Raw genomic sequence first — 144179 nt, 5'->3', positions numbered from 1 at the left:
GCAGTTCAGGAACCAGCAGAATCAGTTGAGGAGTCAGCTTTGCAAGGTACTGAAATTGTTGAAGTAAGGGATGTACAACCTGCAGAGGATACAAATTCAGAAAAATCACCAGTACAGGAATTTACTGTTGACACACAAAAAGAAAATGATGCAGGAAGGGGAGCTGCTGAAATAAATGGAAGAGGCAAGGAGGTTGAAATAGATGCAGGAGAGCCAGGAGAGGAATTTGTTGAGGAAGAGGCCCAGGTGCAGAAGCCTCAGTTGTCTGAGGTAGAGGAGAAGACTGCAGAAGGAGAAATAGAGTATATAGAGGGGACATTAGATGGTGGAGACCTAAAAGTAGAAGAACCTGTCGTAATGCTATCTAGACCTGTGGAATCAGAGCCTAGGACAGATGACAGGCAAGCTGTAGCAGCAGAGGAGGGTACTGATGGTGGTGTTGTGGTTGAGACAGAGGAAGTGGAATGGGATGACAAGGAACAGGAAGCAGCAGATGTTGGAGGAGTTGTAATTGAAGTTGAGGCAGGGAGAGAGAAGATACAGGCTGGAAGAAAGGCACAGCTTCAGAAGGTTTTCAGAGAGGTGAAGGCCCACCCAACCAACAAAACAGAACCAGTGGAAACTCAACAGGAACCAGGTAATTGAACTTCTAATTAATGTGCAATTACTACCCAAGAAAACTCCAAACCAAAAGAATGTAGCTCCAGTTTCTGGGTGAAATGCCCACAGAGTGGCACCAAAAGCTAGTATTTTTAGTAGTAAATGATTTAATGCAGTCAACATGAATACATATTTTATTAACTCTACCCCCTAACCCAAACCCCAACCCTAAACCTAACCATCAGAATTTTTATAGCAAAAGTACAATATCTGAATCACATTTACCATTGTAAATGTTTAAATCTTTACTTTCCTTACTCGGATGGGACCAGAACCTGTATCTCAGAGGTTGCACACGCAACACGCTATCAAGAGCTGTAGAGGGTAGTATGTTCAGTATGTTAATATGTACTCAAATTACTTGTCAGTAATTTGTCTGAATGGGATTGATTATTTAGAGGAAAATTAGCTTTCCGAAGCAACATGCTGATTTTGGTGCATTCCATTGGAGTTAAAGCTCACAAACGTTAAATACTTTAGACCAGTTGCCCACACAGCGGCAAATAATTTTGTTTGCTATGGTTTCAGAATTGTGATGCCCTTTTTTTCCCCAATTCTTAATGAAATCAGGCTTCCGCTGTCTGCTCTTTGCACTTACAATATACAGCAAAAGAACTCAGCCACCTAAGGGCATCCCTTCAGTTTCTAACTGCATAAATACTGGTAACATGCTTCTCTGGAGATGACTGTCTGAAGTCTGGCCCCTGGATGCACTCTGAGTCTTCTATTCACCATCAATTACACATTCACGCTGCTCAGAAATACACTCAAATATCTTGCCTCAGCCAGGCTATGCACAGTGTGGATTTAGACAGTATCTCATTATTTAGATTTGGATTGAGAAAGTGGAGCAGAATGTAATATATAATATAATGTAATAACACAACACAACATAATATACTGTAATATAATATAACACAACATAACATAACATACTGTAATATAATATCACTTTGTCACATCACCATATTCACTACTGTAATGGTTAGTGAAATTATTGGATGCATGCTCCAAAAACAATGTAACATACATATTAGAGCACAATGTACACAAAATACTCATAAGCAGTGCTGTGTAGTAACGGATTACATGCAACCTGGATTACATAATCCGATTACAGTACTTCTAATTAGATTAAATTACATTTTAAAATACTCATAATCTGATTACAGTTATTTTTATGAACTACATGATTACATATTAATGTACTGATCCCTTTAATTCTTCGTTCTAAATCAGCCTACAGCTGACATGTGCTCGATAAGTCTTTGAATTGGGCTGGAATTGCACACACAGACCTCATACCAGCCACCAGCCATAATAACATTGAAGATCGAGTTTTAATTCACACGTAAATAACGAACCGATTGCATAACTGCAGTAAAGATATTTTTAGTTTCGCGAATTGCTTTTGTACTTGGATTCAAAAATGTACATTAATGCGCTTTTGCTTTTGTGACAACTTTTGAGTGTTTTTTTTTTTTTTGTGACATTGATTTGCAAATATAACTGGTTGGAATATGTTACCACGCATGTGTAATGCCAAAATTGCAGTAAGAACATTAAGTGCCTTTTTAATTTCACTCAGAAAAAGACAATAATCGAGTAAAAACATATATGTTCTATATATTATATATTCATATAAAATGATCATATTTTGATCCATTAAAAAAGTTTTCTTTCAAGCATTTTAGTATTATTTAACAGTATTTCAAAGTGGTATAAGTTTATCCTACTCAAATGCATGTGATATCAAATACACAAGAAGTAGGTCAGAAGCAATCTGAAAGTAACCCAAAAGCAATTAGATTAACAATAATAAATTACCATAAAAATGTATTTCAAGAAATTAGGTTACTGAATACAATTTTAGTCATGTAATCAGTACCAGATTACAATTCAGAAGTAATCTACCCAGCACTGCTCATATGCATAATGTACACATAAAGCACAAAATACAACTGTACAATTATTTTACAGGTGAAATCAAAGTGACAGTGCCAATAGAATAGAATAGAATAAAATAGAATGACAACACAGTGTTGCAGAATAACAGATGTGTTTTTACCAAAGAAAAAGTACATTTTTGCAGTACTTTTGGTAGTACATGATGTAATAAATCCCACTCAAACACCAGAAAACACTACACTGTTGCATTGTTGCATACTATATGAGTAAAATGTGCCTAAAAACACACTGGACCTTATTCATGACACACAAGCATAACAAATTTGTGTGTAAATTGTTAGTAATCCAAATGTTACGTATAACTGACCTATTGAATTCAATGGGACAATTTATGTTATAAAGGATTCATTAACGAAAATTTGTTCTGCTAGTGTTTCATGAATAAGGTGCATTGACTGGAAAGAGGCTCTAAAAGAAATATAATCTCCATTTATGTGATGTTATGATGATCTATGGAGACCTCATAGCAACCAGTGAGAGAGTGGTGGTCAATTGACTGATTTATTTATTTGAGGATGTTTTATAAGAGTGCTATTGCACTAAAGTGCACAAAAGTAATGTGTTTTTTCTTCGTGGGACACACAGATCTACCTTTTATTTGAGAGATAGAGGAGCTTGGTAAACTCAAACGAAGGTACAAGCTTTCATCTCAGATTTCAGAGTAAGAATCTCACCCTAGTCCTCCATAAAAAAAAAAAAAACATTGATTGGTTGTTTACCAGTTTCTTTGGACATTTAAATAAAATATCTGTAGGACAATCTCCAACATTGCAAAAAAAATAAAATAATTAAAAAAACAAAAAAAAAAAAAAATCAATTTAGTTATTTAATTAAATATTAATTTGTAATTTTGTCCATAAACACACACATCTCTTTTCACATCTCAGGTTTTTTGGTCTTTACCCTTTATACTGTATATTGAACTCCTTTATTAAATGTGCCACACACATATAGGTATATACTGTGAGAGCGTCATTTAAAATTCCATATGTATCCTCCAGATCTCGTTGCACCGTTCCGCTGTAATTTTCACCACTCTGTTAAATGTCTCCCCCATTTCACAACAGAGGCCAATGTGGATACTAAGGGACCAATTAAGTTGCAGGAGCCTGTCGTTACGAAGTCCAAAGCAACCGGCGGTGAGGCTGTTAATGACACGAAATATCCCTAAAACCTACAGACTCCTACTCTGTGTGTACAACACACAATGAATGTGGAAATGTCTTTATTCTTCAATATAGGTACAACACATGAGGCAAATGACATGAACGAGATTATTGCCTCCAGGGGCCAGAATGATCAGGGTGAACCAGCAATAAGAAACACTGTTGAGAAGCACCCCCCAACACCCATTCTTGGCCTGGGGCTCAGAGACACTGAGGAACCAATGAAGACACATGACGACTCCACACGTATGAAAACAACATGACAAACCAAAGATGTGTTTAAGCTTTAACAATCATAAGCTATTGTGTGGAAGCTTGTGGTACCCATGCTTGAAAACGCCTCCAAAACCAGATTTTGATGCTAGCTGGTTTAACACGGTCTCTAGCTGGACCAAGCTCGTCATTTCTGGTTGTTAGCTGGTCTGAGTGACCAGCAGGTGGGGGAGTGACATAAACCTTGTAGACCATCTTATTTCTGCTGGATAGGGTTGATAGACCACCTTGGAGCAGAAACAAACCAGCTACAATGTTCCAAAAACCAAAGAGATAGACATTTATGGGGATAAAAGGAATGACGATACTCACATTAGCACAGGGAGTGATTTGCAGCATGGCATCATTTTTAATAGATGGCAGTTTCTATAGAGAGGCACACATGCTCATTTCAAATGATTTATTTTGATAGTACTCTCTCTTTCACTCTTCAGAGTCCAACGTTGTGGGGCAGGAAGCATGGAAGGTAGGAGCCATAGCAGCAGCTTTCTTTCTCATCCTGCAAACCGCCGTCACCATTGTCTACATTCTGAAGTGTAGGAGAAAGCCAAAGAGGTACATTTCGGAAGACTTAAGATGTAAATATGTAGTTTACACTAAAAAAAATAGGTAGATGCTTTTATTAAAAGCAACTTAAAGAGCATTAAATTGATAAATTTGATCAGTTTGTGCTTTCCTTGTGAACTGAACCAATGACTTGGTGTTGCTAGTAACAGCTACAGGAACTAATACATTTGCCTGTTATAAGTAACAATACTACTGTAATGGTGATGTAAGGGTCATTCTATAATTGAGGGACATTTCATGTGCGTGAGATACATCTTTACTACATTTGCATCAATATATTGTAACAATGGCTATTTTCTTCGTACATAATTATATTTTATAAAATCTCATCATTACATGTTGGAAAAGGCATCTCTTTTGTTCAAAAAGAAGGTGGATATAACAAAGTAAATTGGTTTTCATCTGTCTGCTTTTGAAGAATTGGTCATTCTACTTTGTTACAAATACAAATTCTTTTCATCTTCTTCCCTTTAGCTAGATATGATAATCAAGACACTTGGGCATATACTGCAAAAATAACAAGAGTTTATTGAGATATTATTGCCAACTAAGTTACACATTGGAAAATCCCCCCTCACAAAGGAACGGTTTGTCCCAATATCTCACGATTTGCACAGCGTGATGTCATTTACTCAAGAAACAAATGGATGGAGGACTTGAAGGTATGTTCTCTCTTTTATCAAAATATTTGTTAAAAATCCAAGCCTTAAGTGGATTAACTGATTGTCATCAGTGGTGCTCAAGTATTATCAGTTAAAAATGTTTATAAGAATTAAAAGAAAAGAAAAAAACATATGTAATATTTATGAAAATGTATTTACAAAGATACCATGTGCTCTGTAGTAGTAGGCCTCCATGTTGAGTATAGGCTCAAAATATAAAAAATGTCAATTAAGTTACCAACTGATTATGTTACCCAGTAAAGGTAACATAGCGGACAATATGTAACATATTTTTTTTCCTTTAAGTGTTAATGATCATAATTGTTGATTTTGGTAAGTGGCCACACAATCTATCCAACCAGCTTACTTTGTAAATTCTTGGTATTTTCCCATAGTCTGAAAAATAACTTAATTTGTCCATAACATAGTTGACCAATTAAGCAATTACCATCTCTAATTTAAAAAATAAATAAATATCTGAAACCTGGTTATCCTACGTTTGGCTTATCCCAAAATTTTTAAATTTTAAGGGTGCTATGTAAGATCATATTTGTGTTTTGGGGAAAACTTACACTTTTTTTCTTCTCACTTACAAATGTCAAATGTCCTGCAGTTATAGAATGACCCGTAAGTGATTTCAGCCATTTTGCTAACTTTTAACCACACGTTCTCTTTCCAAAACCGCTCAAATAACATTTATACCAAATATACTGAAGGATCTTAAAACTTTAAAGACATTTAGACTAACTCATACTAAACCTTATTTGACAATTTGTTCATTGACATGTGACTTAATGTTCATGCATGACTGTTAGCAGTAGTGTGGCCTCAATGAAAGTGTGTGAAGGGGGAAATGGAGCTATAGAACATGATGCAACCAACACAGATACCACTATTCCAATTGAAGAACAGTGAGTATAAAAGCACAGACAAACTCCTCCTGTTTGTAAGGCACAGTAAGCACAATTATAAACACATGCATTGTGACTGTTTGTTTGTGTTAACAGACCTGCTGTAGATGACCTTCCAGAGTACTCACAGGTGCAGCAAGAGGACGTTGCTATGGAAACTATCCCACTGGACTCCACAGAGAATAACTCATCCCATGACCTCAGAACCTCCGTTATTTAGCACTGCTGACTTTGAGTACTCTACATGTGCATGAATTCTAAATGTGTGTGTGTGTGTGTGTGTGCGTGCCTGTTTGTGTAAATGATTAAGTGTACTGTTTGTACAGGGTTGGGAAGGTTCCTTTTAAAAACTATTCCACTACAGATTACAGAATACAGGCTGTAAAATGTAATTTGTAATGTATTCCGTTGGATTACTCAAGGTCAGTACGTTGGATTACGTCTTTAGCACTGGCAGATTTTTTTCATTACTTTTGACTATAAACAAGTAAATAATGTAAGAAAATACACTTCAATGTAAAAATACATTCTCTGAAAAAAGCCTAAATATCTCATGCAGTTTTGCTACTCTAAATGTATCTTGTTTCAAGGATTTTGAGATATTTTTACAGGAAAACCACATTTACATTTGCATTAAGAATAAGATCTTTGCCCTTATATCAAAGGTCTTACTAGACAAAAAAGTTATGCTCCAATGTGCATTTTCATCATAGAATTCATTATAAAATATAATCGCACCTGATAACAGATGTATGTAAAGGCAAGAAATAGCATTTTAGCTTAGCATGAAGCTAAATGTTCACATGACAATTTACACAAGGTTAACTATTTTTGATGCTTCAAACTTCAAAACCCCACAGAGTGTGCACAACCACATCCTTTTCTGATTGTATGTGGATTCTGTTCATAGAACGAGGCAGAAAAAATATTATTTGTAGCTTTCTATATGATAATAAAGACTACATTGGTTAGCATTTCTTGTAAAATACCCTAACCGCATATTAAACATTGATAAGGCATGTAATCGTGTATTTATTGGATTTATGTTTCATCTGTCAAAGCGTTTCTAACTGTATGTTGATACGCTGTAGAAACAAGATCTAGCTACTCTATTAAGCTTGTATGAATGAAACAAATCATAAGACAGTGATTCACTGCTGTTCAAAAGCTCCTATATGGATAAATGTTTTCCATCTGAAAGGACTAAATATTAAATGAAACAAATGACAAAAAAAAAAAAAAAAGCAAAGTAATCTCTTCAGTAATCAAAATACTTTTTGAATGTAACTGTATTCTAATTACCAATGATTTAAATTGTAACTGTAGTGGAATACAGTTACTTATATTTTGTATTTTAAATACGTAATCCAGTTACATGTGTTCCGTTACTCCCCAACCCTGTGCATGTATTGGGTGCTTGAGAGCAACGTCACTCCACTGTAAAAAAAGAATTTTAGTGTTTAGTTGTATCAACACACTTTTTTGAGTTGACACAACTAACCGCCTCCAAAAACTTAAAATATTAAGTTGTCATTGTTTCAACTTGTTAATTTAAAAACATTCCCAACAAGTTTAACAAAGTTGTCTAAACAAACAGTTTATTGTTTTGCTGTTTGCTGACTTTACTTACAGTTTGCTGTTGTTTTTGTCATTATTGTTAGTTATTGGTTGTGTGGTGATGTTAAGAGCTTATCTTTTTACTTGATGTTTGTTAATGGTCACCATTATTGAGGTTTGTGTATCAAGTGTTGAGGTCTATGTGCCTCCAAAACAAGACTATTGCACATTCTGCCTTTGCATATTAAGACAGTCTCCTCTACAGTAGTTAAAACTGCTGGGATTTCTTGACATTAGTCAAGTTTATTAAACATTAATAGTGATAGTATAAACAGATCAAAGCTTATAATGCTTGAAAAAAATCAAACAGAAATGAACTCCTTATAGCTTCTTTGAATTTAAGTCAGAAAATCTTTTGAAAACCAGAATGCAGCTACCTAACTTCTGGTGCTACTTTAGTCCTAAATGGTGAGCTCATAAAACAAAAAATGTAAACACATTCCATTGTGGATACCTAACTATTCATAGAAACCATTGGCAAAGCGAACTGATTTAAATTTATCATTTAGAGTTAATTAATCAGAACATAAATCATCAAAACTGTGTGTGCTGCAATGCATCCTGCGTAACCCCGGTTTCCAGATTATTCAAGTTATTTGAACAAATCGTGTTAAATCCACACAACTTAAAATAAACAGTTTTGTCAATGGATTATTTAGTTGTCTCAAAATGTTGTTTGATGAGTTCACTTTAATGGTATGTCAGTTAACTCCAATTGTTTTTTTTTCTTTTTTAAGTTGACTCAACAATTAGTTTTTTACAGTGTGTGTTATTTACCATACAGCAGAATGACCCATTATTTGGGGAAAAGTAGAGAATATTTTTCAATATTGTCTGGCTATTGCATATACACAAGGAGGAAAGAACTGCCAGAACTGTATCAATGTCTATTATGCTGATGTCTCCATGTTTTGTGCTCAAATCATCATGCAACTGATGCAACTTGATGAAGCCAAAGTACAATTGAAATTCACATAACTTTAATGAGTTAAACTAAATCTCGTGTCCATTTACTTGTAAACCTATATCCAACTTCATTCAAGTTTGTGAAGAATTAGAAAGGTTATACATATGTTTGAAGTGTATTACAGAATTAAAAAGGGTTCAAAAATTATGTCTTCTTTCTTTGTTGTACAAACCCTCTCACAGTTCCTCATTTCTTTTGTAAGCGCTTTGTTTCTGACCAGTATTTTGCCTTATACTTTTATGAAAGCCAGAGAGACTCCTGATCTATCAGACTTCTGAAAAGGTCAACACAGTCATAACGCAATACAGACGCAAATGAAGAGTCACATTCATTGAAGTAAAAAGAAATCTATAGACTCTGTCTTTATCTTTTTTCTTTCTCCTCTTCTCCCTCTCTCCACTGGTTGCTGATCACGGGATGAAGGGATCAGACAGATGAGAGCAGTCAGGAGGGGTGTACGCATAAAAGAGTTGGCTAGTGGGCGGCACAGGGGGGCACTACGGTACAGCAGAGAAAGTGTGTGAGAGAGAACGGATGACATAAGGTATTAACTTTACTTTTGTAACTTTCTTTACTCTTTAAATCAGTGCAGTGGTTGAAGAAGGCAAAATTGGACAAATTGATGTTTAAAAATTTTTTTTTTAGAATGAATAATAGGATGTATGTGTGTGTGCGTGTGTATACATATATATATATATATATATATATATATATATATATATATATATATAAAAGGTTCTTTTATGCCATCAAAAGATGGAAAATCGATCATGATTTTTGTAAAAAAAAAAAAAAATATTTGATTTATGTGTGTGGGTTTACACAGTGGACAAAAATACTTAGTTATAAGTTAGACAGTTTGAGGTTTTAAAGGTTGTGTTAGAACACTCAGAACAGGAGGAATCTTAAAAAGTTTCTAAAAGACTATTGTACAATGGCAAGACTGTACTTCATAAAACTATAAATCAAAACTACAAAAAAGCGAGAGGGAAAACAAAATGAACTTTCCATTGTTTCAGTTTGAGGTTAATATATTTCTTTTGTTTCTGAGTGTTGCTGTAAGAACGGATCTTGCTGTTCACATTCCTGTGCTGATCTCATAAGCTTTCTTGCTTCATTAGATTCCACTTGCATTAAAAAAAAATATACACTACCGATCAAAAGTTTTGAAACACTCATTCTTTATTATAATTTTTCCCCCTCACATTTTAGAATAATAGTAAAGTCATCAAAACTATGGAATAACATAAATGAAACTATGGGAATTATATCCAAAATAAATCAAAACTGTGTTATATTTTAGCATTTTCAAAGTAGTCACCCTTTGTTTAGATTTTGCAGACATGTACTCTTGACATTTTCTCAAGCAACTTCTTGAGGTATCACCCTGGGATGCTTTTTAAACAGTATTGAAGGAGTTCCCATCTATGTTGGGCACTTATTGGCTGCTTTTCTATATTATTTGGTCCAAGTCATCGATTTCAAAACTTTTTTTTATTTTTTATTACATTTTTGTTTTATAATGAAATAAATTAATATGGTGGCACAATTATATTTTTGTCTACAAAACTCATTTCAAACATTCAAACATACACCTTCAGATCAAAAGATTTTTAAGATCATGAGAAACATTTCAGTCAAGTGTTTCAAAACTTTTGACCAGTAGTGTATATATTGTCAGGTAACCAAAAACTGTGCTACATGTTGTAAGACCTAAATTAATTCAAGTCAAAATTTTTGTTTAATGAGACTTAATCAGCCTGACAAATTAGATAACACCAACAAAATAAATTTTTATGGGTTAGAACAAGTAGAAATAGCTTCTTGAGGGAATAATTGCAGGTTACCACTTTTTCAGTGTATTTTGCAGGTAAAATCATATTTGTGTTTTTTTTACCACAGTGGATTAGGCTATTTCCTGAGTTTATTTAGGTTGCATTACTATAAAACATGTTTCTCTTCATGCCTAATTGATCTAAATTCAGAGGAAACACATTTTCTTCCACAGTATTTTTGCTTATTTTCTAGTAAAAAAAAAAAATCCTTCCAAACTTAAGCAAAATGTGTAAGTTAAAGCAAGACATAAAACATATTTGCCGATTGAGTAAAAAATATATATATACAAAATATATTATGTGAAAACAAGTTACTGTCATAGCAATTTTGCTTCTCAAGTAACTGTACATTGTTTTAAGGATGACTAGATATTTTTACTGGAAAACAAACAATAATACAGAATAAGACAATTATATTTGCAGGGTTGTATGTGAATAGTTGAAGAGAACTAACTGAGAGAATAAACTGAAAAGCACTGACATTTTTTATGATCAATACATAATGTTCACTGTAAATCTAATATGATTACACAGGAAATCAACATACTGCTTCGAATGTTCAATCCCTGAAATCAACCTCATTCTGCCGAATAACTGACAAGCGCCATCGCCATCAGATATTTTTGCATCAATTCAAACATGTTCACCTTTCCCCATGGCGCTACTGATAGCCTGTTGTGTGAGCAATCTCTGTGACATGAGTTTTGGTCTAGTGGAAATCAGGAAGTAATCGCATTTGCTCTTTGACATGGGTTAGAGTCTTGTGGAAACCAGGAAGTAATCACATTCACATAAACAATGGTGAGCATGATTTGTAGGCTGCACTTTCACTCTAAAACGACATTTTTACTTTTATGACGGTTAGGTTTAGGGTTGGGATTTGGGTTCTGGGGTAGAGTTAATAAAATATCCATTCCTGTTGACTGTATTACATCATTTACAAGTAAAAATACAACTCGCTTTTGGTGCCACCCTGTGGACATTTCACATCAAAAACACTTCCAGCTTCGGCCACTAGGGGCAGTGGTTCGAATTTTGGTAAGCAGAACATTTGGCAACGGAACTTTCGACCTTCTGTTGCTGAATTCACAATGCGATCAGTCTGTTAAATCAGTTAACTTGCACAATCTATGCACTTATTTGTCTTCTTTAATGAATGTTGTTACATACTGAATATCTCTTTACAGGATGTGGAAGAGTGTGTGTTTAATTTTAATGTGCGTTGTGCTGACGTACGCTCAGTTTCCACGTCAGTGTGTGACACAAGAAGGTCTCCTGAATGGCACCTGCTGCCCATCACCTACCGAACTGCCCAATGATGAGTGTGGATCCAGTACTGGGAGAGGTCAATGTGTGTCAATTACTGCTGACCGCCGCCCACATGGGCCTCAGTATCCCCACGATGGGAGGGACGACCGAGAACAATGGCCACTACGGTTCTTTAACAGAGCCTGCCAATGCAACGCAAACTTCAGTGGATTTAACTGTGGGCGATGCCGACATGGTCTGACAGGGCCAAACTGTGATCAAAGAATCACCGTGGGTGAGGATGAACATACACACATATATACAGCAGCGTAAGCCATCCTTCACTATAATCCAGAATATAGGGAGACGTAAAGGATAATATACAGTCAGTAATATACAATCATTGCTGTAAAATAAACCTGACAGCGTGACATGTAAGGGATAATGTGCAGTCAGTCCCTTATATACAGATATATTAGGGGTTATGTACAGTCAGTTATTCATTATCACAAAATAAACCTGACATGGTGATTGTGTCTTATCTTCTTTATAATGAAGGGGTTTATTTTACCATAATGACCAGCTGCCAGTACATTATCTCACTAATTACATGGCTATTTACCAGATAAATGGACATGAAATATTGATTTGAGTTGAAATAATCTGATTATATGAAAAAAGAGACTGTGAAGTGCCTGGATAGATATGAAACTAGCACAGTTTTAGAAATTAGTTGCCCGAGACAACGGTCAAATATACAGATCAGCGGTTGTTATATAAAAATATTTGATGCAAAATGACGAAATAGACGAATCAGAGCGCCATGTTATAAGCACTGGAAATATTAATAGCATATATAAACACACCACACTAATATCTCCCCATATGGCTACATATTTATCTCTGTTTCTCATGTGTACTCAGTGCGACGTAACATCATGCAAATGTCTGCTGATGAGAAAAGATCATTTGTGAATGCTCTGGACCAAGCCAAAAGAACCATCCATCCCGACCTGGTCATCTGTACCCGTCGCTATCAGGAGATTTTTGGGCCGGATGGAGGGAGTGCTCAATGTGAGAATATCACCATCTATAATTACTTTGTTTGGACCCACTACTACTCGGTCGGCAAGACTTACATGGGTCCAGGCCAGCAGAGTTTTGGAGGTGTGGATTTCTCTCACGAAGGACCGGGATTCGTCACCTGGCATCGGTACCACTTGCTGCAACTGGAAAGAGACATGCAGGTGACCCAAATCAGATGAATAAAAGATTATACAAAGCCAATTAAATGTGCACACACCTATGAAAATGTTTTGTTTCGCCGGTTTATATGGCAGATGTTTGGGACTTTCGGACCGCTGTTCAGACTGAATGCATTCTTGCGCTTAAGGCCAGAAACATACTTTACACAAGTATGCATATACAAATGTGAGCGCTTGGCCAACACATTGCCAACACAAGGTCCAGTTGAACATGTTTAATGTGCGGTCTTGCATTACTATGGTGGTAACAAATCTCAGTACTCAAGGGGGTGACAGAGTTTCCTTCAAATGTCTGTACCATTAAACTAGATGTGTTATTATTCAGGTTATTATGTTGCTAAGTTGCTAAAAATATACTTATTTCAATTTTAGTGCTTAGCGATATTCTCTTCAAACTGTTGCTCCACCATGACAGTAGTTGACGTGAAAATAAAACTCCCCATAGAAGCAAACATTCACACAAATATCCACTATAGCGCCCCCTGCGACAACGTTGAGAATACAACGTGTACCTGCTTTGAGTAACAACGCACAAAATCAAGCTTGCGTAGCTACAGTTCTTTATAACTTGACACTGCATCCATAAAGTGGGACTCTTGCATAAAATGCTGAAAAAACAGTAACGTGGTGCAGTGGTCAAAGATGTCAGTTTAGTGCATTTTTATGTAGGCAAACAAATTAAAGAAAAAACAAAAAACAGACAGAAAGAAAAATTGCAATGGGTCTGAATGTAACGGTAGCCAGCTGGTACGTGATAGCTGTACAGGGTGTAAACTTCACTCTCTTTGCCTTAAGAGATGCACTAGCAACCGAGGCTAGAGAATATGGCTTTTCGAGCCTCCTTGTTATCACATCTGACTCCCATGTCAGGGATCGCTGGGGCGGGTCGAGTAGGACCGGTGACACTGGTGCCGTGACCCAGATGGGAGTGAGGTTTAGGGGGGTGAGTGTAATGGTAGTCAGCTGGTACGTGATAGCTGTACAGTGTGTAAACCTCATTCGCCTGGCCTTAAGAGATGCACTAGCGTCCGAGGCTAGAGGCCATGGCTTTTATAGCCTCCTTTCTAGCGCGTCCGACTCCCATGCCGGGGATCGCCGGTTTGAATCCCACTCGGGGCGGGTCGAATAGGACTGGTTACATAAACAGCCATATATACTGACACCTAGCGCCGTGGATGCAACATCAAAGCAAGTTTTCAGTTTCCAGTGCCATTGTAGAAATACTCCTATTCACAGTCAGCCATGATTAATTTATTCTGTGTGCAAAAGTGTCCAACAACAAGGGAATTTGGAGTAATACAGTGAGAAGTGTTCAGCTGATGATCATATGATCGTAATAAGTGTGAAATTTCCTGTGTAAAACTTTTTCTAATGAGGGAAAAATTACAGTGCACACTTTAAAATAACCTAATATTCCAGTAATTACATAAAGAGCAATTAGTGTTGTAGCAGGAGAAATCCCAGCTATTCCCCACTGATAGAGGGCTCAGCTAATGGTACATGGTGCATGTGTGTAGGACATGCTGGGGGACCCGTCGTTTGCCCTGCCGTACTGGAACTTTGCTATCGGAGGCAGTGAGTGTGATATCTGTACTGATGACCTGCTGGGAGCCAGAAGCAGCTTTGACACAAATGGTATCAGTTCCAACTCTGTATTCTCTCAGTGGAGAGTCATCTGTGAGAGTGTGGAGGAGTATGAAACACTGGGGACCATCTGCAACAGTAAGACATACTCTCACAACATACCAATCACTCATACTGCCTCTCTTCAACACATCAAATTCTGCAAAAACACACGTCTAATTTTGTGTCCTCTCCCTGGTGGGAGATCTGTGAGAGTGTGGGGGGGTGTGAAACATTGGAGACCATCTGCAACAGTGAAACACACACACATACATACACACACACACACACACACACACGCACACACATGCATTCCAAGACCTAAGACTGCTCACATGCTGTTTGAACTAATCCTTCAAGGCATTCGAGAGCTGAGAAGAAAGATAAAACCTTATATGGGCAAATGATTAGCATCATGTGATCATATTTGCAAGTAGGTGACTCAGTCAGAATAGCAGACAAACTGTATATCATACCAGGAGTCTTCGACATGGGGCCCGCGACCCCTAGGGGGTTGCTGGCAGTACTGCAGGGGGTCAGTTCATTATTGTTTGATCTCAAATTAATTGAGTTAATCTAAAATACAATAGTAAACTGACTTCCTCCAATGCTAAAGTTAATAAACTAAATGTTTCATTGTTTTCCCCAATGTATTAAAGGAATAGTTTACCCAAAAAATGAAAAGTCTGTCATAACTCACCCTCACTTTCAAGTTGTTCCAACCTTATATAACTTTTTTCCAATGCAGAACACAAAAGGAGATGTTTTAATGAATACAGTATCTTTCTTTCCAGTACAGTGGCACTGGATAGTTCACAGTGGCTCACATGTTCATACAAGAACTTGTGTTGTTTAGTGATAAACACAATGTAAGTTCATGCTTAAACACAACTGCCAATGTGGACAAGCTTCTCTAATAGATATTATCAAGGAATGTCACGATTTTTGCAAAAAAATAAAATAAAGTAAAATCTTACGTTTTGAGCTGTTTATCCCTTATCCCTTCAGAAGACTTAGAATATGATGCACAAACTGCATGGACTATTTTTATGGCACTTTTGGGTCCTTTTTTATCTTTAAAGTGAGGCACTATCAACAGCCATTGTATTGAAAAGCAGTGCTGGGCATGTGACAATGAACTAGGAGGAAATATACACATTATTTTGAATTTGTTGAGTGGAAAAACAAATTTTTCTGTTAAAAGAGTAACTTAACAGTCATTTGTAATGTGATTACTTTTTAATAATTCAGTCAGTAAAATCAGTACTCTGATTACAATTAGTAATTTGTAATGGATTACTTCTTTGAGTACCTTACTCAACACCACTGAAAAGACAGAGATAATAATTAAAATTTCTCCTTTTGTGTTCCACGTAAGAAAGTCATATGGGTTTGGAACAACATGAGGATGAGTAAATTATGAAAGAACTATTCCCTTTAAGTAACATGCAGTAAATGTAAGTAAATGTACATCTATATAATGTGAAAATGTGCATGTACATCAATTTAAGGAACATATGGAATATGGAATTATTTGTAAGTTATAGGCAAGGTTTAAAATGCAACACTATTTTGTACTGAAAAAGGTAGAAAACCCCTTTATTATAATATTCAATACTATGGGGCTTCTTTCTTGCAATCCATTTAGATAGCTGGATGTTATAAAGAGATCTGAATACTTTAAGAAGCTTTCTCTGCCTGGTGTGTGTTCAGGTACAGAGACAAGTCCGATCCAGAGAAACCCTGCTGGTAATGTGGCTCGACCCATGGTCCAGAGATTACCAGAACCACAAGATGTCATCGACTGTCTAGAGCTGAACACTTTCGACACACCGCCCTACTACTCAACTTCCTCTCAGAGTTTCAGGAATACTGTTGAGGGTATGATACACATTCAGCTGCAAATAACACAATTTCTTAACAAAGCTATTTGACATACAGTGATCCCAAAAATGTATTTGGAGACTTAAGCCAGATTTAATGGTGCAGAAATGTCTTTATGTTATATAACAAAATATCAAACCAAATGGCATTTATTTAACGAACAATAGCACAAGCACAATTTTCAAAACATTAAAGCTAAAAAGGACAATACAAAATGAGTTTTTTAGGTTTCAAATTATAATGCAATAGACATATTGGTCAAATGATTTATATTTTGACCATATATATTTTATATTTTGTGATATTTTATATCCAATGCAATGACATGTAAGTTGTGACTGATGCACACCCAAACAAATGACATGCATCAAACCCTTTGCAGCATTTTAGAACTTTTAGAGAATTGATGAGACTTTTAAGTGGTGCTCTGTTTTGTCACTAGGTTACAGTGCTCCCCAGGGCAACTATGATCCAGTGGTCAGGAGTCTGCACAACCTGGCTCATTTGTTTCTCAATGGCACAGGTGGACAGACTCACCTGTCACCAAACGACCCCATCTTTGTTCTGCTTCACACTTTCACCGATGCCATCTTTGATGAATGGCTTCAGAGACACAGTGCTGGTAAACACACACACACACACACACACACACACACACACACACACATAACCAAAAACACAGCTTCATGTTGCAGAGACAGGCCACATCCTAACCTGCACCTTTCTGTGCATATGCAGCAGGTACAGTGGTCTATCCTGAGGAAAATGCTCCTATCGGTCACAACAGAGACTTCAACATGGTTCCTTTCTGGCCACCAATCAGAAATGCAGAAATGTTTGTCACTGCTCCAGACAATCTGGGCTACACCTATGAAGTTCAGTGGCCAAGTGAGTTACTAGTGATATCATACATAATCACAATAATCTAATTTAACCCCATAGCTACATAGCCAACCAATTATATAGCTAGTTAAAGTGTTCTATTTAAACTAGCTTTCCTGGCTTTTTTGTATGCAAGCCCATTTACACCACATAAAAAACTATGAGATACATATTCATAATTTTGAGATAAAAGTAAAAATTATGAGATTAAAAATCGAAATAATACAATAAAAAAAAATCTCATAATTATGATTTAGTCTCATTTTTATCTCATAATTTAGATTTTTTTATCTCATACCTTTGAATTGTATCTCATACTTATTACTTAGCTTCTCATAATTTAGATTTTTATCCCATCATTTTGACTTTATATCTCAGATTTTTAGTTTAGGATCTCATAGTTTTGACTTTTTATCTCATATTTGTTTACTTTTTATCTCATGTTTTTGACTATCTCATAATTCTGACTTTGTATCTAATATTTTTTATTTATCTCATAATTCTGGCTTAATATCTCATAATTTTGACTTTTATCTTATATTTTTTACTTTATTTCATAATTCTGATGTTGTATCTCATAATTATGACTTTTTATCTCATATTTTTTACTTTTTATCTCGTATTTTTGACTATCTCATAATTCTGACTTAGTATCTCATATTTTTTACTTTGTATCTCGTATTTTTGACTTTATCTCATAATTCTGACTTAGTATCTCATAGTTATGAATTACTATCTCATAATTCTTAGTATCTCATAATTATGCCTTAGTTTCTCATAATTTTGACTTTTTGTCTCATAAGTCTGACTTAGTATCTCATAGTTATGAATTACATAGTTATGAATTACTATCTCATTATTTTGACTTCTTATCTTATATTTTTGACTATCTCATATTTTTTATTTTACCTCATAATTCTGGCTTAGTATCTCATACTTATGCCTTAGTATCTCATAATTTTGACTTTCTATCTCATATTTTTGACTGTCTCATAATTCTGACTTAATATCTCATAATTTTGACTTTTATCTCATAATTTTGACTTCTTATCTTACATTTTTGACTTTATCTCCTATTTTTGATTTTTGTATCTCATAATTCTTTACTTTATCTCATAATTTTTACTTAGTATCTCATAATGATGACTTAGTATCTCTAAATTATGAATTTTTATCTCATCATTCTGACTTTTTATCTTAAAATAATGAATTTGTATCTCATAATTATGACTTTCTAAAGCACATTTTTTTATGTGGTGGAAATAGGCTTCCATAGGGGCTTTGTATGGGGCCCACACTGTAAAATCATGTTTGTTAGAAAAGAAAAAACACACTTTTGTCTGATTTAGCAACAAAAAAATGGTCAATTTTTTTTTCAGATTTACCTAAATAACCACTAAAAACTGGACTGTTTTCAAATCTCTTTTTACATTTATGGTTTAATATATATATATATATATAAAAGCACAACTTAATATAAATATAATTCTTAAATCTAAATGTTGTATATCTCATATATATAAATATTCAATCTAACCATAGTTTGGGACTCATGTGTCTTTCTCCCCCTCTCCAGCACGACCCTACACTGTCTCAGAGATCATCACCATAGCAATTGTTGCCGTGGTGCTTGTTGTGGCTGTGGTGGGCGGAGTCATCGGGTGTGCTGTTCGGGCACGCTCTTACCGCTCAGCTGAGGGCCTCGAGCCATTGCTAGGTGAACAGTTCCGGCGGTACTCAGAGGATGAGCGTCATGTGGGAAAATCTCAGTCTATGGTCTGACTGAGGAATTAAGAAACATATCTTAAACATCGTTATCATTGCACTGTGCAATCACACTGTTCTCAAGAGTATGACTTATGAATTATTAGTGTTCAAAGGCAGCGTAAAAGTTTTGTGAGCATAGGGGGCTTCATTTATGACCATTTATTTTGGTACTTTTCATGTCCAGCGAGACATTGAGAATCCAGTCATGTCTGCCTTTAAAACACATTTAATGTTCAGTTTTATTCAGTTTTTATGCACTGCTTATGAAAGCCCTATGGACACAATAATATGGCATAAGACTAATGTATGGTGTGACCTATTTTATATTACTCTGATATAAAAAAGCTGAAAAGTCATGTAAGTTCAATTTTTTGGAACATTTTTTTGAGTTGCAGAAGAGTTCAGCAGCAACTCCAAAGAAACAACCATGCTTTCAGAGAGTGCAAACAACATACAAAAATATAGTCAACTAATATAATAAGATCTACCAATCATTCTATCAGTCAGTCAGTCAGTCTGTCTATCCATCTATCTATCTATCTGGCCTGCATGAGATTTAAAACTATTTTAAACTTTTAGGCAAGGCTTGCTTATGTAAAATGTACAGTATAGCTTGAATGCACCATTCACTTTGGATTATAGCGTCTGCCAATTGCATAAAAAACACTTAGCCACCCTTATTGTAAATGTATCAAAACAATATTTCATATCATTTCAATGTGATGATTATATACTTTAACACAGCAAGGAACTCTTTTCACAAGAACTGTGGTCTTACAATTCGGTCCATTCCTTGATTGAAAAGCTGAAGTTGGTCAAGCTGGTAGCTTGTCTCGTATTGGCCCAAGGTGGCCTTTCAGTCCTAACCATCTTAAAGTGAAATCCAAAAATGAAAAGTCTCTCATCATTTACTCACCCTTATGCCATCCCAGATGTGTATGACTCTTTCATCTGCTGAACTCAAATGAAGATTTTTAGAAGAATTTCTCAGCTCTTTTGATCTATAAAATGTAAGCGAATGGGTGTCAAAATTTTAAAGCTCCATAAATCACACAAGTCAGCATAAAATTACGACTCCAGTGGTTAAATCAATATGATAGGTGTGGGTGAGAAACAGATCAATATTTAAGTAATTTTTTTACTATAAATTCTCCTCCCTGCTCAGACGATCTCCACTTTAACTTTAACTTTCACATTCTTCTTCTTGTGTTTTTGGTGATTCACATTCTTCATGCATATTGCCCCCTACTGGTCAGGGAGAAGAATTTCTATCAAAAAAAGGACTTAAATATTGATCTGTTTCTGACCCAAACCTATCCTATCACTTCTGAAAACATGGATTAAAACACTGGAGTCATACGGATTACTTTTATGACACCTTTATGTGCTTTTGGAGCGTCATGTTTTTGGGTGAACTATTCCTTTAACCAAACCCCATCCAGCTAGAGAAGTACAGTAAAGCAACTACCACTTGAAGCTGGTTTGTGCTGTATTTTTTAGCAAAAGTGACAAGACTTCACACAGTAGATTATAGCCTACTGTTACAGCTTGCACACATTAAAAATAATATACACATGCTTACTCATGCTTGCTTGTTGTTGCTACACCACATTACCTATAAGGTACCATATGTATAGTAACCTCATATTTGTGCAATAACAAAGCAAACATTAGACTAATAGGACCCATCCAGGCTCTAACTGTGGTATGACATCATCATGATATGTTATCTTAAAATATCATGATAATGATTATAATCCATGAGAATTTAAAAAAGTGCCACACTTTACATAAAAGCTACCAAGTTTTCCCACTTTATATTTAACTTTATTATAAAGTTATCTTTTATCTACTATTCACACAAGTATGCGTACTCAGATTAGATTGCCCATGTGCAGCTCAGTGAGCTGCGTTCTTGCTTTATTGTGGCGGTGACCTCCATACTCAAGGGGGTGAGTTATCTTCAAAAGTATGTGCCAATAAACTGGATGTGTTAATATGAAGGGATATTATTCAGGTAAGTTGCTATAATTATACTGACTTTACCTTACTTGCTCCGCTAAATTTCTTCAAACTGTTTCTCTGGCATTAGTTGGACTGAAAGGGAAAATTGACTGCAGTCCATGGCAATCCCCAAGGTTTTATCGTAATAAAGAGGAAAGAGGAACAACTCACTGTCCTAAATATGCATGTTAAAACAAAACCCGACAGTTTCGGTTTAAAATCGCTACCCAAGTCTACCGTGAACACAGGGTTTAGACAGAGATCTTATAGTACTTTGATAACAACCTTTGCAGTTCTATCATTGGGGAGAGCATAACGGCTGTAACGGTCAACTAGCATTTTACGTCAGTTTGCTGATGCTATACAAATGAATGGAGAGAGCCGTAAACTGACACCTTCCGGTCATAAAAACGTCCATGATTTCTCATATAAAACAGTAATTTTATCATTGTAAACTCCACACATAGTTCACTCCAAAAAGATTGTTTAGTGTAAAACATGTTGGAGATTAGCGGACAGGTGGATAATTCATTAAAGGCTGAGGCTATTTGCACAAAGTTCAAATAGTGACAGATGCTATTTTCACTAAGTGTAAAAAGCAACAGAAAGCATCTTCTTTGCACTAAGTGCAAATAGCGTTAGATCAGTGGTTCTCAACCTTTTTTTTTTTTTGCCCCAAGGCTTACACATCATGAATGTGAGACCAAACCTTGCATTTCTTGAATTCAAGCAGAAGGAGGGGTATTGCTGCGTTCCATTCAAATCGGATGTGGGATATTCCTACTTGATCTCTCCGAAAAAGATGACTTTAAAGGAAACAAAACTGCAATGCTCCCGTTAGCATAGCAGGTGTTTGACTGTCACCAGAGATGTCTCCTAACAACCCAATTCATAAACAATCTGCAACACTAGCATTTGTGTTACAGGTGTACGATTATCAAAAGAGAGTATACTTTACCATGTTTTGAACACCTGCTACACTGCTAACGTTTGATAAACAAACTTTAATATCATGTAATGTAGGAACTTTGACTCATTTATCGATATTATTTAATAAAAGTGAATGTTTATCACTTATTTAGTACATCTTCCTGGGTGCCAACATGATTGTGTGATGTCACGCAGAGTTTAAAATTTCTGCATGACTTTCCAAGTTGGAATTATGACTTCAAGTGGCGTTCCATTGCACTTTTCCCAGTAGGAAGTTGGAAAATCCGACTTTCCAAGTTGAATGGAATGCAGCATTAATCTGGGGCCTATAAAATGAAAATCCGAAGACATAAACTAATAATAAAAGTGACATTGTTAATATATTTTACATTTGCCTTTTTGAAAAATGTAATTTATTAATTAATTATCTATTTTTATAGTTTTAACAGTGGTATTTGTAACAAGACCACAGTAAACACATGGAAGCATGGATCTTCACTAACATGGTTAGATGTAACATGATTTCTATAAAACAAACTATGGCATTTTTGTAATTATAAACAGTAGACTACTCTAAACACATGTTAAAACAATAAATACAAAATATATATATTTATAAGTTGTAACAAAAATGTATTATATTCCCTCACTCCCCTAATGTAGCCTATGACAAATTTAATAGAGCCGAAGTAGTGTTGTGATAATAATTATTATCAATCTATATCTGCCTAAAGTTAATGTTACTATAGTAAATTCAAGAATGGTGATGTAGAATTCTGTGCCGAACTCAAATGGTTTCCGCTTCTCATGCCTTACTTCTCACTGATTCTCGCAAAGCTGCAAGTTTAAGAGCTCGAGCTTTAAGAGCTTTGCACTCGCGCTGCTCTGTCCATTGAGCCGTATCCATCTACAGAGTCATACAGGTGCATTAGCCGAAGTGCCTTCGCCTGTGTAGTTGACGCTGCTAAACCAGATACTTCAGATGCAACACTAGACTTCAAAATCAGATGAACCGCGATACAAATGCGTACCAACCTGTATAATTGAGAACCAACTGATATACTCCAAGTCTACATAAACGTTTTAATGCAAAGAGGAACTTGACGATAGATTTGATTATTACGACTGATAAACGCCCCCTATTTGTAACCTAACACCCCCCTCTCTAATTTGCTCTCAGCACCCCCTGGCATCCTTTGAATGCTCCTGTTGAGAACCCCTGTGTTAGATGCTATCTGCACTCTAGTGCAAATAGTGATAGATACTCTTACATACAGTATAGTGGCATCACTGCAGCATTTTTATTGTGTTTATTTGGAGTCCCACAGACACCCTACACCAATCCCTACCCCTACCTTACAAAAATTAACCATGGTTTTACTACAGTAACCATTGTATCACCATGGTATTTTTCTAGTAAAATCATAGTAACTACAAAATTAAACATGGTTACTATTAACTACTACTAACAACATGTTACTGTAGTAACACCATGGTTAGAACATCAGAACTATATACACTGGCGGCCAAAAGTTTGGATTAATTTACAGATTTTGCCGTTTTGGAAGGAAATTGGTATTTTAATTCATGAAAGTGGCATTCAACTGATCACAAAGTATAGTCAGGACATTACTGATGTAAAGAACAGCGCCATCACTATTTGAAAAAAGTAATTTTTGATCAAATCTAAACAGGCACCATTTCCAGCAGCCATCACTCAAACACCTTATCTTTGAGTAATCATGCTAAATTACTAATTTGGTACTAGAAAATCACTTGCCATTATAACAAACACAGTTTAAAGCTGTTTGGTTCATTAAATGAAGCTTAACATTGTCTTTGTGTTTGTTTTTGAGTTGCCACATTATGCAATAGACTGGCATGTCTTATGGTCAATATTAGGTCAAAAATGGCAAAAAAGAAACAGCTTTCTCTAGAAACTCATCAGTCAATCATTGTTTTGAGGAATGAAGGCTATACAATGCTTGATATTGCCAAAAACCGAAGATTTCATACAAAGGTGTACACTACAGTCTTCAAAGACAAAGGACAACTGGCTCTAACAAGGACAGAAAGAGATGTGGAAGGCCAGATGTACAACTAAACAAGAGGATAAGTATATCAGAGTCTCTAGTTTGAGAAATAGACGCCTCACGTGTCCTCAGCTGACAGCTTCATTGAATTCTACCCGCTCAACACCAGTTTCATGAACAACAGTAAAGAGAAGACTCAGGGGTGCAAGCTTTATGGGAAGAATTGCAAAGAAAAAAAAGCCACTTTTGAAACAGAAAAAAAAAAAGAAAAGGTTAGAGTGGGCAAAGAAACACAGACATTGCACAACAGATAATTGGAAAAGAGTGTTCTGGATCTTAACCCCATTGAGCTTTTGTGGGATCAGCTAGACTGTAAGGTGCGTGAGAAGTGCCCGACAGGACAGCCACATCTATGGCAAGTGCTACAGGAAGTGTGGGGTGAAATGTCACCTGAGTATCTGGACAAACTGACAGCTAGAATGCCAAAGATCTGTAAAGCTGTCATTGCTGCACGTGGAGGATTTTTTGATGAGAACTCTTTGAAGTAGTTTAACTGAATATTTCTTTTTTTATTGTAATTTTCCACATTATTAATGTTCTGACTATACATTGTGATCAGTTGAATGGCACTTAAAAGTGCCAATTTCTTTCCATAAGAGCAAAATCTGTACATTATTCCAAACACCAGTGTAGTTTCCACCAAAACACATGGTTACTACAATATTACTACAGTAAAACCATTGTTAATTTTATCCAGATCAAATCCTTCTCTCAACTCCACGACCTTCACTGTGACCAAATCACTTTGAGGAATCTCTTTTATTTATTACTATAAGTAGTATTATAGGAAATATTAAGAGTAGAGACATGGGAAATAATATGTCAAGGGGTGAGATTTGAAAACGGATCTCCAGCGTGACAGCACATACACATACCGTCATTACACCCAGAGTTACTACAGCTGCCCAGTTTGCCATAAAATCCTGTTTCCACCAGACTATTGGACCGCAAATAGTCACTTAGTTATCCAATCTCTTAATCCACTAAATGTCTAACCCATTAACCAGTGTAATGTCTCTGCCCCATCATGAAAAATTCAAATATGCCCGCCTTCATTTGATCAGCAGTTGACCCCAAATAAATCTGTTGTGGCTGTCTTGAGTTTGGTCTGAGCAGTGATGGGCAGAGTATAAATAGCCTCTGCCAACAGGGCTATTTGCACTTAGTGTAAATAGACACTCCGTTCATTAAATGATGAGCCACGTTACGCTAGTCTATGCTAACCTTGTAGGCTTCCATATCAGAACGGCTTTGTTTTTGATCCCATCCCAGCACTGAAAACCATCTTCTGGTCGTGACTCATGTTGTATGGCTTCCCTCTTGTGGTACAACTGGAGTTGCATCATCGAATCACTCCAGTCTAGTTAAAACCGTTTGGTACACTGGATCATCAGAAAAGGACAACTCTCATTGCAGGTGAAATTTAAACAAAATCTTAAATAGAAAATTAAATAAAACGCTTTTAAAATCTTATCATTGGAAAATGTACATTTTAGTTAAACATTTAGAAAATTATCCGTGTTGTGTGTGAATGGAGAGCAGAGAGAATAGAGGGAAGCACAGATTTTACTCTTCTTTTTGAAAATGCTTTATTAAACTACTGCTATAAATACAACAATGCCAAAAAGCCTTAAACAAGCAATGGAAGATAGAAAACAGTCTATGAAGATCTAAAAAAAGGAAAGATAAGAATATTTTGGCAATAACATTCTACATTATCTAAATGTCCTCAGCCGAGGTCACATTGTCTTGTTCGTTTATTTTTTTAGTAACAAGAAACAAGTCATAAAAAGGAAAACCAAAACGCTACACATGTAGTGTTTATGAAATGATCACAAAAAAGAACCATGTTTTGCCAATGAATGCATGGTCAATTTGGGCCAGCGTTGACTCCAAAATGGCGAGTTTTATCCACTTTAATATATCCATGACTGGTGTTTTTAACACACACACACACACACACACACACACACACACACACATGTTGGTGTGGCTATCCTTATGAGGACTCTCCATAGACAATGATTTTTATACTGTACGAACTATAGATTCTATCCCCTAACCCTAACCCTAACCCTACCCCTAAACCTAACCCTCACAAACAACATTCTGCATTTTTACATTTTGAAAAAAACATAGTTTAGTATGTTTTTTAAGCGATTTGAATTATGGGGACACTAGAAATGTCCTCATAAACCACATTTATAGCATAATACCCTTGTAATTACCAGTTTGTAACCTAAAAAACTGTCATCGTATACCACCCAAACCTGCCCCCACACAGACACACACACTCTCTCTCTTACATTAGATTACACCTCATTGAACACTGGCCAAAAAAAATACAAACCAAAAAAAACATGTTTTGTAGTTGTTTAACTCTAAACAAAGCACATATAAAGATGGAAAAAGAGTCTTAAAATATATTATAGCATATTCTCGTACTTCATACACAAAAATAATGTACTGTATATATTAAATATATCCTGACTGTTTTGCTCATAATAAAAGATTTTAATAGAGAGAACGGATGGTTCACTTTAACATAAAGGCATGACCACACACACACAAAATGTGGAGTGACTCAGAGTCACTGTCCTCAGTGATATTGGCAGGTTGTGAAAATGTGTGTGGCTCTCACATAAGCTTACATGGTGTGTAACCTGTAAGATGTGAACTCCGTGGATTGTCTTTTTTGTTGTTGTTTGGTTGTGTATCTTGAGATTTCCCCCCCCAAAAAGTTTCACTCAGTCTCTTCTAAACACAGGCTGTACTTAACATCAACTCAATGAAAGCAAAATACCAAATAAAGCAGCAAAACTCTAACACTCAGAGCCCCCAGAACAACTGACACAACGGTATAACATAAATAGAAGGAAAAAAAAACTTTCTGAAAGAAAAGGAATGAAAAAAAAAAGATGACAAAACAGTGTTTTTAGAGGTCACTTGTCAGACAGCAGTCTGAATAAAGGCACAGATGTGACATACGCAGCCCTACAGAAGGCGATGGTAGCATACAGCAGTCTTCAGGAGGACATTCATATGACATACAGCAGACATTGAAAAGCAATGAGGATTTTAACAGAGGTTCTCTGAGCTCCCTGGTTTCATTTTGGTCCAGTACATTCCAATTATAATACCCCTAAAATGACAAAAGTGCCTGTTTATTACTTTGGGTCACACTAAACATGTTTAAGTGCACCTCAGTACAGTCTGAGTACCACTTGGAGTGTGATCTCCAAAAATGCAGGGATAGAACTACTAAAGAAGCAAACTACACAACAGAATGGACTGTCGACTGAGTTTCCAGGCATCTATAGGAGGAATTAGGTGAACAAAATTGTTTACTTGGCCTGCATCTCAGGACCACGTTAATGAACAACATGAACAGCACTAGTTCCTTTGTAAATTGGACAGTATTTCAAGTGTAATTTGTATTATTGGCACAAAAGGGAATATTAAGGAGACTACGTTTACAGGACTGGATAGTGATACATTAAAGTGCCAGTAGCTAGGAAACACAGAACTAAAGGCTGCTTAATGCACAGTTTGGTCATTACCTACAAACCACCAGCACAGCCAATATCAGTCAGCAGATATACTTCATTGTAAATTATGCTATACTGCATCTTCAACCCAGCTATTTTTTATCCGTCCGGTTTGTGCATTTAAAATATATTATCACCCAACAACTGTCGTCCAGTATAGGTTTTTGAATACTCTCAAAACTAACTTATATAAAATGCATTTTGCCTCTGAGAATGTAAACACTGAGGCTCATTCCTCTGTTGTGGAAAGAACAATTGCTTTTAAAACAGAAAAAACCTAGTCATTGTTTGGTTCTTGTTTAAAGAAATAGTTCACCCCAAAAAAATTTCTCTCATCATTTACTCACCTTCATACCATCCCAGATGTGTACAACTTTCTTTCTTCTGCAGAACACAAATAAAGATTTTTAGAAGAATATCTCAGCTCTGTAGTCCATACAATGCAAATGAATGGGTACCCAATTTTTGAATCTTCAAAAGCACATAAAGGGCAGCATAAAAGTAATCCATACGACTCCAGTGGTTAAGTACATATCTTCAGAAGTGTGATTGAGAAACAGATCAATGTTTTACTATCAATCTCCACTTTCACATTCTTCTTCTTTTGTTTTTGGCGATTCACATTCTTCGTGCATATCGCCACCTACTGGACTGGGAGGAGAATTTATGACAAAAATGTCTTAAATATTGATCTGTTTCTCACCCACACCTATCATATCACTTCAGAAGATATACAATGAACTGCTGGAGTCTTATGGATTACTTTCATGCTGCCCTTTATATGCTTTTTGATGCTTCAAAATGTTGGCACCCATTCACTTGCATTGTGAAGACCTACAGAGATGAAATATTCTCCTACAAATCTTTGTCTGTGTTCTGCTGAAGAGCGAAAGTCATACACATCTGGGATATCATGAGGGTGAGTAATGATGAGAGAACTTTCATTTTTGGGTGAACTATCCCTATAAATCTTTATCTTATAGTTAAAAAAGAAAAAATCTTCCAGACAACAAACACAACTAAAAAACAACTAAATATTAAAATCTTATAATAATCTAAATATAAAATAGCAAAAGCAAACAAATGTCAAAAACAGTAAAGGAGATAAAATGAATGCAAATATTATCATCTAGACTCGCAGGCGGGCCACCCAGTGGACGGAAAATTCCGACATTTTCAAAACACAAAACATTTTATATGTATATGTCATTAACTCAAAACACAACATTTTCAGGAAACACTTTAAATCTTCTACTTCTGTGGTTGTTGAAGCTCCTGCTCAGCAGTTGTTGAATTTTTTTTTATTTATTTATTTTTTTATAGTTTTACATATTTTTTTTTTTCACAAAACAAAAGTATTTAAGCAAGGAGAGGCTTTAAATATGCTCACTCCAAGACCACAAATACTACAACATTGCTTCAGTATTCTTGTGCCGTGAAGGCACAGGAGTGGTATTAGGAGTGTTTGGTGTACAGTGGTCCTAAAGGGACAGAAATACTCTGGCTAATGGCTATCCACTGGGTGTGTGCGGAAGACAGTAATATGTCAATAAGTGTGATCCTGCAAGTCTTAAATGCTAAATTTCTTCATATAAACGCACTAACATATCACCCGGAGTCAATCCACCGCTGTATCCAGTACACAGTAGACCAAAACTAATAAACAGGGTTGTTAAAGACATCTGTAGAATCATAAAACATGCAATCAGGTCACATGCCTCTTGAGGGGATTTGAGTGGGAACTATGAGAGAAGACGGGATTGATTTGCCATTCGTTAAGTTGTGTGATGGCTTTGAAATCAAACTAAGTCTGGTGAACATCTCCATGACAGATTACAGAAATTTCTCATTGGTCTAAAGGGAAAAGTGGCTGGGGTTCTGGTCACACTGCAGGGGTTTGTGTCCACATAGATATATAACACAAAGGGAACAAAGGTCCACCTCAGCCAGAGATGAAAATAGGGTATGGGGCATCTTGATAAGCTCATCAGTAGCATATACAAGTGGTTTTGGACAAAATCAGTAGATTAGAAGTCTAGGTCACATGTCTAGATTCCTAACCTTCGGCCAGGAAGTTTGATTAATGTCATGGAGTCTATGAGTGGGATCAGTGAAAAGTGGTCTACATCCTTGCTGCCAGCATTACCTTGTGCAGAAATCTAAAGGCATCCAGGGAGCTAGACACGAGTCAGAAAGTGTTTGTTTTTATGTTGCTACTGTATGTCAATTTCACTCAATGTGGTTCAGTTAGCCAGCAGACCTCATAGATGTAGCATGAAGGTCTGCTGGTCTGTGCTGGTGTGTAAATACAGGTCATTTTGATTGATGATATCTCAGTAGGTCTGGTATACATCATGAATGGGCATCTGGAAGGTGGCAGGGAAGGCCTGAGGCATGTATCCGGCGTATCCTCCATAGGCTGCAGCTGCCACGGCAGCATTCTTCTGTAGTGCTGCCAGAGTGGCGGTGTTGGCATGGGCAGCTATAGGCATGTACCCAGCCCCATACAGACTGGCAGCTGCTGGGATCCTCTGAACATTATGAGCCATGGCATAGATTGGTGTTATAGGACGACCCTGTGAGACAAGGAAAGAGAGAGAGATTGTTACACCGTAATAAAACGACAAGCGGCAAAAACTCTTCCATGTTAATCCATCCATGTTTTTGTCCTAATAAACCACGATTGCAACAAGTGATGAGACTTTGGCTTCTATTTCCACCCTCAGTAAAATCTCATTGGTCCAAATCCAATACATAATGCAATATCTTGAAATGTCTAAAACTGTCTCTAAAGCATGAGGAATTCACAATACAGTTACTAGTTAAAGGGATAGTTCACCCAAAAAAAAAAACATTCTCTCATCATTTACTCACCATTATGCCATCCCAGATGTGCATGACTTTCTTTCATCTGATGAACACAAATTAAGATTTTTAAAAGAATTTCTTTTGTCCATATAATGCAAGTGAATGGGTGCCAAAATCCCGAAGCTCCAAAAATCACATAAATCAGCATAAAAGTAATCCATAAGACTCTAGTGGTTAAATCAATATTTTCAGAAGTGATATGATAGTTGTGGGTGAGAAAGTGAGTGGGTATTTTTGGTGATTCACATTATTCATGCATATCGCTCCCTACTGGGCAGGGAGATAAATTTCAAGCAAAAAATGACTTGAATATTGATCTGTTTCTCACCCACACCTATCATATTGCTTCAGAAAATATGGATTAAAACACTGGAGTTTGGCACCCATTCACTTGCTTTGTATGGACCTACAGAACTGAAATATTCTTCTAAAAATCATAATTTGTGTTCTGCAGAAGAAATAAAGTCATACACATCTTGGATGGCATGAGGGTGAGTAAATGATGAGAGAATTTTCATTTTCATCCATTTAATACTTCAGTATACTCATTTTATGCTATTATTTTAGGAGATCAAGTTTTTACAACAAGCACAGTTTTTAAAAGTTGCATTTTAAATAAATTTGGGTATGTTACAGTTTTCCATACGTTATTGTCATTTTGCGCATTATTGTCAGCTAAAGTTTATTTAGCTGACTAAAATTATATGCCATTTTATTCAGAGTGAAATGAACTAAAATGAATGAATATGACATGACAAAAAATATTGACTAAATATAAAATACTTAACAGATTTGTATTAACTGTAAATTGTCCCATTTGCTTAGGTGTAGGACAGTACCTGGAAAGGGGGTGGTGTGGAGACTGCAGGTATGACAGCCGCAGTGGCCTGGGCTGCATTGGGGTCGTGCTGAAGGGCCAGGGGGTTTATCAGATGCTCCATGGGATGCATCTTTCCTTCCTCCATGAACTTTGCTGGGCCAGTAGAGAACACAGTTGTTGGGTATTGGGCACCAAGAGCTGGAAGAACCACTACACACACACACACACACACACACACACACACACACACACACACACACACACACACACACATACACACACATACAGATACAAGCACACACATGTACACTTAGAACAATGGCACAAATATGCCAACAGTTTATATTTTATTATTTAAAATGGTACATATACTGTACATTATCACTGTGTAAAATGTGTACCTTGTGAGGTAACATAGCTTATATAAAATATGAAGATAATATAGATAATATAGGAATAAAATTAAGTGAATGAGAAAGATACATTAGAGAGTACAGGAGAGAAAGAATGAGAGAGGATAAATGCACAAAAAGAGACTTACACAACCTGTCTTCAATTAAAACAAGTGTATGACTCAGCTTAAGATTAGCAACAAAAAGCACACCCACACCACACCACATACACATTGTCTTTCATTCACACACACACACACGTTATTGTTTCCATGTACAAAAACTCTGTTCATTCCCCGTGTTAATTCAGATTTAGGATCAGTAGGTTTAGGTGACGTCAGAATACTCCAGTCAGAAGTTCACAGATCTCAGATCAGAAAGATCAGTTAGTTTCAACAGAGCAGCAGATTAGAAAGAAAAGAAAGTCATTTGAACACAATGCCCAAACAAACTCAAATACTCTCAGATTGTTTTGTAATACTAAAGGATTTTTGGTATTCTCTATGGATTGTTTAATTTTCTGGCTTGTTTTATCCTAGTGTTCCTAATAACTGTGTATTCATTGACTGAAATAGACTGTAACAATTCAGTGATATGATGCACTGATTCAGTAAATTTAATTTAAAAAAAGGTACTGTATATAAACATAAAAATAGTCACAACATGCGGTATCTTACTAGGTACTTTCATGTTCATGATTGAAAAGTTGTACTGTTAAAACTAAAATGTTGAGTGCTTTTTGAGAATTGTTTGAGCATTGAAAAAGAAAGAGAGCCTTTAAGTAATAAAAAAATCGAAAGTATGCTTATTGAGGTAGGCATTTAAAGCTATGACAGCTGTCATAAAGAGAGGAAGAAGTCAGTACTCCGCTCCAGGCCAGCAGGGGCAGTAGAGTCTTTCTAATTCTGTGGAGTAAACCCCAATAGAATTGACTTGATTGTAATTCTTTTTCAAGCATATAAAAGCAGATTTAAAAGCCCGGTTCCAGATCTAAATCTCAGAGGGTGTTTCTGAATTTAGTGAAGATGCAATAAAGCACCAACGTTGTTAAATTGAGGGTGCTCTAACGTCCCTTTTATGAGTACTTAGCACCTCAAGCACCGTAGAACCGGGCCTGATCACAAGTTGAATATAAAACTCCCTAGTAGATAAATTTCAGTATTAAATGCAATTAATGAATTATTCTGCTTACATTAGAAATTTAAACAAAGATTCTGCCTTCACTGGTAGGAGTAGAACATGACTGAGTTAGATTCTGTATATGTGGGTCAATTTAACTGACTTGTGCCAGGCTTCATGCCGACTGGGTTCACAGCTGCCAGCTCTAAATTGGTCATGATCTCGTAAGGTTTGTCCGGCAGTTTGGTCTTTCCTTCATGGTAGCGGCTGTAAATGCCTCGGCCAGCTGAATAGCCACCAAGGTATGAGCCACGGGGCCCTGGGCCCCTGTTACCAGCCCCAGCACGACCACGGCCTCTTACAGTACCTGCTTGAGATACAAATGGAAGGGGGCGCTGTTCAGGTACAGAGCCACAAGGAGGCGCATACCTAAATATAGTACTGGTAGCATGGAGTAATGCCAACACTTGAGAACAAGTAGGCATATTCCAAATACAAGTCATTGTATTTCATTTGTCATTAGGTTTTCCTTTCGAGTTGAAAATATTTGCTAAATGGTTTGCTAGCATGGGGTGATTTAATGATAAAGATTTGGGTGTGGCTACAAATGAGGCACTGCATCTCTTCGCAATTCTCATTAAAATTGCTGTCAGTGTGAATGCCCCTAAAGGAATTTATAATTTCCTTCAGTTTTTTTAAGAACAGTATTGTTGGGAGGAGTGGTGGTGCTAGCGTTGAGTAACGATGTCACATGATGGTAAAGTTCTTTTTCAATCAGATAATAGGGGACCAAATATCACAGACTGAGGAAAACTCGAAAATGCAATCAGATGTTGACAGATAAAAATGATCTCAAACAATTTTTACAAACCCAACCCAAAACCACAAGCATCTGTAATTGATGATGATGGGTTAGGAAATGAAATAATGCCAGATTCCCATAATTAGATTCAATATCATACTTTTTTTCAGGGATCTCCATTGTTCCTTTGCTCTTTAGCCTAAAACAGTCTCAAAGTGTAACTATCTGGTAGCCATACTTAAGATGTAATTAGCAACAAACAAGGTAGAGCTTCTTGAGAGCTTCTTCTTTGCTCTATGATAAAAAATTATTCATAAGTTTCATGCCCTGAAAACTGTAACACTGAGGCTCTGTGGCGCTATCAAAACATTGCTCTGAATATCCAATGGTTTGCATTTGGGGTGGTGTCATCTGTTTTATCGACCGACCGATGATGGGGTGAGTATTCAAGAAACCTGTTTGAAAACAGTTTATAATCATTATTATTATAGGTCATTATTTTTAATGATGCTAGGGTTTACCAAAATGAAAGCTTGGTGTTATAGGGGACATCGATTTAAAATTCATTAGAATGCATCCCCTGTGTTTGTTTGTGCAGATCCAATTTCGGCTCTAATTCTAGTAAATGTGGACTATTATGAGACAGAGAGTTAGAATACATTGGAGATTCCCAACTACATTCAGGAGTATGTTACTCAAAGCCTCCACAGAAAATCTATTGTGAACAATGTATTTGGGTAATTCAGTCCAATTACATCAAAATGGCAATGCATTTGTTGAGTTTCAAACAAAGTTAAGTTGATTTTGTCATTTCATTTCAAAATACAGTTGTATTGTTGTATGTTCATGAATCACATAACAATTAACAGTGGGGACTCTGTTCATTCTGATCTGAGAAAGCAAAGGAGAGATACTGAGGTGTCTAACCTTTGATGAAGTAGTCTCGGTTGGGTCCAATGAGTGTGTTGTAGGGATAGCTGTAATAGGCGAGTGTATATGGGTCACATTGATACACGTAACTTTGTTGGGTGTTGTCAGTAGTTGTCACAGCTGCTGTTCCCTTAGATGCCTTCTGATAACGAGTGTACTGCTCCTTATCCACAGGCTTGGCCAGGGTCACTTCAATAAGAGAACCTTCGATCTCTGTGCCGTTCAGGTTGTCCATTGCAACCACAGCATCATCTCGACTGGCAAAGTGAACAAAGGCGTAGTCTCGGATTTTCTTGACACGTTCTACGCAGCCAGGGCTAAACTGGCCAAAGGTTTGGCGCAGAGTCTCCTCGCTGGTCTCTATCATCAGGTTCCGCACATATAGAATCTTCACTGTTTCCATGACGTCCTCGTCAACGTCAATCTCAGGTTCAGCCCAGTCAACTGCAATCTGGTGTCCCCAGAGCTAGAAAAATAAAAAGGCGCACATACATACAGTTTAAGTTCAGAGAGGTGTATTCAATACAGTGAACATGATTTTGCAAACTAGGAACAACACTGCTATCAACCAAGTACAGGTTAGGATAGGGAAAAGGGTAGGGTTAAGGTTTGTTTTAGGGTTGGGGGATGGTCGAAATGTACATCATTCTTATCAACCTATAATTTCTCTCTGGGTTTGGGGGGTGATAAGGGTTAGGTTTAAGCAGGGGTGTCAAACCATGCTCCTGAAGCAGGGCTGCATGGGGGGGGGGGGGGGGTTGGGGGGGTCGATGTTTCAGAGGCCTAGGTACTTGGTGAAAAGGGCCCCACCCCCTGGTTGGCAATCATTTCCGAGGTGGACCAAACTCTGCAATCATTACCAAGGGGGTCCGTTCACTTGAATGCTTCAGGGGTCCAGTCATGTACATGGGTGGCCCTGTCCTGGAAGGTCATTGTCATGCTCCATTGTCATGCTTTGTCCTTCTCCAACACACCTGCTGGTAATTTTCAAGTGAACCCAAATTAACTTTAACTGTTTCAGGTGTGTTTGATTAGATTTGGAAAAAGGTCACCCCCTAGGAGCAGGGTAAGACACCCCAGGTTGAGGGATACACAGGCATCCAGAAATAGAAAGACAGGGTTTAGGCATAGGGTAAGGAATATGGTGTGAACTCTTAAACCTGAATTCGTCCTGGCATGAGCTTTCTTCTGGCCATAGCAGCAGCACGATGAGACTCATACTCTACAAAGGCAAAGCCACGATTCTTCATCTTATCCGCTGCACTCGCGTACACGATCACATCCAGCACCCCCTCAGTCACCTTGGAAACTTCCTCCAGGATCTCCTCACGCTTCTTGGTTTTGGGAATTCCACCAATGAAGAGGCGGCAGTTATCTACACTACAGCAAACACCTAGCAACCTTCCTGGACGAATTTCGTAGTTATTGAGTTCTCGAACAGCTCGCTTAGCCTCGTGCTTCTGAGTGTACATAACAAATGCATAACCGCGGTTCTTCCCATCAAAATCCATCATCAGGCGCATCTCATAGATCCGTCCTACACTCTCAAATATTGGCACCAGCTCATCCTCGTAGACGTCACGTGGGATTTTACCAACAAAGATTTCACAGCCACGTTGGGGAGCAGGGCCTTGCCAGCCAGGTGGCGGGCCATATTTGCGCTGTCCATTTTCTTGCACCATTCCATAGCCAGTCCGCTCCATCAGTGACAAAAGTGCAGCTTCGTTGGGGGCCCCAGCCACACCCTCTGGGATGGAGCTGTGATGTTGAGGATGCCCTGAGGAGGCCTTAGAAGTGGAGGAAGGGCTAGAGTTATTCATAGCAATGGCAGAGGCGGAGTCTTCTGCTGTCATTTTGAAAAAAGCATCCAATCAGGATTGAAGTCTAAAAAGAGACAGAAAATTTCATTAGAAAATTTCATTAAATTTCAGTTGTCATTAGAAACGCTTTTTTGATATGTGTTTATATTGAAATGGGAATTCTACAATTAACTCAAGTGTAAAAACTGATCAGCTGAGTAGCATAGAAAACTGAATAAATCTCATCATGTTCAGATGCACCAGAGAGTTGTTAGGGATCCGGGGGCAATCAACAGAGGAAGTCAATACTTGACATTAATCATACGTTATACATAATATAATCATAATTTAATTGTTCAATTTGTTACATTACAAAATTTTAGAGAGTTAATGTGTTAATCTGGATCATGAAATATGTTATATTGTATATTCGACCAGACTCTGTGGCTGTTAGTTGGCTCTAGTCTGTAATTTAGCATTAACAGTTAGCCGGAACTTGATGCCCGGTTAGAGGGTAAGGTAGGTAGGTTGCTTAGCAATGAAACCATGGTTACACACGCAGAGCGTGCTGACCCACTCACAGCTTGAAACACACAATTCATTTCACAACTCAAACAGATACAAAAATACAATCACAAGCAAGAGCAATGGAAAACACATAAATTATAAACAGTGTAAAGGTTATTAATTAGTCATTTTCTCCAGGGATAAAGTTCAAATCTACAAATGAACAACTACAACACACACACACTCAGTGCTCAAGTTGGTACCTGGTGTTTTCATGTTAAGTTCCAAGAGGCTCATTGGAGCAGCATGTGACTGTGAGTGTGAGGTTGGAATAACAGGCAACTCAGCAGTACTAACCCAAATCTTTCTCACACACACATGCACAAACGCTTCCTCATTCACACACACACATACAGAAAATCAGAACATGTGTGGCTCAAGGCCAAGCTGAAACAGGAAGAAAAGCAGACTGACTAATTAAAAACCAAAAAGGACAGATCAACCAATAGGAGATATTTTAATCATAGTTCTGTGAATACAGTGTTTATATGACCTCTTACGCAAAGGTTCACGGTTCAGATTTGAGGAGACACTGGCATCACCAGCTCATAACCCTGTAACTAAAGGGTTAATTTTATGAAACTTGAAGTCAACATAAACTTAAAATTAAACATTTTTCTCTTTCCCAATGCATGTTCCCGGTCTAACTGTGCATGATAACACACACACAAAAAATTTGTTGTATTTTTTTCATCAAAATGTATAATTTGCTCCGCCTCTTAAACTAGGCTACTTTCCTTTTCAGAGGACATTACAAATTGCTCTTATTTTTCAACCTCTCCCCTCCATTGTACTGGCTCTATTCTGGTGTGTAACATCCACTTTTCACAATCCAATTAATTCCAGATAAATAAAATCAAGTCCTGTTGTACATATTTTTCTCATTGAATATCCAGTTACACATCAGATTACAAAAGCTAAATGGATTGTAAATGTTGACTTTACATAAATGCCGCTGCCCCATGACGAACATAACAGTACAGCTCAGCGACGCATAATAGTTGTGGAATGGACAGACTGTTTTATATTAGATTTATTAGAAACCTTTTTAGAAATCTTATTAAATGCTGGATAGACTCTGAGTGTGAGTTGAATGAAAGTGTGTGAATGAAAGATGATTCAGCAGAATTCAGGAGGAAGGAAAATGATGGAACTTTGCCAGAGATTGTGAAAGTAAATAGAGAAACTTAGAATAAGACAGTAATTCAGCAAAAGTAGCAAAAAGCAATATTAAGGTAAATCAGTAGATAATACACTCATATTAGCTACAATGCTTAACAGTTTATTGCGTATTATGAATTAGTTTATTAGTTAGAGTAATAATAAAGCATTTTCAATTTCTTTGTATCCAAATAAAAGGAACATTAATGACACCTATTAATTGAAATACATATTTAACATCAAGTTACCCTACCATGGTTTTTAGCCAAGGGTGTAGATTTGGCTTGAACATTGGTTGAACATGGGTTGTCCCCCATCCCCCCTGGGATCAACACCACTGTTCTTAGCAGGGTACTGTACACCATGACATGAAAGGGTTGGGTCTTTTATAAATTCACTGTATGTCCACCTCTTCAGACACTACTACACCACTGCCCTAAACCTTTCAAAATGTGTCTTTAAATGAGACCCCTGCATTCTTCTCCTTTCCTTGTGCTGTGTCTCGCTGTTTCTGAACGCAAGAACGCGTCCTGTGTGAACGGCCCTTTAGGCTGTCATGTGTTTCTGGAAGTGAGACTTTTTGGAAGTTTCCTTGTTCCGTACAGAGATACAGAAAACATCAGGAAGTGAAAATCAGTGGTATGAGAGGGAGGGAGTAGACGGGTCAAGTGATATAAATGAAAGAAGGAATGAAAGAAGATAGAAACAGAGAGAGCAAGAGAAATAAGGGATCGACAGGGAGAGAAAAGTTTATTTATTTTCTAGCCAACATCTGATCTCCATATCTCATTGTACCTGCCTGGCAATGGTTGACCTTTACTCTGCATGTGTGTGTGTCTCTGTGTGTGTGTGTGTGTTTGTGCGCACTTGGTGCAAGGGAACCTGAGGCAGCAGCAGGTAGATGATTAACCAACACAAATCACTAGCTGCACACACACACGTATGCATGAATGTGCTCTTTTCAACAAGTCTTGAAAAAAAAAAGAACCTGGAATGATTTTAGATTGAATATAACATACATAAACTCATCTTTTTTTTATCATTTTATCATGCACATGTAAAATGGCAAACAAATGCTACTTCTTCCTGTACGAATGAAACAAGGGTATAAATATGGATATGGTCTAGCTGTCCAGGTGTGTGCTCATATTGACAGAATTATATCATATGTTTTGGGTCATTTAAGCTTATGAGTATCAAATTACAAGTTATATTAATAACGAATGATGGCTTGTCATTAAATGAAGTGTGTTAATAATCAAGGAAGAACTTTCTTGGAAAGAGTGAGAGATTTATACGTTATTGTCACCGTATGTGTTTATGTGTGTGTGTGTGTGTGTGTGTGTGTGTGTGTGTGTGTGTGTGTGTGTGATCACAAGATAATGGTTTGTCATTATTAAAGAGACTGATTGACACGTATCTGATCATTGACTTCTTTGACACCCGAGACAGTATGTGACAATCAGCACATATAAACTCACACACACAAGTGCACACACACACACACAAAGGAACACATACAGGCCTTTTGTGTGCAGACAGCTCAATTAGTATCTCTTGGGTGAAACTCCTTCAATCTTGGTGAAAGAAAAGAGTGAAATGTAGAAGACTAGAACAATGCCAAAGCTGGCCTCCAAGACAAGTCTACTATCCACAAACACACACACACACACACACACACACACACACACACACACACACAAACACCTGCTGTACAGAGCTGGGTCACTGTGGCTTAGAAAATGGATCAGAAAATAAAGCGCTGACATTTTGTATGATGGGACAAAGAGAGTGTGTATGGGGGGGGTGTTCTGTGAAATGGGGTGGAGTGCTGCTTTTGCAGTCATCAGTCATTTGCTGAGATTTGCAGCTAAATTTTTGTTTACATATTACATGTATGCGCATTTGTGCTCCAGTTTGATAAGATTGTAGATAGTAATGTGGTTACATACCTGTGGTGTGAATGAATAACTAGGTTGTGATTCTGACTCAGTAACATGAATTCATCCTTAAAAGTGTACACTCAAACACACACGCTCTTTGTCACACAAGGGTTATGTGTGTAAAGTGTAGGCAGAATTTGTTAATGTGCACTGAGTGTGTCTGTCTTTCTGCCCAGAGGAAAGATTGTATTGCTCAGAGGTGCTCTTTCATAGCTCAGGAGATCTCAGCAATATAACATTAAAGTATCAACTTTTTCTCAGAGGTTTCTCTTAAAATTTCTTAGTAGAAATAAAAATAGACACAAATGAGACAACCGTTGTTGACAAGATTACAGAGCTACAATTATTGCGGATTGCATAGCGCAGATAATGTAGTCTTGAAAAACATTTCATGAGAAATATCAAATTGAAATTGTTAGTGTTTGCAGACTTTGGTATCTTAGCAAATCCAGGCTCAGTTTAAAATATTGTTGAGCTCACTTTTACAACTCTAGAGTCTAGATTAAATTACTAGGGTCTTTCTTTTAGAAAAAAAAAAAATCTCCATTTGCTCTCCATTTATTCTCATTGCTGTCAAGGAGAAACAATTACACAATCTAGTCTCATAGAATGAACGTTACTATAACTACATTTTTGCAAACTGACTTTTACGTGCAGCGTTCAATGTTTTGCTGCAGTTTCCTGCAGAAATTAACACTAGAGGTGCTACAACAATGCTACAATGGCTGATTATGACTTTATAAACACTAATACTCACACACTGCTATATTATGATATCAAAACACTTTTACTATTACGCATCAATCAGAAAACAGCACATTTTAACGTTTGTATTACAGACCCACCTAAATTTACACATTTATTCCACCGTGACTAGCTTCTGCAGTAGGTCACCTGATAGAGTAATGGACTGTAGACTTGGCAGGCCACAGTTTGATCCCAGCCAAACAAGCAAGCTGACACATTAGACAAAAGTGTCGAAGAAGCGACACAAAATTATGTGTTTGCTTCAGAAAATTTGCTTTTCATGTCACATTTGCTTTTTACACACTATCAGGTAGGTTTAGGGGTTGGTTTAGGGTGAGGATGTATGTTTTGTTTACCTCTCATTTGCCTTTAGGACACTATAGGTTAGAGTTAGGTTAAAGTTTTAGGTTAGGGAGGTACGTTTTACTTATTTAAAATCTCCATCTAAACTCCACCTTAAAAACCATTTCACTCACTTTTGTCGTCCCCTCGCTGGACACTTCACTAGGAAATTGCAGCGAAACGTGTAATGAAGCACGTAATTTCATTTATTAAAACTGATCACGCAGGAAATCAAGATGTAGCGAATTTACTTGCAAATTAAAAGCAATTTTTTGCATTTTCACTCCATTGATGGTTAGGGTTGGGGTTGGGGTTAGGGCATGTGGTTAGTAAAATACGCATTCCTGTTGACTGGATTACATAATTTACAACTGAAAATGCAACTCGTTAGTTGGGTGCATTAAGGTAGTACACCAGACTGTACTTCTATGCCCCACAGCCTCATTTTCAATCGTGGAAAATTAAATATGGCGTCTACCTGACTAAGGGCAGCTCTTTAGCCATGCCAAGAGCTCTTCAAACAATATACACCCCACAGAGCAACTAAGAGACCAAAGAAAGCACTCACTCATGCACACAACCTCTTGAGCGAGTGTAAGAGAGAGCGAGTTGGTCTGAATGTTGGGGTGTCAGCAAGGTTTAGATTAACTCCATTTATGATCAGTGTCCATACACAGTAGCCAGCGTATTAAGAGTCAACGTTTGTTGCCGTGCCAACAAATAATCTGGTGGGTTAATGTGTATTGCTAAAGAGAACTTTTAAAAAGGCTCATACAGTATTAAGTCAACCACTCACATGACAAAAAGCAAAAAGTGCAGAACTTTGTCTTCTTCTCAGTGACTAAGCAAAAACTTGCGCTTGTATAATGTCATCCAATAATTATTAAACCTCATCTCTGACAAACTTTGACCCTTGTGGCACCTTGTGATCACTGCAAAGATCATTAACATTACCTCAATCAAAATGAGAATCCACAATTCTCTACAGTTTAACACTCTCTGAACTAACTAAACAAAAATACACAAGAATCAATCTTGTATATACATCTTTCATCAAAATTTTTACTGACTGTTGATTGTCACTTTGCACACTGTGCACTTTTTGACATCTTCACTGTGAAATAAACCGTTCCCTTATGAAGACTGCTGGATCAAAGAATACACCTCCAGTTTCAGTGAAAGTTCATTTGTCACAATAATAATCAATCTGAAATGCTGAACGAGCAGATTGGCAGAACTTTGAATGTGAACCTCACGAAACCTGTCAAGAGCATGTCTGGGCTCATTTTTCACCTCAAAATCAAACCTGATTTTAAACCTTCCAATTCTGATTACTCTATAATGCAAAAAGAAGAAGAAATTCACTCAATGCTGTATTTAATGAGAATCAACTTGATAATAATGGAAATAATAATTTTTTTTTTTTTTTTTTTTAAACTCAAATGTACACAATTAGGACATATTGTGGTCATTATAATTTTGGGGGCTTGTCATGAATAACATTTCACAATGCAAAAAAAATCATAATTGTTCTAAATAATAAAAATAAAAAAAATCCTGGACGTGGTTTTGTGCGATTCACCTCTGTGCACACCAGTAACAACAGTATTACAAGTGCTACAAGTGCTCACTTCTGAAGATAATTTGAAGATATTATCTGCATTGAAAATGGAAAAATCGGGGCCTGGGTAGCTCAGTGGTAAAATACGCTGGCTACCACCCCTGGAGTTCGCTAGTTCAAATCCCAGGGCGTGCTGAGTAACCAGGCTTCCTAAGCAACCAAACTGGCCTGGCTGCTAGGGAGGGTAGAGTCACATGGGGTAACCTCCTCGTGGTCGCTATAATGTGGTTCGTTCTCGGTGGGGCGCGTGGTGAGTTTAGTGTGGATGCCACGGTGGATGGCATGAAGCCTCCACACACACTATATCTCTGTGGCAACGTGCTCAACAAGCCACATGATAAGATGCGCAGGTTGGCAGTCTCAAATGCAGAGGCAACCTGGATTCGTCCTCCACCACCCGGATTGAGGCAAATCACTACACAACCACAAGGACTTAAAAGCACATTGGGAATTGGGCATTCCAAATTAGGGAGAAAAGGGGAAAAATCCAAAAAAAAAAAAAAGAAAATGGAAAAATCTGGATCACAGGAGATCAGTCACAAAAAGATATTATATAAAGAACTCATTACAGTTTCTTAAAGGGATAGTTCACCCAAAAATTAAAAATCTCTCATAATTTACTCATCCTTATGCCACACCCATCCCAGATGTGTATGACTGTCTTTCATCTGCTGAACTCAAATGAAGATTTTTAGAAGAATTACTCAGCTCTTTTGGTCCATACAATACAAGTGAATGGGTGCCAGAATTCTGAAGCTACAAAAATCACATAAGTCAGCATAAAAATAATCCATACGACTCCAGTGGTTAAATCAATGTCTTCAGAAGTGATATGATAGGTGTTGGTGAGAAACAGATCACTTTTACATTCTTCTTCTTGTGTTTTTGGTGATTCACATTATTCATGCATATCGCCCCCTACTGGGCAGGAAGAAGAATTTCAAGCAGAAATTATTTAAATATTGATCTGTTTTTCACCCGTACCTATCTTATTACTTCGGAAAATTTGGATTAAAACACTGGAGTCGTATGGATAACTTTTATGATGCTTTTATGTGCTTTTTGGAGTGTCAATATTTTGGCACCCATTCACTTGCATTGTATGGACCTACAGAGCTGATATATTCTTCTAAAAATTACAATTTGTGTTCTACAGAATAAGAAAGTCATACACATCTGGGATGGCATGAGGGTGAGTAAATGATGCAAGAACTGTCATTTTGGGTGAACTAACACTTTAATACAGAAAACGACAGTTAAACAACAGCAGACAGAGAGTATGTGGACATGGTGACCACCTTACCCACAAGACAGTTCTCAATTCCTGTAATCCTCAGTTTCAATTCCCTATGAAAACAGGCTACAGTAAAACATTTAGCCAGCCACTGATATGACAAGCATACAATAATGTTGTTCTCACGACTTAGAAACTAGTCAAAAACACAAAAGCAAGATTTTCTTGACAGGCACTAAATTAAAAAGCCCTAACAATCAATAACAAAACAGGAAGAAGGAAGTGAGAAAAATAAAGTGATTACGGTCAAGTGAATACACACTCAGTCAAACACAAACCCACTTATTAATCACAATGTGTATACTATGTACCTGTTACACACAATCCTCTGGCTCACACATTCATAGAGCGCTGGGACGAGTTGCAAACGCTGATGACTTCTTGACGTTTCTTATCTTCTAGTTTGAATTCTTCACTCCTGCTGTTAATCTACTTTCTGCAACACAATGTGACGAGGCCTGATCAAACATTACCACTGATACAGACCCACAAATACACACACAGCTGATGATCTGTTCAAAATACCTCAAGAAAGAACACTGGTAGCTGAGCATCGATGGCTCATCACTTTCTCTTGTGTTATATCAATGCATGGAGAATACCACCGACATACAGATACCTCTGCCATTGATTGAGAAAATATGGGAACTGATAACAGTAACACGCACAGGTCTGGGCCCACCCCAACAGCAAACATAGGAGGCTGAAGGAGTCGAGTCCAAAGACCAACAACCAATGTAGCGCACAATAACCCACAACTGCCTTTTATGCTATGTTATGCTCACTTGCATAAACACACAATGCCGCTAGCCAGATTACAGCACAGTCTACTGTCATTTTAACATATGTCTGTGTTTTTTTGTGGAATTGACACTTCAATATGCCTACCATATGGTAAGCGAATGGATTTCTTCCCTCTTTAAAGTTCGCCTGAAGGTCACTGAAGGTCATAACAACATCGACATTTTGAAAAAGGACAGTTTTTAAAAAACAAAAACAAAGATGAAAACAGTCCACAAAAATTTGATTTTTGGAGTAAAACAAGAGCCTGAACTAACAGACTTCTCACAAACAGAAAATACAGTTACTCGAGCAGGGCAAAAACCCAGATGTTACCTGCCTCTTCAGGTGAATGAATGTGTATCCGAGTGGCACTGTAGCTGCAGTGTGTATTGTGATGTGGTTTCACTCACACACAGTCAAACACACACTCTCTCTCAGGCCTTCTCTCTGTCTGGTGTCAGTGGTTACCCTCTTTCTCTCTCATACACATACACACACACACACAGCCGGTGGGGTAGAGGAGCAGATAGTGTGATTCGAGGTGCTGTAGGTAGAAGTGTGTTTACTCAGTGCCTGTGAGGGGTGGGGCAGAGCAAAGGTGCCCCCTCCTACACCTCTCTCCTACTAGCTCTCTCTCTCTCTGTCAGTCTTATTATTTCTTTCTCCTTTTCCCTGTCACACCCAAGAAGACTTCTTTCCTGCTTTTCTAAGAGCAAATGAGAGGGAGATATGTCTGTACGGTGCGTGACTGTGTGTAATGGTCTGTGAATGAGATTGTCCATTGACTGCAGAAAAGTTCGTCACAGATGGCAACTGACTGAAAAATAGTCAACTTGTCTGTTCTGATTTGAGATCAGTTTCCTGAATTTCTGCATTCTAAAACATTTAAAGATGTAGAGAGACAGTGTTTGAAATTAAGCAAACGTCGGCAACACTCAAACCTGTAAACGGCTGTAAAATGTCATTCCAGTTCCTAAGAAACAGGTACTTACATGTTACAGTATGTTTTACGTCGCTTTAGTTACAAAGATAAGGTGGAAATCACAATTGATTTCACAAGGGTGTGTGTTTGCGTTTGTGCTTGTGTGTGTGTGAATATTACAAAAAAAATAATTAAAAAATCTATTTATAACAAGTAGTGTAAAAAAATAGAGAACGCCAGAAATACTATCATCCATCTCAAAAGATGCCACCAGACAAAAGATACAACCGAAACATGCAGTTATCATTCCACACAAGACAAAGTGTACACAACACCACAACATTTTCTCCACCTTCCATTCACACAAATAAACACACAAGCCTGAATCGCAAAATCACACACAATCACATACAGTAAGTGGGTAGTTAACATGACTTGTCAAATAGTGAAAGTAGTCATACTTATTTTAAACAAAAAAAATTTTTTTAATTCTTGTATAATTAACATACATGCAGCTTTTATGACCTCATATTAATTAAAAACTACACTGAATTTCTGCAAAGGGCTCAACAATTCTACTGGTCAGACTCATATTTTTCCTTTCCCTTCCAACGTTTTCACTGGCCCTGACATAAATGAATTGCTATTTTTAGCAACACATTTTTATTTGTGTCACAAAAAATATATTTATATATTTTATTCAACCTTAAACATCTTAAAAAAAAAAAAATTATTTATGAAAATTTTATATGCTGTATATACAACAATATATATACAGTATATATATATATATATATATATATATATATATATATATATATATATATATATAGATAGATAGATAGATAGATAGATAGATAGATAGATATAGATATAGTAGTGGCCAAAAATATTGGCACCCTTGGTAAATATGAGCAAAGAAGGCTGTGAAAAAAAATCTGCATTGTTTATCCTTTTGATCTTTCATTCAAAAAAATCACAAAAATCTAAACTTTAGAGGGGAAATATCTCATTATTAAATAAATATTTTTCTCCACAATTACTGGCACCCCTAGAAATTCTTATGAGTAAAATATATCTGAAATATATTCCCATTCATATTTAAAAAAAATTTTGTGCACCTGGGTGACTAGGAACATGAAATTGTTCAGCCACGACTTCCTGTTTCACAGGGGTATAAATATGAGGTAACACACTGGCCAAATTCCCTTAGGTTGTGTCTCGTTTGGAAGGATGCATCCTCCGAAGGTCGCATTTGTCGGCCACATACGTCACCGAGGCTGTCTCCTTTCATAAAAGCGAGTAGGACACTTTAAATGCAGCATTCGAATGCAACCTTCTTTCACGGGAATTCGGAGGATGCATGAGGTGTACCCTTCGTGGGCACTCACAACCCACAATTCTTTGCTTCCACGGAAATGTCTAAAACAAATTACGCCAATTTGCCCGTAAAAATGATGTTCAAACGCAAGGAATGTAAATTCCCAAGTTGAGTACCTCAGTAGATGGGTGCAGAGTATATAATATGTATAACTGTATTAATATATAATTAAAATAAAGTATTAGACTAAAAGTACACCTGTAAAATCTATTTTCTTTTCTCTTTACATCATTATAACTCTCCTAAAATCTACCTCATGCATTCCCTTCCAGAGGGACTTTGTTACCTTCTCAATCAAAGTGCTCGCGCTTGTTAAAGAGTGGCGTGCTGTCATAGCAACCATGTTATGTTACGTTTCCGTTTGTCCTACAAAGGCCGTCTCGTTTAAACGAGGCTTGTTTAAAGGAGGACTCTCGGTATACTGCAGCCTTCAAAGGACACATCCTACCTAGCATGCAGCCTTCCAAATGAGACATAGCCTTTATCATCAATCACAGTGGGTTAGACTAAAGAATATAGTTCTGATGTGCAGCAAAAGGTTGTTGAGCTTCACAAAATGGGAAGTGGCTAAAAGAAAATAGCTAAATCATTGAAAATGCCCATTTCCACCATCAGGGCAATAATTAACAAGTTCCAATCAACTGGAGATCTTAAGAATCAGCATGTAAAAGGACATGTGGCTATACTGTCTCCACGTACAGTGAGGAGGATGGTTCAAGTGGCCAAAGAATCTCCAAGGATCACAGCTGGAGAATTGCAGAAATTAGTTGGGTCTTGGGATCAGAAAGTCTAAAAAAAAACAAAAACAAAATATCAGGCATCACCTACATCACCACAAGTTGTTTAGGAGGGTTTCAAGAAAAAGGCCTCTGCTCTCATCCAACAACAAACTCAAGTGTCTTCAGTTTGCCAGACACTACTGGAACTTCAAATGCGACGGGGTTCTATAGTCAGATGAAAAAAAAAGAGCTTTTTGGCAGCAAACACCAGAGATGGGTTTGGCGCACACAGAGATAAAGAAGTACCCAATGCCCACGGTTAAATGTGGAGCTGGATCTTTAATGTTGTGGAGCTGTTTTTCTGCCAGAGGTCCTGGACATCTTGTTCAGACACATGGCATCACTGACTTTATCAAATACCAACAGATCAAAAATAAATAACCTGGCTGCCTCTGCCAGAAAGCTGACAATGGGCCCTGGTTGGATCTTCCAGCAGGACAATGATCCAAAACCAAATCAAAATCAACACAAAAATGGTTCACTGACCACAAAATCAAGGTTCTGCCATGGTCATCCTAGTCCCCTGACCTGAACCCCATATCAAATTTGTGGGGTGAACTGAAGAGGAGAGTCCACCAACATGGACCTCTGAATTTAAAAGATTTATAGAGATTCTGTATGGAGGAATGGTCTCAGATCCCTTGCCAGGTGTTCTCCAACCTGAGGCATTATAAGAGAAGACTCAGAGCTGTTATCTTGGCAAAGGGAGGTTGCAAAAAGTATTGAATAAAAGGGTGCCAATAATTATGGCCAATGCATTTTGGAGAAAAATATTTATTTAATAATGAGATATTTCCCCTGTTTCAATTGTTTTACTTCAATTAAAAGTTAGATTTTTGTGATTTTTTTAATGAAAGCTCAAAAGGATAAACAATGCAGATTTACCAAGGGTGGCAATATTTTTGTCCACAACTGTATTTATATATATATATATATATATATATATATATATATATATATATATATATATATATACACACACACACACACACACACACACACACACACACACACACACACACACACTGATCAGCCACAACATTAAAACCACTGACAACTGAATAACATTGATTATATCGTTACAATGGCAACTGTCAAGGGCTGGGATATATTAGGCAGCAAGTGAACAATCAGTTCTGAAGCAGGAAACAATGTGTTAGAAGCAGGAAAAATGGGCAAGTTTAAGGATCTGAAGGACTTTTACAAGGGCCAAATTGTGATGGCAAGATGACTGGGTCAGAGTTTCTCCAAAATGGCAGGTCTTGTGGGGTGTTCCCAGTATGCAGTGGTTAGTACCTACCAAAAGTAGTCCAAGGAAGGACAACTGGTGAACCGGCAACAGGGTCATGGGCGCCCAAGGTTCACTGATGCGCGTGTGGAGTGAAGGCTAGCCCGTCTGGTCCGATCCCGCAGAAGAGCTACTACAACACAAATTGCTGAAAAAACGTAATGCTGGCCATGATAGAAAGGTGTCAGAACACACAGTGCATTACAGCTTGCTGCGTATGGGGCTGTGTAGCTGCAGACTGGTCAGAGTGCCCATGCTGACCCCTGTCCACTGCCAAAAGCGCCTACAATGGGCACGTGAGCATCATAACTGGACCATGGAGCAATGGAAGAAGGTGGCCTAGTCTGATGAATCACATTTTCTTTTAGATCATGTGGACGGCCGGGTGCATGTGCATCGTTTACCTGAGGAAGAGATGGCAGCAGGATGCACAATGAGAAAAAGACAGGCCGGCAGAGGCAGTGTGATGCTCTGGGCAATGTTCTGCTGGGAATCCTTGGGTCCTGCCATTCATGTCGCTTTGGTACTTTGACACGTACCACCTACCTAAAGATTGTTGCAGACCACGTACACCCCTTCATGGCAACAGTATTCCCTGATGGCAGTGGCCTCTTTCAGCAGGCTAATGCACCCTTCCACACTGCAAAAATTGTTCAGGAGTGGTTTCAGGAACATGACAAAGAGTTCAAGTTGTTGACTTGGCCTCCAAATTCCCCAGATCTCAATCCGATTGAGTATCTATGGGATGTGCTGGACCAACAAGTCTGATCCTTGGAGGCCCCACCTCGCAACTTACAGGACTTAAAGGATCTGCTGCTAACGTCTTGGTGCCAGATACCACAGCACACCTTCAGACGTCTTGTGGAGTCAATGCCTCAACGGTTCAGAGCTGTTTTGGTGGCATGATATTAGGCAGGTGGTTTTAATGTTGTGGCTGATCAGTGTATATTATATATATAAACTCAGCAAAAAAAGAAACGTCCCTTTTTCAGGACACTGTATTTTAAAGATAATTTTGTACAAATCCAAATAACTTTACAGATCTTCATTGTAAAGGGTTTAAACAATGTTTTCCATGCTTGTTCAATGAACCATAAACAATTAATGAACATGCACCTGTGGAACGGTTGTTAAGACACTAACAGCTTACAGATGGTAGGCAATTAAGGTCACAGTTATAAAAACTTAGGACACTAAAGAGACCTTTCTACTGACTCCAAAACACCAAAAGAAAGATTCCCAGGGTCCCTGCTCATCTACGTGAACATGCCTTAGGCATGCTGCATGGAGGCATGAGGACTGCAGATGTAGCCAGGGCAATAAATTGCAATGTCCGTACTGTGAGACACCTAAGACAATGCTACAGGGAGACAGGAAGGACAGCTGATCATCCTCGTAGTGGCAGACCACGTGTAACAACACCTGCACAGGATCGGTACATCCGAATACCACACCTGCGGGACAGGTACAGGATGGCAACAACAACTGCCTGAGTCACACCAGGAACGCACAATCCCTCCATCAGTGCTCAGACTGTCCGCAATAGGTTGAGAGAGGCTGGACTGAAGGCTTGTAGGCCTGTTGTAAGGCAGGTCCTTACCAGACATCACCAGCAACAACATCGCCTATGGGCACAAACCCACCTTCGCTGGACCAGACAGGACAGGCAGGACTCTTCACTGACGAGTCACGGTTTTGTGTCACTAGGTGTGATTGTTGGACTTGCATTTATCGTCGAAGGAATGAGCATTACACCGAGACCTGTATTCTGTAGCGGGATCGATTTGGAGGTGGAGGGTCCGTCATGGTCTCGGGCGGTGTGTCACAGCATTATCGGACTGAGCTTGTTGTCATTGCAGGCAATCTCAACGCTGTGTAACAGGAAAGACATCCTCCTCCCTCATGTGGTACCCTTCCTGCAGGCTCATCCTGAATTGACCCACCAGCCTGACAATGCCACCAGCCATACTGCTCGTTCTGTGCGTCATTTCCTGCAAGACAGGAATGTCAGTGTTCTGCCATGGCCAGTGAAGAGCCCGGATCTCAATCCCATTGAGCACCTCTGGGACCTGTTGAATCGGAGGGTGAGGGCTAGAGCCATTCCCCCCAGAAATGTCCGGGAACTTGCAAGTGCCTTGGTGGAAGAGTGGGGTAACATCTCACAGCAAGAACTGGCAAATCAGGTGCAGTCGATGAGGAGGAGATGCACTGCAGTACTTAATGCAGCTGGTGGCCACACAAGATACTGACTGTTACTTTTGATTTTGACCCCCCTTTGTTCCGGGACACATTATTCCATTTCTGTTAGTCACATGTCTGTGAAACTTGTTCAGTTTATGTCTTAGTTGTTGAATCTTTTTATGTTTATACAAATATTTACACGTTAAGTTTGCTGAAATTAAAAGCAGTTGAAAGTGAGAGGACATTTATTTTTTTGCTGAGTGTATATATATTTGTCATTTTTTCTACAATAAAACATTTTACCTCTGAAGAAGTGAATAAAACGTTTTGAAAATGTTTATATCACGTACACTCACATGAGATGAAAACTCCAGTCAAATCGGCAGCCTAATAAAAGCTGTTTTATTTTACATAGAGTTGGTCTGCATCTTGGGGGCCACCATGTTAAGATCACATGACCAGCCAAATACTACTCATTTTATCTTGGTAGCCCCCCTTATTCTCAGATTAATTTTTAAATTAATCATGGCTAACTGTGAATAGCGCATTTCTAAAATGACATTAGTAATCGAAGGCAACAGCTTTTGCATGATGCTGCATAAATGCATCTAGTTATCAGTATACATTAAGTCCAAGATAACTGCCATATCAGCCACCAGAGCATAAACAAAAAATACTGAGTGCACCTTTAAATCCATTCGCAACAACAGTTAAATACATCACAGAAATCTAAATGTTTAAGTGTATGAGACATAAAAAAAACTAGGGCTGTCAATTAATGTGTTCATTTAGTGTGATTAATTGTATGAAAAATAATGTGTTAAAAAAATTAAGCAATTAATTATGCCCCCTGCCTGATCAGTATGTAAATTCCATTATAAACTGTGCTATTTTTGCGTTCCACAGCCAGTAGGGGGCAGTCAGCGCAGCCTCAGCTTGGGGCTGTACCAAGTGGGCAATATAGACAACAAGCCTTGTCAAACCATCGAGAACAGGCAGGCCACACAAAATGAAAAGGAGCTGTTCAAACTACTTTTTACTTGACGCAGCATCTTAATCGTGACAGGTAATACATGATGCAACCAAAACTAGATGAGATCTAATGCATGTGTACATGCTACATAGACAAACATTTGAAATGGATCAGATGGCTCAAGTCCTATGATGAACTCAAATGAAAATGGATTTCTGTCTAAAGTAGGCCAATAATAGGCATATGTTCAATGATATGGAAATAAAACAAACAATATATTGACTTCTAAAGCCACTTTTTGTATTGTCTAATCAATGCTTTGTTCATCTGGCACAATAACGTAATGTATTTAAATGATCTGAATGAATATATTTATATATATATATATTGTGTTTATAATTGTTTAAATTACTATATACTGTATTATCTTTGTTTGGGAGCCTTTTTCAGGAAATATATAGCCTATGTGATAAATTCAATTATTTAATCTGCGCATCACATAATTAATTTGATTAAAACTTTTAATTAATTCACAGCCTAGTGACAGTTCCTTCAACAGGCCTTAAACACTCCCACACCTGCCCAGGGCCATCCATATTTTTAGGCCCTGTTGGACTTTTAAAAATGTATTTGTTACAATACAAGTCTATTTAAATAAACTACTAATTAAGCTTAAAGGTGATTAAAAATTGTGATTAAAAACTTAAAATAGCACTTAAAATATAAAAAATCCCTTATTCATAAATGTACATTTTAACCTAAAATCTTGGAAAGTTTATGGACGTGTTATTTGTCAACTACCCAAGTACATTTGTGCAGAGTCACTGGGATGTTCAGCTATAACTACAGAACAGCATTGGGGTGAGATGGGGTAGGGGGGGCGAGTGAAGTGCGATGGGGTACGTACATAAACAAGAAATGATGGCGCACTTAATGGGCAAAACCATTTCTGTTTTAGGTGGTTGGCTGATCACATGAATCCTCAGTTAGCCATACAGAATAAATAACACACATGCAGGAGTGGCAAACCAATTGGATGGATTTCTCAACAATTGTCTACAGCAGTTAAAGCTCAATCAGCATGTAAGCGAGATTACATTAATATGTGTTGTGACACTCCAGAAGTTTCTCCAGCGCACCTTCTAAGAATACACTAGTGACCTTACTCTCTTAAAATGCAACCAAGATGCAAAATAACACCATGAGTGATTATCTTCTAATCATTGACAATGTCATAAACCCTGAGCACATGATGCATTATGGGTAAGCCATAAAGAAGGGTGAGGCTGTGTAGAGAGTCAACATGCCATGAGAGGGTGCAAAGTCTGCCTTTACTGTGTTATTGGCACCCATCTTACAACTATATATATATATATATATATATATACTATATATATACAGTATATAAAACTTCTCCTTTACTGATTTCAGGCCTGATTCCATCTGTTCTTCCTTAGGCTGGAGGGATGAGGGGGGTTTGTTTGTGTCACAGAAAAAGGAGTCACAGAGACTTGGATGTGCATGAATGATATTTATTAACTATGAAGCCTCAGGGGACAGGGAATAGTGAAGTGTGTGTGTATAAGGGAGTAAGGGGTGATAAAGAAAGAGTGTGTAAGTGCGTTTTAGTTTGCACACATTGCGTCACACATTACTGGTAGAGATAACTGGAAAATCAGGTTTAACTCAAACTTTAACATTGTACGAATATATGAATAGACTATGTACACAGACACAGACACACATACAGACATGCGCACACTGCTCACTATAACTTTATGCTAGGAAGGCATCTGACCTACAGTATATCTACTTTGAGTCAAGGTCATCTGATGGTGACTGATTGTGGGTTGGTGGCTCAACTGCTCCAGTGCTTTTAATATCTCCAGACATGTAAGAGCCCCTCTAGTGTTTACAACAGAAGTCCATTATTGGCCTGAAATTTCTTTGCATTTGTGCTCAAAACAGCTTAGAAGAGGTGCACTTAGTCATTTTTGGCTAATTATAAAAAGTTGTACACATAAAGAAATGAATAGTATTTTTAACTTGAACACTCACATGAGATGAGGACTCCAGTAATATTAGTCTTATAGAAAAAGCTGTTCAATTCTTCCTGGAGTTGGGTGCAGCCTCATGGGTGTTGCCATTATGGAGATCACATGACGAGTGCAATACTGATAATTTTATCTTGGTAATCCCCCTATTTTTTAAACATTTTGATTGAGCAATAAATAAATCATGCACCCACAAATACGCCTACTAATTGAGTATTTCTAATATGTTGTTGGTACCATCAATAGGTGTCAGTATCAAGTTAAAAACCTCCATTAAAAGTTTGTATCAGCCACAAAAAAAAAAAAAAAGTGCACACTTAATGACACCCTGTACTAATCAGACACGACAAGTTTCTGCTGACAGGTAATTTGTATGCCCACACCGAAAGCAACAATACTGTGTTGCACCACACAATCACAGCCAATCAGAACATATTTGATGTTTATGCTGCCTTAGGAATAATCCTACTTCCCACTCTGAAGTCGTAATTATGAGTATGTCACGTTCAAATGCTTTGTAGTCAGAGAGAACAGGAAACATAGAGAACGGTAGGTTAGTTGTTTCATATTTCTTGGGGAACTCTTATTTTGACATCGTAATACATATACATTCTAATTTATCTGTGTAAAAATGTACAATAGGCATCAAATGGTTATTTATATGCATAACTGTTTAGGACCGAAATTGCAAGCGATAACAAGGTAGCTGCTTTTGAAAATAAATGTATAAAACCTAACCTATCATTCACCACAGAAACTGTACTTTCCTCTGCCATGTTGAAAGTTCTCCTCCCAAGTCAGAAACTAGGATATCAAAATGATCTCAAAAGGGTTTTCTCAGAGGGGGCATGTGTTTACGATAATTCCAACAGCACGTGAAGGCAGCATTAATATACAATTATGTGGAGTGGGATTTTGGACCAATGAGATTTCACTGTGGGAGGGGTTAACCAGCAAAGCAATGGAAATGGATGGACAAAATGGACAAAACTGAAAATGGACGGTTGGCTTAAGACAAAAAAATAAATAAATCAGATTTATATGGAAAGAGCTCTTACTGCAAGTCACTTTATCGTGTTGCACCTGGTTAGGACATGATGTAGCGGGATGTTCACACTGACAGCGATTTAAAGAATTTAAATTCAGTCATTTTTTACTTACCCTAATGTCGTCTCACACCCATATAACTTTTTTTCTTCTGTTGACCACAAAGAGTGAATTTTTTAAAAGTTTTCACAGGGTTTATTTACCATAATGTTAGTGAACTATGACTCTGGTTTTTCGAACTCGAGAAAGGACAAAAATAACAACATAAAACCACAAAAAAAATGTCATCGATATGACCAGTACCGCCGCTCCCTATACGCATATATTACACAGTCTGCGTAGGCACCATCTTACCAAGGGGGGCACCAGAAACTCCACCGGCTTCCTTTCCCTGCACATTATACATTATTCAAGAACCCGATAGCTGTCGCGAAACACAGACGATCGCCTCGCAGCTCACACCACCTAAGATTATCGCCTTAAGTCGTTATTCACGATCAAATCATATTAATAAAGTAAAGTGCTTAAATCAAATATGGAGGCTACATTGATGACATCAAATCTCACTGGTTCTCATCACGTCTCGTGACCATATGTGCAACATGACAGTCATATTTGATTTAAGCATTTTACTTTACTTTCGCTGTACTGTTGGTAGCGAGGTGTTCCTACTCGACTACTACTGTATATCATGTTAGCTTCACTGTCTGCACTCCCATTGGTAGTTGTCACATCATGTCACTGCTCATTTGCTTAAAGTTGAACTCAATGTCGTCTAAAATCACTAACTCTTATTAAAATTGAATGACTTCCGTTCACTTTGTTGCTGAAAATCACAATATGTGTGAACTACACTTACAGGTGCACTCAGTAGATTTTTTCCACATTAAAAAATTTTACTCCTAAAGAAATTAATAGTAATTTTGAAACATTGTTTCAAAAATGTAAAATTATGACCACTCACATGAGATGAGGACTCTAGTCATATCAGTAACCTTATAAAAGCTGTTTTATTCTACATGGGGTGCCCTCGTGGAGGCTGCCATTTTAGAATCACATGACCAGCTGAATACTACTTGCTTAATCTCAGTAACCATCTTGTTTTCGGACACTTTCACTCTTGGATTAAATTAAGCATGGCTGATTGTGAATAGTGAATTTCTACAATGGCATCTAACTGAAAACTAATGATTTTGAATGATGCTGCATCCACACCACTAGGTATCACTGTAAGTCCAAGATGACAAGAGCAAAAAGTTACTGAGTGCACCTTTAAGACTTCAAGTAATTTTTTTTTTTTTCAGTTGCACATTGGTTCAGTAGTCCAGTCTTTACTTAGGGCTGGGGTGTACTTACATTATTTGAGTAACTTGGAACAGAAATGGAAACAGTTGCATGTGAGTGTGTGAGTGTCTTCAGTATCAATGTATAAGGGACAAGATGTTTTGAACAGTTACTTAAAAAAAAGAAATGTGCTAGGGACCATTGTGTTCTCTCTGATTCTCTAACTGCACAAACAGACACGTACTGTACACACAATGAAGCAGGAAGGATTTATATATCAAAATGAGACCAGCGCTGTAGTAATTGGTGTGTAAATAATATTTCCAATGCTCCTTTGCTCTGTTTGTGAGGTTCAGTGGACGGGGGCCTATTATTATTCACTACAACAGAGGACAGAAGAAAAGGGGGAAGAGAAAAGTGTGTAATGAAGCGGCATAAAAGCATTAGTGAGAACGAAAGAGAAATTGAGCGACTTGATTTGGACATACAGAACCTGTGTCTATAAGGAGTTGGGTGTGTGTGTGTGTGTGTGTGTGTGTGTGTGTGTGTGGCACACGGTGGGATATCCCAAATTAAGTATTTGGTCTAAAAGAGCTCCACCCCTCAGAAGTCACTATTAATCAAACTACCTGGAGGAGAACCACAGACACACACACACACACACACACACACACACACACACACACACACAGCTCTTGTAGCCTCTCTATAGAGACAGACAGTGGAAGAATGCATTCATTGTGGAGTGCAGGTATTTGGTGTGTGTTAGGGATAGAGATGGAAAGAAAAGCAGAAGGGAGAGCGAGGAGATACTGTTTCACACACACACACACACACACACACTGTTCTCCAGATGTCTGTCAGGGTTAAAGTCATGTTGAGGAGGTCACATGATCAGTCATATGACTTTAAGAACAAAGAACGAGAGGTGAGCTGTCTTGCTCTCTCTCCCTCGCCATCGCTGATAGTAGCCTATGTCTACAAGACATAAAGAAAACTGACGAGTGCTAAAGGATGGACGAATAAGCAGTGTGTGTCTATAGTTTGTGGACAAAATTATCCCCAAAGTAAGCTAAATCTGACAAAACTGGCCTTTGGAGACATTTGGGGATGTCCTCAATTGGCATTCAATTAATAAATGAACCAAATTATTATTATTTTAACTCAAGAAATGAAGAAAGCCAGGGGCCTGGGTAGCTCAGCGAGTATTGACACTGACTACCACCCCTGGAGTCGCGAGTTCGAATCCAGGGTGTGATGAGTGACTCCAGCCAGGTCTCCTAAGCAACTAAATTGGCCCGGTTGCTAGGGAGGGTAGAGTCACATGGGATAACCTCCTCGTGGTAGCAATTAGTGGTTCTTGCTCTCAGTGGGGCGCGTGGTAAGTTGTGCGTGGATCGTGGAGAGTAGCATGAGCCTCCACATGCTGTGAGTCTCCGAGGTGTCATGCACAACGAGCTACGTGATAAGATGCGCAGATTGAGGAGCGGAGGCAACTGAGACTTATCCTCTGCCACCCGGATTGAGGTGAGTAACCACGCCACGACGAGGACCTACTAAGTAGTGGGAATTGGACATTCCAAATTGGGGAGAAAAGGGGGATAAAAAAAAGGACAAATGAAATGCAGAAAGCCTTATTTAAAGGTTAAAGGAATGTTCTGGGTTCAATACAAGTTAAGCTCAATCAACAGCATTTGTGGCATAATGTTGATTACCATAGAAAATGATGTAGTCTCATCCCTCGTTTTAATTAAAAAAGCAAAAATCAAGGTCAGGCACTTACAATAAATGTGAATGGGGCCAGTCCATAAGCGCAAAAGTATAGTTACAAGATGTAAAAATGGGACATGTTACGGTTAGTCTATAGTAGATTTAATAAGCTTTATTTGAATACAGTAGAAGTCTAATAAAAGTATGTCCTCATTTAGATAGCTAAGTAAACGCGTGTGAGTGTTTCTTACAAAGAGGAACTAAAACTATAGTCAATAAAGGAGAAAGAACTGAGAAATGTCTCTAAACCTTAAAATTCTATTCAGTTTGAGTTTGTGGAGATCACAACCCATGAAAGTGAATAAAATTTGTTTTGTAGCATATACAAATTCTAATGACACACACATGCCCACACACCTGAATATTCTGCATTCTGAGAATCAGATAAGCATCTGAATGAAGACAGAGAACTGGTTCAGCTCAGAGCCACAGCCAATCAGATTTCAGATACACACACTTAAGTGCACACACTACTGGGCCCCAGTGGTCTGTCACCAAATAAACATACTTACTCATTTAACAGGTGCACTATTTGGAGTAACAACAGAGATGCCTCGAGTCACATGACCCTCGACACATACACATATCACGTTTTGCTTTGTCCTTCACCTCGGTATTAATTCTTTCTAACGTCATTTAACATTTCTTTTAAACTACATTCCCCATATTGCAAATCCACAGCGTGTTGTCTCTCAAGACCACATTTACCTATCTATTTAAATAAAGAAATATCATGGACTTCTTTTGTTTCAACTTTTTATATAAAGCTAATTATAACTGCTAACCCTTAAAGGAAATGGTGTGCATTTTATTTACTCTATATATTTTACTTAGGAATGATTTCTACTTTTGGGGATGTCCTAAGAATTCTCTATTGGGAGGTTTAGTTAGATTTAGCTCACTTCTGAGAACAATATTCTCAAAGTATAGCTAAGTAAACCCAAATACACATGCACTCTAGGATTGAAGTTTAAGCACTTAACAATTAAATTAGTATCAGTGGATGAAATCCATCCTTTATTGACAGAAAATAAGATTACACGGCTCATTTGTTTAGTTGTGTGTGTCTCGTCCATTCATGCACCCTAAAAAAGTCCAGAACTGTACCTGAAGTGGTACCCTCAAGGGGACCTATTTTTGTTCCTCTAGTTAGTTATAACTTGTTTATAACTCATTTATAAAGAATGTTTATAACTCATCTTGGAATTTTGTCTGAAAAAGACAAATTTGTCAGATCATTGTATTTTCCCTCATGTAAACTCTTCTTTCTTTCTTTCTTTTTTCATTATCTCACTCTTATTTTTTGATAGATTGAGCCATCTCTCTGTCAGAAACCTGATTCTCTCACACACACTAAATTACAGCACACCCCCTGAGTGCAGTTACACAACACACATACACACACACACACACACACACACACATACACACACACAAACACAAAAGACCCGCAGAGCAACTTTCAACACAGTTTTGGAACACAATGACATTCTAACCTTAAAACAGTCATATGGGAAAGAAAGAGAGGGAGAGAGAGTGGGAGAATGGGATGAAGTAAGCAATGTCAACTGAACTCTATGAAAACAAATCAGGTCAGAGGGGAAAGCGTGATCGCTGGACCATCTGTGAGAAGATGACAGCAAGAGAGAGAGAACAAGATGAAGTACGACAGACAAATCATAAGACATAGAAGGAGAGAATCAGACACACAGATGTTTAAGAATATACGATCTTACCTGCAGTGTTAAGTAGCTGTCAAACAGAATCTCAAACCAATCAAAGATACAGTAGATCAGTCACATTCATCCCTGTTTCTTAAGATTTCACCCCTGATCGTGTCAGTTCTCTCAGGTCTTGACAGTCCAGAGTGATGGGGTGGGGGGGGGGACTTAAAGTTTTGGGAGAACTTTTTCTCTTTTGGTTTCTGTCTCCAAACTGTTTCACTTCCCTGTCCCTGCTTGTTTGTTCTCCTCCTCTTTCTCTTCTTCAATGGCAAGAAGGTGGGAGGGAGAACGAGCGAGACCGGGCGGAGATAGAGATTGAGAGAGAGAGAGAGAGAGAGAGAGAGAGAGAGAGAGTAATTAGCACTAGTCTCAATACTTGCGTCTTACTTACTGACATAATCTTCACATTCCTCTGCTCTGAGGAGGAAAGAAATGAATCTGTGTAGGAATACTGGCCCCATGTGAGAGTGTATGGTCTGAAATCTAGAAGAGGTCAAAAAACAAGCTTTTCAAATAAATAAATAAACCACCAAAAACCTTCCAATTAGAGAATTCATAGAAACAGCCATATGATTTCAAGAAAATTTGAAGGCCTCAGACGCTGATAAGAATAGAGAGTGTACGTGTCAGTCGTTAAAGCACAGTTAGTACTGGGAAATGTTTAGTCTCTTTCTCACCGGGCTGGTCCGAGCAACCTGTTCCTTTGAGTGTGTGTGCGTGTGTGTGTGTGTGTGCATGTGTCTCAGAAACTCACCAAACCAGAATGCTCACAGCCTCTCGGATTGGAAACGCTATCCTCCCTCAACCTGGAGACTGGCCAGGGCAACATTCCACACACACACACGCATACACACCTTACAAAAATCAGCTCATCATCCTGTTCCATTTCTCTGATTTTTGCTATAATGCTCAAAGGTCTCAAAGTGACAAAAAAAAATCCACAAAGACACTCATATTTTGTACAGACCTCTGGGAGTGTCTGAATTGAATACAAATGAAAAAGAAAAATATGAATCACTCTATCCTCCAAATAACCATTTCACCTAGTTCACTGACCTCTAGCTTGTGTGTGTGTGTGTGTGTAGGGGGTCAAGTTTTGCCAACATTGTCATGACAAATGTCCTCACAAGGATAGTAAAACCAGAAATCAGCTACAGTACATTGTGGGGACCAGCCAACGGTCCCCATGAGGGAAGCAAATAATGTCTCAAATGTCTGTGTGAGGGTTAGGATTAGAGTTCAGGGATAACAATTATCATTAGCTCATTGTAAAAACAATAAAAGTTAGGGGAAAGTCCCTGCCATGATAGAAAAACAACCGTGTTTATCCTGAACTGTATACACATGGAATTAAATGTAAAATTAAAAATATTGTCATACAGAACCAACAGTGTGATCGCCTACATTGTTATGTCATAAGTAGGCTATATTCATGTTATAAATAAATTACAATTCAAACATGGGTTCACCTAAAAATGAAAATTCTGTCATTATTTGCAGCCATGTGACTTCCTTTCTTCTGCGGAACATAGAAGGATGCCATTGTCTTGTGTCATGATATGCAAACACCAATGAGGTCTGATGTTGTTGACTTGTTGCCATATTTGATTTGGGCTCTGTATACCAGGGATGTGCACCATTCAGAATTGAATAAAGAATCCAATTTCAACTCCAATTCAACTCGTGAATTTGAACTGAGGTAGAAAGTTTTTAAGCTGTGAAATGAGTCACTATCAACTTCTGAAAGAAATTCATAGGGGTTTGGAATGACATGAGGCTGAGTAAATAATGGCAGAATTTTAATTTTTGGATGAATTATTCCTTTCATATGTCATTTATTAATATGTACCATTGTCTTCCCAAGCCAAGAAAATGGTTGATCTAATGACACAGTCGCTGATTGGAACAATTGAGTCTTTCCTCATCTGGACACAGAATGATTGAGCCAACCCCCATGTGTGAAACCCAAGTCTCTTCTCTCCATTCTCATACACAGAAAATGCCCTTTATACAATCGCTGCATTCAACACACCTTCTTGTTTCTCAATAGAGAGACAATGCAGGGAGAAAGCAAGAGTGATCGAAAACACTTCCTCAGTGCTTGACATGCATGAAAAAGGTCTGCAGGTGAATTACAAATAGCCAAAAGCAGGAGGAGTGGACGACATTACATTCCTCTGACATCTCTGGTTGCACATTCACTCTGTACTACAGCGACACAGCAAAAGCAATATGAATTTGACTGATCAGAGAGATTCAGTGTAGGCCTTCTTTACTGCCTATAGAAAAGCATGTTTCGTATCACAAAGAAGATCTCTTTAATATGTCTAGATCGCAAAGAGATTAAATAGAGAGCAAATGTAGACTATTCCTTAAAGGGATAGTTCACCCAAAAACTCACTCTCATAATATCCCAGGTGTGTATGACTTTCTTTCTTCACCAGAACACATTTGAAGAAAAATAGAAAAATATCTCAGCTCAGTAGGTCCTTAAAATGCAAGTGGATGGTGATCAGACTTTTAAAGCTCCACAAATCATAGACAGTCCGCATGATCGTCATCGATATGACTCCAGCGGTTAAATTAATGTCTTCTAAAGCGATACGGTCACTTTTGGTCCTAAAAAATATCAATTTGAAAGTACTTCTTAACTATAATCCAACATGAGGGTAAGCATCACGAGAGAGTGGAGTCCAAGCGGTCTCTCGTGTAACGAATTCGTGTTGCCATGATACAGTCATAATCTCACATTCTCCTTTCGGTTGAGACATCCAGGATAAGCACGCAAACACACCATTGTGAGTGAGGAAACAGATAAATACAGATCTAAACCAAAAGCAAGCAAGCTATTGTTTCAAATGTCGATGTGATTAAGTCACACACGTACCGCTCCTGACCGGAAGCATGATTAAGAGTTAAAAAAAGTACTTAAATATTTCTTAAATATATTTTTTGCACCAAAAGTGATCGTTTCGCTTTAGAAGACATTAATTTAACAGCTGGAGTCATATTGATGATGTTTATGCTGACTGTCTGTGATTTTTGGAGCTTCAAAAGAGAAATCTCCATTCATTTGCATTTTAAGGACCTACTGAGCTGAGATATTTTTCTATTTTTCTTCAAATGAGTTCTGGTGAAGAAATAAAGTCATACACACCTGGCATATCATGAGGGTGAGGAAATAATGAGATAATTTTCATTTTTGTGTGAACTATCCCTTTAAGTCTCCTGCTTTTCAGACTTTTCTCATTAGAAAATGACCCTCTTGTTTAACTGAGAACTCCATTTAGTCTCTTGAGTTATGAAAGAGCAACCTCTGAGTGACAACGATGTCCAGTGATCTTGGTGGGAAATTCAGCAGAAGAAATACAAAGACAGGTTGAAAAATAAGTCAACATTAAAAAAAAAAAAAAAACACATTTGTTAACATGCAGCCCATAAACATACACACAATAGGTAATTTGCAGTCCCTAAACACATATACTACCCACTCAACCCAAAAAAATTATGGCTCAGAGGTTGGTCTTTTGTATGGTGAATTAATGGAGTTTTCAGTTAAATTTTATGTAAGTTTTAACTTTGTCTCAGATTTGTCTCATAAAATTATTAAGAAGAAAATTGGTGTTGATAGTATAACTCTGATCATTTGGTCTTGGAAAAATTTAAAGAGAAATGTTCATATTGAAATCTTTGACTTTTGATTGCAGATCTTGCCAAATTTGAGCACAGTCTATGACATTATTGAGATAATGAGGCTATTTTTTTTTTTTTTTTTTTTTAGGAGAAAGCAGAAAACTTGAGCAATAGTCTCCATTGTTTGCTTTCCCCCTGTCTCATTGCTGTCTATGAAAACCAGCTGAGCAATAAAAAAGATCTTGTTTGCGATTTTTCGGAGCCATGTACTCTCAGAATATAGGTACTGTTTAAAGTACAAGGGTCGTCAGTGGGTGGTTAAAATTGGTTATGATTAAAATTTATAACTCGTTTTGGGTACATAATTGTACCCTAGGACCTATTGTTTACCTTTAAATGTACATTTATATGTTTTATTTCTCTAGGAACAAAAACAAAAAGCTACCTTTTTGTCTCCTTAAAGGTGCACTCAGTATTTTGTCCCCATTAAAAAAGTTTTACTTCTGAAGAAATGAATTGTAATTTTGAAACATATTTAAAAAATCATGACCACTCACATGAGATGAGGACTCTAGTCATATCAGTAACCTTATAAAAGCTGTTTTATTCTACATGGGACAGGGGCGCTCTCGTGGGGGCTGCCATTTTAGAATCACATGACCAGCTGAATACTACTCGCTTAATCTCAGTAGCTGCTTGTTATTGGACACTTTCACTCTTGGATTAAATTAATAATGGCTGATTGAGAATAGTGAATTTCTACAATGGCATCTGTATTTTTGGCATTTTTATTTTTATTCTGTTTTTTTTTTTTTTTTTTTTTTTGTTTGTTTTGTTTTTTTATCTCTGTCTTGTTGTTATATTGTTTGTGCACTGGAATCTTCTGTCACCAAGACAAATTCCTTGTATGTGTAAGCATACATATAAATAAAGTTCATTCTGATTCTGATTCTGTAACTGAAAACTATTGATTTTGAAAGATGCTGCATCCACACCACTAGGTGTCACTGTAAGTCAGAGATGACACAAACAAAAAATTACTGAGTGCACCTTTAAGGGTACAAATATGTACCCAAATTAAGGGTACCACCCCAGTGATGGTACCTTTTTGTCTCAAACGGTACCTTTTTGTCTGAGAGTGTGACATAGTGCACATGCTCACAGTTGCAACACATAAAAGAGTTGCTGTGCTCACAGGTACGCAGGTTTCAATTTGTCCTGCATAATGTTTTGAGTACAATTCAGAAACATATTTAACTTGTAGCTTTAAAAGAATGATCTGCTTAGGATAAAAGCGTCTGTTAAATGAGTACAGGTAAATGTAGGTGTAAATAATTTTTCATAACTATGGGCATACACCACTCAAACAACACTCATTCACCACAAATCTCTCTTTACCAAAAAAAAAAAAAAAAAAAAAAAAAAAAAAAAAAAGAAAGAATAGAAAAAAGCACAAAGTGGCAAAAAGGATATTTTGACTGTAAGAGAGTGACCTTGTCCTCTGGCTGCACTTCTGGACTGTTATCAAAGCTCTTCTGTCTTGTTACCTCTCTCTCACTCTTTAATATACACACAAATCTCACACGTATCACCTCATTAACTGATTCAACTTCTTTTTTTATTTTTTTTTTTTTTTATTTAATAAGATTTCATTTTTTTTTTATTCATACATCTGAAACCCCACATTTTTTTTTCTTTTTTTTATTACAATTTTTTATTGATTCATATATACACAACAAAGAAAAACCCAACACATATACAACGAATCAACATTTCACTTTCAACCCCCACTAATATCCCTCCCCATTCACCAACCCCACCCCGACCCCCAACGAACACCCCTATGGTCACACATAATAACACACACACACACACACACACAAAAAAACTGAAAAATTTTTTTTTTATATATATATATATATATATATATATATATATATATATATATATATATATATATATATATATACAGGTGCATCTCAATAAATTAGAATGTTGTGGAAAAGTTCATTTATTTCAGTAATTCAACTCAAATTGTGAAACTCGTGTATTAAATAAATTCAATGCACACAGACTGAAGTAGTTTAAGTCTTTGGTTCTTTTAATTGTGATGATTTTGGCTCACATTTAACAAAAACCCACCAATTCACTATCTCAAAAAATTAGAATATGGTGACATGCCAATCAGCTAATCAACTCAAAACACCTGCAAAGGTTTCCTGAGCCTTCAAAATGGTCTCTCAGTTTGGTTCACTAGGCTACACAATCATGGGGAAGACTAATTTATTGAGATGCACCTGTACATAATTAAACTAAACTACACTCTCCACATTCCCTCCCCAAGAGTTCTCCAAAAAACGCTAAATAATTGCCACATTTCTTAACAAATAAGTCCCTAAACCCCAGCCTTCCACTTGTCACCTCCTCGAAAGCTGCCACCCTCCCCATTTCCACACACCACTCCGAAAATGAGGCCACTCTGTCCGACTTCCAACCCCTTAAAATAATTTGCCTGCCAATCTTGAGACTGGTCAGAACCCAATTTTTTATGTGATTATCCCCCAAATTTATGACGTCCCATCACCCAAAATACAGAGTCTGGGACAAAGTCAAATTTGAGTGCCCAAAACGTCACACATACCACTCTGAACCTGCAACCAAAATTCTTGGATCCAGGGTTGGGGAGTAACGGAATACATGTAACGGGATTATGTATTTAAAATACAAAATATAAGTAACTGTATTCCACTACAGTTACAATTTAAATCATTGGTAATTAGAATACAGTTACATTCAAAAAGTATTTAGATTACTGAAGAGATTACTTTGCATTTTATTGTCATTTGTTTCATTTAATATTTAGTCCTTTCAGATGGAAAACATTTATACATATAAATGATGTGATCCAAAGTGCATTTGAACAGCGGTGAAACACTTTCTTATGATGTGTTACATTCATACAAGCAGACAGAGAAGTAAGTTTGAAGTAAGTTTGGAGCAGAAGAAATAGAAATAAACCTTGTGTAAATTGTCAGCTTTACGCTAAGCTAAAATGCTATTTCTAGCCATTTTACGTGCACATGTTACCAGGCACGATCATATATTTTTTTTTATCAAGAAAATTCACGTTGGATCATAATTTCTTTTTTTCTAGTAAGACCTTTGATATTAGGGCAAAAATCTTATTCTTGATAATAATTTTTGTATTGTTTTCCTGTAAAAATATCTAAAAATCCTTAAAACAAGATCAATTAGATTGATAAATATATTTAGGTTTTTCAGAGAATGTATTTTTAACATGTGTATTTTGTCTTACTGTACTGGCAGAGTTTTTATAGTCAAAACAAGTGAAAACCAGTGCTGAAGACGTATTCCAAAGTATTTAGAATATGTTACTGACCTTGAGTAATCCAACGGAATACGTTACAAATTACATTTTACAGCATGTATTCTGTAATCTGTAGTGGAATACATTTCAAAAGCAACCCTCCCAACCCTGCTTGGATCTTAACACACCCCCAAAAAAATGGATTGTGTCTCCATCTTCCAATTGTTATCGCCAGCAGGTGGGTGTGTCTTTAAGACCAAGCCTATACAATCTAGCCCACACTTCCTCTTCCAATACCAAGTTTAAATCTTTCCCCCATAATCTCTTGATAGAAGTTAAAGCTCCATCCCCCAGACTCTGAATTAACAGGGAGTAATACACTGATGCCTCATGCCCTTTTCCAAAAACAGTAATCACCTCTCCCAGAGTATCTGCCGCTTTAGGGGTGTGTGTGCTACTCCCAAAAATAGTACAGAGCAGATGGCGCAGCTGTAAATACCTATAGAACTGAGATCTGGGAATCTCAAAGTGTTGAACCAAATTTTCAAAAGATCTCAATACTCCACTCTCATACAAGTTACCGAGTGTAGTAACCCCCCTTGCAATCCACTCTGACCAGCAGAAAGGGGACCTTTCAATACATAATTTAGGGTTCAGCCATATGCTCGAGGCAACATTTTAATAAATGTCCCAATTAAACAGTTTGGACACTTTTGTCCATACTGTGTGCATATACGGGATAACGGGGTGTGACTTAACTTAGAACGTTTTTGTAATGGCAAAATAGGGGCAAGAACTTTCTGTTCAATACAAAACCAGGGAGGAGCTCTCTCAGGTGGAAGCGACCAATGAGCCAAATGTCTGAGACCCAATGCATAATAATAAAACAAACTCTTGGGTAGGCCTAGACCACTTTTGTCAATGTAACTTATTAAAATGTGACTTGGGATGTTTACCATTCTAAATGAAGGACTTCGCTATACTATCAAACTGCTTGAAATTAGAGAGGGGAACAACTACAGGGAGAGATTGTAACAAGTAGTTACATTTTTGAATACAATTCATTTTAATAACATTAACCTTCCCAATCATAGATAAATGTAATGAAGCCCACCTGCCCACATTGCTTGAAAACCTTTTTATTAAGGGGTCAAAATTAATTAAATCAGATAAATTTGCTGGGAATATAATGCCCAAATACTTAATGCCCTGTTTGGGCCACTGGAAGGCGCCCACCTGGAAAGCCATTACTGGGCAGTATGCTGTCAGAGCCAAAGCTTCGGAATTAAACCAATTAACTCTGTATCCTGAGAACTTAGAAAAGGAATTAATAATTCTGTGGAGGCAAGGCATAGATCTAGTAGGGTCGGAGACGAATAATAAAATATCATCAGCATAAAGCAAAAGCTTATGCACCACACCTCCCGCCACCACCCCTGGAAAATCATCCTCCTTTCTTATCGCAGCTGCTAATGGTTCCAGAGCAAGACAGAACAATAATGGGCAAAGAGGGCAACCCTGCCAGGTGCCCCTATCAAGAGTAAAATAATCTGAAATTAATCCATTTGTTTGTACCGCCACTACCAGGTGTCTATAAAGTAACTAAATCCATCCCATTCTACCATATCAAATGCCTTTTCGGCATCAAGTGAAATGACAGCGACCGGAGTCTGATCATTCGCCACTGACCACATGATATTGATGAAACGCCTAATGTTATCAGAAGAGCTGCAGCCCTGAATAAACCCCACCTGATCTATATGTATAAGAGACGTCATAACTTTACTTAATCAGTTAGCCAGAATTTTTGACAATATGTTTACGTCTAGCTGGATCAGGGAAATTGGACGGTAACTCTTACACTCACTTGGATCTTTGTCCTTTTTAAGTATCAAACTGATCCGGGCTTGCATCATGGTTGCCGGAAGCTTTCCATTCTTTAATGATTCCATATAAACTTCTAACAAAAGTGGAGCCAGTTCTGTAGAATAAGATCTAAAAAATTCAGCGGCAAAGCCATCTGGCCCCAGAGACTTGCCTGTAGGCAAGGTCTTAATTACCTCGCCAAGGTCCTCCAAGGTTATCTCAGAATCAAGAGAATTTTTTTGCTCAATCATCATTTTAGGGAGTTCTAATGGTTCCACAAAGTTCCTAAAATCTTCATCAGCAGATGAAGACGTGGAACAATAAAGCATTTTTAATATCAATGGCTGAGGTAAATATTTCACCACCAGCAGATTTCACTGAGGGAATGGTACAAAAAGACACTCTATGCTTTATGTATCTAGCCAAAAGCTTCCCTGCTTTGTCCCCCGACTCAAAGTATGACTGTCTTGCCCTGAATAACCAAAACTCTACCTTCCGAGACAAAATAGCATTATATCTGTATTTCAGTTGGGTCAATTCTCTGAGGCCATCAGATGACATTCGGCACTTCAGCTCTGCCTCGGAACTTTTAATATTCCCTTCCAACTCCACGAGTTCTTGTGCTTTGGATTTTTTGATGAATGAGGCATACTGTATGATCAGGCCCCTAAGAACCGCCTTAAGTGCCTCCCAAGCCATGCCCACAGAGGATACTGAGGACCAGTTGGTCTCCATATAAACATTAATTTCAGCCTTTAACATTTGTTGAAATTCAGGATTTTTCAAAAGGGATACATTAAAGCACTAACTATATGATTTATTTTTCTCCGTATGTAGCAACACCTCTAAACTCACCAGGGCGTGATCTGAGACTAAGATGTTTCCAACTGAGCAATCAACGACAGAAGAAATGAGGGAGTTAGATATATTAAAAAAAAATCTATTCTAGAATAAATCTTATTGACTGATGGAAAAAATATATAGTCCCTACCAGATGGGTTCAAAAGTCTCAAAAGGCCAAGATTTTTACATATCCTATGAAGCGTCAATGTTGCTCTAGGGGGCTTAAACAGTTTTGCTTCACTGTGATCAAGGACTGAGTCCATCAAAAGATTTAAGTCTCCTCCCAATATTATATCATGAGGAGTGCCAGTGGCTTGCAACATCCCTTCAAGATCTATAAAAAAGCTCTGATCATCAGCGTTAGGTGCGTAAATATTAACCAAAATCAACCTTTGCCCCTGAATTTCTGCTAAAACAATAATGAATCTTCCTAATTTATCTTTAATCTGTTTGAGACATTTGAATTGTAGATGTTTACTTATCAATGTAATGACTCCCCTGCTGTTACTCGAGCCAGCACTTAAGAAAACATTCCCACCCCATATCTTCCCAAATTTTTCAGCTTCCTGCGGGGAAAGATGCGTTTCTTGAAGGAACACTATAATCATATTTCTTACATTTAAGGAAAGAAATAACCTTTGTTCTTTATATGGTGTGCCCCAACCCATTCACATTCCATGTGGAGAGAGATAATCCACTCATTTTAACATTTGACATATTAGAAAAAATAGATTGTGTGTCAAAAACAAGATTATAAAGACCACATTCCAACACTAGTGTAACAGTCAAACCCCGAACTTCCCAGAACAAACAGAAAAAAAAAAACATATGCATTAACCCCGCGCATGACAGCGTCAACTGGCGTCCATCCCTTAAAACTCAAAACAGTCCATTTACGCCTACGAGAGCCCCCGTGACAACTTTGCTGTCGGACTGCTCAAGTCCGGTGCTTCTATACAAATTTTGTGAGTCAGAATTACACAGCAAAAAATAATCTATAAAACAAACTCTAGCCAATAAGGAGAATAAACACAAAAAATTTGTAGATTCATCCACATAACTGTCCCGAAGATGTGTTCCTCCACAAAACAAGCTCCAGCCACAAGCGGAACCAGCAAAAAAATAAAAAATAAAAATAAATTTCATTCCAATGTCCTGCAAGAGATATTCCACAAAACAAACTCCAGGCCACAGGAGGCATAAGCACCAAAAACATGCAGATTCAACCATAAACTGTCCCAATGAAATTATATTACACAAAACAAACTCCAGCCACTAGGCGGAACCAGCACAAAAAGAAATGAAAAAGGCACTCAGCTTCCTTGGAAAGTCAAGTGTAGGTTCAGTGAGTCAGGCCCACTAGGCAGCAACATGAAAATCACCAAATGGCTTACTCAGAGTATTTACTTCAGTGTGTTTATGAAGGACATCGCTTGCTGTGGGCATGTGAATGTTTTACGGTCATCCTTAGTATCTATTCTCAATTTGGCCAGAAACATCAGAGCAAAAGCGACCTTCCATTAATGTAAGAGATTCTTGTATTCCTTGCATCGATCACGTTTCTCTCTTGTCGAATTTGCAAAGTCTGTGAACAAAAAATGCTTTGGTTCTTCCAAGAAAGCTTTCCTTTACTCCTCACCTCGTGTAACACAAGACCTTTATCGGATGATCTCAGAAATTTGGCCAGAATTGATCGGGGCCTGTCTCCCTCCGTGGATCTCCGAGCCGGGACTCTGTGAGCTCGCTCGATTTCCAGCTTATGGCCTGTTATGTCGAGCAGACTCGGGAAGAGCTTGTCTAGGAATTTCACCATATCTCTGCCCTCCTTATGCTCAGGAATTCCAACAATTCAGACATTGTTTCGTTGATTACAGTTCTCCAAATCCTCCAGTTTTTCCCAAATGCGTTCCAAATCCACTAGCGGTCGCTAGCGGGTTAGCAGCTAATTCCCTCTCCGATGACTCCAGATAATCTATCTGTTTCTCGACGTCCGACAATCCTGTAACTAACTCAGTGAATTTAGTCTCCATGGAAGTGATCAATCGATGTATTACAGCAAGATCCTCTAAGTCTGCGATGACCTTTATCAGCATTGCCGTCATATTTAACAGTTGACGTTGAATCTCTTCCACCGCACCAGCTGAATTGAGTCCCGGGCTTTCGGCTTGTTGTTCAGGGGCTTCAGCTTGAGCACGTAAGTGTCTTTTAATATCTCCAGAGCCCAAGGATTTTGAATTCTTTGACATATTGTCTTCCTAGAACAGTTAAGAATCAGGGTGTATCGAATCTCACCGGTTTATGACACAAATAGTAATATAGCAAAGTGTGCAGAGCTCGCTGTTCACACGTCCGCTCCTCGCATGGCGCCAAGCGACTCTTCAACTGATTCAACTTCCTGATGTTTAACAGAGAACCTCAGTTTTTTAACCACCAAACTATGGCCTCTGAGCTGGGGTCATTTCAAGCTATAAGCGGTATAAGTGGCTGCTAAGGGCCACCAGGGGGTCCCCACAAAGCAAGGTCGGGGGTTGTGTGGGGCCTCGCAGTAGGATTTAGCTTAGGGCCCCCATATGCTCAGAAGCTGCCCTGCTCTGAACAATTCTCCAGATACAATCAATATAAAGTCTGTTTTTGTTCACTAGCCCCATAACTATTACATAACTGCACACAGTCCAAAAAATGTTATATCACAACTTTTTAACTAAAACAAATGTTATTATCAGAGAAATTTCTCTCACTCCATTCTCAATTTATTACAATTAACATTGACTAACACGTAACACGTAATGATCAAAATGCCACCATGGAGTTAATGAGATGTTATGTTGTTTGTAATAAGTGGGTGAGGACATTATGTGTGTGTGTGTGTGTGTGTGCGTAGTGGATATTTGGTGTAAGGTTGTGCGCATATAAGAGGGATTTCAGATTAAAAAACAGGGTGCGCGTGTTTAAACCTCTGCGCTGGTAGAACAATCGTTCTCCTCTCCTTCGCTACCCCACTTTTCAGATTAAGTTTATTGCACAAATTCCACATCAGCTTACAGCACATTGTCTTTAAAATACACACTCATGTTTAAACTAGCTATGTATTAAAATTACTACAGACAAAACATAACTAAATGCCTACAAGAAAACCTTTTAAATTTTTATAAGAAACAAAAACAGTAAAAGAAAAAAAACACTATTTACTTTATTATGTACCACTTTTCCCTTTGAGGATGTCCCAAAATGTTTTAAGACTTTGCTATTTTTGGGTACATTTTTCAGCAACTGTTTGCAAAGTATAGCTAGGTTAGGATTGGAAACACACACACACACACACACACACACACACACACACACAGGCATGGTGTGAGAGGCTTTCATTCCAGTAAATAGTTGTGTTTTATGTGTAAATGAGTGCATGCACAGGCACAGCTGACACAACATTGAACATTCTGAGATAACCACAACCCTTCTCCTCTTTATCCACTTTCACGATACCATCTAGTGGAGTACAGAACTACTCAATCAGTAAATGAGTCATTCCTACTATATAGAGTACATTTTTATGTCCACATCATATATGTTTATAGATTGGATAAAATATTGAACTGATAACTTTTAAAGATGGAAATCGTATGGTTTCACTGCTTTGGGTTGAGAGGATTTTGCCATTTTTGCCATGTCACCGGGTGCTTCAGCACTGCAGACGCAAAATGTGTTTGTGAAAGTGTCCTATACTGTGCGACAAGTTGAGGTAAAAGGAGGAATGAATGTGGATGTTATAATTTTTTTGTTTTCTACAAAGCTTTTACAAGATTGCACCAGCTCGTGTTTCCATTCAATCTTTAAAAGAAAATCTTACTTTAAAAGAAAATGCAATTACCAATATATTTTTTCATTTGTATAGATAATTCAACCCTTATATTTTATGTAATAAATACATCTATACAATCCAACATTCAGTAATGACAACACACCCATTTTTCACTGATATTTTTCACACTATCCATGGCCAAAAACTTTATTGCTATTATAAAGTGAGTGTCTTTATACATGATATAAAGTATACAGTAATATATTGGTATAAGGTTATGTCATTACACAAATATGCAGAACTTTAAAGGTTTCTTGAACAATGCGCAACTTCTTTAATACAACACCATTTTAAAGAGCAGTAAACCAAACAGGTCTTTTATTTTCTTACGTCGATTTTTGATTTCTTCATATTTACGATGTAACTAGTGCTCAGTGACACAACTGCTCCAATTAAACCACGTCAACCGCTAACATTGAAAGTAAGAAAGTTATACAGGTCTGGAACAACATGAGGGTGAGTAAATGATAACAGAATTTTTATTTTTGTATGAAATACAACTTTAAACACTTTAAAAATGACTTTTCCCATCCTTTCACTGTGCTGATCACTGATTGTAAGCGTCAGCGAATTTCAAACAGCAGCAAATATATTTTATAAATGGAGGCTGTTATTCTGATCCTCATGGATACATGTCTGTTCTTTTTCAGTTGTGGTCCTGAGGCAACCAGCTCAAAGGTCACAAAGAGGTCACATTAGGATTCAGAGGCCAGGTGAGCAGCAAACTCCACCAAAGTACGCGTAGGTCTTCCAGACATTCCTTTCCGCAGGTACGGCACTTCATCCTTGTTGGTCATGACCCCGGCGATGTCGAGATGAGCCCAATGATCAGTTGTCACAAACTCTCTTAGGAACGCTGCAGCAGTGCAAGCACCCCCTGAGCTGTGAGGTCACAGACCAGTTCAGCGTCATGGCAACCATAAACAAGCACAATCACAACAGTGATTACATATAACAGAGACATCAATGGAAAGATGTTAATAAGGGATAAAGAAAAAAATGTATATATTTTTGTTCCTGTGTTGACATATTTCCTATTGAAACAGGAATTTGGGGTGAGCTTTTCCATTTTTAAATATCAAATAGCTTTTAATTTACATCTCAGCATGGCAAAACCATAATTTGCTACTCTCACATTCTAGTTGGGGGAGAAGAAGGAAGAATTTTGCTGAGCAAGTTAGTTAAACTCAACATGCTTATGGCTAGCTACCTGACTAATGAGTATAGGGCAGTGGTAGCTCAGCAGTTAAGGCTCTGGGTTATTGATCAGAAGGTCGGGGGTTCAAGCCCCAGCACCGCCAAGATGCCACTATTGGGCCCTTGAGCAAGGCCCTTGACCCTATCTGCTCCAGGGGTGCCGTATCATGGTTGACCCTGCACTCTGACCCCAGCCTAGCTGGGATATGTGAAAAAGAAGAATTTCACTGTATATGTGCAAATATATAATGTGTGATAAATAAAGAAAATTATAAAAAAAAATTAATTATAATAACACAATCGGTGTAATGGCAAATTTTTTGATTTTAACGTAACTCTATCGGCCCCTTGAGTAAAGAGAACTATGTGTTTGCAATGCGTTGGCCAAGCGCTCATGTTATATGTTTCTGACCTTAGGAGTACACTAGCATATAGAGGACCTCAAAGCTAACAAAAATAGACTAAAAGCTACATTTTTTTATTTCACTGGGGTCTTTAAGTGAACGTGTGAATGATTTTAAAACCTTTAAAAAAATCATAAAGGCAGTATAAAGTAATCCATAAGACTCCAGTGTTTAAAAGAATAATTCACCCAAAAATTACAATTGTCTCATCATTACTCACCCTCATGCCATCCCAGATGTGTATGACTTTCTTTCTTCAGCAGAACACAAATGAAGATTTTTAGAAGAATATCTCAGCTCTGTAGTTCCATACAATGCAAGTGAATTGTGACCAGAACTTTTAAGCTCCAAAATGCACATAAAGGCAGCTTAAAAGTAAACCATACAACTCTAATGGTTAAATCCATGTCTTCTGAAGTGATATGATAGGTGTGGGTGAGAAACAGATCAATATTCAAGTCCTTTTTTATAATGAATTCTCCCTGCTCAGTCAATCTCCACTTTAACGCTCATTGTACAAAGGTGCCTCAGTTTGTCCTTGGCAGGCAGCAGAAGCCCTGTCCCCGGCCCCACCCCAATCCTAACCATATGGAGCCTGTTAGGCTGAGTAGCCTGCCAGGAACAACGTTTGGCACCTTCTTGTATTTTGGGTGATTCACATTCTTCATGCATATCGCCCCCTACTGGGAAGGGAGGAGAATTTATAGCAAAAAAGGACTTCAATATTGATCTGTTTCTCACCCACACCTTTAATACCACTTCTGAATATATGGATTAAAACACTGGAGTCGTACAAATTACTTTTATGAGGCATTTTATGTGCTTTTTGGAGCGTCAAAATGTTGGCACCCATTCACTTGCATTGTATGGACCTACAGAGCTGAAATACTCTTCTAACAATCTTCATTTATGTTCAGCAGATGAAAGAAAGTCATACACATCTGGGATGGCATGAGAGTCAGTAAATGATGAGAGAAATTTCATTTTTGGATTACTATCCCTTTAAATACATGTCTTCAGAAGTAATATGATCAGTGTAGGTGAGAAACAGATCAATATTTAAGTCCTTTTTTCACTTCCACATTCAGCCACCTACTGGTTGGGGCTGGTCAAAGGTGGAGATTGATTAAAAAAATGGACTTAAATATTGATCTGTTTCTTACACCTATCATATTGCTTCTAAAGGCATGGATTTAACCACTGGAGTTGTATGGATTACATTTAAGCTGCCTTTATGTCCTTTTTGGGCCTTCTGAGTTCTGGTTACCATTCACTTGCATTGTATGGACCAGCAGAGCTGAAATATTCTTCTAAAAATCTTCATTTGCGTTCTGCATAAAAAAGAAAGCCACACAAGTCTGGGATGGCATGAGGGTGAGTAAATTATGAGATGAGATTTTCTTTTTGGGTGAACTATCCCTTTAAGTTGCACTCAAAAGAGTGAATTGTTTGGGTGCAATTTGAGAAAAAGGTGTGCAACTGTAAATATGCATATGTACCGGCTGTATTTTCCGACGTTGTTCAGGTCTGCCAGTGCACTGTCTGTTATTTGTTTGGTGTAGTGCTGAAACAGTGGCATCCTCCACACCCTGTCACCAGTTACAATGCTTGCCTGGGAACATACACATTAGCTCTCTCAAAACCTTCCAAATTCAGAGAACAGGTTTCAAGTAATTTTGAGATAAGTGTAACAATATTTAGTCATTACCTTATGCAGCCGTTCCCACAGCCAATCAGAATTAGTGAAGACTCCTGTAGCAGCAGAACCTAAGGCCACATCCATAGCACCTGCCAGAGAGAGAAAACAGAGAGAAACCATTACTATAAGTGTATGAGTACTTGATAGCACAGCAACAATTAGAGGTAGACCGATATCTCGGTTTTACCTATTAATCGGGCCGAATGTTGCTTTTTGGAACTATCGATAATCTGCAAAACTCTATGCTGAGTTTTTTTATTATTATTATTCCTCCGTGCTCCTCTCTGGTTGGCAATGGAGGATTCTACAGTAGGAACAGCTTGGTTTTGACAGTATAACAGCGCCCTCTAGTGGTGAAATGAAAACAATCACTGACACTTCATGGGGATTTGCTGTATAAATCTTTCATTGATTGACAATATTCATCCAGATTTTTATCCTCACTGCAATGCACATTTTGTTATTTTGATTAGATAATCAAGTGTACTAAATTGAAACGAGGGCATGCAAAGAAAAATTTGACTATATGGAAACTTGCCCCATTAGCACATACCAGTGTTATTATAGTTTTTGATTTTTTTAATTTAGTTTTAATTTATATTTTATATTCAATTTGTCATTACAATTTTGTTTACTTTTCGTTAGTCTTCACTGTTTGTCTGTTAGTTTTAGTTTTCTCAGTGAATTGTAGTTTCAGTTTAGTTCATTTTTATTTTAATTGTAGCTAAAAAGCAGCGTTTACTGGTGTGTAATTTAAAAATTCTAACATCATTACATTTCTCAGGGCAGTCTTGTGTCACCTCTATGTAGTGGTATTGTCATGTTTAATGTGGATTGTAAATGTTGCCAATTTTATAATACAGGATGAATATGGGTAAAGTGACAAAGGACATTTAAACTTGACCCACACTGTAATTCCTTATATTATTATAATTTATTACTTATCTAATCTTTGGGGTGTAAACAATTAAAGCAACAGTTCACCCAAAAATGAAAGTTCTCTCATCATTTACTCACCCTCATGATATCCCAGATATGAATGACTTTCTTACTTCTGCTGAGATTTTTAGAAGAAAATTTTCAGCTCTACAGGTCCATTTAATGCATGTCAATAGGGGCTAAAACTTTGAAGCTCCAAAAAGCACATAAAGGTGGCATAAAATAATGCTTACAACTCCGGTGGTTAAATCCATGTCTATGATAGGTGTGGGTGAGAAACAGATCAATATTTAAGTCCTTTTTTACTGTAAACCTTGACATCAGCAGTCTCCTCGGCAATCATGATTTCAAGCACAATTACATTTCCCAGCGCCATCTAGCACTCAGAGAACTGTACTAGTAAGTGTAATTGAGCTTGAAATCATGATCGTTCCTGTAGACTGCAACTGTAAGATGTACAGTGACAAAGAAGTTACATTTTGGTCTGTTCTCACCCAAAACAGATTAGATCACTTCAAAAGACATGGATTAAACCACTTATGGATGACTTTTATGCTGCCTTTATGTGCTTTCTGGAGCTTCTAAGTTTTGGACCCTGTTGACTTGTACTGTATGGACCTACAGAGCTGAAATATTCTTCTAAAAATCTTCATTTTTGTTCAGCTGATGAAAGAAAGTCATACACATCTGGGATGGCATGAGGGTGAGTAAATGATAAGAGACTTTTCATTTTTGAGTGAACTATCCCTTTACCTTTTTGAGGTTTAAAATGTATGATTTCATGACCACTAGTGGTAAAAGCAATAGTAAAGAAAATGACAGAAATCTTGAGAAATACTCAAACCAGCCCATCTGGCACCAACAATCATGCCACAGTCCAAATCACTGAGATCACATTTTTTCCCCATTCTGATGGTTGATGTGAACATTAACTGAAGCTCCTGACCCATATCTGCATGATTTTATGCACTACACTGCTGCCACATGATTGGCTGATTAGATAATCACATGGATGATTGTTGGTGCCAGATGGGCTGGTTTGAGTATTTCTGTAACTGCTGATCTCCTGGGATTTTCACACACAACAGTCTCTAGAATTTACTCCGAATGGTGCCAAAAACAAAAAACCTCCAGTGAGGGGCAGTTCTGCAGACGGAAACGTCTTGTTGATGAGAGAGGTCAACAGAGAATGACCAGATTGGTTTGAACTGACGAAGTCTACGGTAACTCAGATAACCGCTCTGTACAATTGTGGTGAGAAGAATAGCATCTCAGAATGCTATTCTGAGATGTAGGTTTGCGTAGTTTTGGCGGCAGGAGGGGGACCTACACAATATTAGGCAGGTGGTTTTAATGTTGTGGATGATCGGTGTACATTGTGTCTCCAACTTCATATCTTGTGAATTATAATAAACATTATTCCTCATTAAACCTCATCTGGTGAGATATATAGGCTATAAAAAAAAAACGTATTTTGGTAAAAACTTAGATCATTGTAACGGAATCAAGTCTCCGTCATTTCCCCTGTGTGCTTTGGGCTTGTTTATAGTTAAAAGTCCCACATTATGCACCATTTCTTTTCCTTTTTGGTTATTATTGAGAGTTTGGTTTAACAATAAACTGCATCTTGCGCTTTATTCATTTTGGACTCTTGTAGCCTCTATGTCTCTGCCCGTCATCGTAATAAGAATTTTTTTTTAACGTTCTATAAATCTATTTTTAGATACTATTGGCCGATTAATTGGTTAATTGCCTTTTCCACCAGCATAGTTTTTGTTAGGAGCAAAATCCAGTATCGGTCGACCTTTAGTCACAATGTAATTGATAAATGCAGGTAGTGTGTTATGTATCCATGCGTGTGTACCTGTAAGTGTAGCAGCATTGATTATTGCTCTGGGGCTGAAACTATGAGCATAACACAGAGCATCAGCCAGAATCAGTCTGCCCTCTGCATCAGTGTTGTCGACCTACCAGAGAAAAACAATCATAAAACCAATGTGGCAGAACAAAACCTATTTCTATTATGCAGATTTCAGCCACCTAAGCACTATAGCACTATAGTTCAAATAAAAAACTCAAAATGCATTAGATAATGTAATACTATTAAATGAAAATAATTAACAATGCTTTAAACATATAAAAGTTATTTAACATAATCAGCTGAATCATTTAATAGTATTGTGTTTTAAAAAACCAATAGACCTATTTATTTTCTTGTGTAAAGAGGTCAGTGTTTATCACTTTTTATGATGACAATCCCGCCATACAAAGGCTGTACATACACTGTACACCAACAAAACAGATTTGGGTGTGGATTTTGTAGTTACTGCAATTGTCTCAAACCCTGGTTATAGTTGAGTGAGACCTGTCCGTCACAGGGCAACTTACAGTCTAAGAACCCCAGTTCTGGTCAAAATGTGAAGTTACAGTGTTTTGCCTTTGCACAGCAGAATAATCAATAAGATTAAAAAATGCAGATGTATCAAGAATCATTAGGGCCCGAGCACCGATGGTGCGAGGACCCTATTGTTCTTCTAGGTGTTTATTATTTTTTCCCCAAATGAATCGCATTTTTGAGGGCCTAAACATACTCGAAAACTCAAGAAACTTTGACATCTGATATGGGTTTCAGAATTAGGTGTGGCAAAATGGCTCCATAGCGCCACCTACAAACTTTCAACGATGTGCGCTTTACGCTACGTTTCACGTACACATACGAAAATCGGTACACATGTGTAACATGCCAATACCTACAAAAAAGTCTCTTGGACCCATGCCCTAAACTCAACAGGAAGTCAGCCATTTTTCTCTTCAATTTTTGCTCAGTTTTTGCCATTTCCAGGCCTCGTACTCTAACGAACTCCTCCTAGAGTTTTCATCAGATCTACTTCATGTTTGGTTATTCTAATCTAAAGGCCTTGGCGATGCTAAATTGCAAAGCTTTTGAGTTTTCACTGCACGGCGTGGCCGTGACGGTCTGACAAAATTCGATGTTTCGCCATGAAACAGGAAGTTGTTATAACTCATACATACAATGTCCAATCTGCCCCAAACTTGACATGTTTGATAATAGTCCCGGTCTGAATACATCTACGTGCCAATATTCAGTTATAGTCATAGTGCCACCTACTGGCAACAGCCAATTCCAGGTCTTGTACTTTAACAAACTCCTCCCAGAGATTTAATCAGATCAACATTATATTTAGTCAGTCTTAATATAAAGGCCTTGGTGATGTTAAATTGCGAAGCTTTTGAGTTTTCATTGAAGGGCGTGTTCGTGGCGGCCTGACAAAATTTGATATGAAACGAGTCACATTTTTGAGGCCTAAACATGCTCGAAAACTCATGAAACTTTGCACATATCTCAAAAGTGGGGAAAATTTACATCTGATACTGGTTTTATAATTAATTGTGGCAAAATGGCTCGATAGCGCCACCTACAAAATTTCAACGAAGCAGCCCTCACGTCACGTTTCACCTACACGTAAGAAAATCGGTAGGCATATGTAACGTCAACACGTACAAAAAAAGTCTCTTAAAGCCATATCCTAAACCCAACAGGAAGTCTCTTAAAGCCATTATGATTTTTCTCTTCAATTTTTGCTCAGTTTTTGCCATTTCCAGGCCTCGTACTTTAACGAACTCCTCCTAGAGATTAAATCAGATCAACATCATATTCAGTCAGTCTAATCTAACGGCCTTGGCGATGCTAAATTGCGAAGCTTTTGAGTTTTCTTTGAATGGCGTGTCCGTGGCGGCCTGACAAATTCGATGTTTCACCATGAAACAGGAAGTTGTTATAACTCAAACATAAAATGTCCAATCTGCTCCAAACTTTACATGTTTTATAAGAGTCCCGGCCTGAACACTTCTGTATGCCAATACTCAGTTATAGTCATAGCGCCATCTACTGGCAACAGGAAATGTTTTACACTGTGATACACTCTTAACAACATTTAAGTGCTAAAAAATGCTAAACAATTGGAGTGACATTCCCCTGGCACAGCAGCCCCAACGTGCACCAGGGTGCGAGGGCCCGTTCATCGCTGCTTGCAGCTTTAATTTTAAATTGGATTGTGATTCCCAGAATCGGAATCCAATAGAATCATGAGGTCCCTAATGATTCCCGACCCTAGACTGAAGCTCATGAAGTGTTGTATAGTACAATCGGAATACAAATTACATTACAATAGTTATGTTTCACACTGCGATTGACTGCTTTTCATCCCTTCAGTCAACCGAGCAAATGCGAAAAAGTTGCGTGGGACATTTTAGTCAGCTTGAATGAAATGAAAAGCATCAAATTTTACTTTAAAAGTTAAATGTTTACAAAGCCTGGCCAATTGAAATATGCAGCATCTGATTGTGTGACAGGAACATTAATTGTGTTCAGCAGTGCAGATGTTAATTTACAGTATTTAAATACATTTAAGAGGACCACACTTCAAAGACTGAACATTGTGTTTTTGTATATTTATTTTCACAAGGTGAAACAGGCTAACAAAATCTACTGTTGTTTTTTTGCAGACAGCCTGTCAAATTAACTGAAAATGTTATGTTTGGTTTATAAGAATTACATTTACATTTACATTTATGCATTTGGCAGACGCTTTTATCCAAAGCGACTTACAGTGTCCTGATTACAGGGACAATCCCCCTGGAGCAACCTGGAGTTAAGTGCCTTGCTCAAGGACACAATGGTGGTGGCTGTGGGGACTGAACCAACAACCATCCGCTTATCAGTTCAGTGCTTTAGTCCACTACGCCACCACCACTCCAATTGGTGTTTAATTTAAACTCCTTTGTCATGACTCGCACTATTTTCCTGAATTTTGTTCTAATTGATGAGCTCAGTTTTTTCATGCCTTTTTGTGCATGTTATATTATGGCACATTAATGTTACCATATCTAAAACAAACTGGACTACAACTGTGCTCCTAAATTTGTGACTGTGCTCTAAAAAATGTTTAATTGGGAGCAAAAGTGCTCCTAAAACAAATGTAAGCGTAGAGCCCTGATGATACTTATTTAGTATTGGTAATTTATGTTTGGAACGTAGAGTATGTTTGGAAATCGAACTGTGGTGCTGCTACCTGATATGAACTTGAAATCTCCATACTTTTCTAGGATATGGTCCTTATTTTGCTAATTAATCACCGCTGCATATTGCATGATGTCTCATAGCTTCAGTTCAATACTGAAAATCGATGGACATGCACATGGACTCCCATTGAAATTATGCCCAATCATTTAGCTCTAATTAAAGAAATTTCTCTGTTTTTCCCCCACATTTTTGCGTTTGCATTCTGTGCTCATTTGGGTCTTCAGGTGCACAATACCTGAATGGTTTTGCCATTTTTGGCGCAGACAACATCGCCTGGTTTGTTTGCCTTTCCGCTAGGCATGTTTTCACAGAGCGGGGCCAAACCTGAAAAAATAACATGCGTTAGCAAAAACACGACACAATTAGGCTTACTAGAGTGTTGGAAAAGTGTCTTTTGCAGTAGACAGACCGATGATATTGATTGGGAGTTTCAGAGCGGCTGCCGTGACGACAGCGGAACACACTGTGGCAGCTCCGCCCATATCTGCTCTCATTGCATCCATGCCTGATGACGGCTTCAGAGAGATACCACCACTAGAAGGTGACGGACACACACACATTATTCAATTCAAGTTCACATTGCGATTGGGTGTTTATACAGAAGCTGTTGTTTTCAGGCTCTGCCCAGATCCTGTTACCTGTCGAAGGTGATTCCTTTCCCCACCAGCACAAGAGGAGGTTGTGTAGAGTCGGAACTGCCTCTGTAATGGAGCTCCAAAAAGATGGGGGGCTCCTCTGAGCCTTTAGATACACTGAGAAAAGCCCCCATTTGCTCACTCTCAATCCAAGACTGAGGCCTTAAAGAGAGAGGGAGAAAGAGACCGAGAGAGGTGATGTGTTGAGTGCCACTCAACTCTGTTTACACATGTTATAAAAGGCATAGTTCACCCAAAATTGAAATGAAATTCTCTCATTATTTACTCACCCTCAGGCCATCCCAGATGTGTATGACTTACTTTCTTCTGCAGAACACAAAGATTTGTAGAAGAATATTTCAGCTCTGTAGGGCCATACAATGCAAGTGAACTTTGAAGCTCTGAAAAGCATATAAGTAATCAAAACAACTCCAGTGGTTAAATCAATATCTTCTGAAGCAATATGATAGGTGTGGATAAGAAACAGATCAATATTTAAGTCATTTTTTACTGTAAATCTACACTTACACCTCCACATCTTTTGTTTATTGGCGATTTGCATTCTTCGTGCATATCGCCACCTATTGGTCGGGGTTGGTCAAAGGTGGAGATTTATAGTACTTAAATATTACTTACATATTGATCTGTTTCTTACCCACACCTATCACATCACTTCTGAAGATATGGATTTAACCACTGGAGTCATATGGATTACTTTTATGCTGCCTTTTTGTGCTTTTTGGAGCTTCAAAGTTCTGGTCACCATTCACTTGCAATGAATGGACCTACAGAACTGAAATATTATTTTTAAACATTTCATTTGTGTTCTGCAATAGAAAGAAAGTCATATACATCTGGGTGGCATGGGGGTAAGTAAATGATGAAAGAATCTTCATTTAGATAGAAGACTACCTCAGAATGTGGTTTGAATGATCCAATCACAAATAATTTTGCACATCGTTTCCACTTATATTTTGCACTGTCCACTTGTTATTGGATCACCCGAGAAGGATGTTAATACTGGTTGTAAAAAAGGACACTGTCTTGCTGACACACAGGATAAAAAGACTTGATGATCTTTAAGTTCTACCTCTTGTGGACAGTCACTCTGTCTACAAAAGGTGACAGCTTCTGCTCTATAGTGTCTGCGAACACTGTGGGAGTGATGTGATTGGCTGGAGCTTCCATCAGTTGTCGAGCCAGGTTCTGCCCCTCCCCGTACAGAATACCTTTCTGCCATGCTGCTGTGTCCACACTGGAAAGTAACAAGATACACTATGCCAAATGCTCCTCGATGAAAGAATTACAAGAATTAATATTTAAAAATCTATACTATGTACCTCCCATGAGGTTGGGTCGTTGTGACACGGACCTTCTTCTTAGTCTTGAGCTCATCATACTCAAAAAGACCCAGCACAGCACCCTCTGCTGCTGACTGCTCATCACCACACGGGTCCACCTCAACATGAGTGATCTCAAGATCCTGAAGCTGCCTGCAACCCGCTGACAAAATTGGAAAATTTACATTACTGCATCAAAGAATCATCTTCACTCCTACAATACACATATTGTGAAGATAACACATTTTATCATTTAAACATATTTAGGGTTCCCACACTTCTTGACCAAAGAATTTGCAGGACTTTTTTACATTACCATTCCTGTCGTTTTTGATTACTGAGATTTTTTTTTGTTCTGACCAATCTGTTCAACCAATTCACTGAAATGAACCGACTCAAAAGTACAATTTGCTCACTAAACGAATATCACTATGGCTTGCAAGCAAGTTTTTCTCTACACAGTGTCAGCTGCATTACACAGAGTTATATCTAGCCAATGAAATATTTTGAAATATTGCAAGCTTAGAAAAAAGGTATATGGGTCACTGACAAATAAGGTTGATGGATGTGTATATATAAAACATTTCCAATCAAAACTTTCTTACAGTGACACCTAGTGGTGTGGATGCAGCATCATTCAAAATCAATAGTTTTCAGTTACAGATGCCATTATAGAAATTCACTATTTACAATCAGCATGCTTAATTTAATCCAAGAGTGAAAGTGTCTGAAAACAAGACGGTTACTGATATTAAGCGAGTAGTATTCAGCTGGTCATGTGATTCTAAAATGGCAGCCCCCACGAGGGCGCCCCGTCCCATGTAGAATAAAACAGCTTTTATAAGGTTACTGATATGACTAGAGTCCTCATTCATGTGAGCGGTCATGATTTCATAAATTTGTTTCATAATTACAATTCACTTTTTTAGGAGTAAAACTTTTTTTAATGGGGAAAAAACTACTGAATGCACCTTTAATAAGCTTTTAATGCCCTGAAAATGTTGTAATATACTGTATTGTAATTACAACCCTGTATAAGACATTAACAGTGAAGAAAAACAAAAAACATACACAACAACAGCACTTACTTGAAACAGCTCCACGGATGTTTTCCTTACAGTTATCCCAGTTCTCTTTCCCACACACACCTGCGTCGCTCTTACCAAGACCCACCACAACTACACTAGGAAAATCCTTTAAAAGAAAAAGATTGTTTTGTTTTTAAAGGTATATTTCACCCAAAAATGAAAATTCTCTCATAATTTACTCACCCGCATGCCAATCCAGATGTGTGACTTTCTTTCTTCTGCTGAACACAAATTAAGTTTTTTAGAAGAATATTTCAGCTCTGTTGTTCCATACAATATAAGTGAATAGTGTCCAAAACTTTGAAGCTTCGAAAAGCACATAAATGCAGCACAAAAGTAATCCATATGACTCCAGTGTTTAAATCCATATCTTCAGAAGCTATATAATAGGTGTGTGTTTTTTAAATAGTATACAGTATATATAAATATATGTATTAAATATATATCAATATTCAATCCTTTTTTTACTATAAATCTCCACTTTCAACAAGCCCTCCAATGCGTGTTCACAAGAGGTGATCTTCTTTTGGTTTTTGGTGATTCGCATTCTTTATGTAAATCGCCACCTACTAGGCTGTTGTGCAAATATGATTTATTTTTATTTTTATTTTCCTTTCATTTGTTCCTTTCTTTTTTCTTTCTCCTCCCTGCCCAGAGGTGGCGATATGCACAAAGAATGTAAATCGCAAAAAACCAGAAGAACATTTCAGTCCTCTAATGAGTGTGCATAGGAGGGCTGGTCGAATGTGGAGATTTATAGTTTTAAAAGGTCTAAAATATTGATCTGTTTCTCAGCCAGACCTATCAAAATGCTCCAGAAGACATTGATTTAACCACTGGAGTCGTATGGATTACATTTATGCTGCCTTTATGTGCTTTGTGGAGCTTCAAAGTTCTGGCCGCCATTCACTTGCATTGTGAAGACCTACAGAGCTTCTACAAATCTTATTTTGTGTTCAGCAGAAGAAAGAAAGTAATACACATCTGGGATGGCATGAGGGTGAGTAAATGATGAGAGAATTTTCATTTTTCTGTTAGCTATTCCTTTAACAGTTGACAGATATATGAGTCCTGTCATCAGGATCATCTGACACCTCAGCTCACACCTGATGTAAACCATAGAAGATCCTGCTCTTGCCTTTCTTCAGAGGAGGTCCAGATCTACAGAGCAGACAGGAGAAAAGAAGTGGACATGTGAAGGAATGGTTAGCTCAAAAGACCGGATGTACGTGTCATTCAATAGGATGATGAAAATGTCAAATCAATAACTTACAAAGAGAGCATTTGTGACAGTTTTCCTGAGAGTGAGCTGTCAAACTCCGCTGCAGCCTCTGTGAAATGCTTTCCATCATTGTTTGACTGTTTCTCATAGACGCCCAGAACCAAGCCCTGAATAAACCCACAAATAACCTGTCAGTCACCTGTAAACACATTGAGACATTTGCATTGAGCTGTCAAGTTATGAAACTTACTTTCCTTGCAGTGGAAGTGCTGCTGAAGTCCGAAAACTGTCGACAATTATGTTTTCTTACTGAAGAAAGCAACACTCTTCTAAACGGTATCAACATCGTCATTCAGTAATACAACCAGATTCAACCGTGGTACAACAGATCATTCTTAGAAATCGTCACATGTGGCATCAGAAGGTGACAATCTGGTGCCTCGTCGCAGGTATGACATCAACAAAAGTCGACATTCCGTTCCAAAATAAAAGTCGGGTTGACTTTAACAAGAATCCTGTATACAACATATTTGGCAAACTGAAGCATAGGAAGAGAGAGGGAAAAAAATATATATATATATATATATATATATATATATATATATATATATATATATATATATATATATATATTGATATTGATATTGATATATATATATATATATATATATATATATATATATATATATATATATATATATATATATATATATATATATATATATATATAGATAGATATAGATATATATAGATATATATATATATATATAGATAGATATATTGATATTGATATATATATATATATATTGATATATATATATTGATATATATATATATATATATATATATATATATATATATATATATATATATATATATTAATGTATATATTAATGTGTGTGTATATATATATATATATAATTTTAATTTAATTTTTAATTTTAATTTAATTTTTTTTAATTAATTTAATTTTTTTATATATATATATATATATATATATATATATATATATATATATATATATATATATATATTGATACAATTCTTGAATTCAAGATAGTTATATATTATATAATATTATATAACATTATATAGTCATTATGTATGTTTAATTCAGTTTTTTTTTTTTTGTACAATGGAATGTACAATCTGTTTGTTGTAATAAATTTAATTTAATAAATTATAAATTTAATTTAATTTAGGCTTCTGTCTATGAGACTAGAATATTGTTGAAATAGCATACGTAGTTCTAACGTGTACTGTTTCATAATTACTACCAGTTTATCACCTCTTTTGACGTCAAGTTTTTATTTACTATTATTTTTGTATCCTTATTAAAATGTGCAAAAATGGCATGATGTTTAAACTCAATATAAAACATTTCCTTTTACTGTACTTCATTTAACTTTCCAAATATAAGAATGAAATTATGGTGACAATGTAGCTACAAAGTGGCTTGAACATTGGGGGGGTGCAGCGTGAAGCATTTACATGTTTCCATTGATCATGGTATAAATAATGGGGAGGGTACTTGCTTGTTTTAATTATTGGGGGGGTGTTTTTTCATTGTTATTATTATTGTTGTTATTTTTGTTCTTTATTGTATTTCACACTTTCTGAACTATTGAACAATGTAATTGATTTTTTATGCTCTGTATTTGACCATGTTATTGACCTAAGTACAATAATAAAAAAAAAAGTAAAAAATTAAATTTAAAAAAAGTCTTTCAATATTATGAGATACTAGAAATGTTATATTTAATTGGTTAAAAACACATTTAACCAACTGTGGCAGAAACTGGCTTCCATACAAAATGGTAGGCAGCGCCTAAACAAAAGAAGAACTTTTTTTATTATTAATCTGATTACCTTTCTAACTAAATTATATATTCATAAATGCAAATTCACTAATAAAAAAAAAACAACTTTATGGTTTTTACTAAGTGAAGTAAAGCTGTACACTGATTATATTAGAGACTCTTTGAATAAAAACGCTATGAGTATTTATTTTAATTATATATGTATTTTTATACCTTTATTTTGCTTTATATATTTTTACCTTATTTTATATATTTTTTATTTTATTATATATTATTTTTATATATTCTATTTTTTTTCTTTTCCTTTTATTTATTATTATTAAAATACACACACATAAAAACCAGTAGGCAGCGCACTATTTTGCAAAGAACCTGTACTGAGTGCTTCTTGTTTGCGCACTATTTTGCAAGTGAAGTGTCCTGTGTGCGCTTATGGCGTCGGCTACTGCGCATGACTTTGGCCGCTCGCGTACAGTAGGCCTGGCGTAATGTAATGTTTTCATCAAACGCGCAGCCAAAATCGCTCTCTAACGGCCGCCGATCGAAGGTAAATGAAGACGAAGTATTTAAAATGCGTCGGTATAAAGCGTTAAGATCGAGCATTGAAGGAGGATATTAAAATAGTGTGTGCGGGGATTGCGGATCAGGAGCAGCTTCCGTTACGCCTTGCGTGTCACTAGGCCCACTGACCCACATTCGGGAGTGCGCTCGAGGAAGTACGCGCATGAAATTCAGCATTGCATTTCTCGTTATTGCACCGTGATATTATTCCTCGCAGCGCTGCTTTGTGACCCAGTGGCTGACAGGAGGGCTAAGATCTGTCCGGGGACCTGTGTGTGTTTTACGGTAGGTATCAGAAATGCTCATTTCAGGAAAGGCGGTAGTTTGGTGACAAATAAGCTATATTGGAGAGCCCATAGATAGTGCAAGGTTTTACAGCTATTAAGAAGCCTATTGAAGGTATGTATGATTCCGTATGCATGATGTGGAATTTCATTTTTCTTTATAAGATAAAAGGTTGGTTTCGTTTGAATGTTTTCGCACAATGCCAGCCCAGTGCCCTTGTTATGAGGGTTTGACTGGTGTTAATGAAGGATCATCACGATCACAGTAGACCTTTCTCACTCTTCGTGTTTTGGAAAGAGGAAGTAAACGATTGCAGGGTAAACTTCGACAGCGGTGAATGGGAGATCACCGCAAATATTATTTCCACTTACCCATTTGCTCCCAGACCAAAAGAAAAAAAAAAAAAGCACTATTACGTTTGAATGACTTTCCAGAAGTGGAAAAAAACAGAGAGTGATGGATTGAGACAGTCAGATGGGAGAAGATGCCAAATTTACTGTCACTCTCTTAGCAGCTGTAATGGAAACTCCCACGCAGCTGTGGTAATTCATTTTTTAAAACTAATTCCAGGGTAATATAACACAAAGCATAATTTTATAATTTTACGCTCAATATTTAAAAAATGTATGATATAAAAAAATTGCGAGATTAACGCTGCTAAATAAGGCGGAAACGCGTCATCACAGTCTGTGAAAAAGGTCTATATGTATGCAATTATTGTGTTGAAGTGCAGTGAAGAGCATAATGTTTGACAGACATTTGCATGCACTTTTAAATGCACATCACTCAGGGGCGTAGATTCCGGGGGGATGGGGGTGAGGTAACCCCCCCCCCCATAATCAAAACAAGCAAGTACAACCCCCATTCTCAGGGAGAACAGTAAATGAAACTACACTGAGCAACAAAATTGCACTCGCTGTTGATGATTTGCTGTTCGATTATCTTTTCGTGGGTCCGTGTCTTGATTTCACAGGCTCTCAGGTTGGCAAGTCCTATTCACCAATGTCTTCCCAATGTGGAACGTTTATTTTACCCCAGATTGATCCATGAGCCAGCATTACCATGAGCTCCAGAGACAGGTATGGCAGACAGAAAGTCCTAATATATTTCTGCAGACATACTAGTTCTTTGTATTACATATTAGCACTTCGGAAAAATGAGGTTTGAATAGACAACTTGCTTGTGATAGTGAAGTATCACTTTTTTTATCCACACATGGGTCTTTGCTCACCTTCTCTCTGCATTTATGTTTACTCTTTCAAGAAAGATTTCAATCAGAGTTGTTTTAATTGAATTCTGCTGTTTTTCTGAAATCATATTCTATTTTTAGCAGCATATAGCTTCTTTCTTAGTGCAGCAATATGCTAAAAAGACAATTAAACTAATCTGCTTTTACAGGGAAAAGATCATTTAAATTTCCCATTACTCTTTACCTCATCACACTGAGCAATACAATAAATGTGTGTTTTGTGTCCTTGTGTTTTAGGGATGATGACAGTATTTTTGATGTGCTGATGGAGGAAGATGAGAAGGATAAGGCGAAAAGGTGACTTAAATTGCACCCATTTGTCTGACATCAGCAACTTTAGATAAAAAATAAACATATTGTGGTATTTACACTAGAAGTCGACCGATATATTGGTTTTGCCAATTAATTGGCACCGATAACAGATTTCTGGAACTATCGATTATCGGCAAAAATCCACACCGATAGTTTTTCCCTGTTGTGTCCCGTGCTGGAGCGGCTGGGAAGGGTCCGCTGTCGTTATACAGTATGAGAGCGGCCTCTAGAGGCGAAATAAAAGCTATCACTTCACTGATGCCTTGTGGTGTTTGTTTTGACACATGAGACTACACTCTGCATGGAGCGGAACACTTCAGATGCAGATTTAAAACATCAACAATGAAAAGGTATGTATACAGTACACTACAGTACACGTTGTCATATCATTATAAAGTAATTAATTTGTTGACTAGATGCTGTATTAGTAGAGAACAGCAGTATGTTTGCCGACAAGGCTGAGAGGACACTAACATTAAAGCTAACCTCAAGCGGTTAGAACAATGTGACGAAAATACACGCAAGTCCTACCTAAATGATTAAATATCATGGTTGTTACCATCTATTTCCATCTATTTGCATTAGTTTATATCCAGCTGGTCACGTTTATGCATTCGTTAGCCTGCTATGTTGCATATTTAAAGCTAGTGACGTGAGAAAGCAAATGAATATCTTCATGCAGCCGAGAGAAACGTATAAACAAATCAGAAACGCATCTGATTTCAATGTAATTTTTTTATCTTCAATGTAATACGATGACTTCAGATCGATTACATTCTTGCACTAAAAAAGGCTAGACACAGCGCAACAAATAGAGTTGAACAGAAAGCAGGTCTCAATATGCTTTTAAAGTTCTTTTAATTAGACACATCATTTAAAAAACAGACATAAACAAAAACAAAGGTAAACAAAGGCGTTCATCTAGCATGCGTTTACATAGAAAACAAATGGATGGTTGCAAAAGCGTTCGATGTGAACAGCCCCTTACAGTTGGTGGAGGTCTTTGGCCATTGCGTCTTGCTCTCTTATAAGTGTTTCTCAGATTAAGCAATTAGTTGTTTAAATGCTTTGTCAGGAAAGATGTTCAACTTGGAAATGTGTTCCTCGCGTTCAGTCCCAGTCTGTTGTGTTCTGTCTGTTTGAACAGCCCCTGGCCTGGGCTCATAGTCTGAGCCGCTTCACCACCGAGTTCAGCCGAATACCACTGCTATCTGGGAATATTGCTACTCTACACACAACTGTACTGAATAAAACACTATGTGGTATTTCGCTGTTATTATTAAGCTTGATTCTGGAGTAGTAGGAATCAGTGCAAGTGTAACACAATGTGAACTGTCTATTGAAGCGTTTTCCCCCTCATTTTACTTTTGACTTGACATTTGAGAATATGGACTGACTAAAACTTTTTATTTATTTATTTTATGCACATTAGTTGAAAATGAAATGCTCTTTTTTTAACAGCCAGGAAAGAAATGTTCTATGCAATAATATAAAGGTGATGAATGGTTTATGTATTTATTGTTCCCTCTTGTGGTCTAAGGAAACAACGTCAATTTAGAAATCAGCTGACTTTAAAATTTGAATATTTATTCCAATATATATTAATATTTATATATTTATTTAATTTTAAAAAATACAATATATTTTCATGGTTCAGTCAATTTAATTTAAAGTATTAAAGTTTAAAGTATTTAATTTTGAGTGTTATTTTTTATTCAGTATAAATTTTAAAATCTATCGGTTGATTAATAGGTTATCGGTAGGTACTGCCCAACTTAGTTATCGGTATCGGTAAAACCCACAATCGGTCGACCTCTAATTTTCACATATACATATTTTATTGTGATATATATATATATATATATATATATATATACAGTATGCTGTATATAATGTGTGTGTGTGTGTGTGTGTGTGTGTGTGTGTGTGTGTATATATATATATATATATTACACACACACACACACACACCGATCAGCCACAACATTAAGACCACCTGCCTAATATTGTGTAGGTCCCCCTCGTGCCGCCAAAACAGCGCCAACCCGCATCTCAGAATAGCATTCTGAGATTATATTCATTACCGTAGACTTTGTCAGTTCGAACCAGTCTGGCCATTCTCTGTTGACCTCTCTCATCAACAAGGCATTTCTGTCCACAGAACTGCTGCTCACTGGATGTTTTTTGTTTTTGGCACCATTCGGAGTAAATTCTAGAGATTGTTGTGTGTGAACCGGACCCTTCTCGTATCCACATTAACAGCAAGGTTCCTTCAATAGTGATGTACAGCTTCCGAATGTTGAATATATGTTGAGTTGAGTTTGAAATGCACTTTATGTTGATGCATGTAGTGTAAGTTAAAATGTTGATTTAGTAATTAGAGAAGTTTTTTTTTTTTTTTAGTTCAGGTCCCTAAAGAAAATTAACCATGGTTTTACTATAGTAATATTGTAGTAACCATGACTGAAGTAACCATGACCACTGTCAACAGGGTTTTCTTAGCAGAAATCTTGGTTTTGATACAATTAACAATGGTTTTATAACAGTAATACTATATAGTAACCATGATTTTACTATATATTTTAACCATGACAGTAACCATGTTTATTTTGTGGTTACTATGATTTTACTACAAATACCATGAGTAAAATATGCTTACTGTTGTAAAACCATGATTATTATTAAGGGCAAACCTGTTGAAGTGTTTGTTACCAAATACAGTATTCTTACTTTGGATTTGGAAGTAATATATAGTTTTGTTTTGTTTTTTAAACATAGCAAATACCAAACCATACCAAAACTGTGACCCTAAAACCATGAGAGAAACCAACCGTGAGAAATTTGAACCATTACACCTCTAATATTTATACACTGGCGGCCAAAGGTTTGCAATAATGTACAGATTTTGCTCTTATGGAAAGAAATTGGTACTTTTATTCACCAAAGTGGCATTCAACTGATCACAATGTATAGTCAGGACATTAATAATGTGAAAAATTACTATTACAATTTGAAAAAAATGTTCAGAACTTCTTAAACTACTTCAAAGAGTCCTCATCAAAAAATCCTCCACGTGCAGCGATGACAGCTTTACAGATCTTTGTCATTCTAGCTGTCAGTTTGTCCAGATACTCAGGTGACATTTCACCCCACACTTCCTGTAGCACTTGCCATAGATGTGACTGTCCTGTCGGGCACTTCTCACGCACCTTACAGTCTAGCTGATCCCACAAAAGCTCAATGGGGTTAAGATCCATAACACTCTTTTCCAATTATCTGTTGACCAATGTCTGTGTTTCTTTGCCCACTCTAAACTTTTCTTTTTGTTTTTTTGTTTCAAAAGTGGATTTTTCTTTGCAATTCTTCCCATAAGGCCTGCACCCCTGAGTCTTCTCTTTACTGTTGTACATGAATCTGGTGTTGAGCGGGTAGAATTCAATGAAGCTGTCAGCTGAGGACATGTGAGACGTCTATTTCTCAAACTAGAGACTCTGATGTACTTATCCTCTTGTTTAGTTGTACATCTGGCCTTCCACATCTCTTTCTGTCCTTGTTAGAGCCAGTTGTCCTTTGTCTTTGAAGACTGTAGTGTACATCTTTATATGAAATCTTCAGTTTTTTGGCAATTTCAAGCATTGTATAGCCTTCATTCCTCAAAACAATGATGAAACAACGAAGATGTTTGTTTTTTTTGCCATTTTTGACCTGATATTGACCTTAAGACATGCCAGTCTATTGCATACTGTGGCAACTCAAAAACAAACACAAAGACAATGTTAAGCTTCATTTAATGAACCAAATAGCTTTCAGCAGTGTTTGATATAATGGCAAGTGATTTTCTAGTACTAAATGATCAATTTATCATGATTACTCAAGTATAAGGTGTTGGAGTGATGGCTGCTGTCTAGATTTGATCAAAAATGACTTTTTTCAAATAGTGATGGTGCTGTTTTTTACATCAGTAATGTCCTGACTATACATTGTGATCAGTTGAATGCCACTTTGGTGAATTAAAGTACCAATTTCCTTTCGAAACAGCAAAATCTGTACATTATTCCAAACCTTTGGCCACCAGTGTGTGTATATATATATTTAGTTTTCATCCCGTCTAAAATGTTGTCCTTTTTTAAATAAAATTATCCTTTATGAATGAAAAACTTGTACTGTGCAAAACTGTAGATAGAAGGAAAGGCCAGTAACAGAGTGTCTTAACTCTTTGACATGTTTGATTGCTGTTTTATTGTGATATATTTCTTTATTGGTTTTTTTATTATCTTTAATCTGTTGCAGAGTTTCGAGAAATAAGTCAGAGAAGAAAAGGCGAGACCAGTTCAATGTCCTCATTAAAGAACTTGGCACCATGTTGCCCGGCAACACTCGCAAGATGGACAAGTCCACCATCTTGCAGAAAAGCATTGATTACCTGCGCAAGCACAAAGGTGAGTTCTCAGATCAAATCAAATCACTTTTATTGTCACACAACCATATACACAAGTGCAATGGTGTGTGAAATTCTTGGGTGCAGTTCCGATCAACATTGCAGTCGTGACAGTAATGAGACATATACCAATTTACAATAACATCAAATTAACACAGCACAATTTAAACATCTGATATACGCATAATTACACTCAACTTAAAACATCAAATTAACACAGCACAATTTAAACATCTGATATACGCATAATTACACACAACACAATATACAAATAATAACATACACTGTACAGTATACAATACGCACTATATAGAAACACATTATTCAATAAAAATAAAAAATAAAAATATATAAAAAAGTATATATAGTATATAATGTACAGTAGGTTGTATTGTACTGTATTGACATTCAGGCTGTCGGTTGATAGTCAGTTGTTAAGAGAGAATATAATATAATAATAATATAATTTATGACAGTCCAGTGTGAGATATAAGAGTAAGAGTAATAAAGTGCAGTGCTGATGTATTTGATCGTGGGAGATCAAAAGTTCAAGAGTCTGATTGCTTGGAGGAAGAAGCTGTCATGAAGTCGGCTGGTTCGGGTCCTGATGCTGCGATATCGCCTGCCTGATGGTAGCAGTGAGAACAGCCCATGGCTCGGGTGGCTGGAGTCTCTGATGATCCTCCGAGCTTTTTTCACACACCGCCTTGTATATATTTCCTGGAGGGAGGGAAGCTCACCTCCGATGATGTGTCTGGCAGTTCGCACCACCCTTTGCAGTGCTTTGCGGTTGTGGGCGGTGCTATTGCCGTACCAGGTGGAGATGCAGCCAGTTAGGATGCTCTCTACAGTGCAGGTGTAGAACCGTGTGAGGATGTGGTAGTTCACTCCAAACTTCCTCAGCCGTCTCAGGAAGAAGAGGCACTGATGAGCCTTCTTCGCAATGACTTCAGTGTGGATGGACCATGTGAGTTCCTCAGTGATGTGGACACCCAGGAACTTGAAGCTGCTGACTCTCTCCACTGGTGCTCCATTGATGGTGATGGGACTGTGTTCTCTGTGTTTTCTTCTGAAGTCCACCACAAGCTCCTTTGTCTTCCTGACATTGAGGGAGAGGTTGTGCTCCTGACACCAGTGTGTCAGAGTGTGCACCTCCTCTCTGTAGGCTGTTTCATCATTGTCAGTGATCAGACCTACCACCGTCGTGTCATCAGCAAACTTAATGATGGCATTGGAGCTATGTGTTGCCACACAGTCATGTGTGTACAGGGAATACAAGAGTGGGCTGAGAACACAGCCCTGTGGGGCTCCAGTGTTGAGGGTCAGTGATGAGGAGATGTTGCTGCCTATTCTAACCACCTGGCGTCTGCTTGACAGGAAGTCCAGGATCCAGCTGCACAGTGAGCTGTTTAAGCCCAGAGCCCAGAGTTTCTCATCAAGCTTGGAGGGCACTATGGTGTTGAATGCTGAGCTGTAGTCTACAAACAGCATTCTCACATAAGTGTTCTTTTTTTCCCTGAACAGTTTTTCTGAACAGCGTCCCTATATTCACAATCTAGCTGTTCTCTGGAATAATTACAGATCTGTGCATCATGTTAACAGCATTGTCTTTGATGACAAGCTGTTTAGTTAAATACAAAAATCAGATCTCTCATTCAAATTTGGTGCTGTTTTCAAATTCCATAAAGAGTGCAAATACCCAGATAGATGCAAATAACACAGAATATTCAGAATAACATACTATCATACAGTACCACTCATGGTATTTCTGCAGTATGTACATTTTTTACAGGCATGGAATGGCTGGATGACCTACGAAAATGCCAAAATATATGTATTTTTTCTCATAATCCTAAAGAACTGTTCATCTACAATCTTAAAATTGATTAATGAAAAATATAAAGTTTTATAAAAACATAAATTGTGCCTATGTACACTGAAAAAAATGCTTTGAATTTACATGATTTAATCATGTACATCGGTTCCACATGAATCAATTAAGTTATGTCAACATATTATTTTCCTCATGGTTTAGTTCATTAATTCTTTGTCAGAAAACATAATTTGTTCATGTAATTTTAACATAATGTATATATTTTTAAATGGCACAGTAGTAGGCTCAAAGTGATTTGATATGTGCCCCTAACATGATTAGTTTCTTCATTTCTACATAATATTTTTGTCACATTACTGATTTATTTTATAAGGTTATGATAGTTAGCAAAATTTTAACTAGCAGTAGCATAGATTAGCATGCTAAATGCTAAGTAGTAATTGCTCCTTGAGTAAAGCAACTAAGAGTATGTTCTTTGTGTACCCGTCCTCAACCTAAGCAAAAGCTCCACTCTTCACCACAATGGTAACCCTGCATAAAAGTATCAGTTCTGAATCCCAGAATAACTGAAAATTAAACACTATCAAGTCTCCCCCTTTAATACATAAAATAACACCTAATGTTTTTACATTTTTACTCTTTGTGTCAAGTTCTATGCAAAGCGTGCTGGGGACTACAAATCCCCTGCCCAGTTTCAGTTATATCAAGAACAAGTATTCATGTAGCCCCAATACATGGATTAATTAAACTTCCATTTAAAAAATGAAGTAGATTGAATGCAGTAAAAGAGTTGTTATACAATAATAACAATGTATATGTCCGATAACAATACTACAGCCAGTATATTCTACTTTTAAGTTTCCATTCCGGCCGAATTTCTGTTTATGTTTTGGCCTGTGTGATCCCACCCACTGCCCACTCACCAATAGTATTTCGACACTGCCGGGTTGCCAGATTTGGACAAGTTTGCAGGCAAACAACACTGCGTGCTGCAGCCATGGAAGCCAGCAAACGAACTGGATCAGAGATAACAGATTCCACCCGACCTAAAAAGCCTCATCATCCGTCTAAAAACCACCATGACCAGAGGCGTAGTAAAACAAGGATAAATACTGGAGATGCATTTGAAAGATGTAGAAAGCTTAAAGCCCAGAAATCCTTTAAAACGGATGCTGAGGTAGATGATTTGCATGTCAACAGTCTGGGGCGGGGCAGGCAACTCTCCAATATTTTGAATTTGGACTGCAGTACCCATTTCAAACGCTTGGTGTCAATCTTACATATAGCACCTTTTATTTGACGTTATTTCAAGTTGAATTTAACAAGCAGCAAAAATAATTGTTGCGCTGTTATTGAACATACTTGAATGGTTCATATTCACCCTAAGTAATTTAGTCTAGTAGGTGCACATTTTAGAGAATTACATTAATCAAAAGCAAAGAAAATTTTTTTGTTGTTTACATCACAAATAATATGTTTACTAGGTCCTCGTGGTGGCGCGGTTACCTCAATCCGGGTGGTGGAGGACAAGTCTCAGTTGCCTCCGCTTCTGAGACCGTCAATCCACGCATCTTATCACGTGGCTCGCTGTGCATGACACCGCGGAGACTCACAGCATGTGGAGGCTCATGCTATTCTCCGCGATCCATGCACAACATACCACGTGCCCCATTGAGAGCGAGAACCACTAATCGCGACCATGAGGAGGTTACCCTATGTGACTCTACCCTCCCTAGCAACCGAGCCAATTTGGTTGATTAGGAGACCTGGCCGGAGTCACTCAGCACGCCCTGGATTCGAACTCGTGACTCCAGGGGTGGTAGTCAGCGACAAATAATATGCTTTAGTAAATCTGACAACCTGCATTTTCTTTAGAAGATTAAAATTGAGACTAAAACATGTTTTTAATGGATGAGGACCAGATAGTGAAGGAAAAGCAGCCTACAAGTGCACAGCATAAACGAAAACTTCTTTAATACAGTTTAAAAAGCATACGTAGAGTACTTAGCAATTTTGAAGAATCTAAAATATAAGATTTGTTTTGATGTAAGAATTTCTTTGGTCAGTGCATTATTCCCATACTTCCATTTGTTTAATTTCTTTGTTTTGATGACCTTATTAGTCTACAATTACTATTATACTAATAGTGCACTATTACTAGTGTTCTAAATGTGCAAAATAGAAACAACATTATCCTCCACCAAAAACGGACACTTGCAAAAACGCAAAACTTGATGAACTTGCAAAATGAGGATGAGGAAATGGAAAACGTATTAATGTGGACGTGTCCTAAATCCTTTAAACTTTTAAATGTTTGAAATGTTGGCATTTTGTTCTGTCAGTGTGAATTAGCCTTTAGAATGCAGATCCCAAACAGAATGATCAAGAGATAGTGTTTGTGTTCACATGTAGAAATTGCTGCGCAGTCTGAGTCGAGTGAGATCAAACAGGATTGGAAACCACCATTCCTTAGCAATGAAGAGTTTACACAGCTGATGCTAGAGGTGAGACCTGCTGTGGCCGATGTGCATGTCTGTTGGTGTTTCTCTTTCGGTGTCTTTCTGTTGGGAAGGATGTTTCCACTAAAAGAATATAAGTGCATTTTTTACCAAACACTTTCTGATTTTAATTTAATTCAGGAATTAGAGCAGTGTTAATAATGTATGTTTGTTTTTATGCTGTTAAGGCGCTGGATGGGTTCTTCCTTGTAATGCTGACCGACGGCAATATCGTTTACATCTCTGAAAGCGTCACCTCTTTACTTGAGCATCTGCCTGTAAGTGAGAGACGATGTGCGCTCATACTCTGCAAATTGTATGTATTCTGTAATCTATTTGAATGTGCGCTCATACTCTGCAAATTGTATGTATTCTGTAATCTATTTGAATATTTCTTGCAGTTAAAAATCGTTAAATATTAAAATTTGCCATTAATTCATTAGTTGTTAACGGATATAGGTTTTCCGATGACTGATGGTGATACTAATGTTTAGACAGCAGAGTGGCAGATGTAATGTTGATATGTTCATAGTGCAATTTGACGGAATATTCCAGATTCAATACAGATAAGCTTAATCGACAGCATTTGCTACATAATGTAGATTACCACAAAAAATATTCCTTTAATGACTCCAAGTGATGTATGTACTCCACATTCTCTAAAAAAAAGAGACAGGTATTGTTTGTTATCCATATAGACAAGGCTGTTGGTACAGTTTGAAATTGACACAAGAGGGAGCTAACTCTTTTGGCCATTGTCAAAATGGCCAAAAATCAACTGATTCATCAGGTTGGCCGATATACCATTCTGTGACTTATGTTCATATATAATTATATACATCTGTGTTTCAGTCGGACCTGGTGGATCAGAACCTTTTGAACTTCCTTCCTGTGGGAGAGCATGCAGAAGTTTATAAAGTGCTGTCCTCCCACCCAGAAACTGAAAACCTCAGCTCTGGTTCCCTCAAGTGTAAGTGTCCACCCTCATTCCCCATAAGATATCTCTTCTGTTGTGGTGTTTTGCATTGCCCACTGAAATGGTGTTGCCTTAAAATATTATTCTGTATTATTCCTGTACCTATATCTGTGTTTTCTTCTTAGCCAAGAACCAGATGGAGTTTTGTTGTCACATGCGCAGAGGTTCTGTGGATACAAAGAAACCACATGTGTACGAATACGTCAAGTTTATTGGCAACTTTAAATCCCTTGCCAATAGTGAGTGTTTCTTTTTCTGATGATTGAATACTCAACGATATGTTCCCTCCCTGCATGTGCTAGTCTCAACAATAAGGATTTTATTTACTGATTAAAGTAATGGTTCACCTAAAAAAAAAAAAAAAATTCTGTCCTAATTTACTCACCCTCATGTCGTTCCAAACCTGTATGGCAAACTCATGTGTTCACATGAGAACTTGCAATGTTTAAGTTCTCGCATAAACACACAAATCACTGAGCAAGCTTCTCTCATGCACTCTCATTTACACACAACAGATGTCAAGATTTTCACTTATAATTACCTTTCAGTGCTTTCAGAAGACTTGGATTATGATCATGAGTCACATGTTCTAATTTTATGCTACTTTTTAAATCCTTTTTTTAAAGGGATATTTCATCCAAAAATGAACATTCTCTCATTTACTCACCCTCATGCCATCCCAGATGTGTATGACTTTCTTTCTTCTGCAGAACACAAATTAAGATTTTTAGAAGAATATATGAGCTCTGTAGGTCCATACAATTCAAATGAATGGGTGCCAAAATTTTGAAGCTCCAAAATGCACATAAACGCAGCATTAAAGTAATCCATAAGACTCCAGTAGTTAAATCCATATCTTCAGAAGTGATATGATAGGTGTGGGTGAGAAACAGATAAATAGTTAAGTCTGTTTTTACCATAAATTCTTCTCCCTGCCAAGTAGGTGGCGTTATGCATAAAGAATGCGAATCACCAAAAACAAAAGAAGAAGAATGTAAAAGTGAAAGTGGAGAGTGACCGTAAAAAAGGACTTAAATATTGATCTGTTTCTCTCCCACACCTATCATATCACTTCAGAAGACATGGATTTAACCACTAGAGTCTTTTATTCTTTGTTTATGTGCATTTTGGAGCTTCAAAATTTTGGCACCCATTCACTTGCATTGTATGGACCAACAGAGATAAGATATTCTTCTAAAAATCTTAATTTGTGTTCTGAAGAAGAAAGAAAGTCATACACATCTGGGATGGCATGAGGGTTAGTAAATGATGAGAGAATTTTCATTTTTGGGTGAACTATCCCTTTAAGCTTTAAAGTGAGGCTTGATCTACTGCCATTGTATTGAAAGAACAGTCAGTGAATCGTGATATTTATTAAAACATCTCCTTTTGTGTTCCTCATAAGAAGGAAAGTAGTACAGGTTTGGAACGACATAAGAGTGAGTAAATCATAACTGAATTTTCATTTTTAGGTGAACTTATTCCATAAAGCAAATGCCAAAAACACAAATGTACATCAAGGGACAACAATGTCCTTTTCCGCAAATCTCCATTTTGTCTCTCCTCTCTCAGTGCCTCAGTCAAAACGAAATGGCCTTCAGGGAATTTTACAGCGTTCATTGCAACCAGCCTTTGACGATAAAGTCTGTTTTATTGCGACTGTGAGGCTTGCCAAACCCCAATTCATCAAAGTAAGCTGATAAGCAATCATTATTTGTCTAGCATGTCTATTCTGCACAGGCAACCACAGAAATGCATCATAGCTAAGCATTACAGGGATAACAAAGCCAGTATTGACCTGTTTGCTGTTTTTAATTGTGTTCAGGAGATGTGCATGGTGGAGGAGCCCAATGAAGAATTCACATCTCGACACAGTCTGGAGTGGAAGTTCCTTCTGTTAGATCACAGGTCGTACATTTATGCTCTATATTGCTTTCTCTGTCTCTGACTCTTAACCGTCATCATCCAGTCTTTTCAAAGTTTCTAATGAGGTCTTTGTGTGTTCTTTTGTTACAGAGCACCACCGATCATTGGCTATATGCCGTTTGAGGTGTTGGGGACATCAGGCTATGACTATTATCACGTAGATGATCTTCATTTACTGGCCAAATGCCATGAACATTGTGAGTATAAGATGTGTATTGCAAAAACAAGTTTTGTGAAACGGTAAATAAAAGGTGATGTAAAGCAAGTTTAACCCTCAACAAAATGAAAATGTGTGGTCTATTATGATGCTATAATATACAGTATTTCAGATAATGTCCTTAAACAGCACATGTAAAAAATTTGAAGTGTGATTGATCTCTTTACATGTCAGTCAGATGGCTCTTCCTGTCTAAGTGGGTGGTTCTTGGCAATTGTAAGCTGCAATAAGCACTTAATTTACTTAAAGACTTTATTCACTTAATTTATAACTTAAAATAAGAACTTTTGCAACTTTTGTTTCTACAATGGCACCATTAACAGAAAACTTTTGCTTTTGTGTGACGCTTCATCCATGCCAATAAGTGTCAGTATTCATTGAAAGACCACTGTTGCATAGGCAATTGAAATATAAAAGAATACTTTGTGCACCTTTAAATATATATATATAATCTCATGAGATGATATTCTTCTCACCACAATTGTACATAGCGGTTATCTGAGTTACCGTGGACTTTGTCAGTTCAAACCAGTCTGGCCATTCTCTGTTGACCTCTCTCATCAACAAGGCATTTTTGTCCGCACAACTGCCGCTTACTGGATGTTTTTTGTTTTTGGTACCATTCAGAGTAAATTCTAGAGACTGCTGTGTGAGAAAATCCCAGGAGATCAGCAGTTACAGAAATACTCAAACCAGCCCATCTGGCACCAACAATCATGCCACGGTCCAGATCACTGAGATCACATTTTTTCCCCATTCTGATGGTTGATGTGAACATTGACTGAAGCTCCTGACTCGTGTCTGCATGATTTTATGCCACATGATTGGCTGATTAGATAATCACATGGATGATTGTTGGTGCCAGATGGGCTGGTTTGAGTATTTCTGTAACTGCTGATCTCCTGGGATTTTCACACACAACAGTCTCTGGAATTTAATCAGAATGGTGCCAAAAACAAAAAACATCCAGTGAGCAGCAGTTCTGCGGATGGAAACGCCTTATTGATGAGAGAGGTCAACAGAGAATGGCCAGACTGGTTCGAACTGACGAAGTCTATGGTAACTCAGATAACCACTCTGTACAATTGTGGTGAGAAGAATATAATCTCTGAGAATGCTATTCTGAGATGCGGGTTGGCGCTGTTTTGGCGGCACGAGGGGGACCTACACAATATTAGGCAGGTGGTTTTAATGTTGTGGCTGATCGGTGTGTGTGTGTGTGTGTGTGTGTGTGTGTGTGTGTGTGTGTGTGTGTGTGTGTGTGTGTGTGTGTTTGTGTGTGTGTTTGTGTGTGTGTTTGTGTTTGTGTTTGTGTGTGTGTGTGTGTGTGTGTGTGTGTGTGTGTGTGTACATACACTATATGGCCAAAAGTTTGTGGACACCCCCTTCTAATTAACGAATTTGGTTACTCCAGTACACCATTAAATCTAGTAAAGATAAATCTTAATGTTTCTTTATGTAATGGCTTGGGCTTTGTGTGCTTCCAAATTTGTGGCAACTGTTCGGGGATAGCCCTTTTCTGTTCCAGCATGACAATGCCCCTGTGAACAAAGTGAGCTCCATAAAGAAATGGTTTACTGTGTCTGGCGTGGAAGAAATTGACTGGCCTGCACAAAGCCCAGACCTGAACCCCACTGATCACTTTTGGGGTGAACTGGAACAGCAACTGTAAGTCAGGCCCCATTGACCAACAGCAGTTCCTGACCTCACTGATAGCCTTGTGTCTGAATGAGAGCAAACCCCTGCAGCCATGTTACTACATAGAGTATAGTGGAAAGCCTTCCCAAAAGAGTGGAAGCTGTTATTACAGCAAAGGGGGAAATTGATGCCTAAGGTCTTGAAATCAAATGTTCATCAAGCACATATGGTGTCCATAAACTTTTGGCCATATAGTGTATATATACACTGGGGGCCAAAAGTTTGGAATAATGTACAGATTTTGCTCTTATGGAAAGATATTGGTACTTTTATTCACCAAAGTGGCATTCAGCTGATCACAATGTATAGTCAGGACATTAATAACATGAAAAATTACTATTACAATTTGTAAAAAATGTTCAGAACTTCTTAAACTACTTCAAAGAGTTCTCATCAAAAAATCATCCACGTGCAGCGATGACAGCTTTACAGATCTTTGTCATTCTAGCTGTCAGTTTGTCCAGATACTCAGGTGACATTTCACCCCACGCTTCCTGTAGCACTTGCCATAGATGTGGCTGTCCTGTCGGGCACTTCTCACACACCTTACAGTCTAGCTGATCCCACAAAAGCTCAATGGGGTTAAGATCCAGAACACTCTTTTCCAATTATCTGTTGTGCAGTGTCTGTGTTTCTTTGCCCACTCTAACCTTTTCTTTTTGTTTTTCTGTTTCAAAAGTGTCTTTTTCTTTGCAATTCTTCCCATAAGGCCTGCACCCCTGAGTCTTCTCTTTACTGTTGTACATGAAACTGGTGTTGAGCGGGTAGAATTCAATGAAGCTGTCAGCTGAGGACATGTGAGGCGTCTATTTCTCAAACTAGAGACTCTGATGTACTTATCCTCTTATTTAGTTGGACATCTGGCCTTCCACATCTCTTTCTGTCCTTGTTAGAGCCAGTTGTCCTTTGTCTTTGAAGACTGTAGTGTACACCTTTGTATGAAATCTTCAATCTTTTGGCAATTTCAAGCATTGTATAGCCTTCATTCCTCAAAACAATGATTGACTGATGAGTTTCTAGAGAAAGCTGTTTCTTTTTTGCCATTTTTGAACTAATATTGACCTTAAGACATGCCAGTCTATTGCATACTGTGGCAACTCAAAAACAAACTCAAAGACAACGTTAAGCTTCATTTAATGAACCAAATAGCTTTCAGCAGTGTTTGATATAATGGCAAGTGATTTTCTAGTACTAAATGATTAATTTAGCATGATTACTCAAAGATAAGGTGTTGGAGTGATGGCTGCTGGAAATGGTCAAAATCTGTCTAGATTTGATCAAAAATGACTTTTTTCAAATAGTGACGGTGCTGTTTTTTACATCAGTAATGTCCTGACTATACTTTGTGATCAGTTGAATGCCACTTTGGTGAATTAAAGTACCAATTTCCTTCCGAAACAGCAACATCTGTACATTATTCCAAACTTTTGGCCGCCAGTGTATTCAGATAATTAAAAAACACTTTACATTATTGTGACAGACAAGTTAAGCATTGATTAGAATAGACCATTTAAAATGTAACTTTAGAAGTCAATATACTGTTTAATTACATATTATTGAACATAAGCCCATCATTGGTCTACAATTCGTAAATCAAACTTATTATAAGGGCTTTCTAAGGATGCGTCAATGTACACATGCATCAGATGGATGCTATTGCAGCATCTCACTTTGGTTGTCGCGTCATAAACACAGCATTTTTAGCACGCTGAGTCAAGTTAAACGTAGTTTGAAAAACACGTCTTGAGACCCCTGCATCCGGAGCTGCACTCTGTCCAGCTGTGTTTAAACACAAGAACGCGTCCTCATCTTGTACTGTCTTTAAGTGTGGTTTGTTGCCTTTAGCTGCCACTTGCCTGTACACAGCTGGAGATGCGCTTACTGCCCCCTGCTGACTGGGACTCATAAAAACATGAAGGTGGTACTTCAAGTTTGAATTGCTCAGATGGTAGGAATATTCCTTATTACGGGGGCATCATTAATTGCTTCAGTATTACTAACGTGTTATTTTTTTATATAATAAATCGCGCTAAATTAATGCGTTAAATCGACAGCCATAATATTTAAATATAAAATATATATATATTTTTTTTTTAATTATGCCAGATTCTATATTTAAACTTTAGCATGAACACTGGTTTTGTTCAAATTATATAGAAATACAAAGTACGGATTTCGCCCATTATATCTCTTTACGACCATAACATAAAAAATTCTATCCACCTGAATCTCCACATTGGTGCATCCCCATCATCATACTATTACTATATACGCATTTGATACCTTACTTTTTTACATGTCTCTGTTTGTTTCTGTCTGCTTATAGTAATGCAGTTTGGAAAAGGGAAGTCGTGCTATTATCGCTTTTTGACTAAAGGGCAGCAGTGGATTTGGCTTCAGACTAACTACTACATCACCTATCACCAGTGGAACTCAAGACCAGAGTTCATCGTGTGCACACACACTGTTGTGAGGTACACAGATGCACACACTTATACATCAGGCAGAAAGATGCCTACAGTGTCCTCACTACTGCTCTGCTTTTCAAATCTTTCTGTCTGTAGTTATGCTGAGGTGCGAGCAGAGAAGAGGAGAGAGATGGGTATAGAGGATTCTCCCCCTGAGCTGACTGGAGACAAGGTGAGCTACTCCTGAGCAGGGTCGGCACCACGGGGGGGCCTAGGGGGGCTTTGCTCCCCAGCCAGATCACTGTGCCCCTCAGCCAGAATCTTTCACATGGGTTTTATTCTGCTTAACAGACTCAATATGCACATCTATTATTCATTATTTACAATGAATAAGTATATTAACTGAAATGAAACTTTAATATTTCAATGATACTATTTGCTTTCAGCTGTGGCAGATCCTGGCATAGGTGGTACAGGCAGTTGCGCAGGGGGTGGGGGTCTCCCTCTGCAGACATGAGACATATGCAGCATATTCGGGACAGTTTAGTTCTCCGTACTGCTGGCCCTTTCTCATTTAAAATTAATTGTGGTCATTTTTTCACAATGCTGCTCTTTTGCTCTGTTTTGGTCTCAAAATTATCTTTGGAGGGCGGGGTTTTGGAATGAGGGGGCGTGGCTAATTCAACGGCTCAGTCACGTGAAAGCTTCAGAATGATACCAAGAAGAGGTCATCTGTGCATAGGAGCATAATTATCAGCAAAAAGATCTAATAAAACCTGCACTCTTTTAGTGGTTTGATCATTCAATAAAAATTCCCTCACGGACCGCCACTAGTGTATGTCTTTTCATCTGTTTCTTAAATGATCTTGTGCTTGATTTAGTTCCATTTTCTGGTAGGGTAAAAAAAAAAAGTATAGACAAAATTTTGAATATCTGGTGTGTTTTTAGGGTCATGCAGGTCGTTTTGTACTTTAGACGGTGATGATAGAACACAACCAGTAATTTAGGTCGTGTTACAGTACAGTTAGTGAATGGTAGGTGAATGTGTGCCCCCTTAGAAATTTCAAATGGTCCCCTTTGTAATTCATCCTGGCACAGACAATGCTCCTTGGACTAGATTGAGATTTCAGAGAGAGATCTCTACAATACAGATATTTCCCCTCCTAATCTCTTTCCCTCTTTGCAGCCGTCTCAGAATTCTGGGTCTGAATCACAGAACACCCCCAGTCTGAGGGAGGTGCTGGAGCGTTTCAGTAACAGCCACACTCCCTCCACTTCCTCACAGAGCTCCCGCAAATCTTCGCACACCACCGCCTCTGACAACACCTGCACCTGTAAGCTTTAGCAACTGTGGGCCAAAAGTGTAGCCTTCTAATGCAGTTTCATTCATTTTCATTTGAACATCATGTCTGTTTGCTGTCCTCCTCAGCCACTCACTCTAAGCTACAGATGGATGTGAGCACTTCGCCCCGGACCACCACTGTTGACGTGACTCCACAACGGCGTTCCTCTGTCAGCACCCAGGTGGGAATTACCTCTTCATCAACATTCCTAAACACGTGCTGTTAATTATACAATAGAAACACTTTTAACTTATGCTTGTGCCTCAGATAAGTGTTTTTTTATTTTTTTATGGCTACTGAGAAATGACGTTCTTCTTATTTGTATTGACAGTCCATGAGTTCCCAGAACACCACTCAGACTGACTCTCCAGGGCAAATCAGCCAACAACAACAACAACCACAACAAACACAGCCAGAGCAGCAGGTTCAGCCTAATGCCATGGTGAGAATCTTCCTGCTCAGGTTTCATGCAGTTTGAAGAGAAGATGTTGTTCAGGAGCTTCTGTCAAATGGCATATTTTGTTTTATTCTTTCATTTTTATTATAAGAGGCCCGCTTATAATGATAGTGAAGTTTTTGTTTCGTTTCTTGCCCACAAAACAATCATAATTTCGTTTTTTACACAAGCCCTTTTTTTTGCTGCGCCTTTTGAGACTTCCATGTAAACACCACCTTTGCATGTGAAATGAGAAATTGTGCTTTTGCTGTTGAGTCCAATATAGTTTGAACCGCCCCATTCATCAATATCAGCCTCTTTGCAAAGCTGGATTTACATTGAGACAGGTTTTCAGAACAATCCGTGCTGAAATATGTCACACAAACTGTTAAGATCAGAATCAAATGAACAGGGACCTTGTTAAGTATACACTTGCTTCAGCCTCTCTTCCTATCACTGGGATCTTTCGGAAGAATATGCAGAGTGGAAGGTGCTACACCTAGCCAGAAATAGCATTTTAGTTTCAGCATTAGTTCTTCTGGCGTTTGGGATAAAATGATCTATTCTACACTCTCTATATTACCTCAAAATAACTGTCCGGACATGTTTTTGAGTACTGAATAGGCGTCATTGCCTTGACATCTAAAATTCGTGAAATATGGAACAGGCCATTTTTGCAGCTTGGCTTAAAGGAATATTCCGGGTTCAGTACAAGTGAAGCTCAATCAACAGCATTTGTGGCATAATATTGATTACCACAAAAAATAATATAGTTTTTGCCCCTCCTTTTCTTTAAAAAAGCAAAAATCTGGGTTACAGTGAGGCACTTACAATGGAAGTGAATGGGGGCCAATTTTTGAACCTTAAAATTCTCACTTTTTCCAAAAGTATAGCTACAAGACATGAACAATATGTGTGTAAACATGATTTTAGTGTGATAAAAACACTTACTAACCTTTTCTGTGTAAAGTTATAACTTGGCCTGTCGCGATTATTAAATAATCGTCTGATCGCGGTTATTATTGGGCACTTCACATTCCAATCACATTTTAATGCCCAAATAAGGGAATCTTAAAGGAATATATAGTAAATGCCATGAATGGAGCGTTTGTGTGTCATTCAGTTTAACTCTGAGCGTCACTGAGTCGCACCGCGGACGTCATCCAGAACAGCTCCTGTTCGGAAGAGCATGCGAGGTTCGCGACAAACTCCAGCAAAATTATAAATGAACAAAAATGAGTGACTCCAGCCAGGTCTCCTAAGCAACCAAATTGGCCCGGGTGCTAGGGAAGGTAGAGTCACATGGGGTAACCTCCTCGTGGTCACTATAATGTGGTTCTCGCTCTCGGTGGAGCACGTGGTGAGTTATACGTGGATGCCGCGGAGAATAGCGTGAAGCCAACACACGCAATATGTCTCTGTGGTAACGCACTCAACAAACCACGTGATAAGATGCGCGGATTGACGGTCTCAGACACGGAGGCAACTACGCCACCACGAGGACTTGGAGCACATTGGGAATTCCAAATTGGGGAGAAAAAAATAATAATAATTTGATAGTGAACGCAAAGTGCTCCTGTTTCACTTTAAACGATCGTGTAATGGCAAATTACCCTGGCCATAACGGGTTCATACATGCAGTGTTAATGACATGCAGTGGTACAGAGGAGACGCACGCTTACTCTATTTCTGTGGAGTGATAAAATAATGAAACAAAAACTCAAAGGTTTTGCTTCATGAGAAATAAGGGCTCGTGGGTTTCATCAAAGAGCATTAAAATAAAGTGTGAAAGTGACTAATAGAGAAATTAGGACAGAAATATTTTGCTATTGCATAATATAATATATTATTATATAAATAAAACAAATATAAAAATGTATATTTTATTTATATAAAAAATATAATATAAAATATGAGTTTCAAAAAGAACAGTGTAAAAATAAAATTGACCAAACTAAAGCTGACCAATATGAGAGACATATTTTAAGTATTTAGAAATATTTTTATATTTAAAACATACATTTTTAAAGCCTTAAAAGGAAATCATATATCCCCATTTTATTTTTTGATTTATAAATTTGAAGTAACATATGTAAAAATGACTTAAGGTGTGAAGCAAATTTGTATGACAATTAATAGTCACAGCCCTAAAATTGACAATTTATCGTCATAATCGCATATTGACAGTTAATTGTCAGCCAAATTTCATAATCGTGACAGCCCTAGGTACAGCAAATTTTACAACTTCATTGCCATGATTATGTAATGTCAACAAACCCTAAAACTACTGTAAAAATGGCAATTTAAACAAATTTACAGCTCAAATAATACATGAGTTTTAACTGAATTTATGTATGTGCTTTTATAAAATTATAAGCTTCACATTTCTGCCTTTAAACCTCCAAAAATGTGTATGTAAACACACAGTTGAAGTCAGAAGTTTACATACACCTTTACATTTAAACTACATTTTTCACAATTCCTGACATTTAATCATAGAAAACATTCTCTGTCTTAGGTCAGTTAGTATCACCACTTTATTTAAGAATGTGAAATGTCAGAATAATAGTAGAGAAAATTATTTACTTCAGCTTTTCTTTCTTTCATCACATTCCCAGTGGGTCAGAAGTTTGCATACATTTTGTTAGTATTTGGTAGCATTGCCTTTCAATTGTTTAACTTGGTTCATATGTTTTGGGTATCCTTCCACAAGCTTCTCACAATAAGTTGCTGGAATTTTGGCCCATTCCTCCAGACAGAACTGGTGTAACTGAGTCAGGTTTTTAGGCCTTCTTGCTCGCACATGCTTTTTAAGTTCTGCCCACAAATTTTCTATCAGATTGAGGTCAGGGCTTTGTGATGGCCACTCCAATACCTTGACTTTGTTGTCCTTAAGTCATTTTGCCACAACTTTGGAGGTATGCTTGGGGTCATTGTCCATTTGGAAGACCCATTTGCAACCGAGCTTTAACTTCCTAGCTGATGTCTTAAGATGTTGCTTCAATATATCCACATAATATTCCTTCCTCATGATGCCATCTATTTTATGAAGTGCACTAGTCCCTCCTGCAGCAAAGCACCCCCACAACATGATGCTGCCACCCCCATGCATCACGGTTGGGATGGTGTTCTTCGGCTTGTAATCCTCACCCCTTTTTCCTCCAAACATAACGATGGTCATTATGGCCAAACAGTTCAATTTTTGTTTCATCAGACCAGAGGACATTTCTCCAAAAAGTAAGATCTTTGTCCCCATGTGCACTTGCAAACTGTAGTCTGGCTTTTTTATGGCAGTTTTGGAACAGTGTCTTCTTCCTTGCTGAGCAGCCTTTCAGGTTATGTTGATGTAGGACTCGTTTTTACTGTGGATATAGATACTTGTCTACCTGTTTCCTCCAGCATCCTTACAAGGTCCTTTTGCTGTTGTTCTGGGATTGATTTGCACTTTTCAAACCACGTTCATCTCTAGGAGACAGAATGCGTCTCCTTCCGTGAGCAGTATGATGGCTGCATGGTCCCGTGGTGTTTACACTTGCGTACTATTTTTTGTACAGATGAACGTGGTACCTTCAGGCGTTTGGAAATTGCTCCCAAGGATGAACCACACTTGTGGAGGTCCACAATTTTTTTCTGAGGTCTTGGCTGATTTCTTTTGATTTTCCCATGATCTGAGTTTGAAGGTAGGCCTTAAAATACATCCACAGGTACACCTCCAATTGACTCCAATTAGCTTATCAAAAGCTAATTGCCTAAAGGCTTGACATCATTTTCTGGAATTTTCCAAGCTGCTTAAAGGCACAGTTAACTTGGTGTATGTAAACTTCTGACCCACTGGAATTGTGATATAGTCAGTTAAAAGTGAAACAGTCTGTCTGTAAACAATTGTTGGAAAAATTACTCGTGTCATACACAATGCAGATGTCCTAAACAACTTGCCATAACTATAGTTTACTTATATTAAATCTGTAGAGTGGTTAAAAAATTAGTTTTAATGACTTCAACCTAAGTGTATGTAAACTTCTGACTTCAACTGTATCTAGGGATCAGGATATCATAGTGGTGATGATTTCTTTTGACTTGGGCCAATAAGCAGCCATGTAGCAACCATTTAAAAATGCCCGAGCAACGCCCTTGTAAACACCCATTTAACATAATAATGTAGTACCTTTATTTTTTTACTTATTCGTTTATGAAATGATGATTGTATGAGGTGCACAGAAGAGGTGGTAGAAGAAGTAGAAAATTATTTTTTGCAACTGGGGCCGCTAGTACTGCACACTACACCTTTAATGTTTTTAATAATATTTATTACCTAGTGTGCTCTTATAATGTCCTGTTAAGTACTGCCAGCTACCTAACTGCATGACTCTTTTATAATTGTGTTACTGTGCTTTTGTGTGCGTAGTTCTCTGCGCAGTTGAATGCAATGCAGCACCTGAAGGAGCAGCTGGAGCAGAGGACACGAATGATAGAAGCAAACATTCAGAAACAGCAGGAGGAACTAAAACAGATCCACGAGCAGCTGCAGAGAGTGCAGGGACAGGGGGCTCAGGTACACACACACTTACAGCTTTGTGAATGTTGATAGTGACAGTCTTGTTGCCAAACAAATGATTCCTATGGTATCTTTCAGGTGATACCGCAGCAGTCAGGCGGGCAACTCAGCATGCAGTTGCCGCAAGTTAGTGGAGCACAAACAAGCATTTTAGGGGTTGGGACACAGGCTGGGGTCGTAGCTATACAAGGTCAGAATGTGACAAGTACAGCACACAGTTTGACTGTCCCACAGCAACAAGTACTTCCACAGCAGCAGCCTCCACAATCCCTGCCTCAGAATCTACAGAGCTCCTCTGTAACACAGGTGAGACTCAATATTTGCTCTGACAATGGTTTAATTAAATGGGCCCTTTTCATAGGCTGTGATGACACGTTTTTGACTTATTTAGCAGCGTAAATCTCGCAAACCTTTTTATAGTTTCAATTATTAAATTATTTGGTGTAAATTTATAACATTATTTTTGCATTATATTACCTTGGCATTAGTAATAAAATAAATAAAAAAAATCTAGTCACAACTGCTGCGATGGGCTTTCAAATACAGCTGTAATACACTGCTCTCAATTTTTTATTTTTTTATTCTGTTTTAAAAGTATTGGAAACATAATATTGGATGTATTCTTTTTGCTGTTGGGAATGCAAAAATAATGTTTGCTGTACAAATTTTCCCCCACTATATTTTTACCTCCATGTTCCAAACCTGGAAATGTGAAAATGACCCAAAACAATTCTTATTGTAGACCCCATGACATCTATGGCGAGTCCAGTTTTCTTTCTTGTGTTGATGCATAGGGCTGCAACTAACTAAGTTTGATAATCGACTAATCTAACGATTATTAGAACGATTATTCAACTATTCTGCGATTAATCATTAGCTCTTAACTGACTATTCAGCTTGTATTATTTGAACTTTAATAAAGCTAAAATATAACTGCATTAAAGATGTAACGCCAGGGTGTTTCCTTTAAAGACGCTCGACACGCAAGTTTTGCTTAAGCTGAGCGGCAGCTCCGGCTCCGCTAATTCCACAATGAGAGTGATTTTTTTAATTTTATTTACTTATTTGGTATTTTTGTATAATTCCCTCATACTTTGTGATCTACATCACCTGAAGCTGTTTGGAAAATTTAGAGTGTGTCTGGACTGTGAGATGTGTTTTCTTCCTCTCCTCTGTCAGGCGCGAGCTGCAGTGCTGCTCTCACGCGTCATCATTAGTTTCATATGATCTCGTTAAATGAGCTCAAAGGACTATTTGACAACTAAAAATTTTGTCGACAATAACAATTGTCGATGACGTCGACTTATCGTTTCAGCCCCGTTGATGTATGTCCTAGTGAAGCAAGACTTGAAGCAGAACAAGTAAAAATCTGAAGTACTGGCCAGACCGGGCCATCAGAAAAATCCGTAATGTTGAGCCCTGATAAGTAATTGTAGTGTTATTATTCATTATAATTGATTGCGGTATACTATAATTATTAACACATTGCGGTTTAATTTTTACAAATAATTGAAAGTAATTACAATTGATTATTACATTCTGTCCATCTACTAAATTAGATTTTATTTTATTTTTTTCACATTTTTTCATCCCTAATGACCTATACTGTTGTTGTTTTTGTTGGTCAATCTGGTCATTTGTTACTAGTGCAAAATAACACATTGATAAGTACACTTCATATTCTTTGTTTCTGTTCTCCTCCCATAGCACGATTTAAAGTAAACAGTCCTGAATTGGCTTTAGCCTCTTCCTGTAATAGGCACTGCACCTTTAGCTTCGAGTTGCCTAGAAGTTGCTTTTGATAGAGCCCATTACAAATGACATAATGAAATCTCTCATTCTGCACTCATATAATGACATCATCTAAATGGATGACATCATCATATCTTTCTCTTCGCTTTTCTCAGCGTGGTCCGGTTTATAACACCATGATGATCAGCCAGCCTGCCAATGCCAATGTTGTGCAGTTACCCAGCAGCCTGGCACCAAAAATCAATCAGGGCAATGCAATAAACAGGTACATGCGCTCTAATACTGTATAATCACTATCTTTTTCCTCCTCTCTCGATCCCAGGACACTATTTATAAAATGAATTGCCACATTCATTAGTAGGGTTGGGAACGGTTCCATTCTTTAAAAAATATCGGAATCGTATGATCTTCTTGACTTTCGGTTCCGTTAACGGTTCTCCAGTATGCCATTTTCTGCCGATGCGGCTGGAACGCCATCCTCAAATACTCTGACAGTGTTTCCAGCAGAGTATCTCTGCAGCAGCGCTTCCCTCTACTGACTCTACAGCGTAAAAACACACAGATCTACCAGTGTATTTAATTCCCAATCGAACGAGTCTCGAGCCGGCTCTTTTTACAGCACAAAACATATGCGCTTCTGGTATAGTTAGATTCCCAAATGAATTATTCAAAGGAGCCGGTTCTTTTGAATCAATAAAGGAATGTGTCGTTTGGTAAGTTGTGCGTGGATCGCGGAGAGTAGCATGAGCCTCCACATGCTGTGAGTCTCCATGGTGTCATGCACAACGAGCCACGTAATAAGATGCGCGGATTGACTGTCTCAGAAGCGGAGGCAACTGAGACTTGTCCTCCGCCACCCGGATTGAGTTCAGTAACCGTGCCACCACGAGAACCTACTAAGTAGTGGGATTTGGGCATTCCAAATTGGGGAGAAAAGGGGATAAAATAAAAAAACATTAAAAATAATGACAACAACAGTAACAGGCAATATTAAGTTACACAATAGTAAATAAAACACAAAAAGGCATAAAAAATACATAAATAAATTTGACTATTTGCTTGAATTATGAAAAAATTAAGATAATCATTGATTTAAGAACTCTTGTACTACAGAGACCGCTCTTATGCAATGGTGCAATTAATTACAGCTTGAAATCTGAGGGGTTTACAGGGGGTGCTAAAGTCTATATGTATTGGTGGCTGTTTGAGCTGTCAGTTTAAAACCTACCGATCACATTTACTTGTATATTAATATGTAGTGTTGTGGGCTGCATAAATGACAGGCCAGAACACTAGTTTCTCTCTTTGTCTCTCTCTGTATGTCTGTATCACTCTCAGGTTTCCTGCAGGGCAGCAGTTGGTCACCAAGATAGTGACGGCTCCAATGGCGTGTGGCGCTGTCATGGTACCTACGACAATGTTTATGGGTCAGGTAGTGACAGCTTACAGCCCGTTTCCACAGCAGCAAGGTCAGACGCAGACTATAGCACTGCAAACTCAGCCCAGTGCGACTGCAGAACAACAGTCTCAAGCTACATCATTACAATCAAATCAACAGCAGGGGGCGACACAACAACAGACAAAACAGCAGCAACAGTTTTTGCAGGTAACAACACATGCTCACACAAACACTAATAGGTTTGATTGCATTTACTTATGAGGTCCACCCATTGACTAATGGAATTAGTTAATAAGTCACTCAGGCAGCCTACCAATTATAATATATATGGTATATATTTTGTGTGTGAATTGTGCTGTATTAAATATGTCACTAAGGTATCTGTGTGAGTGTGTGACGTTAATTTAATGAAATTGTGAGGAGTTAAAAATCTGAAACTAGGGCTGGGAAATTTGACGCATTATTTTCAGTTGACTGTTTAACGGGTTTTAAAAAATAGCACAACTAAATGCAGCATCCTTTTTTCCCCTCTGAAACTTCACTAATGTTTTTCCCCAGTCCCTGTGGCTAAAATTGGCAAGTATAAATTTCCAGGAGGTTCACGCTCAACTCCACTGCACATCTTAGCACAGAAACTGTTTGTGTGGAGCACTGCACACTTATTCATTACGTGTGACGCATGTCCTGGGCATAATAAATACGGGAGCGGATTTACTGTAGGGAGAATGGAGACTTCACCTGCACGCAATTTAGCCAGCTGCCGTATCTCTTTGCATCGCCCGAAAATGCTCACTCACTGTCATTTAAACCGGAATGAAAAGCAAAACCACACCAGAGAAACCCAGCATGTGCGTGAGAGAATGAACAGCAGCAAGAGAAAATAATGGTTTTGAAATTCAAATTGATTAATGTCTGTATGTATAGTGTATGCATTGGCAATGTACACTTAAGTTTATCTTGCCAATAAAGCTTGATATAAATTGAATCTGCCCATTTGATCCTATTATTTAAGTCCACAGGAAAATGCCAGAAGATTTTGCCTAACTTTTAATTACAGCATGTCCACTGATTTTAAGGCGTGTATAAATAAACTTATGTCAAAGATTTAGACCTGTAAAAATGTGTCAAATGGAACTCCATCTTCAAAAAACTGTACATAATGTAAAACATTTTTACATGTACATAACCTCTTCAGCTCTGGGTCATTTTTGTGCTGCCTCCTGCGAGTTTTGACACTCAAATTTAAAAGCTCAGTTGACACATACTGTGGACTAATTGCTAAAAATTGGTCAAATTTTTCAGAAAAACACTTAAATTAAAAATAATACTCTTCATAAATAATATTGTATATGTTTACAATCTTGATGAATAGAAAGTAAAACAATTTTGTTGGTTAAAAATTAGGACAACAACATGTAAATATGGTTCTGTTCATTCTATTTCCCTGCAAAAAGTTGTATTTCATTCCACTAGTTGGCAGCAAGTACTAGGACAATGAATTTTTCCTCTCTCACCTTCCGTTCCGGCTGGACTGCATATTTTGTTCTGGACATCTAAGATTTAACATTGGATTATTCACAAAAGCAAGCTCACAGACAAGTAAAAAAAACTGCTCATTTTGTAGAAAACTGTCGATATATAATGCAGATATTACGTTTGAAGCTATTTGGGGCATAAAGCAGCAGTGATCGGTGCATAAAAGAGATGTTTGTATTTGATGTCTTACAGAAATCATATTTCACTTTTTAATTCCTTTAAAAATCTTTCGAACTGTGTATTAGGGCAACAAAATAAACTGTACAGTCGCAGTGCTGAGAATGAGAGCTTTCATTTGTTATATGACTTGTCTATCTAAGTGCGATGTGAAAGAGCTTTATATTCATATTAGTATTTCTACCACATTACCTCTAGGTGGCGCTTATTTGCAACACGGATGATTACAGGCCTTATTTTGTTATTTTATGTAACATAAATGCAGAAGTGATGGTGTTCTATGAAAAGTTACGATTCTAAGCTTTCAGATGATACCACATATGCCTGAATTATGTTTCCAGGAACTTATTTCGCAACATAGCACCCCCCTGAGTTTAAGAGATTAAATAATTAAAATATATGATGACCAACCAATTTCTTGCAAGTTCTTTGAGACAAAGTATAAAGTAAATATATTTATAATCATATTTTAATATTTATTTTAATGTAATTGGGGGCCTGGGTAGCTCAGCGATTATTGACGCTGACTACCACCCCTAAAGTCACGAGTTTGAATCCAGGGTGTGCTGTGTGACTCCAACCAGGTCTCCTAAGCAACCAAACTGGCCCGGTTGCTAGAGAGGGGTAACCTCCTCGTGGTTGCGATTAGTGGTTCTCGCTCTCAATGGGGCACGTGGTAATTTGTGCGTGGATCGCGGAGAGTAGCATGAGCCTCCACATGCTGTGAGTCTCCGCAGTGTCATGCACAGCGAGCCACGTGATAAGATGCGCGGATTGACTGTCTCAGAAGCCTAGGCAACTGAGACTTGTCCTCCACCACCTGGATTGAGGTGAGTAACCATGCCACCACGAGGACCTGCTAAGTAGTGGGAATTGGGCATACCAAATTGGGGAGAAAAGGGGATAAAAAATAAATAAAATAAAAAAAACTGCAATTTAATTAGTTAAATAATAAAAATAAAATAATCGATCCACAGCCCTATAGAATTTGTAGGTGTCATGGAGTTAATTATAAATAACTGCTTGTGTGAAAGAAAGAAAAATCCTAATTTTTTAGCCTTGCTTGTAGTCTCTAACATTCCTGCTGTGTATTTGACAGAGCTTTCTCCATGGCAACCAATCTGCACAACTGATCCTGCAGGCTTTCCCTATTCAGCAGCAAGGCACATTTACTCCCTCACAACAACAGCAGCAAACACAACAACAACAACAACAACAACTTCAACAATTGAAGCCACAGACTCAAAAACAGCAAAAAACTTCCTCCTCTCACCAGACTGACAAAACTAATGCCCAGTCTCAGTAACATGGATGAACACAACGGCCAATCGTGTCTCATCTGGGTGTTTATTGGACAGATGCTGGACTGATTGCCAGCCCTCTTCCTGGCAAATTCTTAGAAACTGGTTATGAAGGTAGAAGTGCCAATCTCCTTATTTATTTCAGCAGCTGAAAGCAAAGGACTGCTAGCCTTACATGGTCTTTCAGTGGAAACTGCCCAAGGAACTGAGTCTGTCTGTACAGTCAGACCGTGTATCATACCATGTAAATAGACAAACAAAAGCATAACAAGATATTGAATATTTTATATGCTGCATGAAAAGTTAAAACTTTCATTTGTAATGTACTACCAGTTTTATGATTTCCATTTTTAATATTATTTTTTGGGCTCAAGTTTAAAATTTTTATATTATGCATATAGTGATGCTTTAAACTTTTGTCCTTCCCTGACGATAGCCTCATTACATATAGTTAGGTTGGTGTAACGGTTTGTTGTGGAGGTTTTCATAGGCACTAAGGTAAATTTTGTACCTTAAGTTATTATATACCCTGTGTCTCTGACTCGTACAAACAGATTGTCCCAGTTTCTGTTTATTTCTAACATTCTTTTGAACATTTGATGCAGAGAAATTTAATTTGATGTGAAGTTTTCCAATTTAAGTGCCAGAATTGAGTTGCTTCTTCCAGGTTGTGTGTGTTGAATGTTCATTTGCTTTTTAGCTGAGTCAAAGTCGTCTCGTAAAAAGTTGCACTGTGCACCTTTCCCCATTTCTTATAGCACTTACTGTGTTTATACACACTAAAATGGCCCATCCCTCTAGTGATTGTGATATAATGGTCTTTTTGAGTTTTTGTGTGTGCATGGATGTACTGAACGTGTATTTCTCAAAGAATATTTAACGTGTCGTGAATGAGCTTTTCGATCCTCATTCATATCGGTTCTCCCTCGTGCTTTTGGGAGCTATGCAAGAAGCCGCATACAAGGCAAAGCATTTGTGTATGTGTGACTGAGAAAAGTTCAGAGTACTGTTGACATTTTCGATACAATTTTCAGGAAAATAATGATTATATTATACTTATTTTAGTTTCATTTGCAAAGTTATAATTGAAACTGAAGCAGGGTTAATGTGCAGTTTTGGAGTCTTAAAGTTATGAAGGTGTGTGTGTGTGTAGAGAGAGAGAGAGAGAGAGAGAGAGAGAGAGGGCGAGAGAAAGTGTAGGCTATTGTATCAATAACCATTTGTGATTCTTCCAATATCGCTGTGTGGGTTATGTATTCTCCCAAGCGATGACCAATCAGTTCTTGCGTTGCAGTAACTCCAATATTCTAGATGTCTCCCCATTGGCTTGTTAGCTATATACCTCAGAAATCCATATTGTTGACAAAGGTTTTTATATAAGAAATATCCAAAGCAATTTTATTTTCATATGGTACAGGACTAAGAGTAAACAGTCTGGCTGTGTATGGACCGGTAGCACTGTTAAAAGAGCAGTAAGAGTTAAAGTGTTCATGGTTTATGGTTCTAAACAGATTTTAACGTATAGAACTAGTGTTGATCTCTGGCCTTCCAATTTTGTGAAGATGCTGATCAAGTAGACACCAACTTTCCCCTGATCTATCCCGTACTCTTTCATAGTTGTGTTGTTTGTGTCTCATAAGATTTTTCGTGCACTGAAACCCCCAAGTGTGTTAGTTGTTACTTTTGAACTGATTTGTTTCATAGTGTGTGTACAATCAGTCCCACCCAAAAGGCTACTGACAGGATAAAGAGAGGCTTGATTAGGACTTTGCATAACAACTTTCTGTATCCAGAATTACCTTTATTTTTGTACACTTTGTATTTCAGTGTCCAACCAGATGATTGTGTGCTTTCAGAATAGAACGATGGTTGGTTGTTAATTACAGAGTTGAGTGGTTAATAATACAATAATAATAATAATAATAATACGTTTTCAGTGAACATGAGTATGGTATATTCGCCCCTTCTAATATCATGTTTTAATCCTACATTTTTTTCACTCTGTTCATTCTGAATTGCTGTGCGCATGAAGTATTAAACCACAAGCAAATGTTCGCAAAGCAATCATATTATCCTCAATGTGGCTGCATTTGTAAGCACTGTCCTCTGTCTATTGACCAAAAACTGATCCTTTTCCCTTCACGACATTCAGTCTTGAATTAAAGCAAACAATGTTATTTACATTCTCTTATGACAAGTGATACTGAAGTGTCTGCTTTTGCATTTTTCCATAAAGAAAATATACAATTCATACTATACAAATTCTTTTTTACATTTTATTTTCATTTAGTCTGTATCAAAACCATTACATCATTCCCTTCTGGCCCTCTTCCTTCAGTCATAACATACTCTACAAGATGAAAAAATAGCTAACACATCAGATATTTACATAGTCAAATCTAAAATCTCAAAGCATTTCAAGTTATTTGTCACAGTCAACATTCAAAAAACATTTCACTTCTTTTTTTGAGACCAGAGTCCTGTTCTACAAACATAGAGGTTTGATATGTTGCTCTGTTATGCTTGCTTTAAGCTCACTTTGAAGAACTGAAATCTTGGTTTATACAGAGTTGTCCTGAAACTTCAGCTAGCCAGGTTAGCCATGTTCAAAGAATGGAACTCATTGTCTTTTATTACAACAAATGTTAATGTGCAATCCAAACAACCTTTTATTTATGCCATACATATAATATTCAAAAGCTCAAATGTAAATAAAATATTCAATTCCAAACTTTAAAAAAATCGCCAAAACGAGCATGCAAACATCTCCTATGTGTCTTTTTCTTTTATAAGTCTGACAAATATAAGAGCTTGCAGAAGAGGTGGAAATCCAGTAGACAATGATACAATGTAACACTACAAATCAATAATGCATTATAACAGTCAGTGAGAAAGTAATTACACATGCTGAAACTAGTAGAGAAATGTACAGGAACCTCAGTCCATTGGTATTACATAAGTGCTTATGAAAATGAAACATTAAACAGGACTCACTTTGGGTTCAACGTCGTTACCACTGATCTATCATACTGTTCAGTCGAATTAAGTATTTGCCGTTGTTCACCCAGTCAAGAACGAAAACTGAAGAGCGCACAACATGAAGTCATTACATAGTGCAGTGTGTGACTATGATGTCATCAGAAGAGTTAGTCATTTATCTAAATGTCTGTTGAGGTAACATTGTTCGATTCTATGTCTACATGCTTGCCTGGCTCAGGATGGTGCCGTGGTGCTCGTGCACCCAAAATACTATGTAGATCAATACAATAAAATGGAGCCCAGCTCCATTTAGAGAAATGCATTAGCAGCTACAAGGAGTTACATGGCTGGACATGCTGGGCAGCAAGTCTTGAGTAATTTGAAACATACTGGAAGACAAGGCCAATGGAGTAGCATTGAGCCAAACAGAGAGCAGAGAAGCCTAGGGATTGCACTTTATAAGCCACGATTAAAGACCCCATGAAATCAAAATGGGAGTTTTATGGCCGTTAGTCCCTGTCTATTAGCTTTGAAGCTAACAGAAGCTCCTAAAAGTTGATCAAATAAACTTTCATTTTCAAAAGTTGATATAAATGATGTATGCATTTAAAATGTAAAGTCTTTTTCGTCTAGGAGAATGGATTAAATATAATAATGACTCGTCTTGAACTACACCGTTTTATCCAATCAAATGCTCTCTAGAATAAGAATGTCCCTCCCCCTTATATCACCTGCGACTAGTTAGCAAGTAGCACATTATGAATCATTGCTGTGATGTATTTAAAGCCTATTGGCTATTAAAAAAGCAACGAGCCATTCAAAATGTTTTAACAGGAAGCACGTTAACAAAGGAAAAAAAAGCTGCGCTCGTCAAACGATTTCATGGAGTCTTTAAAGGAGTCAGAACTTAAATGGAGGATAAGGCCATTGGCTTTAAGTCAAACCTATGAGTAAACTGGTTTTCAGGTAAAACAAAAAACTTTGTGACTTTGTGACATTTTATACAGTCTGATGTTCCAGGAAAACTTCATTGGTGGCTTGCAGCAGTGGTTGAGTCGAGGCTGTTGAGCTGCCCACTGAACTCAGCCTTTGCGCCCTCTGCAGGCCTGGAGAAACAAATGCTTCACAGCTGCTAGTGCTGAGATTCAGGTAATCCTGCAAGACACAATTGCAAACTTACCAAATAAAAAGCTGGTATATTGCAAGCATCTTTAACTATATTTTGAGCAATGCTATTAAGAATGATCTGTAGAGCTAGCCCTGAATCAAAACATACATGTTTGGTGGTTTCTGACAGCAGCAGTTCAGTCCTTTCCACCAGTTTCTTGAAGGTTGGTCTCTTCAGGGGGTCAGCACTCCAACACCATCTCATTACCTCATAACTGGTAATACATACACAAATGCCTCATTATTAAGTGCATCCCATATACACACCCTTGTATTGATTTTACAGCACTTTATTGATATTCCTCAACCATTCTATTTTTCTTTGTATTCACAAAATTTCTTAATTCAGAAATAACCGTTTAATGTACAGACTCAATTCAAACATTTCTGCATATAATTTCAGTCTTAGATGTGCTATTTATTAAACTTTATCTTACAAACTTAAGCTTACCCAAAGCTTTAAAGGGGTCATGACATGCCTTTTTTATTATTTTAAAGTGTTCCTTGTGGCTTACTTTTAATATTAGTAAAGTTTTTTTGTACTTTTTACACCTCTGTCAGAAACGCTTGGTTTTGGTGCGACTTCTCCTTTAAGATGACAGTAAACGCCCACTGTTCTGATTGTCTCTCTGCTCTTGACTGACCTGATCTCTCTCCTTGCCATCTTACTGCTCACCGCTTCTGGGCGGGGCTACAGAAGTGATTAGGTAAAGTAGGCGTTGATATGTTGTTGTGGAGGCGGTCTGATGAAACGAGTCGTTTTGGCAGCTTGGTTTCAACAAAAGCTCTTTTTGCTGTGAGGAGGAAGTTTTGAGTTCTGAAACTTACAGTATGTTTTTATAGTACAATGACTCTTACATGTCAAAAGATCAAGGAAAAATTGATTCCTCATGTCATGACCCCTTTAACACTATTCTTATGCTGCCTGGGAAGCACTGGTATTTCCATCAAAAAATCTAGTTTTGTATAATTCCAGAGTACATACACAGATATTAATATATATGCATGCAAATATAATGAAATGTAAATTCCCTTACATTTCACTTGGGGCAAACTCAGGCTCGCTCATTCTATATCCATCTTGTATCATCTTATAGAATGTGGATCCAACTGGAACTCCAGGATATGGTGTGTTACCTGCAGACAGATTCATCTTATAATACCCTGATAACAAGTGATTTATAGACACTCAGCACATGTAATCTGACATGTAATATGGATGATATCAGCTCGTACACACCAAGAGAGAAGATCTCCCACAGTAAGATGCCGTAGGACCAGATATCACTCTCAAATGTGTACACGCAAGAAAACAGACTCTCTGGGGACATCCACTTCACTGGGAGACATGCCTGAACAAGAAACGCATCATTAAAGATGCTGAACAATGAATTCCATTGCATCACATGAATGCAATAGTGTGCGGTTATTGAAGCCATTGTAGATATGCGCTATTCGTAGTCAACCATGATTAAAGAAATATTTTGACTTGCCCATCTTTTTCTTTAAAAAAATTTAAAAAAAAGCACTGGGTTACAGTGAGGCACTTACAGTGGAAGTCGAAGGGGGCCAATTTTTGAACATGAACCTCCTGAGACCCCGCATGACTGCTGTGTGCATTTCCCATTTCCCTTTTTTTTCCTTTTTCTCCCCAATTTCGAATGCCCAGTTCCCAAAGCATTCTAAGTCCTTGTGGTGGCATAGGTACTCGCCTCAATCCGGTTGCCGGAGGACAAATCTCAGTTGCCTCCGCATCTGAGAACGTCAATCCGCGCATCTTATCACATGGCTTGTTGAGCGTGTTACCGCAGAGACATAGCCCACGTGGAGGCTTCATGCTATTCTCCGCGGCATCCACGCACAACTCACGACGCGCCCCACCGAGAGCGAACCACATTATAGTGACCACGAGGAGGTTACCCCGTGTGACTCTACCCTCCCTAGCAACTGGGCCAATTTGGTTACCTAGGAGACCTGACTGGAGTCACTCAGCACACCCTGGATTCAAACTCTAGGGGTGGTAGTCAGCGTCTTTACTCGCTGAGCTACCCAGGCCCCCAGTAGCGGTATCTTTGATTTTTGACGGGAATGACAACAAAGCTGTGAGGGACAAACTTACAGTCTCTTCAAAGGGTTGTACTGTTAAAGTGTTTTGGATCATTCTGCTGAAGAAATAATGAAAAAAAAATCATCTTTCCAAGAAACTTCAGTTAATGGAAAACTGCAGAAAACATGAGTTGTGGAAAATTAGATGTGATCTAGGAGCTTTATACAGTGGATGCCACTGAAGAGACTGTAAGTCTATCCCTCACAGCCTTGTTTTCTTTCACATCAAAAAGGTCAAAGTCTTTTGTAATGGGGGAAAAAATTACTGAGTGCACCTTTAAATCAATGGGTTATTTACTGTGTAAAATCTAAAAAGATAAGTTGAATATGGATATAGAGCCTGACAGTAGATGTGAGTGTGGTGAAGGATACACACATTTCCTCTCAGGACATAGCTGGAATCTCTAGTGATGTCACGAGCCAGACCAAAGTCACATATCTTTGCTAACCGACCCTGAGTCAGTAAAACGTTCCTGGCGGCCAGATCTCTGTGGATACACTTAACACACATACACATACTGGTAAACACACATACTGTATATTGTGATTTATTAAACAAAAGAACAAACATATGGGAGCTGACGATGGTCTTGATGTGTGACAAATTCATTTTTATAAGCGAAATATTCAATGTAGTCTCTTAAAATCTGCATGCATAGAATTGCAAAAAAAAAACTTTGTAAAAGAAAAATGCTGTTTAATATAATTTTAGATGGAGTATAGCATGTCACACCGGAGGACATGCCAAATTGCCAACGCAGAAGTATTTCATTTCAAATACTCATTCACTATTGAGACAATCTCACCTCTTTTCACTCTGTACAAAAATGTGTCACCTCACACATTTTAACAAGATTTATTACATAATAGGTTCACCATAATTACCAGGTTTGTATGTATAACCTGCACCAAAACCACTACTGAGGTGAATAAATGTAATACACACACAAACTCTCTTACATTTTTGGATGTGAGGAAGTCCATGCCTTTAGCCACTTGATATGAGAAACTGAGTAAATCTTCAGTATCCAAAGAGAGATCATCTTTATCATCACACCATTCTGAGAGGAGAGATTATACAGATTGGAAAGTGTAATATAATGGAAAATGCTGTGAAAAGTGGCTGTAATTTGTTTTTATTCTGTTGGGATGGGCCTACCTGTCTGATTTGATCTCTTCTGATACGACCTCATGGGCATGTAACCATTATCAGTGGCTTCTCTGTGTGCACACACACACATACAGTACAATAGATGGTGTATTACATTACAACTACATAACAAAGGACATCTAGTCTCTCACAAATGTTAGACTATGTCACAGACACACTCATCTACCACCTTGAAGGCTGTGTTTGGCTGAGCAAATTTTTGTAATATCCATCTCCTGTTTTGGAACTGAAAAATGCATCCCTCTTTCTTCTAAGGAAGTTCAACAGGTCACCATAGCAACAGTATTCTGTGATCACCAGAGTAGGGCCTGTTGGAAAAGGAAATGTTCCATAAACTTAATTTAATCATTTAAAATTATCTTAAAAGGCACAAACAGTAGGCTATTTCTTAAAGGGATGGTTCACCCAAAAATGAAAATTCTCTCATTAATTACCCTCATGAGGTGTGTATGACTTTCTTTCTTCAACAGAACACATTTGAAAAAATTATTTGAAAATATCTTAGCTCAGTAGGTCCTTAATATGCAAGTGAATGGCGATTTCACTTTTAAAGATCCAAAAATCACAGACAGTCAGCATAAACGTCATCGATACGACTCCAGCAGTTACAACCCCAATTCCGAAAAAGTTGGGACAGTATGAAAAATGCTAATAAAAAAAAGAGTGATTTGTAAATTATATTCACCCTTTGCTAAACTGAAAACACTACAATTACACATTATATGATGTTTTACCTTGTGAATTTCTTTGTTTTTTTTGTTTTTTTCAAATGAGATAATTGCAACATGCTCCAAAAAAGTTGATACAGGGGCAATTTGAGACTAATAACAATTTGATGAGTTAAAATAACATGGCGATGTGAAACAGGAGATGTTAAACAGGTGAGGCAATTGTGTCATAGTATATAAGGAGCCTCCAAAAACAGCCTAGTCCTTCAAGAGCAAGGATCGTTCCTTTTTGCTTTTATTTGCATTTTTCATACTGAACTTTTTTGGAATTGGGGTTGTAAATTAATGTCTTCTAAAGTGATACGATCACTTTTGGTGTGAAAAAGATCAATTTTTAAGTACTTTTTAACTATAATCCAACGCTTTGGGTAAGCTTCACGAGAGTGTGGAGTCCATGCAGTCTCTCGTGTGATGTATTCGCGTTGCCATGGATACTGAGGTAATCTCACATTCTTCTCTCTGTTGAGACATCAAGGATAAGCACAAAACTGCACCATTGTGAGTAAAAAAAACGGATAATAACAGATTTAAACCGAAACCAACAAAGTTTCCGTATAGCGTTCCTCCTCCTCACTTGTAAACAGCGTTGCTCTTCGGCAGAGATGCACGTACGTCAGTTCTCGCGTGTTTCAAACGCCAATGCAATTAAGTCACACGCACGTACCGCTGCTCACCAGAAGCATGATTTAAAAAGTACATAAATATTTATATTTTTCACACCAAATTCGATTGTGTCGCTTTAGAAGACATTAATTTAACACTTGGTGTCGTATTGATGCCATTTATGCTGATTGTCTGTGATTTTTGAAGCTTCAAAAGTCAAATCACCATACACTTGCATTTTAAGGACCTACTTAGATAAGCTATATTTTTCTTCAAATGTGTTCTGCTGAAGAAAGAAAGTCATACACATCTGGGATATCATGAGGGTGAGTAAATGATGAGAGAATTTTTGGGTGAACTATCCCTTTAACTTAAATTTCAATTAGTTCCTTACACAAATCATAATATTTGGAATAAAGTGCACAAGTCATATCTACTTAAATAGTAATTTTATGGTGTTTGACAGCTGTCGTTGTATGGAAAAGGGGAGTGTGAACAATCTTCAAAATTTCTGTGTTTGTGTGATTTAGTTAGAGTTCATTTTGACCCTTTAATAAAAAGGTTTTCGAGCGATGTGGGCAGGTGGGCTTCATTACATTTATCTATGATTGGGAAGGTTAATGTTATTAAAATTAATTGTATTCCAAAATTCAACTACCTGCTACAATCAGTCCCTGTAGATCTCCCGTTCTCTTATTTCAAGCAATTTGATTGAAGTCCTTCATTTGGAATGGTAAACGTCCCAGATTACATTTCAGCAAGTTACATAGGCATACTGACAAAGGTGGGCTAGGCCTACCCAAGATTTTGTTTTATTGTTATGCATTTGGTCTCAGACATTTGGCTCATTGGTCGCTTCCTCCTGAGGGAGCTCCTCCCTGGTTTTGTATTGAACAGGAAGTTCTTACCCCTATTTCGTCATTGCAAAGCCTTTCTATCAAACTAACCGGAGAAGTTAAGTTACATCCTGTTATCTCGCATTTGCACTCGGTATGGACAAAAGTGTCCAGAGTGTTTAATTCAGACATTTATTTAAATGTTGCTTTGAGCATATGGCTGAACCCAAAATTATGTATCAGTAAGTCCCCTTTCTGCTGGTTAGAGTGGATTGTGAGGGAGGTTAGTACGCTCGGTGACTTGTATGAGAGTGGGGTGTTGAGATCCTTTGAAAATATGGTTCAACATTTTGGGATTCCCAGGTCTCAATTCTTTAGGTATTTACAGCTGTGCCACCTGCTTTGTCCTATATTTGGGAGTAGCATACACACCCCTAAAGCGGCAGATACTCTGGAAGTGGTAATTACTGCTTTTGGAAAAGGGCATGAGGCATCAGTGTATTACACCCTGCTACTTCAGAGTCTGGGGGACAGAGCTTTAACTTCTATCAAGAGATTATGGGAGAAAGAGTTAAACTTGGTATTGGAGGAGGGAGTGTGGGCTAGGATTCTAAAAAACGTCAAGTCTACACCTAGTGATGCAAGGGTGCTCCTTATGCAATTTAAGATTTAACATCTATTCTATTGGACCCCCTCTAGATTGTATAGGCTTGGTCTCAAAGACACACCCACCTACTGGCAATGCCAATCAGAAGATGGGGACACAACCTAAGTTTTTGGTGGTGTGTTAAGATCCAACATTTTTGGTTGAGGGTTCAGAGTTTTATGTGTGACATATTGGACACTCAAATTTAATTTTGCCCCAGACTCTGTATTTTAGGCGATGGGGGAGTCATTAACATAGGGGATAAATATATAAAAAATTGGGTCCTAGCCAGCGTTATGATCGGCAGGCAGGTCATCCTTAGGGTATGGAAGTCGGCTGGAGTGCCCTCATTTCAGGAGTGATGCACAGAGATGGGAAGGGTGGCGGCATTCGAAGAAATGTCATATAGAAGGCAGGGAAACTTAAGAGTTATTTAATAATAAATGGGGCAGCTATTTGGCATTTTTGAAAGGCTCTCAGGGAGGGGAAGTGGAGAGAGATGTGTAGTTTTAAATGTGTGTGATTTTAATGTTTTTATTTTTCATATATATATTTTTTGTTTTATTTTTGTTTTGTTATGTGTGTATTCTCAAGTTGGACAAAAGGGATATTTGTTGAGGGTCAGGGTGGGGTTGGGGATTGGGAGGGCGAAAGGGAATTATGGGGATTAAAACTGTTTTGGTGTATATGTGTTTGCTTTTCTGTTTCATGTGTCTGAATCAATAAAAGTGTTAATCAGAATTAAACACTTTTAAGCCCTTACCTCCTACTGTACAGGCTCCAAGCAAGTTGACAATGTTTATATGGTTGCCAAGGTAACTCAGAACTTTCAGCTCAGACATTAGAGCCTCTTTCTCAGTCAAATGAGCGCTCGCTTTGGACAAAATCCACATACACAGAGATTTGAATAAATACAAATTAGATTTAAAAAAAACATGAGTAAAACATTAAACTAAGTTATCCTTTTTTGGAAAACTAATGTTTGGAATTGTCTATATGTACATCAACTCAGACATATATATCTAGATAAATACTCACATTTTAGCATTTTTACAGCAACAGTGGTCACTGTGTCTGCTGAGCAGAGTCCATATGCTGTCGCCGCGACCACTTTACCAAATGCTCCAGATCCAAGAATTTTTCCTTCACCATAACATTAAAAAAAAAACATTCAAAAGTTTTTTCAATATTGACTTCACAGTAAGCGCAATAGTTCAATGTGGTTCACTAGAAAAGCACATTTATTGCTCTTGTGCATGCTAACGGCAACATCATGATTATTCATGGCAATTTAGTGCATGCTATAAAATTTAAGAATCAGCTAAATCTTACAGAGTGGAGCTTTAAAGAGTTCATATAATACCCCTCCCCCACCCCCCAGTGAAGAGGCCTACTTATAATGTGGACTGATATGCAGAGCATTAGGTACTACACACACTGTCTGGCATTAGAAAATTGTGGAAATTCAATTCAAGAGTTTTTGCAGCTTAGTTTCAATTAATGGTCCTTTTGGACTGGAAAGGAAGTTGTGTGTGTGTGTGTGTGTGTGTGTGTGTGTACATGTTTATACTACATTGTGAGACCCAGCCAGTGGTCCCCACGAGGGAAATGGCTTATTAAACATACTAAACAATGTTTTTTTGAAAATGTAAAAATGCAAAAAGGTTTCTGTGAGGGTTAGATTTAGGGGTAGGGTTAGGGGATAGAAATTATCACTTGATCTGTACAAAATCCATAAAATGCATGGAAGTCTATGGAGAGTCCCCACAATGATATCAAAACAAGTTTGTGTGTGTGTGTGTGTGTGTTTACCAAAACGCAGTCTTTCTCGTGGAAACTCCCATTTGGGGTCATAAGGCAGCTGCGTAGGGTCTATGTAGGTATAATTGTTGCCATCAAAGCTGTCTATCACCTTCCAGTGGATCTCATATTTGGGTTTCTATGACAAAGTAAATAATGACAAGCAGACAATAAACAAAAACAGAAGTCATTTTTCTTAACTATTACTAACATTAGAGCACAACAGTGATCGCCCACTTTTTCAGCGGATTTGTTTCCAGAAATATTTTTCCCATAAGGATTTAAATAAATCTTCACTAAAGAGTGTAGAAAAAGCAAAAAGACTGTAAACTTTGTTTGAAATGTATTTAAAAGAGAATGAGCTACTCCTTCCACGAAGAATTGTGAATGACATAATCGAATCAGAAACGATAGCAGAATATAAAACTATAGACTTATAGTCATTGATTATACAAGTATAAAAACCAATTCATTGTAAGCTGAATGCAAAATATCTGAATAAATACAAATATATAAGTAGTTTGAAAGTGTTTCGATTATGTCATTCTCTTTTGCTGCTTTTAACATTAATAACAGCTTTTCTGATTGGTGGATCTCTCTTCAGGATTATGGGTAGTGTAGTTCTTCACTAGGAATTTTCCCATTAAACATGTTGTTGTTTTTTTTGTTGAAAAAAAAGTTGAAATCAGACTAACAGATTTTTTAGAAACATATATTATTGCCTAACAATCTCTGAGCTTAGATTTGTACTTTCAGAACTCTGTTGTTGCATTCTATTGGAGCTACTTCATACTAAGTGTGAACGGAGTACACAGTTACAGTATATATACAATCTATATAACAATCTGTTGTGTGTGTGCCTGTGTGTGTGTGTTTGATTAACTACCTGCATGTATTTGTAGAGCAGAACCACCAAAATGAAGCTAAGCAGAACAGCAGTAGACACAACACCAGACAACAGAGGTGTAAAGAGTTTATGAGGTACAGTTCGTTCTGGATAGAGAAACAAATGCCCACACATCAACACACATCCATGGATATACACACTCACAAATACAGTACATTTTTAAAACCAAAACAGTGTAATGCTTCTTAACTCACTTTGCCATGTTAATAAGGCTAACGTTTATGTGTGAGTGTCTGAATCTGTTGTTCAGAGGATTTTTAAAGCTTAGTGTCAGTTTCAAATCCTAATGTGCACACACTGCACAAAATAATAATCCCCCCAGATATGTCAACAAGCCTGTGTATGTGTCTGAGAACGTACAGGGATTATCTGTTACCAGCTGTGTGTGTTTGTGTTTGGGTGTGAACAGGTTCATGTCTATATCCTGCTCTCAACAACACTGTAAGGTGGAAACAGCTCACCTCAACAGAAAAAGCACATTTGTTTGTGTATGTTGGGGGGAGGGGGTTACTTTTAAGCCAGTGCCACACTAGCAGATTTTTTCAATGATTTTCAGGTGTGAGCTTCATTAACATAATCATAGGCCACGTGGAAGGAGACGAAGCGCACATTAGCATGTCTCAGTGGGAGGTCGTTAATCACTTGACCATGGAATGGAAAAGCACATCAAAACTGTTAGAAAAAATAATTCTGTCACAGAGTCAGGGTCTTGTGTTCCCTTCAAGTGACCAATGAGCTTCTTTTATTAAAGAACTGACACAAGGTCAAGCTAAACTGAATGTTTTCATCTCTGATCTCAATCTGCATATCATCACAAATGCTGATTGTAATCCATAGTGATTCTGTCACCAGGCGTTTTCTTGCCTTTCTGTCCTACACTAGAATGACATCAGAAAGCGGATACACATACTCACTGAAAGCTGCATAGGGGATAAATACACAATCACACACTTTCACAAGGTACGTTTACTCCATGAATTGCACATCTGGCTCATTTGGAGCGTTTGTTTTGGAACCTGGTGTGTTTTCTCCCTTGGTTCAGTTCGTATAGGCATATATGAACATGGCAATCGCACTCGGATCTGCACAAAATAAATCGGTCCAAGACCACCATCCGATTGCAAATGAACTCTGGAGCGGTTTGCTTGTGGTGAGACAAACAATATCCCTATAAACCATAAACATAACTTGATCTGCAGAGAAGAAATCTGTAGGTCAGCTCGATACTGTAATTCATAATCAAAAAAGCTGATATAGCCTGATATACAGCTGACAACTATATTAGATATATAAAGAGTTAGAAGTTATTTGATCATTTTACAATCTGTGTCTGTGTTACACATATTACAGGTTACTATTGTTAAATGCTATAGAAATAACTTTAAGAATATGTATGTATAAGCAGATCAACAATTAAATGACACAGTACATAAGTTAACCAATATCGCTCAGTAATTACTTATGTAAATACACAGAAACATGAACACTGTAAAACAAAGTGTCAACCAAAACCGCCTTTTGGGCACATCTTTAAAGGTAAAAATTGTTCATAAATTTAAAAAATAGTGCTTTATTTATTCTAAAAATGTAAAAATTTTCTTCTAGGGGTAGGGTTGTGGTTAGGTTAGTCTGAAGTACCTGTAATTAGCTTTATATAAAAACAACAGAAGTCTGATATATCCTCAGTTAGATGAGTCTGTGTGTGTGTGTGTGTGTGTGTGTGTGTGTGTGTGTGTGTGTGTGTGTGTGTGTGTGTGTCTCACCACTAATGGAAAAGAGAGTGTAGGCCTGCTCGCCCTGCGTTGTTGCCACACACTCAAGAGTGTGATATTTCCCTTTGCTGACATTAAGTCGACTCTCCACCTCGCTCCGTCCGAACTCTGACCCTGACACTGTTATCACAGCAACCTCCTCATCTGCCTGTGTCGCGTTCAACAGGTGGGAGCACCTGTCAGAGGTCAGAGAGTTTTAATTAATGCTATAAAGCATTAATTACTGATCGCAATCACAATGATCGTAGAACGTATTTACCACATTTTATTATACCATTTCCAGTTCTAAGTGGTTTTGTGACACTTCAATCTCTTGAGACCAAAACTATGGTATGATGCATTTACTAGAGAAGTGAGGTAATTTATGGCTGTTACACGTGAGTGGCTTAAATCAGTTTGTGTGTGAGTCATACCGTGTATGTGGCGGCTCGCAGTAATACCAAGATATTTTGGGGACAGGATATCCTGAAGCAACACACCTCACCTGTCCATCAACCGGCCCCTCCTGGGAAACAATCACAGGTTTACCTGAATGAGAGAGCGAGAGAAGGAAAAAAGTAGAAAAGTAAACAAACAACCACTGTATTTACATAAAGACTGTATTACAATGAAGAAATATAATCCTTTATTTTTTCTGAACTCACATATTACATGGACGGTGAATGACTGATTGACAGATGCATATTTGTGATAGGCTGAGAAAGTGTAGATCCCACCCTCTGACCCATGAACTCGAACCAGCCTTAGTTCACTGATGTACCTGAAACGTTTACATATGCAATGCTCAATGTCTTACTTGTATGTGACGCTGCATCCGAATATCCATACTTCACTACAATATAGTTTGCCAAAAACTGTATGCCAGTGGAGTACTTTGTCCGTATCCTCAGTATTCATAAAACATTAAGCGAGAAATAACCCGGATGACCTACTTTTTCCAGCGAGACTTTGAAGTGCGGATCAACTGGACACTTTACGATCCCATAAGAGGCGACATCACGTTCAAAAAGCTGGATTTAAAAAAGCGATGTTGAACCACGAGTTGGGTGGATCTATTCAACTGTAAGTGCTACAGTATACGTATATACCAAGAAAGTTCCTCCTTGTGCTAAAATGGTGCTTGTTTAACAAAACCAGAGTAGATTATTTTTGCGTTGTTGTTCTTCCGTCATATATTCTGGTCACGGGTCAATACCCACATCCCCGGATGAAGTATGTCCGAAATCTATTTATATTACTCGAATGCATACCTAAAGAATGTACTGGTTAACCGAAGTAGTGTGTCCTTCATAAAATACAGTACATACTGTGATAGTAGGCAAATTCGGACGCAGGGTCAGTTTTTTCTGTAAGTTTTTGTTTATGGTTTGCTGGTTCTTATTCCTCCCAGTGATCTAAGACTTTATACTGACACCTGCTGGTGTGGATGCATTAAGTTTGTTTATTAATTGCTGATGCTTCACAATGGAGCTTTTTTTGATCTTTTGTTTAGTTCCATCTCAAAGTAAACTTACTATAATTGTTATTAGTAACTTGAATAGTAGTCGAATTACTAGAAATGGCTATTCATGTGATATCCACAATGAAGCCACCATAAGAGGGTTACCCACTCCAAGTAGAATAAATCAGGTTTTTGAAGTGCACTTTTAAGATTTATGTCTGTTTACCAATTTTTTAATTAACGTCAATAATGTTGATGTAAAACACACCTAACAGACATACTGGTTTTGGGGTTTTAAGATAAGCTTCAATCAAAGAATAAGCAACAACTGATGCCCATCTTTAAAATACATGTGCAGGTGTGTGTACCTGTACTGCTGGTTCTGAAGCGTAATGACATGCTCAGATGTGTTTTTGAGCTGTTGGTTGTTGTAGGTCCAGTACACATCACTGGGTTTGGGGTATGACATCATCTCCACACTCAGAGTCAAGCTTTCACCCTCTCTCACCACACTGTCCTCTCCCTTTGTGAGGTTAATGAAACCACGCTCTGCCACCGACACACACAAAAACACACCACAGTCCTGTTGTTTTTTGCTGCAAACGGCAGGGTTGTCCACAATGTAAGAAGGAGTTTAAAGCCAATAAATATTTGAAAGACTGCAAATGACTACAATTTGAGTAGAAGTAAAGCAATGTATGTTTGCTTTGTCTCACATTTCTCACCATAAACTTCCAGATTGACAGTTGCCATGGAGACGCCCCTCTCGTTCTGCGCTTGGCAGCGAAAGACTCCTGAGTCGCTCATCTTCACAGATTTAATCCAGAGCGTTGCTGAGCGCTGATATCCTCGAGAACCAGGCAGGATGTGAGAGTTATGGGTCTCCAGTGCAATCTAAATCGTTATTGAGATGATACAACTTTCCACATTAGGTACACTCAAAAAAATAAACTGTTGGATTTACTTTAAAAAGCTGTGTCAAATAGTTCAACGAAACAGTCTTGAGTAGTTCCAACAAGCTACAGTTCAGTTGTTTGAACTAAAGAAATTCAGGTAAATTGAAGAAAAGCATTTTCAGTAAATGCAAACCATTTTGATTTTTTTTTGTTTGTTTTTTTTACGTATTAATATTATGTTTGTTTTACTTGATAATAAGCGTTGAATTTGCATAAGTTAGCAACAGTTCGCGTTGACATTGGTAAATGTATTGCACCACACAGCTGTGAGTAGCACAAAAACAGCTCATTGGACAAAGAAATATAAAAGTGTTAAGTATTTGTCCTCATCAACCTATGCTTAAGCTCAACTCTTCACCACAGTGCTAACCCCCAAAATTCCAATATTACAGAAACTTATCTAAAGCTTAACAAACATTAAATACTAAATCTTGCACAAAAACACACAAAATAACACTCAATTTTAATATTTACTCTCTCCATCCAATTTTGTGTAAAGCATGCTGGGAACTACAAATCACTGTGGTTTCAGTTAATGCAAACAAAAACGTTTTCCCAACCCAAATGAATAAAGTAAAGCTGACAAGACAATTTTTTCATTGAAACAACTTTGGGACAACTTAAGGGATATATACATATGCTACAGCTGAAAACAGTGTGTGTGTGTGTGTGTGTGTGTGTGTGTGTGTGTGTGTGTGTGTGTGTGTGTGTGTGTGTGTGTGTGGTGTGTGTGGGCAGGTTTAAGTGGTTTATGAGGACTTTTTTTTTAGGTTAGAAACTGGTAATTACAAGGGTATTATGCTATAAATGTGGTTTATGAGGACATTTCTAGTGTCCCCATTATACAAATTGCTTAAAAAACATGCTAAATGATGTTATATTGAAAATATAAAAATGCAGAACGTTTTTTGTGAGGATTAGGTTTAGGGGTAGGGTTAGGGTTAGGGGATAGAATCTATAGTTTGTACAGTATAAAAATCATTATGTATATAGGGAGTCCTCATAATAATAGCTGCACCAACATGTGTGTGTGTGTGTGTGTGTGTGTGTGTGTGTGTGTGTGTGTGTGTGTGTGTGTGTGTGTGTGTGTGTGTGTGTGTGTATCTAACCGCTTCAGAAGGGATGCTCCAGCTGAGGTGGAAATCATGGTTGATGTTGATGGTACTACAGCTGAGCTCAAACTCCTGATCCTGGATCAGAATCACATTTTCTGATCTGGATAGGCTAACTGCTGGCACTGTCGCTGGGACTGTTTTACAAACAAACATGTATTAAAGCTTTTTCCATCTTTAAGGTAACATAAAATATTTTTTTTATTATTTTCATTACTATTATACTTCTACTATTTTACTATTTTACAATACTAATTTAATACTATTTTATTAAATTTATTACTTTATATTTCAATTATGCATCTTTGAGGTATAACATGATAATAATAACATGATGTTGCACTTTGAAGTATAACATGATAATAATATACTGAATTATTGCAACATCACATTCAGTTGTGGCCAGTGTAAGATATACAGAAAACAGTAACTATAAGTCTTTCAACTTTGTATACTGTATCATTCTCCAACTCCTTCTTTCCCCTCTCACACTGTGGTTCTCAACAGGTGGGTTATGACCCAAAAATAGGTTGCATGTCTGTTCTAACAAGGTCACAAACAGCATGGAGAAACAAAGCTAAATGCAAATGATCAAATGCAACTACGCATATAATCGTGCATAGTTATGATAGCTAGGAAGTAAGAAATAACGTACAGTAAGCCAGTCATTATTGCAAAATAAACCTCTTCAGGATGATCAGGACCCTGGCACGAAGTGGTCAATGCAGCGACTGACCAATGAATGAATGAAGTATTCCAGGTAATTGTGTAATAATAATCTTAAAGGACAAAACCCTTCCCATATCTTGTCGAAAGTTATGCATCCAAAAAACTTTGGTATTTTGGCAGAAATTTATCAGTAATCATTTTAAGGCCATTTTTATTTACTTTTGTATGATACAGTTTTGGTACTGTGTTGGGTCACCACTTGATGTCCAGAGTGAAATATGAGTGCTGAAGTAAAACCAGTTGAGAACCACCACTTAACATACACCCCACCATACATTACACACACCTAGCCGCACATCCAAGTTATACTGGCTTGATTCCACTGGTACTCCATCCATCTGCCCTGCACAAATGTAGCAGCCCTCAAAGGCTTTGGAGACATTTCTGATTGTGATCCCTCTCTGAGGATGCGTGGTGTAGTTGAGACCGCCAGGCAGGGCGGAGCCAGCACAGGTCAGCAAGGACAGGTGGCTGACAGCTGGATCTGTTACTAAACAAGGTAGAGTGCAGTCCTCTCCTTCCCTCACCAGAAGACCGTTCACCATGGAGCGCACGAATGCATTCTCCAAATCTGCAAAAGAAAGTGAATCGAGAGACAGAGGGAGATTAGAGATAGAGTAATGAGAAGGGTCAAGGAGTGAAAGAAAATTAGAAAATATGGAGGGAAAAGAAAAATATTTAAGTATGAGGACATAGAAAGACAATGAGTGTGTGCGAGAGCTTTTTTGTACAATCCGACTGTTCAAATACCTGCATCATTCAATGACAGTTAACCATAAGCCTACATCAAATAGAAGAAATAAGACCACATTCCCACTAAGGTGTGGTTTGAGCGAACGGCTTAAGGGCATGCATTTGTGCTGCTACAAAAGACCTATTCAAGTTTTAATACTGCTTCAAGAGGAGTGAAGTGTGGGAATTGAGGCCAACTGCGTAAGCATACACATTCAAACACACCTTTCACATAGATGTAGATGGAGCTCTTCGCTCCCGTTTGTGTGTTCGCACAGGTGTAACGGCCCATATGCTGCATCTGTGTGAAAGCGAGAAGGATGACACTGGCTCCATCTTCCTCTCGCTCCCCATCGATCCGCCGACCCTTTTCCCGCAGCCACTGCACCTTGCCCGTGCTTGCCTCTGCATCATCATGACAACGGAGTTCCAGTTGTCCACCTTTGAGTATCACCAGATGAGGGGCATCTGGAGTGATAACAGGTTTAAACCACCCTAGAACACAAACACACAAGTCAGTTCACTGTGCATACATTAAGTCAGTCCAGTTGATGCGCTACATTGTTTGAAATGGTAGAAAATGAGATGGTACTCATGGTAGAAATGGTGGTTATTATAACTCTATAAAAGCTTGCATGACTCCTGAAGAACCCCACAGCTGTCTTTGTTTTCATCTGATGTATCTAAGCAAATCTCTGCTCTGAGGATTTTAATCAAGATTTAATCAAGATGCCTGATGATTTTTTGAACAAGATGTCTGAAAGCAACATACAAAACCACTGCTAGAAAAAATTCACATTTGTGTAATTGGACTCAAAGCCTTACTCAAAGAATTACTGCTCTTGTGACAACTTTCCCGTGTGACAACTATAGCCCTGGTCTTCCATTTACTGTAAATCACTTTGGATAAAATATCTGCTAAATGACAGCTTGCTATTAACTTTCTGTTTTTGTGTTTTTTTTTTTACTAAATATAAATCTGAACATCAACAAGCTATATGTTTATCTATAATGTTAACATATGGAAAATGAAAAACATACTTTTGACCCACATCTATAAGCTAGAGGTATTAATACAAACTTCCTTTTAATAGAAAAATAGCCAAATAGCCATGAAAACACAACGGAAATAAACACGACGAATTTAAGCACATTTCATATTCAGATTTTACTCCATGATATGCCAACACAAAGCAAATGATCTGACCTCACTGTGAACGGCGTGGAGTAAGAACCTGAAATATGACATTGATGAAAATCTCTGGGAGGATATTATCAGACTGCCAGTTTGCAACAGATTTAAAGAAATGCAATTTAATATTGTACAAAGAGTTACTGTACACAAATTTGCAGTATTTAAAAAATTGCAGAATATGAGATCAAATTGCCTCAAAATCACCCTTTAGACATTAAACGCAATGATCTCATGGATCAGGAAACTTTTGTGGTTCATAGTGTCAAACATGTGTTTAGGAAAGTCCTGTTTTTGTTGCTATTTAGTGTTTTGGGAGAAAATAAAATCAAACAAGCCTTTTACCCCAGGGAGCCTTTAGCCCCGTTTTACCCTATGTACAGGTAAGCAGAAGGTTACAGCCTCACCACTCATGTGTCTCCTGGGAACATTACCCCATTTGCTCCTGGAATTTTCAGATCAGATGTCATTAAAACTTTACTGGTGTTGGGTAGGAAATCTCTCTCTCTCTTCCTCTCTCTCTCTCTCTCTCTCTCTCTCTCTCTCTCTCTCTCTCTCTTACTACTCTGTTAACAGTTCTTATTATTATTGCCTGTTTGTGTCCCCAATGCTCATTATTATGTAAAATATCAATAACAATACATAAAAAAAGAAATAAAATGAAGACTTTCTTTTCTGATACATTTGTTGTGTTGCGGCTTAATTTAGGCTAATTATATTGTGGCTTAACTGTAATGAGTTGTGGCATAACATTGTTGTGTTGTGGCTTATTTTTGTTGTGTTGTGTCTTAATTTCTTGTATTTTCGGCTTTTATTTGCTCTGCTAATTTTGTAGTGTTGTGCACCCGTGGGCTACCATAGCAATGTAGTGTGAAAGCATTAGTTCACTAAACAAATAAGTAAATAATAAAATAAAGGACGTCTGTCTTCTCCCATCATTCAAATTACTGTATCATGTCACGACCATGACTATAGTATTATTGTTAAAATATGACTACTATAATATCTGTTATTTCATCATGATCCACGGTCCATTAAAACAAGACGTCTCTAATTAAGACAATTAAAGGAAAGTGGAAAGAACTTGTGGAGGAGCTCTATCAGTCATTTCTAATCTCCACCAGGAAACAGAGAGAGAGAACAAGTCGTGACACGACCTCTAACTGTTCTGAATGTATTTCAGTTGTGGTCGTTTTGTTGACAGTATTCTTAGGGGCTGTTCACACAAAATGGTTAAAAAATATATAGAGGCAACACCATGAGCGCAGGTGTCTCGAGACTCGTTTTTAACTTCTTTTTAACTTGACACGCGTCTAAAAAACTCCTGCGCGAGACGCGGCGCTTAGAAAAAAAACAATCGACGCGAAAACGCGTTCGGTGTGAATGGCCCCATAAGGACGTCTTGAGTTGGATTAATTTGACGTACGCGGCTCTTATTACACGCTAATTAATTATTGACTCCGTGCACAACACACGAGATTCGCGCGATATACAAATGAACCAACTACTCATACGACCTAAAACGAATTACTAACCAGTTTAATAAATGCATAGATAAAAAAAATTTAAAAATTGAAATTAAAATTAAAAAAATGACGGACGGAAACTCTGAACGGTCATCACCATCTACCCTGAAACAATCGGCTCATTCATTGGATATTAATGATCTACTCACTAATTTAACTGAACACACATTGGGATTATTAAGGACATTTCAACGCCAACATATTTGTAAAAATAAATTACAATGCGTATTTTTTTTTTCTTTTTTTTTTTTATCTGAACAGCTGAACTAATAATGGTATGTTCTTACCTCCAGGTAAAATGAATAAAAGTAGAACTGTGCGTAGAAACCAAACGTGAGCCATTCTGTTTGCACGACTGATCCACAACTGACCTGACCATGCGTCCTAAACTCACTCTCTCTCTCTCTCTCTCTCTCTCTCTCTCTCTCTCTCTCTCTCTCTCTATCTATCTCTCTCTCACTCTCTTTCTCTCCCGTTCTGTCTGTCAATCTATCTATCTCTCTCTTTCTCTCTCTCTCTCTCTCTTTCTATCTCTCTGTCTCTCTCTTTTGTTCTCTCTCTCTCTCTCTCTCTCTCTCTGTCTCTCTCTCTCTTTCTCTCTTGTTCTCTCTCTCTCTCTCTCTCTCTCTCTCTCTGTCCCAACTGCCAATGAGAAACATTTGTTTTGATCAAGGTCTTTGGTGTACACCAGTGCTGTTCATCATCCAGTCCAGCTGACCTGTTCTTACAGGAAACTGAAACAGAATCTGAATTAGAACTGGCGTAGTTAAGGGGATAAATTGCAATATTCATTATCTTAAGTGGAGGATTTTGGGCAGTGTCACATCTCTTGAGGCAATTCAGCAGTTCAGTCACCTCTGCGTTGCCAAGGACTCCTATCATGGATTTAAAATGTATTTCGCTGTCTGCCCTCTCATGCACACATTAATCGATAGAGTTAAAAATGTTGCAGCTCTGTAATGATGACGTGCTGTCTGCTGCATCAGAATCATCTTACGAGATGTGTGTGTTTACATGACCCATTCTAAACAGATACACTCTCAATTCTGATACAGTTTTCCTTCAGTTTAACACAGTAATTGTGACTTGACGGATATGTTGGCCTTTTAAGTCAATTGTCTTTCTACTTTATGTGTGACACCTGTAGGCTTGTTATGCGGTGTGTGTATATATGTTGTCTGAGTGCAATGCAGACCTTGTGTTTGATTAATTATTCATGAATCAGAACAGGTTTTTGATACTGATAGGTCCTTACTCATCATCCGCAGGCTGTTTGTGAGAGAGATGAAGATGCTGACTCACTGGTCTGTCTTTTCAGAGGTGACTCATTCCTTCTTTTATAGATATGTGATCACTTTGCCATTCTAAAGAGAAACAGCATCCTTTAAAGGGGCCATGATATGAGGAATCAAACTTTCCTTGATCTTTTAACATATA

At 37.7% G+C, this 144179-nt stretch overlaps 5 protein-coding genes and 1 long non-coding RNA gene across 16 annotated transcripts; 3 read left to right on the top strand and 3 right to left on the bottom strand.

Annotated features, from left to right (window-relative positions):
* The first annotated feature begins 9209 nt into the window (after positions 1 to 9209).
* On the top strand, positions 9210 to 20870 carry LOC127445017 (5,6-dihydroxyindole-2-carboxylic acid oxidase-like). Its single transcript, XM_051704733.1, has 8 exons — positions 9210 to 9335; positions 11814 to 12169; positions 12799 to 13121; positions 14657 to 14861; positions 16476 to 16643; positions 17089 to 17268; positions 17385 to 17534; positions 19105 to 20870. The coding sequence occupies exons 2-8, from the start codon at positions 11815 to 11817 to the stop codon at positions 19308 to 19310; spliced, it is 1587 nt and encodes a 528-aa protein (XP_051560693.1). The 5' UTR covers positions 9210 to 9335; position 11814; the 3' UTR covers positions 19311 to 20870.
* A 5016-nt stretch (positions 20871 to 25886) lies between these two features.
* LOC127445094 (RNA-binding protein 47-like) lies at positions 25887 to 60635 on the bottom strand. Of its 7 annotated transcripts, XM_051704866.1 has the most exons (7): positions 60474 to 60611; positions 48061 to 48150; positions 35962 to 36685; positions 34799 to 35267; positions 33233 to 33439; positions 31578 to 31768; positions 25887 to 30446 (listed from the first exon to the last, which is right to left on the bottom strand). In XM_051704866.1, the coding sequence occupies exons 3-7, from the start codon at positions 36652 to 36654 to the stop codon at positions 30204 to 30206; spliced, it is 1803 nt and encodes a 600-aa protein (XP_051560826.1). In that variant the 5' UTR covers positions 36655 to 36685; positions 48061 to 48150; positions 60474 to 60611; the 3' UTR covers positions 25887 to 30203. The 7 variants fall into 7 exon arrangements, with proteins under 7 accessions (XP_051560826.1, XP_051560824.1, XP_051560830.1 ...); XM_051704864.1 differs by lacking the exon at positions 48061 to 48150 and having other exon boundaries at positions 60474 to 60635; XM_051704870.1 differs by lacking the exon at positions 48061 to 48150 and having other exon boundaries at positions 33233 to 33436; positions 60474 to 60635.
* Positions 60636 to 74107: 13472 nt separating this feature from the next.
* LOC127445414 (cytosol aminopeptidase-like) lies at positions 74108 to 88075 on the bottom strand. The gene is made up of 13 exons (XM_051705471.1): positions 87869 to 88075; positions 87670 to 87785; positions 87503 to 87557; positions 86397 to 86502; positions 85309 to 85471; positions 85059 to 85223; positions 83972 to 84130; positions 83743 to 83867; positions 83569 to 83657; positions 80094 to 80196; positions 77300 to 77379; positions 77091 to 77203; positions 74108 to 74872 (listed from the first exon to the last, which is right to left on the bottom strand). Exons 1-13 carry the CDS (start codon positions 87968 to 87970, stop codon positions 74686 to 74688), a joined length of 1563 nt encoding a protein of 520 aa, XP_051561431.1. The 5' UTR covers positions 87971 to 88075; the 3' UTR covers positions 74108 to 74685.
* Positions 88076 to 89868: 1793 nt separating this feature from the next.
* Positions 89869 to 122530, top strand: LOC127444702 (circadian locomoter output cycles protein kaput-like). Of its 4 annotated transcripts, none has more exons than XM_051704248.1 (21): positions 89869 to 90284; positions 91323 to 91363; positions 91771 to 91830; positions 96136 to 96284; positions 100530 to 100621; positions 100804 to 100893; positions 101468 to 101585; positions 101717 to 101830; positions 103164 to 103282; positions 103417 to 103499; positions 103608 to 103714; positions 107759 to 107906; positions 107997 to 108072; positions 109027 to 109174; positions 109270 to 109364; positions 109515 to 109625; positions 114025 to 114171; positions 114253 to 114480; positions 116082 to 116191; positions 117265 to 117532; positions 120138 to 122530. In XM_051704248.1, exons 2-21 carry the CDS (start codon positions 91347 to 91349, stop codon positions 120342 to 120344), a joined length of 2487 nt encoding a protein of 828 aa, XP_051560208.1. In that variant the 5' UTR covers positions 89869 to 90284; positions 91323 to 91346; the 3' UTR covers positions 120345 to 122530. The 4 variants fall into 4 exon arrangements, with proteins under 4 accessions (XP_051560208.1, XP_051560207.1, XP_051560206.1 ...); XM_051704247.1 differs by having other exon boundaries at positions 91258 to 91363; XM_051704246.1 differs by lacking the exon at positions 89869 to 90284 and adding an exon at positions 92135 to 92195 and having other exon boundaries at positions 91258 to 91363.
* Positions 122531 to 122686: 156 nt separating this feature from the next.
* Positions 122687 to 143101, bottom strand: LOC127444701 (mast/stem cell growth factor receptor kita-like). Its single transcript, XM_051704245.1, has 21 exons — positions 143030 to 143101; positions 140250 to 140519; positions 139579 to 139863; positions 138561 to 138700; positions 137221 to 137389; positions 136864 to 137044; positions 135699 to 135814; positions 135468 to 135582; positions 135046 to 135230; positions 133262 to 133368; positions 132388 to 132514; positions 131614 to 131718; positions 131339 to 131449; positions 127932 to 128070; positions 127751 to 127812; positions 127552 to 127652; positions 126968 to 127090; positions 125726 to 125837; positions 125523 to 125622; positions 124595 to 124700; positions 122687 to 124473 (listed from the first exon to the last, which is right to left on the bottom strand). Exons 1-21 carry the CDS (start codon positions 143082 to 143084, stop codon positions 124318 to 124320), a joined length of 2865 nt encoding a protein of 954 aa, XP_051560205.1. The 5' UTR covers positions 143085 to 143101; the 3' UTR covers positions 122687 to 124317.
* Positions 124332 to 126932, top strand: LOC127444703 (uncharacterized). Of its 2 annotated transcripts, none has more exons than XR_007897873.1 (3): positions 124332 to 124467; positions 124619 to 124703; positions 125583 to 126932. It is a non-coding gene; the product is annotated as an uncharacterized LOC127444703 (long non-coding RNA). The 2 variants fall into 2 exon arrangements; XR_007897872.1 differs by having other exon boundaries at positions 124367 to 124467; positions 124616 to 124703.
* Positions 143102 to 144179: the final 1078 nt, after the last annotated feature.

Source organism: Myxocyprinus asiaticus, chromosome 8, assembly GCF_019703515.2.
Source record: "Myxocyprinus asiaticus isolate MX2 ecotype Aquarium Trade chromosome 8, UBuf_Myxa_2, whole genome shotgun sequence".
NCBI classification, from domain to species: Eukaryota; Metazoa; Chordata; class Actinopteri; order Cypriniformes; family Catostomidae; genus Myxocyprinus; species Myxocyprinus asiaticus.
Note: the sequence above shows the minus strand (reverse complement) of the source record. Positions and strands in the feature narration are given on the sequence as shown.

What these genes read in the sequence shown, in the direction of transcription:
- LOC127445017 (XM_051704733.1), top strand. Translation starts at nt 11,815, where the DNA reads ATGTGGAAGAGTGTGTGTTTAATTTTAATGTGCGTTGTGCTGACGTAC. An exon ending in TGATCAAAGAATCACCGTGG is followed by an intron (nt 12,170 to 12,798) that starts GTGAGGATGAAC and finishes ATGTGTACTCAG; the next exon opens with TGCGACGTAACATCATGCAA. An exon ending in CTATGAAGTTCAGTGGCCAA is followed by an intron (nt 17,535 to 19,104) that starts GTGAGTTACTAG and finishes CCCCCTCTCCAG; the next exon opens with CACGACCCTACACTGTCTCA.
- LOC127445094 (XM_051704864.1), bottom strand. Translation starts at nt 36,654, where the DNA reads ATGACAGCAGAAGACTCCGCCTCTGCCATTGCTATGAATAACTCTAGC. An exon ending in CCGAGACTACTTCATCAAAG is followed by an intron (nt 33,440 to 34,798) that starts GTTAGACACCTC and finishes TTGTATCTCAAG; the next exon opens with CAGGTACTGTAAGAGGCCGT. An exon ending in CGGCATGAAGCCTGGCACAA is followed by an intron (nt 31,769 to 33,232) that starts GTCAGTTAAATT and finishes GTGTGTGTGTAG; the next exon opens with TGGTTCTTCCAGCTCTTGGT.
- LOC127445414 (XM_051705471.1), bottom strand. Translation starts at nt 87,970, where the DNA reads ATGACGATGTTGATACCGTTTAGAAGAGTGTTGCTTTCTTCAGTAAGA. An exon ending in TCTTCTATGGTTTACATCAG is followed by an intron (nt 86,503 to 87,502) that starts GTGTGAGCTGAG and finishes TTTCTTTTAAAG; the next exon opens with GATTTTCCTAGTGTAGTTGT. An exon ending in AGAGTGACTGTCCACAAGAG is followed by an intron (nt 84,131 to 85,058) that starts GTAGAACTTAAA and finishes TCTCTCTTTAAG; the next exon opens with GCCTCAGTCTTGGATTGAGA.
- LOC127444702 (XM_051704246.1), top strand. Translation starts at nt 91,809, where the DNA reads ATGAGAAGGATAAGGCGAAAAG. An exon ending in TTACACAGCTGATGCTAGAG is followed by an intron (nt 100,622 to 100,803) that starts GTGAGACCTGCT and finishes TATGCTGTTAAG; the next exon opens with GCGCTGGATGGGTTCTTCCT. An exon ending in CTTTACTTGAGCATCTGCCT is followed by an intron (nt 100,894 to 101,467) that starts GTAAGTGAGAGA and finishes TCTGTGTTTCAG; the next exon opens with TCGGACCTGGTGGATCAGAA.
- LOC127444701 (XM_051704245.1), bottom strand. Translation starts at nt 143,084, where the DNA reads ATGGCTCACGTTTGGTTTCTACGCACAGTTCTACTTTTATTCATTTTA. An exon ending in TTTATTCATTTTACCTGGAG is followed by an intron (nt 140,520 to 143,029) that starts GTAAGAACATAC and finishes TTTGTGTTCTAG; the next exon opens with GGTGGTTTAAACCTGTTATC. An exon ending in TGCGAGCCGCCACATACACG is followed by an intron (nt 135,231 to 135,467) that starts GTATGACTCACA and finishes GACCTCTGACAG; the next exon opens with GTGCTCCCACCTGTTGAACG.